General features: G+C 30.6%; 9 protein-coding genes, 1 long non-coding RNA gene and 4 pseudogenes across 20 annotated transcripts; 9 read left to right on the top strand and 5 right to left on the bottom strand.

The window, feature by feature from the left end:
* The first annotated feature begins 2,943 nt into the window (after nt 1–2,943).
* Nucleotides 2,944–6,591, top strand: LOC114422812 (AT-hook motif nuclear-localized protein 8-like). The gene is made up of 5 exons (XM_028389351.1): nt 2,944–3,555; nt 3,647–3,699; nt 3,804–3,935; nt 5,697–5,846; nt 6,046–6,591. The coding sequence occupies exons 1-5, from the start codon at nt 3,162–3,164 to the stop codon at nt 6,331–6,333; spliced, it is 1,017 nt and encodes a 338-aa protein (XP_028245152.1). The 5' UTR covers nt 2,944–3,161; the 3' UTR covers nt 6,334–6,591.
* Nucleotides 6,592–9,689: 3,098 nt separating this feature from the next.
* On the top strand, nt 9,690–10,146 carry LOC114405828 (annotated as a pseudogene).
* A 7,967-nt stretch (nt 10,147–18,113) lies between these two features.
* On the bottom strand, nt 18,114–19,352 carry LOC114422802 (AT-hook motif nuclear-localized protein 23-like). The gene has a single exon (XM_028389339.1). It carries the CDS (start codon nt 19,214–19,216, stop codon nt 18,464–18,466), a length of 753 nt encoding a protein of 250 aa, XP_028245140.1. The 5' UTR covers nt 19,217–19,352; the 3' UTR covers nt 18,114–18,463.
* An 18,195-nt stretch (nt 19,353–37,547) lies between these two features.
* LOC114422794 (transcriptional regulator SUPERMAN) lies at nt 37,548–38,938 on the top strand. Its single transcript, XM_028389327.1, has one exon. The coding sequence runs from the start codon at nt 37,600–37,602 to the stop codon at nt 38,350–38,352; it is 753 nt and encodes a 250-aa protein (XP_028245128.1). The 5' UTR covers nt 37,548–37,599; the 3' UTR covers nt 38,353–38,938.
* A 14,138-nt stretch (nt 38,939–53,076) lies between these two features.
* LOC114422785 lies at nt 53,077–59,105 on the top strand (annotated as a pseudogene).
* A 799-nt stretch (nt 59,106–59,904) lies between these two features.
* LOC114422772 lies at nt 59,905–63,447 on the bottom strand. Of its 2 annotated transcripts, none has more exons than XM_028389302.1 (9): nt 62,959–63,444; nt 62,540–62,691; nt 62,259–62,354; nt 62,098–62,160; nt 61,430–61,498; nt 61,078–61,180; nt 60,905–60,976; nt 60,369–60,457; nt 59,905–60,268 (listed from the first exon to the last, which is right to left on the bottom strand). In XM_028389302.1, the coding sequence occupies exons 1-9, from the start codon at nt 63,284–63,286 to the stop codon at nt 60,122–60,124; spliced, it is 1,119 nt and encodes a 372-aa protein (XP_028245103.1). In that variant the 5' UTR covers nt 63,287–63,444; the 3' UTR covers nt 59,905–60,121. The 2 variants fall into 2 exon arrangements, with proteins under 2 accessions (XP_028245103.1, XP_028245110.1); XM_028389309.1 differs by having other exon boundaries at nt 60,249–60,284; nt 62,959–63,447.
* Nucleotides 63,448–68,456: 5,009 nt separating this feature from the next.
* LOC114396667 lies at nt 68,457–69,507 on the bottom strand (annotated as a pseudogene).
* Nucleotides 69,508–72,335: 2,828 nt separating this feature from the next.
* On the bottom strand, nt 72,336–75,885 carry LOC114422765 (annotated as a pseudogene). The gene is made up of 9 exons (XR_003668730.1): nt 75,391–75,885; nt 74,972–75,123; nt 74,691–74,786; nt 74,530–74,592; nt 73,862–73,930; nt 73,509–73,612; nt 73,335–73,407; nt 72,798–72,885; nt 72,336–72,697 (listed from the first exon to the last, which is right to left on the bottom strand). The product of XR_003668730.1 is annotated as an uncharacterized LOC114422765 (transcript).
* Nucleotides 75,886–82,692: 6,807 nt separating this feature from the next.
* LOC114422751 lies at nt 82,693–86,010 on the top strand. Of its 5 annotated transcripts, none has more exons than XR_003668728.1 (7): nt 82,693–83,057; nt 83,211–83,292; nt 83,414–84,131; nt 84,234–84,470; nt 84,544–84,665; nt 84,858–84,947; nt 85,411–86,010. It is a non-coding gene; the product is annotated as an uncharacterized LOC114422751 (long non-coding RNA). The 5 variants fall into 5 exon arrangements; XR_003668729.1 differs by having other exon boundaries at nt 82,695–83,292; nt 83,414–83,600; nt 83,737–84,131; XR_003668723.1 differs by having other exon boundaries at nt 82,694–83,292; nt 85,359–86,010.
* A 4,147-nt stretch (nt 86,011–90,157) lies between these two features.
* Nucleotides 90,158–93,035, top strand: LOC114422741 (transcription factor bHLH18-like). Of its 2 annotated transcripts, none has more exons than XM_028389257.1 (4): nt 90,158–90,308; nt 90,405–91,001; nt 91,780–92,145; nt 92,231–93,035. In XM_028389257.1, exons 1-4 carry the CDS (start codon nt 90,252–90,254, stop codon nt 92,306–92,308), a joined length of 1,098 nt encoding a protein of 365 aa, XP_028245058.1. In that variant the 5' UTR covers nt 90,158–90,251; the 3' UTR covers nt 92,309–93,035. The 2 variants fall into 2 exon arrangements, with proteins under 2 accessions (XP_028245058.1, XP_028245048.1); XM_028389247.1 differs by having other exon boundaries at nt 90,160–90,308; nt 90,396–91,001.
* A 6,717-nt stretch (nt 93,036–99,752) lies between these two features.
* Nucleotides 99,753–101,471, top strand: LOC114422733 (transcription factor bHLH18-like). Its single transcript, XM_028389237.1, has 4 exons — nt 99,753–99,980; nt 100,086–100,550; nt 100,632–101,033; nt 101,205–101,471. The coding sequence occupies exons 1-4, from the start codon at nt 99,936–99,938 to the stop codon at nt 101,277–101,279; spliced, it is 987 nt and encodes a 328-aa protein (XP_028245038.1). The 5' UTR covers nt 99,753–99,935; the 3' UTR covers nt 101,280–101,471.
* An 8,821-nt stretch (nt 101,472–110,292) lies between these two features.
* On the top strand, nt 110,293–112,878 carry LOC114422717 (transcription factor bHLH18-like). Of its 3 annotated transcripts, none has more exons than XM_028389217.1 (5): nt 110,293–110,354; nt 110,722–110,805; nt 110,898–111,455; nt 111,753–112,106; nt 112,249–112,878. In XM_028389217.1, the coding sequence occupies exons 2-5, from the start codon at nt 110,770–110,772 to the stop codon at nt 112,321–112,323; spliced, it is 1,023 nt and encodes a 340-aa protein (XP_028245018.1). In that variant the 5' UTR covers nt 110,293–110,354; nt 110,722–110,769; the 3' UTR covers nt 112,324–112,878. The 3 variants fall into 3 exon arrangements, with proteins under 3 accessions (XP_028245018.1, XP_028245010.1, XP_028245026.1); XM_028389209.1 differs by having other exon boundaries at nt 110,895–111,455; XM_028389225.1 differs by lacking the exon at nt 110,722–110,805 and having other exon boundaries at nt 110,298–110,354.
* Nucleotides 112,879–124,177: 11,299 nt separating this feature from the next.
* LOC114422706 (leucine-rich repeat receptor-like serine/threonine-protein kinase BAM1) lies at nt 124,178–128,034 on the top strand. The gene is made up of 2 exons (XM_028389197.1): nt 124,178–126,831; nt 127,297–128,034. Exons 1-2 carry the CDS (start codon nt 124,245–124,247, stop codon nt 127,746–127,748), a joined length of 3,039 nt encoding a protein of 1,012 aa, XP_028244998.1. The 5' UTR covers nt 124,178–124,244; the 3' UTR covers nt 127,749–128,034.
* Nucleotides 128,035–134,337: 6,303 nt separating this feature from the next.
* Nucleotides 134,338–139,286, bottom strand: LOC114422694 (malate dehydrogenase, glyoxysomal-like). Of its 2 annotated transcripts, none has more exons than XM_028389185.1 (7): nt 138,995–139,286; nt 135,949–136,038; nt 135,780–135,863; nt 135,128–135,163; nt 134,886–134,975; nt 134,714–134,808; nt 134,338–134,617 (listed from the first exon to the last, which is right to left on the bottom strand). In XM_028389185.1, exons 1-7 carry the CDS (start codon nt 139,049–139,051, stop codon nt 134,515–134,517), a joined length of 555 nt encoding a protein of 184 aa, XP_028244986.1. In that variant the 5' UTR covers nt 139,052–139,286; the 3' UTR covers nt 134,338–134,514. The 2 variants fall into 2 exon arrangements, with proteins under 2 accessions (XP_028244986.1, XP_028244978.1); XM_028389177.1 differs by lacking the exon at nt 138,995–139,286 and adding an exon at nt 136,863–137,197.
* Between the last annotated feature and the right edge of the window lie 4,893 nt (nt 139,287–144,179).

The following is a 144,179-nucleotide window of genomic DNA, read 5'->3' as shown; positions in this document are numbered from 1 at the left end:
TCACATTAATTTAATTATAGAACATAAACTTTCAATCCTTTAATCACGTTCAACAATAATTTTTCGGTAAAAAAAAGATCAAGTGGGATTGGAAATAGCAAACATAAGGTTGCAAATAGCAATTTCCAAAATTTCATATTCTTCCTACAACAAACGTACCTGCACAGCTTTTCAAAATTAAAATTGAATATTTACTTTTAGGCACGCTTCCTTTCTTTCACCATTAAAAGTAAAAACTTTCTCCAAATTTAATATATACATGTCGTGCAACTTTCTCTCCCATAATCATAAGTTTTCAAATAATCTTTCTCCAAAAATTGGTATTCAACAATAATAAAAATATTGCCAATAAAACAATACATGCAGCGGAAAATAAAATTCCTAAATTTTATAATTAGGATTTATGCATAATTGAGAGAAATTAAATTATCCCTAAATTTCATAATTAGGGTTCATACATAATTGAAGGAAATTAAATTATCCCTAAATTTCATAATTAGGGTTCATGTATAATTGAGAGAAATTAAATCATTCTTGGAGAATCATAAATTTCATAACACATGCTCTGATACCAAATGTAAAAAAATTCTTAAGGGGTTTCCTAGACTATCAATGATAGGAAACAACAGGATCTTGAAACCTATGGTTCTCACAAACAATCAATAAACAACAATAGATAATGATGTGTACCTTTCTCCATAGGAAGACTTGTGCCTTTCTCCATAGGAACTTCTCTCCGGTGCACTTTGATTTCCTTGAAAGATGAGAGAAATAAGATTTCACTTCCTTAGGCCTTTCTTTTCTGTCTCTCTCCGTTCGTGATGGCTATGGGTGAGAGAAAACACTTTCTGGTCAGGAAGGGGACCTTTTTTCACGTTAGTGGGTATTAACCCCCTTTTATAACCACTACTCCCATCAAGTAGCAGTTAGCTCTAGAAACTTCTCCTATTAAGCCCAATTACAATTTAGCCCTTAATCGTTAATTATTTACTTATTAGTCCCTACATAAGTCACATGCCTCTCATATGAGACATTAATTCTTACAGTTATCACATAAGTCTATCACCTCTACAAAGAAGTCATCGATTTGGGGACAATTTGTTTTGAAAGTGATATATTGGTATCATGCAAAACAAGATATTCCGATACTCGATCCATAAAGATCAAGAGTTTCCTAAACCGACCAAGGTAGGAATGTCCCTCAAGGATTGGTAATGCGAGTGTGTAGAATGTGTCACCTTAACCAGGGTCACGTCATCCATGTGATGACAACTGTATAACTAATTTCCTCGCTCAAAATACAGTATAAAAGAGATTGACAGTTGGTATGAACACTAATTAACTCTCATTCTACCAATATATCTTAAGCTCTCACTAACTTGAGTGTCGGAGTTTATGTAGGCACCACAATGCTATTATACAGAAACTTTGTCACCACTGTGCACCGCCACTAAGATTGTAACACTCTAGATGAATCATACTGGAATGAGAGAGATTAAAAAACTGTGTAGATATGAGACTATATAATTGATGAAGACTTAAATGTTATTTACTACTATCTATACTAATAAGACGTATCTACTTTTCGATAATCCATCACATAAGAACTTTACATTTAAGCATGTTTGATTTGAAACAATTATGAGATATATGACTTTTTGAGAAGTTTACTGAAAAATGTAAGTGATGACAAAACACACTGAAAAGTCTCATGCTAATTTGTGGAGACAATCAATGAAGCTGAAAGAAATTGAGTAGTGTCATAATTGATTGTTGATGTCTCGCAAAAAATTGTATATGAAGGGTTTTGACTGGTGGAGAGTTTTGACCAACAAAAATATTTAATAAAGTGTTGTTGTATGAAGTATTGTAGTGTAAAATTTACTGAAAAGTCAATTATAGATATTATAAGGATCACTCTCACTTAATTGGATTTCTTCCACGTGAATTGAATAACATTGTTCCTAAATAATGATTATGATCATTTTTTTAATCTTTTCACTAGTCTCTTAATTAAGTTTGTTTATTTTTACTATCCGACTTTTAAATTTGTTATCACTAAAAACATGTCACAAACTGATACATTGATCGACTGCAATGTCTTATAATTAAACGTCTTTCGTCTGTGCCAATGAGGGTTCAACTACTTGCGTCGAAGCAAAATGAGGAGTGCACTTAATTCTGAATTCGGCAATGTAACAATACGAGCATGAGACCAGTGGACACCCAGCTAAGGTTATCGTAAAGTATTTTATAGGCAATATGAATAAAGTGTTATGTAATTTTCATCAAGCATCAATGATACAAATTGTTATATAATTTTTTCGTCAACGGATAATGGGACGGATAATGGAGGAAGAAGAAATCATGATTTAAATTATCCATTAATAAAAACTAACAAATTAATAATTAATATTAATTGATAAAAAATAATTTTTTATTCATTAACTTGTGAGACCCGTCCTAAAGATTTGTTATGCAATGCATTAGATATATTTATGCATAGATTATACGCTCATAGAGATTGCATAAATGTCAACGATTAATGTCAGGAGACGATTATCCTAGAAAAAAAGAAGTTAAACACTTGATCAATAGAGAAAGACAAAATGGAAAATTTGTGGTGAGTGGAACGGCCAAACTTATCCTTTATTGTAACAATATTTTTATACGGCATTTATAAAATAAATACTTAAATTAATAAAAAAATGGCTAATAGTTTAAAAAAATATTTACAATCTTTTAATATTTAAAAAATATAATCATAATTTTAATACATATGCTTATGATAAAAAAACTTTTAATACATGACAAGAACAAGTAAAATAAACATAGGGGATTTAGATGAGTTAAATATTTGGAGTAAATAATGTTTTTAATACTAGTTGAGTTGACAGAGAGCAGCAAGTGGGCAAGTATCGTATCGAAATCTTGTCAAAGGGTGATGACGAAACAAAAGTGAGAGAATAAAAACGAAATCTAAAAGTAAAACCCTAAATTAATACCCTGCCTCTGATGATGTGTTCCCTCCCTGCCCCTCGTGATTCTCTTATATATAACGCTCTTTCTTCTTCCTTCCTTCCTGCCACTCGCACCAATCACTAGGTGTTTGCATTCCCACACTCTCCTCATATTCCAACGCCTCCACTCCGCGATCCGCTATGGATTCTCGTGAACAGCCTCAGCCACAACCGCCAAACATGATGGTGGGACCCACCGTGTACCCTTCGATGTTGGCCCCCGCCACCGCTAGATTCCCTTACAGCAACAACAACAACAACAACAGCAATCCTCCTCCTCCTTCTTCGGAGCCTCTCAACAGCGACGCCAACACCAACCATAATAACAGCACGTTCGAGGCGTTGAAGCCTTGTGCGCTGGCCGCCTCGGAATCGTCGAAGAAGAAGCGGGGCCGGCCCAGAAAATACTCGCCCGATGGCAACATTGCGTTGGGCCTGGGCCCAACTCACGCCCCCGCTTCCTCCGCCGACCCCCCCGCCAAAAAACACCGCGGTCGCCCCCCTGGCTCCGGCAAGAAACAGATGGATGCTCTCGGTATCGCTCTTTCTTTCATCCCTTCCTTTGTTCGTTCCCTCGTGTTTTTCTTTGTTAATTTGTTCTGATCGTGTTTTTGTTTATTGCTAAGGCATTCCTGGAACTGGTTTTACTCCCCATGTTATCACCGCCGAAGTTGGCGAGGTATGCACTCATTGATCACAAATTGATAATGCACGATATTGCTGGTTATTTGTGTTGCAAATTCTTCTTACTTACCGGTGGTGTAATGTTTCTCTCGTTTGCAGGATATTGCTTCAAAGCTTGTGGCCTTTTGTGAGCAAGGACGTCGGACAGTTTGCACCCTTTCTGCTTCTGGTGCAATCCGCAATGTCACCATTCGAGCACCAGACATGCCTGCTGGTATTCTGGCCTATGAGGTACACCTTCCGCATCCTTTTACAATTACAATCCCTTTAAATAAAGTTTATCAACTGTCAAAAAGATTTTAAATTGTGGTCATGATTGTGATTTTGACGCCATTCTTGATTGATTGCACGCAACGATACCAGATTTTGGCCGTAATTGTGGTTGTGATGCCGCTGCAGTGAGCCCAAAAACCTTGACGTGTTGTGGCTGAAATTGCAGTCACGGACCATTTATTAAAATCATGACAACCGTATAAAACTTTTGTTATTCTATATTTGATTGGCAATGATCTGATGTATTATATGTTTGTTGGTGTGCTTATGTGCATTTTAACAGTGCTTTGTCATGCAGAATTTGTAAATACACTCGTCTATTATCTTTTGGCACATAATTAAAAATTTATGTTTACAAGAGTACGGCTAAGCTTTTTTATCGTGAAATCAATCAGAAACATTTATCTGAGATTCTGAATGCTATCTTTTTTTATTTCCTTCCTTTTTATTTTGTATCTTATATTTCTAATTTGATTTCATTTCTTGCATTTTTTTTATAGAAAAATTCATATGCTGTTTTTTGTGGGATTGCACTTTCGAATCTATCACTGGAACCATTTAGGTAGATCTGCTTCGAAAATTGTTATGGAAAGAAATATCAACTGAATTTTGGATACTCAATTAGGTTTAAAGCATAAATCAAAACAGAGTATGGCTAAGCTTTTAAACGTGAAATCTATTAGAAACATTTATCTGAGATTCTGAATGCCATCTTTTTTATTTCCTTCCTTTTTATTTGTATCTTATATCTCTAATTTAATTTCATTTCTTGCATTTTTTTAAGATCTTGCAGAATTTGAAGTGCCTGTCGCACACAATATTACTTTGTCACATAAGTTTGTCTCTTCTGGTGCACAACCTTATTATACCCTTTCTTCCCAGTATCAGTTTGGTCCAACAACTAAGGGTCTTTTATTGCTGATAAGTGTTAGGATGTTAAAACACTCACATAGCAATAGTACTAATGAATCCTTTAGCTATCATAATTTGATTTTCTTACTTGAAATTTATATATATACAATATTATATGTTCAGTTTTGTGCTTGCAGACTTACTTACGCACGTGTAGACTTGTAGTTACAGTGCTTCCTGACATATTATATCTTCAGATTATGAAATATACTCTTGGGCCTTCGCACTTCTTGCAAGTTTTTTGTGGTTGCGTGATAAGTGATAGCTTTTAGTTTGACTATGACCATCTAGAAGTGAAGATACAGCTTAGTGACTACTAGAACTGAAAATAATTGAATATACCAAACTTTTTTACTATCTTGTTATATTTTATTTTTAATACTGCTTAATACCATTTGCTGTATTGTTGATTTATCTCTTTATTGAATGCATTGAATGAAAACAACAAAAAAGTAGAATTGGGAATACAAATGAACAGGCTTACCCTTGGGTCTTGGTTAAACCTTTTCCAAATAGAATTGCTCAAATTTGTGATTTACATGTGTTAAGGCTGCTGTGTTTGAAACCTACATTTTCTTGTATTTGCTTTTATTGAAGGCTACTTTACTTCCTATCTTCCTTACACTCACCTAATTGGTAAGGTGCAGTGATTTAAAGACGGGGTTTAAATGTCACCAATAATATTTTTTATTTTCCTGAGAAGGAGCCAAGTTTAGCTGCATCTTTAGTTCTTATGCTTAAGTTTAATTTTACGTACAAGTTCGTGTTTAAGTTTAATTCACTTCACTTGATGTCTTTTCATTACAGGGTCAATTTGAGATCATATCACTTAAAGCTGCTACGCTACAATCTGACAATAACAGAATGGCTGCCTTGAGTGTGAGCATAGCAGGTCCTGATGGACGATTATTGGGTGGCGAAGTTGTTGGAGCCCTTACTGCAGCAACGGCGGTGCAGGTATTGCTCTCAAATGGTAGAAAGTTTATGTCAAATTGTAAACAATGGAACTACATTTGAATTTTTTTTCCTGCCTATATAGAGTAAATTGTGTTTGTGTATATAAGTAGTTCTTGGGTATTGGAGAGTTTTTTTTCAGCATGAAGGAATGATCTAACTCCGATGCATTATTTCTGTGACTTAAAAAAATCATCAACAGGTAATTCTGGGTAGCTTTATTGCTGATGGAAAAAAGTCTAGCTCAAGTAACCTGAAATCTGGACGTTCTTCGACGCCATCATCTCAGATGTTAGCCTTTGGTGCTTCTCCGACTCCAACTACTCCTACCTCTCTAGGGCCTTCAACTGATTCATCTGAGGATAATGAGAATAGTCATTTTAGTAAGGGGCCAGGTGGCTCAGGACTCTACAATAATAATGCTAGTCAGCCCATTCATACCATGCCCATGTACCAACATCAACTATGGGCTGGCCATACTCAGCAGTGATGATGCGTTTTTAAGTCCAACACTGCAGAAGCAGGGTATTGGCATGATGATTCTTCAAAGTAGTGGCCAGTGGTCAAATTCCAAAATATAACATGCATAATTTGGTTTTGGGACTCCGATTTTAGGAGAATCTATCTTAAGGTCTAAATCTATTGACCTTCATTTTCCTGTGGATTAGGATTTTCAAATTATAATTTATAATTTAAACAGTGTTAGCGATTATAGCTTTTGATTATTTGAGCTTGTTACCGATTTGGATCCGCATGCGTTTATATTAGATATATGAATTGCGTTCCCCTTAACCGAGCAGCAGCATATTCCTTGATGTGGGATATAAAATATTTGTTACAAGCCGTTTGTTTCAGGTTATCGAGGAAGATTCCCGGAAATGATCACTTGGGAATATCACATTCCCACGCATGTTACAAGTTTTGGATAAATATTCTCAGGAATATTTGATTCCAAGAAATATGGAATACACATGTTTTTGTTATTTGCTTTCTTCACATCTTCAAAATTTCCTAATGACAATCAAACATGTTTATGGGAATAATATTTTTATGCATTACATTTCTAGAAATATAATTTTTGAAAATATAATTTTATAACTTGACATAGGATTTTTTTTTGCCGTAACCCTATTTGTGAAACAAAACTAAGCTATGATAGCATTATTCTATTTCAGAGAGTAAGTTGCAGATAAGTTGCAGAGGAGATGCAACTCATAATCAAATGAACAATTTTATCAGGAAAACCATAAAACTGCAATAAAATTATTGTCCCAAGTAAAATCTGTTTTAAAATCTTACTAAGATTATATACATTATATTATGGTTTTTAAATTTTTGGATAGTTATTTATAAATAACTATAAAGCATACCACATTTTGTCATATTGTCCAACTAAAATATACATCATATAGAATTTATATAAAATAACTAAAAATATAAAATTAAATTCATAAAATTTAAGTCTAAAAATTTAATTATAAAGTATTAATGTTTTGGCATAATTAACTTCTTACTTGAAAAAGTAGATTATTTTAATTTATAGATAGATATATATTAGGTTCAACACTGCAGAAGCAGGGTATTGGCATGATGATTCTTCAAAGTAGTGGATACTGGCTAAAGTCAAATTCCAAAATCTAACATGCATCATTGGTTTTGGTCGGGACTGATTTTAGGAGAATTTATTTAAGGTCTAAATCTACTTAGCTTCATTTTTCTGTGGATTAGGATTTTCAAATCATAATTGAAACAGTGTTAGCGATAATAACTTTTGGTTATTTGAGCTTGTTACGGATTTGGTCATTTGGATCCGCATTCGTTCACAAGATATATGATGCGTTCCCCTTACCCGAGCAGCATATTCCTTGACATGCTTGTTTGTTAGTTACTTGGTTTCATTATAAATGTTTTAAAATCTAATCATATGTGCCTTGTATAAGTATAGCCAAATTTTGTTAAAAAAAGAAGATAAAAGGAATTTTTATTTTATTTTTAATTTTATCAAGGAGCCTTACGGCAAGACATTAATTTGCTTAAAAGATAAAACTAACCTCAATCGAAGCTCAACCTCTTCGTGGCATCATGTAATTCGGTCAGTCAAAATATTCTTTGCGGCATATATGTTGCTTCTACGTTTTACTGGCGTGAACAACATTACCTAACTCATATTAAGTACTAGATATAGATGTAATATCCTTTCACAAATTTATTTGAATATGAAAATATAATTTAAATATATAAACATATGTAAGGGATATAGTTTTTATCCATTTATAACTTATTATAAATGATTTTAAGATATTATACTCTTTATTTTCTTAAGATTAATAATATCAAGTGTCAACCTTTTTTTTTTTTTAACGAGATTGATTGAAACTTGAAAGCTAATATGGCCTAAAATGATGTAATAATACTGTTAAGAAATTGTCACTGGTTCACACTGCGTTTGCTATTAAGTATTGATGGAGTAATGTAACATAAATGCCCATAGACATTGCTAACCATTAATTTAATATTGATATCTTGAGAGCCTTCAGGTAAAGTAACCATCAATTAAAAGTTTGTTAGGAATATATTTTTAAAAACAATTATTTTAAAATAAATGATTCCAGCTATACATAAAACATAAAAGTATGCAAATGACATTTTTAATTGTTTTTCATTGTACCTTCTAAGAGAGATAATTTTATTTGAGTTGTAAATATTCATAGCATGGTGCAGTTAGCTCTCAACATTTTTTTCCCCTTTCGTATACAAGATTCATTATCAAACTTGTTGCTAAAGGGCATACTTTGATAAGTCATTGGTCTGCGCTTGGTGGATAAATATGAAAAACTAGAGCACTTAATGTGCCCAAAATCACGTTGATTGATTATGGAATGGATATGGATTAGAAATCTATACTTTAAAACGCGTTTACCTAATTTTTTAACAACTCTAACTAAAATCACTTTGAAATCTTCGTTTTCATCTATTAATTAATAACTACGGGGTGTGCATACAATGCACATGCCTATGCGTTGTTTTTCTACAAACAAATCCCAGAAGTGTAACTTCAAATCTAGTCTAGTATGCTAATAGTAATCTTATGTCTTTCCTATGGGATAGGAACAATATACATTACCATCGACTACCAAATTAAAACAATATTTAGTTCTTTTGACCCAAAAATAACAAATAATAACATTATGATGAATAATTAGCCAACCATGCATAAATACGGAATTTGTCAATTAATCATTGCAATAAATGTGCTTGATAGTCGTCATTTATGCTGTCTGCGGAGAACTAGATTTAATCGCAAACGAGTGAGTTCATAATGTCAAGGATTATTATTATTGTTGTCATAAAACTATGATGTATCCACAAGAGTTCTTTATGAATATGATTCAGCCTGGTAGTTTTATACATTTATTTCAAGCAATTGAAATTGCTTATATAAGAGTGTTATTAAATATAATTTCATAATTTATTGTCTTGTTAACTATTTAATTTTTAAACAAATACTTTTTTTTTTAACAAAGGTGCCTATATAATTCTCCACTGTCTACATGGTTATTCGGAGGCAAGAAACGACAAATAGTTGGATTTTTATTTTTTTTTTTACTTTTGATTTTTAAATGCAAAATCAAAATCAAAATCCAAGGGATCCTTTCTCCAACGGCTACACGCAAGTCATGACCGAAATATACATCCAAAGTAACCCTTTCTTTTTCAATATGGTCACCTAAATAATTCAAAAAAGAAAATTGATTTTCTGTTGTTGTTATGTTACATTAAAGTCCCTTACATTACACCAAAACTTTATTATATATATATATATACTTACATTAACTCGTGGGTGGTTCTAGAGGCATATCCATGGATTGTTTGGTGATGCCAGTTTCATTGATCCGGCGTCGTTCGACGGGTTGACGGGTGGGTTACATGGCACTTCCGAAGAGAGTGTTTCTGGTGGAGCCTTTCATATTTGTGGATCACATGTTGTGGCTCATGCACAACGATGCTTCTTCTTTGTTCCAGCTCAATTTGAAGGAGATTATATAAAAGTAATCGCAGCTACTCTGTTTTATAAATTCCCGATACGGAAACAACACTTACTATTATATATAACATGGTTTATTTACCAAATCTCGTTCTTATGCCTAGCTCACTTTTCATACCAATTTATCTCTCAGATCTCATCTTTAATTATGTGAATCGAATAAACGGAAAAGGGTACTTGGTCTATGTCCCACACACCACCATGTTTTATTTATCTTGAGGTTGTCAAAATCGAAGAGTTGATATTTCATTTCATTCAGGCAGGCTCTGAAATGTTTAATTTAATGTATTGCGATTCATTAGTTAATTTCAATTTTAATCTCAAATCTTTCTTGTCAGTGTTATTATTTACATGTCATGAATGTTGTCAAATTCATGTTCAGCACTTATGTGGCTCCTCTGAATTTAGGGACTACGTGAGTGCTCATCACTCATCCTCCACTTCTTTACGTTGAGAAAAACATCACGGTAGCTAAAATGGATCGAGAAGAACTACATCCTTCATTATCACTTTTTCTGCTAAATGAAGTTTCGACTTGAGAGTCTTTTCAACAGCATCATAGTAACTAAAATTTCTGTCGCGTCCAAAAGACACTTGAAAGGCATCCTAAATTGTAGGTCACCTGTCAATAATCAACTGCCCTCTACTTGCCTTGAAAAGAAACTGTTTATATATATATATATATATATATCTTTTTCCCTACAAAGGCTACAATTATTTTTTTTACAACAATTAGATACACATTAATGAATTATGCCGATAATCAAAATGAAATTTTAATTTTAATTGGACAACAGTACAAAAAATATATTTAAGGAGACATTTGTTTCATGTTTTAAAAATATTTTCAAAATTACCTATTTTCAAAAATATTTAAGGAGAAAGTAATTGACTTCAACAAAGGGTCCAACAAAATGTGGAGCTGAGGTTGGCCCAATACTGTACTAGCAGATTTGGGTGACGCACTGCAGCTGCTCTTTCATGTCCTCCCATCTAGATTTTTTTACTTGAAAATCCCCATAAGGTCATTATGTCTCAGCCATCCAAAATTTAATAACAAAGAAAAAAACATGAAAACAATATTTGATTAATAGCACCATATTGCAATTTTTTTTATCGGCTAAAAATTCTATTACCTTAATTCCAATATATTTTTCCTTTTTTAATGGAGCTTATAATTAAATTCCACCAGCTGAAGAAAATGGCAATTTGTAATATTCCCTTCGCCGAGTGTGCGAACGAAAGTCAAAAGCTAAGCAAGTTAAACAATGAACTGCCTCCAGAAACTGGATAATTTTGAGTGAACAAAAAGAGGAGGGAAAATGAAAAGAAAAAGAAAAAAAGTTCAGGCAAGCACAAAATCAGCTTTGACTTTTATATATATATATATATATATATATGAATCAGCTTTGACTGAAACTTGGTTATTTTCTACATCCTTTATTGTTCTAACAACTTCGGTTGAACAGAATTATATGGGACCTAAATTTGAACATTTCAGCCACAGTTATTTCGAACTTTCCCAACATTGGATAATAAATACTATTTTTTTATTGGCTACGTACAATTGAGTTGGGTTTCATCGTGTACAAGTGGATCAGCCTTATTGAAAAGACTAAGTACGTTTGGATAAATTTATCCAGAAATATTTTTAAGAAAAAAATAATTTTTTTTATAAATTAAAATGAGCTTATGAATAGGTTAAAATTATATTTTAGAGAAATTACATAATTTTTTTATACAAATTACCTTATGCAAAAAAATTATGTATATATTAATTTTAACTTATAAAAAAATCATTTTATTTTTCTTTCTCAGTCATTTTTTTCTTAAAGAAGTTTATCTAAATAAACCCTTGATTCTTGAAAGTCATAACTCCTATGTCACTTCCCCCAAATTTAATTTCCAGTCCAACACCATTAGTGCCTAAGAGAGTCTGTTTGACTAGCGAGGGGTCAGTTGAACTTCTTTACATGTCTATAATAATTCATCCACGGCTTTACATTATATAAGTTCAATACTCAAGTGCAGTTCATATTTAATCATTATTAATACTTTACCAAAATACGTTGATTTGAGCTTTAAAGTATGTTTTGCAAATATTTTGCCTTCATGGCTAGGGTTATTAAACAAATTTTGAACTCAACTGGTATCGAACTAATCTGTATTATAAAAAATGAACTGTTTTGAATAAAAAATTGAACTAAACTGTTTCATAGTTCAGCTTTTTTGAACTGGTTGAACAAATTTGAACGGTAATCTATGAAATTAAAAAATATAAAAATTCTCTTCAAATAAGATACTTATTGAGAACAATTCAAATAATTCACAGTAATTCGGAGTAGTGTGATTCAATCCATTTCTTTCAAACTGTTTTTACAATTCAGTTTAATTTTTAAACAATTTAATTTGTTCACCCCTAAATTTACAACTACTTTTGATTACTAGAAAGAAACAGTAAACCAAATAAAAGTTAAACTTGACATGTTCAATATTGGTACAATAAACTAGGGGTTGGTGATCCTTCTATCCTACTAAGTCATTCAGTCTAAAAAGACTTTTAATGTTTAAAAAATTTAAATTCAATGTATAATTGTATATATAAAAAATATTTTGTTAACAAGTATTTTCTTTCATCCTCTATCTTTCTTTTTTAAGCAAAACGGCTTAAAGGCCAACACAAAAATAAAAAGTAACCGATGTACATACAGTATTAAGTATACTTTATTATTAAATACTTTTAATTATTTAAAAAGAAGCATTAATTACTTTTGTATCTTCTACTCAATAAACAATTCTTTTTCTAAAGAAAACTATAGCATGTATATGATTAACATTTGCCTATAATAAATTAGAGTATTCATTTTTCAAAGTAAAATGATATTTTTATTATTTGAATACTCTTTTCTTTTTTTAATCCACACATGACTTTTTCGTTGAAAAGTAAATCCAGTGATTTACTTTTACTTCAATTTTTAATTATTTTCATTCACCTTTGATTTTCTATCACTACCTTAATCAAACATCACTAAAGTAGAAATATTATAAAAATAATTAGTATTATATGTCCTAACAATTTTCTTTCTGCACACATCACAAATAAAAAATTTAACACATCAATTAACCATACTTAAAGAACTAAATATCTTCCAACTTGGTCAAAATTTAAAGCATGAAATCTTAAGTACTCACAAACTATTATTTGTTAACAAATCGCAAAAAAAAAAAAAAAATCCTAACATCAACAATCATACGATTTTTTTCTTTAAATAATTTTCATTTATTTACTAATCTTCCTAAAACTATGGATTACTATATTATTATTTCGTATATACTTATGATTACTTCCAACCATATTTTTTGTGGATATTATAAACAAGTTAATCAACTTAATCTGCAGCACCTTTTGGAGTTACGACAACATCATTACCAGAATATTATAACATAAAATCATGAAGATTCATGTTCATATGTTGCTACATATACAGAAATAAACATAAATGTTCATCATGACTTAAATTTAATATTGTTCTCATGCCATTTCTTATTTGATGTTCGATTAATAAACTCAAGTTACTTCGTAATAACACTTTGACATCATGATTGTTTCGGCCTCATCCATCGTGACCGCTATAGGACAAAACCATATTTATATAAACAATCCTCGAAACGTGGTTATGTTTAATCACTATATAATATATAATTAAATACAAACAAAAAACTATTATTTGTTTAAGAAATATAAAATTCAACATCTGTATATAGTATTATTATATGGAAATAGATAAAAGAAGTTGACAGGTTAGAAACAAATGGGTGTAAGCATTAGGATAAAATATTACATTGCACATACGACTTAGTCAATCTGATTCCTTTATCTAAATCTTATTAATAATATACTTTTCTTACTTAATTATTAACCACACTTGCGCCAATTTGTTTATGTTAATTGACAGAAACTGGAATCTTTCTTCCCAGCTACCCTTCAGGTGTCGTATAACTCTTCTCTCTCTATGTATTCTCTGGTTCGTCGTTAACCTTATAATAATACAGTATTATAATACACTTTTTCATAAAACTGGAATATGTTCCCTCAAGATAAAGTCATTAATTTTTGTGGGATAATTATTTCCGGATACTTATGCGATTTAATAACTTTCTCAATTCATTCGTTTAAAAGAAAAACAAATTACAAATATGAAGTTCTGAACGGCCGCCATTGGATAACCAAAAAACACCAGAGGGAGTATTAAAATATAGATATTGCTAATAAGTGGTATGAGGATGTTGAATAAAAAATTAAAAAAATATTTATTATAAAAATTATAAGAAAATGTAAAAAAGTTATAGATAATATAATTTTACACGTATGAATAAAAATATTTTTCTTTTTAATTTGGATAAATAATTATTTTTGTTTCTAAATGTGTAATTCGTTGACAAATACATTTATGGAAGATGAAAATATAAAATTTAGTCCCCGAAAGTGTAAAAAGTGCAACAAATATATTCGACCATTAACTTTCGTCCGTCATCATTAATAAAATAACTTACATAACATAGATAGACGAATTTATCATTGAAATGATTCTCAACATGATCATGCTAACTAGATTGAATGAAAATGTCAGTAAAATATCATTTTTGGACGTAAATGTCAATAATTTTTTGTTAGACGAAAAATATCAATATTTTTTATTGAAAAAAAATGTCAACAAGTTGTTTTGGACCTAAATGTCAATACGTTCTATTAGACCAAAATACCAATAAGTTATTATTATTGGACGAAAATGTTAGTAATTTTTTATTAGACCTAAATATCAGTATGTTTCTGTTGGACTAATTTATTAGACCCGAAATTTCATTTCATTTAAGAGTAAAATATAATTTTAAGATAAATTTTTATCATTTTTTATCGTTACAAACATAACATTATCATAATCACTTAAAAAAAATATATTGACAAATATAATTTAAAACAAACGTAATAATAACGATAATATTAATTATCATCCATAATTTTTCTCACAATAGAAATTATCCAAAATAAACATTATACCAGTTTACCAAAATAAACATTGTAACAATGTATCAGTTATTATAAATTTTTTCAAATTATAATAATTAGTCACAATCTACTATAAATAAAAGATAAAAATATATTTCATATTTCACTTTTTTGAATCTTGATTATTTTATTAACGGTAATAGATGAAAGTTAACGTGTGGATATATTTGTTGTACTTTTTACACTTTTAGGGACTAAATTTTATATTTTCATCTTTTAGGGACACATTTTTTAACAGAATGGGAAGATAAAAAGACAAGAAAATATTATATGACAAATATGACTTATGTTGACAATTAGAAATATCCACGTTAACAATCATTTTAATGATAAATTCGTTTCTCAATGTCACATAGACAATTTTATTAAACGAAAGTTAACGGTCATTTGTCACATTTTTTACACTTTTAAAAATTAAATTTTATATTTTCATCTTTCAAGAACACATTTAGGAGCGAATTACACATACAAAAATTACTATTTATCCTTTTAATTTCTTAATCAATACTTAAAACACTTGTTATCGTTTGTCTTCATTATCTCTGTTATGAATTTCTGTGTCAATCAATATAAATGCGGTACTTTTTTCATCAATGCGACTTCAAACCAGTTGGTAAAAGAGGAGGCTGAATTTTGCTAGTCTACGACAGACTTTGAAAAATAAGGAAGTTTGACCTATAAGAAATCCGGATCAAGCTAGCTAAAAGAATGAGAAGCAAACTCTTCATTCACACTTGATTAAAGTCAAGAATATTAGGCAAAATGAAATGTCTGCATTGCAAATTGGGGATGTTTTTGGGTGGAGAGATGTTAAATACAAAATAATAAAATATTTATTACTTCTGATCTATTTTTAGAACCTAATTGGATTATTTTTTGTTAAATAAATATGTATAGTATATTTTTATTTTTTTAATTTTTTTAATTTACAAAACAAATAATAATCCTTAACATGAGTAAAAAATATAAAAATATTAATTATAAAAAATATATTAAATAAAATAATATAAAAAAAATATTAAATAAAAAACATAAAAAATACATTAATTCATTAAATAATTAAAATAAATATTATTTACGAAATCATAAATAGTTTCTGAGCTTAAAAAAAATACACTCTTACAACTTTAGAATCATGTTGAAAAAAAATTAAAAATTAAAGTTGTAAATTTTTTTTGACTTCAATGAAAAAAAATCAATTCAGAAGTTATAGATTAACTTATGATTTATTTCTTTTTTTTGAATATCAATTTAAATTTTACTCCTATTTAATAATTTTTTTTAAAAAAATACCCTCTTTTCGTCATTTGGCCAGCAATGAAGCATGCATATGCTTGAAACAAAGTGCTTGATGGAATCAAATGCAACTGTGGGAGTGGGAGGACAACGAAGCGCCGTTACAGAAAGCGTGGTACGGCTTCACTCTGTGAGCTCACAACCAGCACTTGCTCCATCGTTCAGTGGAGAATAATTAAAGTCATCATCATGTTGACATAACATCTTTGCATTATTTAAGTCGTGAGCGCCGGAAACCTAGCTACCTTTTCCAACCAAAGATAAATATAATTTTATTAGGTCGGAGTATTTCTAATTAACCCCTTCAAGCTACTCAAAAAACAAGGTCACATATTGTAAGATCAGAGCGATTCCGGCCGGGAAAAAGGGCTTAGAATGCAATCAATATCCCACAATTTATAATTATCTTGACAACTAGCATGCGTAAGCGTTTCTAACCATTTGAAATTATGATTATTAAGCGAACGAAGTAACCAAATATTTTGATAGGGGTAGCCGCTTCAACATGTGGAGGGCAATATGATGTTATAATTAATATCCCTCAGGCACTGTTTGATTGAAACGCTTCTCCATTGCCCTCCTAAAAGATTGCAGATTGGTGCTGTTTGGGCTGTGATTTCATCAATTATCACCATAAGATCCATGATCCAAGTTTAGGTTAGGGTAAATGCCAGCATGCAGAAACGACTCATTTTTCCTTAATCAGATTAAATGTTTTACCAAAAGATTAATACTACTAGTAGCCAGCAGAACTGGCTTCTCCAATTTATCACTTACTCTAATATGTTTCACTGTACGTTTAATCTGGCTATATATGAATTAATGATAAGAAAAATTGAAGGTTCAACTAATACATTATAGAAAAGAAAAGAAAATGAATCAAGGAGATAAAGTAAATCAATCTTCTTCCACATATTAAAAACAATTTAATATAATTTACCTTTTTCTAAAGCTTATTCATCTCTAGCTAACTTCTCTATATAATATCTATAAACTTAATAGAACTCCGCATTATTGCCTTAAACAAAATCTAACAAATTAAAGTTTATTCAATTGAAAGTTCTCATAAGTTACAAGTCAAATTCGATTAACTTAAATCGTATTAAAATTTGATAATATTGAAGGAAACCCAGTTTGACTTCCATATCTAAACAAAAAGAACTAGGAAAGCATGATGCATGCATATAATAACAATAGAGCTATAGCTACGATAAACATACACTATAATCAGAAGTTGAGTTTCTCAAGACTCGTTAAGACTGGTAGATGCAGAGGAAAACTTTTGAAGACTATAAATAAGTTCGCCTGAAGCAAATAATAGAGAAGCTAGTAGTCATGCGTAAAGATTCGTTGAAGCAAAACTGTTTAGTTCATGTAAATGTATGAATGTTGAGCAGAAGTAGCTAGAAATTCTTCTAGACTGGGAAGGAAGAAAACACTTTCCTCTTAATGGCAAGCTAGTTACCTCAATATCCACCGTTAATTAATCTATAAATTCTATGCCTAATATGGCCCACCCTTATTTTCTTTAAAATCCCTAGCAATACTTAGGCATATATATATATATATATATATATATATATATTAAATTAACATATTTAATTATCATTTGATATAATTTGTTACTCGTTAAACCGACAACTTATGTTGGGGAGATGGTATTTAAATTTTAAAATATATATAAGCCGACTAGCAAGTTGATGATCGTATGAAATATAGCGGGGGGAAATGGCTGGTTTTATATTAGCGATTTGAAAGTTATTGCTTCATGTTTAACATATTTGTTGTTCGAAACATGAGGGTAGTTAGTGCAAGTGAGCTGAATCACTCAAATATCGAATACGAAAAAGGAAACAACAAATTAAGATAATATAAGTCATTTCATATACATAGCTCCACAATAAAGAAGAATCTCAAAAAGAGAAAATCAAAACTACACTAATTAAATAGAACAAGTACAACAACACAAATTAAGGCAACACATCCTTCTTAACATGAACCAAAAAAAAAAAAAAGATTGAACAAGGGGAGAAGAAACAAGAAGAAGAAGAAGAAAATCATATATATATTTATGTAATTAAAGTCCATGAATTGGCTGACCTGATTTGAAGAAATTAAGCATTGAAAGAGCTAGCTACTTGCGATGAACATCTTCATTGTTGGTTGGCAACATCCAATGACATTAGATTAAGATTTGAGAGTGATGGTGGATCAAAATGGTGAACGTGTAGTTGAGTTTCCCGCCCAGGCATCCACAGGCAACTGAACATTCATTGGCAAATTGAAGAAAGGAAGTCCCGAAGAAGGATCATGATAGGGGTTACTATTATTATTGTTATTGGCAGCAGCACCAGAAATCTGAACCTGTTCTTCTTCTTCCTCCAACGGTAACCTTTCATAAGCCACGTTCGTGAACGACGCCGCGATCACAATTACCGGTCCCGCCGCCGTCAACTCTCCTACCACACTCCCACCCACCACCTGCCCCTGTCCTCCGGCGAGGTATATGCTGAGACTCGTCGCCCCCGGAGGAGCCGGCGGAGGAAGGAACGATCCCGTCAGGGAGAGTATCTCGAACCTGCCGTGAAGCGTGGCCACCGCGCCCGCCGACGCCGGCTGCCGCAGGCTCACATTCGTGACCGTTCCGCTGCCGCTGAGGATACAGATCCCGCGCTGGCGGCGGCGCGCGTAGCTGGCGACGCTTTCGAAGACGTCGCAGCCGCTGGCGACTTCGAGGATGTGGGCGCGGAGGGCGTTGGCGCTCTCCCGCGTAATGATGACCGGCGGCTTGGGCTTGTTCTTGGAGCCCGCAGGACGCCCCCGCGGGCGGCGCCCCACCACGTCGCCCTGCTGGGGCCCATCTTGGGGTTTGGCGTCTTCCTCGGATTCTTGTTGTTGGTTGAAGTCTGGTCTGTGGAGACTTTGGACGAAGCGTGAAGCCGTGCCTAAATCCAAACCAGCCATAGACACATCAAAAAGAAAAACACGAATATAGTAATTTATTTTTCTATATGGGTAGGAGGGAGAGGAAGCTTGTGTTCTGAGTGGTTTAATTGATAAAGATGGATTTAAAAGAGATTAAGGAGATAATTAATATGAAGACTGCAGAAGGAGACCTAAAACTAAAATGGCAAACAATTAATATTTAATACGACAAAGGAAGAATAGCTTGTAAGTGATCGTCACTTCTATTCCCGGAGCGTGCCTACTACGCGATCCCTAATTCGTTATTCATTACTCCTCTGTTTTATTGTAATAATCGTATAAGAAAAATATATCTTAAATTAATTGTTATTTTTTATTTTTTTAATATAATATTAACTATTTTGTATTTATATCTTTTATAATATAAATAATAGATAAACAATTTATAAATAAATTAATGATAATATAACATTAATTTTATAAAATTATTATTCTTTAAATTACTTTTTCTTTGTTTATATAAAATAACAAAATAATAATTATTTTGAGAGGGAGATATTATAGTGGAGAATATTAATGTTATCAACTTATATTCGTGTCATAAATTTGGATAGATAGATACCCGTTACCCAAGCTTGCTGCTGTGTGGCTTCTCAAGCTGGTATTTGGAGCTCCTTAATTTGTATACTAATGCTAAAATAACTATGCAGTTAAAAATAAATAACAAGGATTTTATGTGTTTTTGTTAACATGTCTTTAAAACACTGAATTTTTAACTGTCAGAATTTTTTAATTAATTAATTGTCATAAATTATATAATTCATTTATAATCAAATTATACACATGATAAACAAAAATATGTTATAAAGGTTAAACTAATACAAATTTTTTTATAAATAAATTAGTATTTTTAAAATTTTAGGGGATCCAAACATATTTTAATCTATTTTTTTCTCATGTACTAAAAGTACTTGACTTTCATGAGAGGAACATTTCAAATAATAAAATATGATGTATTATGTTAATAATTTTTTTTAATATACTATATATTATTAATATATCATATTATTAGCGTTCTTATATATAATCTTCACATTGATAATTATTTATTATATAAAAATGATATTAATAAAAATAATTAAATAACTAATTATTAATGTATCAATTTTTTTAATGCAGTACAAATTACCTTTTCATAAAAAATCTTATCAAACAGATTTTTTTTATACTTTAGTGTAAAATAAAATGATATTTTGCTTCACTGATTAACTTTTTTTCCCCAATATTTTTATTATTGAATGAATTTCTTTGTTACCTTACTAAATTATCACAAATAACTTATTCTTTAATAATAATGAATCCAAGATAAGATTTCACTTAGTAAAAATAAAGAAAACATAAAAAATAATTATATTAAACTCATTTCTATACCCCAAAAAAAACATTAAACTCATTTAAAATACTGACTAGACAATCTACTATCAACGCCTACGTATTTTTCTTTTTACATACACAGAGAGAAGGAATAGTGTTATAACCTTTTGATAATTACTTCAACATTTTATATTTTAAAATTTATAATACAAGAGTTATATAATACTGGAAAAGATTATAACAATATATTAAAGGGATAGAACTTTTCTGCTCGAGAAGTGCCACTACTTAAAAAAATCTTAAACTGAGTGTTTTTACCTAAATTGATGTATACTGAACTACTACAGTGGATAAACCTTCTTAATTCTTTTGTTGACAATTCACTACAGAAAGTCCTTTTAGCATACTCATAAATATATTTGCCTTTTTTTCCCATGAGACAAGATAGCGCATGATTATAATACAAAACGTCAAAGCTTGCAACAATATACGGATACGGATGATAGCTAAAAAAAGGTTGCTAATTAATTAGTCAAATAGACATATATCATATCACAAAATATGCCATAATCTTACTATTCACTCGTAATACAAATAGAATAAGCAAACTTAATTCATTAGGTAGGCTAGAAAATTAAATCCAAATACAATTTCGTCAGGAGTGCGGAACTAGTCATATTCGTATTCAGAATATGCATGAAACATCGTTTACTTGTCAATGCAAATTATTAAAACTAAGATTATAATTAATTTTATATACTAATATATATATATATATATATATATATATATATATATTTGATTTTTCATAATTTTAAATATTACTCTATCCGATCTATAACGAATGTCGTCTTTAATTTTTTAATACAGACTAAGAAAGACGATTATATTTTTAAAAAAAAACTAACCTTATTATTAATCTTCTTTGCTGAAAACAATATAACATAGAAACATTTTAAAAAATATTATTAGTGGTATAAATGGAAAAATAATTAATATTACATTAAAAAATAAAAAATAACACTAATTTCAAAACTTTTTTTAACACGATACTTATAAGACAAAAAAGTAATTATTTAATCAACAATTATGAGTAGACATTATTTTCTAAAGTGCACGTCAATTCATTTTAGACAAGCGAAATGCATGCGAGTCGTTTAAAAAAATATAAAGGCTTGTTTATGTTTAAAAACATTATTTATTTTTTATTGTAATTATAAAAACATTATATTATTTTATTTAATATTTTTATTAAAAATTATTATTTTATTTAAATATATTTAAAAATAAAAAAATAAAAATAATGTGATATTTTTATAATTGAAAATGAAATCTAAAATTATTAATATAAAATTATCTACTTAGTAGCATCAAGTGCTTTTGAAAAAAAAACACATTGTCCTATAATTGAATCCAATTAAGATCAAATCAAATTTGATTTTATTTTCCTTTATTTACTTCTTATATCAAATGTAAATTGCTGAGTGTTAAAAATTAATAAGCATCAGAAGACTCGAACTTAATTAGATAAGATAAATTATTTAAAAATAACCTTTTTTTAATAGCAAAGAAAATATACTGATCAATAATAAAGGGGTACAAAACCCCATATAAATGATTTAAAATAGTAAACTATTGCCGTAGAGAAAAGAAAAATATTAGATGAATAGAATGTGTGGATGGGGTTAGCCGATGTGATATAGAAGCGTAGACACGTTTGCTTGAGCTTGGGGATCTTGTCATTGGAAGGTTGACATTAACCATGGTTTATATTATGTAATTTAAGTACAATAGTAAATCAGTAATAATATAATCAAATAAACAACGTCTCAGGGCATGAAGTTTACGCCACCAGAAAAAAAAAAAAAGAAAAAAGAGGTTCTGAGTCCTTCCTGAGAATAAATTTTCCACCTTCTCCTCTGATTGTTGCCAAAAGTTGAATCTGATCGACTTACAGATAATTGCTGTTTTCATTTCTTGAAACGACCATTTACCAACAAAGAAATTAAGTATCAACCAATAACAACATACATCCATTGGAGTCGTTTAAACTGTTCTGACATTTTCCCTTGTTTTACGTGATTACACTACAAATATACAGGGGACAAAATTTACCCATTGTTTGTAAAGATCCTTCCTAGAAAAGAAATTGCAACTGAAAATAAAAACTTTACTTTTATAAAAGAAACAGCTTGTTTACTTACTTTAATGAGTGGATGGAGCACTGAAGATTCGATATAGTATTAATTAACTTAATGAAAGTGATGAAAACCTTTGGAAGGTAGAATCTGACATATATTTATTAAGGAATGTTTATAAAAGTTTTTATGTATTATGCAAACTATTAAAATTTGATAAAATAAATAATAGTTTTAATAATTCTGTTACTAATCATTTCAATAGGTTTTATAAACAAATATATAATATATACTATCATATAGTAAAAACTTAGTAAATATTATCTATTTTCTGTAGTTTTAGATGTCTACGATAAATGTATGTAGATTAATGTAAATAAATATTTTTATGTTTAGACAAAAATATTTTTATTTAATATTTTATTTTGGATGTCTTCACTACTAGTAAACAAGATATTAAATAAGGATATATTTAGAAAAATATTAATTAGACTTTAAAATTCTAAAATATTAACTGCTTAAAAATAAAATAAATGCTAAAACATCTAAAGAGTATTGAGATAATCAACTAATCATGTCTCATTTATTAATAAAAGAACTAATCAAGTGATCGAGTGGTTTGCTAATGCAGACTTGTTTTAACTTAATGTTAAATATTCGTAGATCTAGAGACAAAATTATCGCCCATACATATCTATTGAAAGAGGATTGTCAAGAGGATTGTCAGATTATTTCTACCAAAAAATACACTCGTGGCAGCGAAAAAAAAAGAGGCCAGGATTACTATAAGGTTTGTTGGTGTTGATGTTGGCCTGTGTAAACTTTATTAATTAGTTGAGTATCTCTTGTACACATCTATTCAATGTATTATTTTTTGATTATATAAAAAATGGCATAAACATATATTAAGCTAAACATAACCGCATGAAATATATATAAAGTTTAATGATCCCTGAAGTTGGAGAGAGTCTTCCTTCTTGTCATCCAATGAAGCTTTCTGAAAACTTTCTGAAAACCGTTAACAAAAAGGGAAAAAAATGGAACCTACTAGCGATTTGCATTACAAGCTTGAGAAATATATTGAAAGAATAAAAGAAATTAGTTAATGTACTCATTTTATTTTTATTTTTCCTTATTAAGTAAAAAAAAACACTTTAATTCATTTTTCTTTGTTCAAATACGTAAAACGATGTTTTTTTTGTCAATAGACAAAACTTAAATGCAATTTGGTACTGTTTGATCATTAAAAATTATACTTTAGTGATATGTTTTAAATTATGTTAAGGTATACTATTACTGAGGTGAAACTCAATTTTATATATATATATAATCTTTCCCTCTCACCGCCGCGGGGCTCATGATTAGTTCGAATACTACTATCTTTGGTGCCACATACACATCATACAAACTTACTAGGATTCCAATCTATTTTCGTTCTAGCTTAGATTGATGTTACCAGCTGAGTGGAGGCTTTTGCTTACTCGGTTGTTGAGAAAGTGTTTTCATTTTATTTATAACTTGTTATCAACTGTTGGTATCTAAAAGAGATTTTTAGATATTAGAGCATCTAACTAGTCGTTCAATTATATGGTGAATTTGCTTAATTTATTTTTTGTTATGCTATAATACCATACAAGATTTGAGGATTTAAATCATTTTTTTTACTCAAGTGGTATAATGACTATAATCTTTAAAAATTAAAAATGGTTTCTTTAATTAATAATTGTCTCATAATTTAATTTTAAGAGCAATTGTTTATATGTAATGTAAGTAATGATTCTTATATGAAAATTGTCATGTCAATCACTTTATTACTAGCAAAACTGCATGGAAAGTGGTTTTTAAATATAAGAATCACGTGAGCAACTCTCATTAAATATGTTCTTAGATTAGGTTGAAATTAAATTAGCTGGGATCATTGTCAACTCTTAATAATTCATTTCTATTATTGAAACACTAATCAAACACCTTAATTATTTAAGAAAATTAACATCAACTTATCAATCCAATCTTCAATAAATTTATATTGCTGATAGCCTGACTTCAGCAAGAAAGGTAGCATGGAAAGGTGAGTAAGACCTGGACTACTATGTTTTGTTTACATTTTGGTGGCTACAATTTTTTAGCAGAAGAGACTTTTCTCCTTCCACCAAACTACCGTTTGCAACATGGGAAATAGTTGTGTAGTTCTATATAAATAGGTTTAACGTATAAGTTGGTAGTGGTTGGGATCCCTGTGATGCATAAACGGTGTGGTTGGGCATGGGTTTGTCTCTGAAGATAAAGATAGAGATGAATAACGTAGAAAGAGGTGAATTTGAAGGATAGGAATTAGGAAAGACAAGGTCCCTGAATTTTAGGCTTTCCTTAATTTGATGCAATCACGCTCAATTGTGACCTACCAACGATGAGGATCAAAAAGAGGTCGAGGAATAGGATTTGGTCCTCTTAAGGCTCTAACTCTAGTCTCTATAAGACACTTTAGAAAGAAATTAAGGAAAAAAGAAGGAAATTAAACAACCACCTTTGTCATGATGATTGGACGGTTCTAATTCTAATCCATCCTCAGAAGGTCCACTACCACCAACTCCAACACTGTAAATCTCCTCACTCGATCACCTCTTCTTATTTTGTCATATCAGCCATATTGTCGAACCCATATGCAGATGAATCGTTCACTTTACGACCCAACGAGAAATTTAGATCAAACACCTTTTGAGGATAATGATGTTTGTACTCTGTTAGTTTTAATTTGCAATTATGGTTTGAAATTTGTCAAGATGAAAAGCATTAAAATCGGTAGAATAGAATCACAAACCAAATCATGCTTAAGGTTTTTATTTTATTTTCTGAACCATAACATTAAATGAGAAGATGACGAGTCAAGGAAAGGTTTAGTATATGGAAAAAACTCTATGTTGTAATATTTATGTAAAATGATTCATTTCCTCCGTACGTTAGCTTCACTCAAGTGGTAAAAGAAAAAACAAAAGTAAAAGTCATTATATATAATATGATCCTTTCAAATATATATTTAAAAGTACTATCGATAGTTTTATGCTTAGCATGTATTTTTGCTCATTAATTGTTACACTATGTATTAAATTTATTTTTATTAATGAAGATTATGACAGTGGTTACTCAACACGTACAATGAGGATCGTGGTTATCGTCCTCTTTAATTAACAAGATAAATAATTCATTAAACTAATCCTTTTTGGGCTTTTCAAAGCAAACGCTATCTCTAATGCGAATTCACAAACAAAATTATTGTCCTGCTTTAGAATAATTTAAATTAAACATCGCTATTATAATTGCAAAGGGTTAACATCAGTTTCTTCATCAGCATTCGGAAGCCAAAGATGTAATTAACTTAACCTTATAACACATTTAAATCCGAGTGGGTTCCGTATGCTTTCATTTTTTTTTATAATTAAAAAATTAACATAAGATAAATGATACTCCAATCCAAGATAAAGAAAACTTTAAAATTCATAAAGTGAGAATTTACATTTGTCTCATGCTCCTAATTAACAGAAATGAATACAAACTTAAATATGCAACTTATCAAATGCAAAATCCTCTCATTTTAATCGAATACTTAAAGTTCCACCATCTCTCACGTTAAAAGTATTTTTTTTATCCGGAAAAGTAACATGTTTTTTAATGTTAGTCTACACCTTGATTATACAATTTTTAAATAAAATATTGTAATCAAGCAACGACTTAGCCTGTAACTTTGTAAACATGAAATTATATTTTTTTTATGTGTATCGGAAAATATAACTTAAATTGTCATCTTATTACTCAAATAAAAAAAAAAAAAAGAAAACCGTCAGCTAATTAGCGTCCATGACTAGCCCAATAAGGTAATCTTTTAATAATTCTTCGCATTTCACCTTAATTAACTACCTTCGATATAAACCTAAAAAAAAAAGAAACTGCCTTCGATATAATTTAATAGTTAAGAAAGTATGCATCCAACATATAACAATATATTATTATATTCTTTTATCTAAAAGAATTAGTATGCCATGTAATTAATTTGAAGGAACTTATAACTTATAACTCTTTAAGAGAAAACCTTTTTTTATGTAAGAAAAGTTTCTAAATAAGAAGCAGTTGCTTTTTCATTATGTCTTTCCGGTCTTGATCTTAAAAGATTGCTGGGATGATAGAAATGTATGCCTACCTAGGATATGACTCTTTCAGATCAATCATTATAAAATGAGCATGTCCTGATCAAATTGCCTAACATAAGTATCCAATGTTGTATTATAATAGAGAGAAAAAAGAAAGCCGTGACCTGACTACTTGGATCTTTCTATTGCAAGAGTAACATATAAAAATCCATTTTGACTTCTGTAAAAAAAATTATTTATCAATATAATCAATAATTTAGTTCAGCAATTTAGTTGCGTGTAGATAAATAGTATTAAAAGAAATTATATAATTGTTTTTTAATTCTTTTTTCTGCTTTTAGCTTATGCAAAGACACTAAAGTATATATTTTTCGTTTTTCTTTAAATATTTACAAGTTATATCAGAATTTTAATTTTTTAATTAAAAACATTTTTATTTGAAAAAACACAAATAATAGATAGTCCTTAATAGTTATTATGTTAGTCATATAAATTTCGTTAAACTGATATCATTATATTTATGCCACCCATCGTGTCAAGGAATTACTTTATGTTGACTAAATTTAGATATATCAATTTTTTTTAAAAAAAAATTACAGGTCAAATATTAAACAATGAAACGGGTTTGGCAAAAAAGCAAAATTATGTGAAAAACCAATAAACATGAAGACAGTTGATGCACTGATTGTTATCATATATTGTTACTGTAAACGCACACATGGTTATATAATGTGTTTGGATTAGATTTATGATGTGAAATAATCAATTAAAATTTTGATAGTGAAGACTAAACAATAATAAATAATTGTTTTTATTTTTTTATGGTATCGCCATAATTTTGTCGGATAAAATTGATTATTGTATGTTATTCAAACATACAAATTGTATTTTATTTTGGTGTAACTAAAAAGTATATGAAACTTTTATTTAACATCTAATTAATCCATTTTTATTGGGCTGATTCATTTGGGGATTAAGTATAACCACTAGTCGCAACTCCCTTTTCAAACTGGAGATTGGATTTTAAACTTTCATTAAGAGATATAAGTAATTAACAAATCACTGTGTCTATGAAATATTCTAATTTTTTTGTTATTTGAGTTTTCCCATTATTCCGAAATATATGTTCTTAATTTGTGCAAGACATTATCCACCTTGGTGTTATAATTAAACCTTAAAATTTTCGTCATAGTTAATGATAAAAAAATACAAATAGTTACTATTTTTTTTAATTTTATGTTCAATTTTTTTTCTTCGTGTGAATTTCCTTTCCTAAAAGTGCTTCCACCACGAACATGGTTTTCGGAGATAAAAATTGGCATTTTGTTTTCCCTATGACCTTCCAAAACCATCAGGATTACTGCTTGGTAATTTAAACCCCTCCTTCTTTCAATCCTTGATTAAATTTCGTATTTCTTCCAACGTTGATTACAGTGGAAAACAAGCACGCACAAACATATGGGTGACCAAAGAATGATAGTGGAAAACATGTTGGCAATGTCTACATACATATTTTTTTTTTCTTCTAAACCAATCTCATGTATTTTTCATTGGAGATAAATATATTTGAATCGAATAGAATAATTATGTAACAAATTTTTTTAAAAAATATTTAACATAATTACATACTCAAAATTTGAATCTGAAAGTTCTGATTAAACTGAAATAACCTCGTGATAGTTGATTTATGTGTTTTATGTGTTTGATTGTTCCCTACCTACATATGCAGGCATTGCAGACCGCAAACTCAATATTTGTGGTTAATTTGGTTTATTGCATATGTAGGCATTGCAGACCGCATACTCAATATTAGTGGTTAATTTGGTTTATTCTTTGATATATAGTCTATATTCTATAGAATTAACTTGCATAAGAGGGTTTAATTATCTTCAAACTCTGAAGAGGCGACCTTTTGAAAATGTCAAAGAGATTCATAACTTCATAGTTGAAAGGCAAATAAAACAAGATTAATCCTAAAGCGAAAGGGTAATAATATCTGCAATATATGATTGTGAGGGCATGGAAAACCACCGCACATACATAGCTGTACGAACTTGAATAAAAAAATCCAAATAACCTATTAAATTGTCAAATACAGCCCAATCTAGGCCATCATTTCGAAGAAAAGCCTGCTTAATTGAAGCATCCATTAATTAGTGGCCAACTTGTTAACAGCATAAAACAAATTAACAATCTAATGTTCCTTGTTCTTTCCGAGAAAGGGCTTTAGTTAAAATTGATTTGTCTTAGTACCCATGAGTGGTCTGTTACAACTTACAAGCATAGGTTCCCCGTTGTTTACTAAAAAATTGTTAAGCCCAATTCAGAAAGGTTAAAGGAAAACCATGGCTAAATAATAGTGGACCACGGGGTGATGATGACACCACATTGTCGTTTTATAAAAAAAACTTCGTATCCCATTGTCCGGAGGCTCTTCGCTATGCGAAGGTATGGGGAAGGGATGTTGTACGCAGCCTTACCCTTGCATATGCAAAGAGGCTGTTTCCGGATTCGAACCCATGACACAACATTGTCGTTTTATATATTATCATAATTCATATAGGTAGCCTGGGTGGTCTTAATTTATCTTCTCAACTTGCTGGTTCTTTACTTTGTTTTTCTGTTGGCACGTGCAACAATATTTTTATATTTATGTGGAAATACTTAATTGATTAGGCCTAAGAAACCGACGTCATCATGCAGTTTAATTATGTTTTACTTTATGAGAGAAACATAAAGATATTAATTAGGTACTTGTGTGAAAACAGAAAAATGAAATGTCTTCCAACAAGTATCTTAAGAAATGAAAAGTTACTACTATTTAATAAAGTATGAATTAACATAATACATGCACTAATACTCATATATTCCATCATAAACTCTAATGTATAATAAATTTGTTAGTTTTGGTTTCTAGCTAGTTGTTGATAGTGTAAAAAAATTTACTCAGAATGCATGTCTATTAAATTCAAAAAGTATTTATTATATCAAACATATTAAACGCCATTTATTACGATTGAGGAAATTCATATATATGTGATTAATAAGTAGATTACGGGTATGAGACGATACAAGCTAAATACTTAGACTAGAAATTCTTTCTGAAAAGAAGTTTGGAAGATATTGTATGCAGTTAGTAGCTTGCCAATAATCACCCTGCTGAGGAACACAGTATCGAGTTGTAAGAGAAGAGAGGACCTAACTAAGAGACACAATAAATGAGGTGTTGGGCAAATTTCTTATAATTAGATTTGTGAGAAATAAAATAAACGTGAACAAACATAAAAAATAGAGTTTAGTCAATTATGCTTAGGTTTTTGAGTTATTACAGACATTTTATTGAAAGAAAAAATTATATAATAGTTATTTACAAAACACTCAACTCATAATTCAATTGTACCCAAAAAATATAATATTATTTTTTTTACTAATGTTTTGTCGTCTCTCTGTTTTTATCTTATTGGAATTGATTGTATAATAGTTATAGAAGAGTGATATTTATACAAGCATAAAGTTACATTTCACTCATTTTTATTTTTTTTATTCTATCTAATACTAGAATGCTAGAATGGTTTTCTATTTTTTTTTTCTTCATAAAAGAATGATAGCTTCTTTCATTTTATTGGGTTGTATGACAAGTCCAACATGAGGTACATTGCTTTTGGAGTTTGGAATATAAAATAAATTAAACGAGACAGTAACCGTTTCTTCCTTCTTGGTTCTGGTAATTTCAAATTCATGTAAAAAATGCTTATGAGCAATGAATTTAACTGATAGAACTTTGTGTTTCCACTGTCCAGTGACACACTTGAATCCTTATTAACTCGTTCTCCAACCAAATTTGGTCTCGAATTGGAAGAGTTTTTTTCAAGGGTATGCTCTTTCCGCTAATAAGCAGTTTTCTTAAAAAAAACAAAATTATTTCATGATGAGAAGAGTTTTGAAATGTTCATTCTTTGGTATTAATCCTAGAGTTTTTTTTTGGTAAAAAAATTACTAGAATCTAGAGGCCCAAAGAATAAAGCACGAAAGCGAGAAACAAAGTAGGACAACGGAAAAATCATTGGCCCAAAAGTTAAATTTACCTCAGTCGGGTATTGACACTTCTAATGAACGCGGACTTGCCCATATCACTTCAGAGGATCTTCTTCCCTGAATACTTCTACATTCAACCTTTTGAGTAAAAAACTAATTTTATCGGTGATTCATTTAACTTAAATTTAAACAATGGATTGAGAATCTGTCGGCTGCACCATTCAGACCATTTTCATTCTCCTCTTAAATTTTCTCATCTTCTCTTCAATCAGTGGTTCTTCTTTGTTGTCTTCATTAAGTAGTGTGTGGTCATAATTGATATTTGTCATCGTTCCAAACTCACTGTCTAAGTCATGAATTCTGCTTTTTTTGTATTTTTTCTCTGTATTGAATATACGGATTGAGAATCTATATAATTCATACAGATAATCCGTATAATTCATACGGATTGACGTATTTGTTTTAAATTTTATATAATTTTTATTTAATAAATTATTTACTTAATAAAATAGTTTATTTAAAATTTAATGTTATATTTTTTTGTTATTTAATTATTTTTAAATAAATATTGTTGTTAATTTTATATAACTATTTAATTTAATAAAATATTTTTGTCTATTTTAATTTAATAAATAAATAATTTATTTAATAAATTTGTTTATTTAAAAATGAATGTATAAATTTTTTTTATATAGTTAATTCATAAATATTTATTTTAATGCTTTTATATATTTAAAATAGTTGTTTTTAAAGTAGTTAAATTTTAAAAAATCAAAATTAATTTTTTTACATATATAATTTTTTATTAAACCTATGATTTTTATTTAAAATTTCTATATGTTAAAAAAATACATTATTAGATTAAAATTAATTGTTACAAAATTTATTATGTAAACTTATATGTGTATTAAATATACATTAAAAAATTTAGTATTATATATACGAAATTAATTATTTTATAACATAATTGGCCTATTAGTTCAATTTATTAAAACATCGTGTTAATAATGCGAAACTCACAAATTCGAAACTGCTTGAGCCATTAATTTTAAATTATTTTATAAAATATATTTTTAACAATCTGTATGGATCAATTCGTATGGATCCATACAAATATAAATTATGAATCCATATGGGGTCTATATGATTTCTCAATTCGTATAGATCTACATATGTTGGAATTATAAAAAAAATATGTTAGGTGTAGAAATAAAATAACTAATATCCCTCGCTTCAATCTATTTAGCTCACAAGTTTCAAAATCCATTTGGGGCCAATATATATTTTTCTTAGCCTAACAAGTTTTTTTTTAATTATTTACTACAACAATAATGAAGTTTAGACTTAATTTTTTTTTACTGCAAGTTCAAACTTAATTTAATTATCTAAATTTTTTACCACTAATCTCAAATATTTTATTTTTACTTCTTATATTTAATACAAAATAAAATAAATCACAAGTAAGAATTGTTTATATAAATAATTTTCTTTAATTTTAAACAACTTAAAATCACATGTATCGTGTTAAAATAATATTTTTTAAAAACAATCATTAAGCAACTCTCATTATAAATTGTTCTTAAAAGTTAAGTCACACGTGACTAAATTTATAATGTAAATGAAAGTGAACTTTATAAAAGAGAGGGATATTTTTTACTTTAGTTAAAATTATATATATTTATAAAAAAAACTTAAGATATTTAATTTGGATTAAATAAAAAATATAAATATTTAAAATTAAAAATGTTCATAATTATTTTTAAGAAATTATAAAAACAATAATGAAGAATTCCATTATTTAATACATAATACACCAAGATATTTAATCACTCTTAAGAGAACAAAATAAATTTGAAATGACAATGTTTGAAATGTACTATTCTTTTCTCGACAATTTTTTTATTGAGTAAATTCACGCGTCTTGTAAAGTATATGGATCTCGTTCTCTATTTGATAAGTCTTGTTTCTAAACTAGTGAGATGAGTTACATAAATTTTAATCAACAAAATAGAGTACGTTAAAAAAATGTTGAAGTATTTTAGTAAGAATCTGGGCTGGATATATAAGAATTTTGAATTACACTTAATGTTATTTATGCAACTTATTTGTCTTGTTTTACTACTTTCAATAGGACTTTGTATGAGACTTATCCCCTTCGTGATTGTAGTATTTGCTTCTCAGGATCATTTTTCACCAATGACTAATTTAGGATATAAATTTATCTTATTTTTTAAACATTTACAACAACCTCCTTATAAGAGAAATTTAAAAAATTAAGGAAGGTCAATATAATGTAAAGGGTTATCGGTATAATATTTTTTAAACAATTAAAAAATATTAGTATAAGAGTAAAAAAAGTAGAGAATTTGTGTAATTTCATGAAATTTTATAAATGATCAGTGCAATTTACTTTTTTTTTTAAAAAAGTATATGCTAATTTTATTATTTGTGCATTTAAAAATTCAATATAATATTAATTATTTTCTTTTCAATTATGTCCTTATTTCTACCTATTTTTAAAATATTTTCCATCTTCATCATAAATAATGAGTGAAAAATATTACATATTTGTAGTTTAAAAGGAACAGAGGTATATAGGAACAAGATAATAGTGTGGATTAAGATAAATTGGAGGGGAAAACAGTTTAAAGATGAAGTCGTATGCATGTTAACTGAGTGTTTCAGAACAGGAGTTATTTAGTTTTAAAGCATTCTTTACGAAAGATATATTAGTTAATTGATTTGACAAAGACATATGCAAGGTTTGTTGTCATGCAACTTTCCAAGAATTGTTCCCTTTCTTCTCCTTTTGTCTTCTTTCTGAGGGACCTTTATCATTGTCTTTATTTGATTAAGTAATATGACAGTATCAAATACTCATCGAAGTGCAAAACAAGCTAGCGAGAGCTGGGAATTAATGACACCAGTCACAATGAATATACTTTGACATGATAAGGTTAATAATCCGATAAAGACAGTGACATAGTTTAGCTTGATCAATTTTATTATCATTCCATTTCAAAATCCAAACTATTCGTTACTCACTAGACTTTGAGACAATGAAAGAAATTGAACCTTGGTTTGGAGTTAAATTCGTGCATTATAAAAGTAGGGTTATACTTCTTGAATAAGTAGGATATGCAATTATTTATTTAATCAATGAACGTAACATATTGAGTTACTGTAATTAAGAGCTGAATTTTATGTCTGGGCATTTGGTGGCACGGTGGGGCGACACAAACAATGACAGAAGAACGTAAGGAAGGTGTTTCTTGGTTTGTTCGTAGGCGAAGAAAGCTATGTTTTTTCATGAGCCATCTTTCATTGATTAATTAATTGTCCTATATACACATTGAAGTGAGGTAAATGAAGTTATCCAACTGGTTAAACAACTTAATTTTGAATCCTTAAACGCGCATAGCATAAAGGTTTTTCTCCTGACCTGGGGGCGGTTGCGTGTTGACAAGAAGAAACCTACAAACGAGAGCATTATAGAGCTGCCCAGTGTTTTTTTGGGATTCAAATCTGTTGCTTTCTATTTATTTATTTTATTCCTCCAATTAAATAATGGACAAAAAAACTCCCTGTCTTTTTAAATATCAATATTTTTTTAATTGGCAGTTTTTTTATTGTGTTAAATAAGAAACGGAACAAGAAAAGAGTGCAGGTAATTTTTTTTTCTTATCATTTATTCTCCAATCATAATAATAATATACAATATAAAATATTTCTTATGTATACTTGTTAATTATTTTAAAGGCCGTCAAGTATGATTACTGCGTTTTGTGACTCCCAACAGTCTTAGCGGCACATCATATAGGTTCTTGAGCAAAAGCAAAAGAGAATTAAAAATAATAATAAAATCTACTGAAAATTTTATGTCAAAATTATTTCAAACTTTTAATTAGTTGTGTTTCTAAACGTTGTGTTCATGAAAGAATTACTCTCGATCTTGAGCTAGCTTCTGAATGGAATTAAGCATTTTCAAAATGCATTATCATAATTGAACAAAAAAAAATTAAAAATCATTTTATATGACATTTTTTATAAAAAGATTTTCTTTATATGCCATTTTTAATTTGAACAAATTATTTGTTCACAAATTCAGGCAAATCGGGTGAAAAAAAATCAGCTATAAAGATCGTTACTTTGTTAGTGATGGTAAAGAGAGCAGCGTTTGGCATGATTCGCAGATTGTTGAAAATGTCTTTAACATTCAAACTTTAAACGTAGATATCAATTAAGGGATGGTGATGGTTGTTGATTTGAGTGGAGGGACCGACTGTGACATTGGAAGTGGCAAAAGAGAAGAATTTTCTTTTCATTGAAAATTGAATTTGCTAAAACAATTTTATACGGTTTCTTACTTTGTTTCCTTCGAAGGAAAACGGATTGAACAGGTAGTCGTGGAATACGGATCCTTCAGGTAAATACACGGTGATTGATATATAGCAAAGAGGGCAATAATACATCTCGGAGAGAGTAAACAAAGCGAGGACAGAAGCACAATATGATTCTGATATCATATTAAATTTTATAATGGGCATTCGAAAGGTTCCCTTAAAAATCAGTTTATAAGATGATGGTCTACCCAGTTATATAAACATTTATCATGTTCATGAATTACCCGATGTTGAACTATTCTTAACATGTGCATATGTGACAGTTCAATTCATATCTCTTTTGAATGCAGGATATATATTTTGTAAGATTTCGATGGAATGTCTTAGGTGGTCGGGATTTGATTCTGTGCTATCCAATAACAGCACAATTCTGGGTTTGCCTACATGCAACAAGGAAAAGTTACTCTCCTGACAAATTATTGTTTATTGATGGATTTCATTTTATAATCTCTCGTGATAAATTATGTAATACTCTGTGTTTGTAGTATTAATTTACTCTATTTGGCTAGCTAGTAAAAAAAATCAAGAATGCTTAATTCAAACTCGTGGGATTTATTAGAAGTTTTGGATCAATTAAGTTCTACGAAGTAATTGAAAGCAAAATTACCAAGTTTTAGTTATATAGAAAATGCGAGGTAAGAGTTTTATTAGTACATTGTGTTCTTGTGTAGCTATGGAAAAAGGGTATTTGCATCATTTTGATGTTGGACGCATTCTCGAAACCATATTGTTAACACCAATTTAATAGATCACGTATTATTTATTAAAAGCGTTTTATAAAAGGTGATTTTAAGCAACTATATGTATGAATTAATAATTATTTAAAGGGTTAATGTCTTACAATATAATAAATTAAGATTCAAAATCCCCATCGAATAAGTATTTATATTTAGTCTCCAACAATATCTTAAACAATATTACTTCCGAAGAAAGATATCCACTTAGAATATAAAAAAATCTCACATTGTTCAAGTTACAAATATATATTTTTAAAATAAATAAATAATGTAGTAATATTTTTTCATGTGGTTGGGATTTTTTTATTAAAATATTTTACAATTTTAATGTCTTATTAAAGTAAATTTTAAATTAATGTGAAATTATACTAATTTACTATGTAATCCTTTAAAAGATATTTACTGGTATAAAATTTATTTAATTTTTTTTAATTGACAACTCGTTTGAGCCCACTAAAATAACATTCTAAAAATATAATATGATTGGTTATATTAATTTTTAAAAGATGAAATAACGGTTTTCAAACTGAAAAAAAAATGTCGATTAATTTAATCCTTTTTATATATTAAAATAATTAAAAGGAAGTTTGAATTGATAAGTTTTTCATTTTTCAAATATAAAATGGTAATTTTTATATTTCACGACTAATATGACAAATTTATCTTTAACATTAAAATGGTCTCTTGCTAAAAGAAAGAGAGAGGGAGAGAATTGCTATATATTAATAATGTATATAAAAAAATTACAGTGTCATCTGATAAGAAATTGAGATATATGATAAATTTATTAACTTTTATGAAATTATTTAATAATTATATGTATCATATGACTTATTAATTGACATGATTAGTTGACCCTAAAGCCCCTTTACACTATTTATTAGTACAAAGAAATTAAACAAAAAAATACAGTCGGCTTTACTTCTATGCTGGTTTCCGTGGAGGTTTTAATTAATTTATATATTTGTAAAGTGCAATATCCTTTTCACTTTAGTATTTTGAGGATTTCAAGTTTTCTTAGCTAACAAAGAATAAAGAGTGATTATATTTTTTACAACACAAAATTTTAAACATTCAGTTAATTTTCTATTTTTAATCCTTTTTTTCTTATTACAATACATCGTCAATCAAATTAATTATCTATTTTTTTTTATCTTTTTTCTCTCTTTAAGTTGTAATCATGACAACTCATGGCTGTTCGATAAACATTTTTGGTTAGGAAATTCATAAACCGTGGGAGAGCAGAGGATTAATTGAAGATTAAAAACAAATGGAGTACATACTGCCTGAGATATTTCTGTGGCGTAGAAGCCAAAGGAAAGAAATTGTCCATAGTAAACAAGGTAAACCAGTTGTGTGGACTAATAATTAATTAATCTTACTACTATAATGTCAATCTCACTATGTTCCAACTGCTTACTTCAAACATTGGTGATACATTCGATTTGATGTTTTAAAGCTTGATTTTGTCCTGACCCCGGTGCTTAATTACCCCCATCCCCCTATTTAACCAATTTAATTATTTTTAGTTTGCTCCAATTTCATCCCCATCCATCCATCTCTCTATCTATCTTAAATGTCAGTGACAGTACCATGGCTGCAGAGATTGGCCTAGTCTCCATGACCCAGATCCAAAACCTATCACAAACCCAACACCCCAAAAACCCACAACCTCCTCAACCAAAAAACCCTAACACCACCACCACCTCCTCTTCTACTTGGATGTGGAACCCTAGGGAGCAACAACAGCAGCAGGTAGAAGATGATGATGACTCCTGGGAGGTCAGAGCTTTTGCAGAAGACACAAGGAACATCATGGGCACCACATGGCCTCCTAGGTCCTACACCTGCACCTTCTGCAGAAGGGAGTTTCGCTCCGCCCAAGCCCTCGGCGGCCACATGAACGTCCACCGCCGCGACCGGGCCCGCCTCCACCAAGCTCCACCTTCCTCCTGCTCCAACCCCATGTCCTCTTCTCTTCCCACTTCATCCTTCATCAATATCCCTCCTCAAGAGCTTGTTGGAAATGCTGGCTTGTGCCTCCTCTACCACTTGCCCACGAGCCCTAGTAGTGCACCACCCTTCCCTTCACCCACTTCTAATGGGGCTTCTCCCTCCACTCTTCTCTCTATCTCCTCCTATCCTACAAACAACTTTCTGATGCAAACTTCCTTTAATTTTCCCGGTGCACCCCCAACTGGGATCAATACTACTACTGTTTCCTCTTTGTGCTATAACTCTAGCAAAGTGGAACAATCCGCAACTTCTTCCTCTATTGATAATGGCCACCTCGAAGAGCTTGATCTAGAGCTCCGCCTCGGGCACAAACCAACACCAACCTCATAAAGCTTGCCCAAAAAATTCATCAGAAATATATTATATAGTGTGAACCCATATAATTAAATATATATAGTGTATTAGCTTGTGAGAAAAATTAAAAGTCCCGTGAGTATTGTTATTTTGCTTTCTTTTTAATTGCAGCGATGTGTGGAAGACAGGAAGAGATCGAGAGTGTTGTTATTAATTTGTAGATGTTTGTGATACCATTACCATGTCCAGCTTTGGTATAGCTGATAGGCTTGTGGGTTTTCCATTTTGTTATTTTTCTTCTTGGTTAATTGATTTTATCTCTGTGTGATTGTTTTGTGACTGAAGGTGCGCATGGAGGGAGGAGCAGGCTGGGGGTGGGGATAGAAAAGAAGGAGAGAGGTACCACATGTAAATTTTTCAAAGAAAAAAGAAAAATTGTAAGTTGGTATTATGGGGGAGATTAGGGTTTGGAGTAAGACACTGAAAAAGGTTGCAGTGAAGTGTCATTTTCTATTTTAGAGTTGTCTAAGTACATACATGTCTGTCTGGGCATACATTTCCGTGGGGATTATTTTCCACCCTTCACTTACTAATAAGTAAACGTAGTAATATATTATCTTCACTGTTCACACCTTTCTGTTTACAGAAAACTGCAAATATGCCATTTTCATTTGATTTATCATTCATATATTTAATTGCGCCTGCCAGTATATATTTATGAAATATATGGGAAAAGTCATTAGATTTTATTTCTTATAAAAACTCATATCATAGAAATAAACACGTTAATTAGTACATAATTTTTAGTAATTAAACCGTATAAGCTTGGTGTGAATAGGAAAATTAAACTTCCAAATTAATGCTTAGATTTGTAAGAGATGAAATGCAACAAATTAATTATTTATGATTATGGAATATGGAGGCTAAAGTTTAGCAAGAGGTACAAGAATATATGATTGCCTTGGACGATATATAATGTGAGAGTTATTATTATCTTTTTTTTTTTGCTGCAAGTTATTATTATCATGCATATATATATATATATATATATATATATATATATATATATATATATATATATATTTCTTCTATCTCATTCTTCACCCTATTTTTTATTTATCTCTTCATTTCTTATCACATTAATGTATTTTTCTTTTTTAATTTATGTTTATATTTCTATCTTCCATTCACCCGTACCCCTTAAAAAAGATATAACTTCTCTATTTTCAATTATATATAAGAGCATTGCTAATTTTACATTTTCTTGGGAAAATGTAACGCTCGTGTACACACTTTAAAAAATACAATTTTAAATATTTTAATTTATATCCATATTGTCAATGTAAAAAACATCATAACAACAACCAATTAAAAATCCTAAGTATAACTTTAAGATAATTATTATAAAAGTTAATAAATTTATTTTATATGAAAATTTATGATTAAATAACAAGATATAAAAATATTTATAATATCAATGCACTATTTACTTATTTAAAAATTAAAAAGAAAAATCTTAAACCATTTCGGACATGATAACTATTCTGTGAAATAATTCGTAGTACACATTTTGTATGAACAATTCTAAATTTTCTTATATTTTATTCTTATTAATCCTTTTACTTATTAAGTGAACAAAATCTTTTTTAATTTTACATATTTTTAAGACTTCAAGTGCGTTTACTTTTGTATTTAATACTTTCTTCCTAAATTATTAATGAAGGTTAGTAAGAGTATATTATAAAAAGATATAACATTATTTTGTATTTTACAATAGAGTTAAGTTATATCTAATATCTCCTTGAAAATCTTCTTATAAACCTTTCTATGTTTTTATAAAAATATTAAATAAAAAATAAATGCATTTAGTACTTTGAAAATTTTATAAACATTCAATAATCTTCTATCTATTAAATAAAAAAATTGTAGGAAGTTTTAGAATTATAGTTAGCTCGGCTTCATTGTAGGAAGTTTTGTAATTAAGACTCGATATTCTTCCACTCCAATTCCGTCTTTACTGTCGTTATATTACCTCTTCGTTTATACATAGTTACTCAACTATATTTGACTGCCTTTATTTTTAATTTATTTTGTCAGCATCTTGAAATGAAATGACTGTTTTGCATATTAGTGTACAGGATCCTACTTTAAATTTACGTAGGCACTTGTTAAAGTCAATTTTAACTTAGGGTGGTTTGGTTTTGTTTATATGAGGAGGAAACAAGAGGAATTTTCCGAAGAATATAGACTAAAAATTAGAATTAAGAAATTCTAGCAACATATTTTTTTTAAAAAATAATACTCTTTATTTTTAACTAAAATTTATTAATAATAATAAATTTTAGTGAATTCTATTTCTACCTTACCTTTAATATTGAGTTTTTCTCTTCTAATCCTCTTTTAATAGATTCTAATTAATAACATGGTATTTGTCAGTAAAAATGTGTTGTTAATTAGTACTTATTAAAATTATAAAAGTTATAAAATTACCAGCATAAAAAATTAAAATTTTCTAAAATGATACTCCAATTTTGATTGATTAAGTTAAGGTTTTGTGTACTCAAATTCCATATCCAAATTAATACCATAAAGTTTACAGTTTTTTTCTTAGCAAAATCATCAAGTTTACAGTTAAAATCTGAAGCAAACTAATAATTCGAACCAATCAATTTTTCTCTTCCGGTTTTGTTCAAATTAACTTTTTTTTTTTTACAGAGTTTTGTTGGCGTTGATGGAATCTATCGGATCAAGCCCATCCCATATCCGCCCCTAGAATAAAGTATTTGATGGTATTGGTAAAGATATACGTTCGCTGCGTAGGTTTTTTTTTTAATCTTTAGGAAAAAAGGAATTTCACTAATTCAAAGTTTAGTTGAAACAAATAAAATTTTATCAATAATTATTTTTATCAAAAATTAAAATTAGACATTATTCAATCAATTTAAATTTAGTTTTAGCACATTAAATACTTATGTTCAAATTACTTATTTAGATATTGGGCAATTACTTAACTTAAGAAAGAGTTTGATAAAAAAAATGAAATTTAAAATATCTTTAACCGTAGTTTTAATTATCTAGTTAAATTAAATTATTATTTTAATTAAAAAAATATTTAATTTAATTAATTGAAAAAAGTGTATGAGTTGATATGCATCTTTTTTATTTCTATATATAAAAAAAATCTTTAAGGCAAGTAATTTCATTTTTTTAAAAAAATTCTAATATTTCTGCCTAAAATAATCATTTTTAAATTTTTGTCGTGGTTGCCCGGCATTTCAATTGGCAAGTGGAAGAATATTTTAGCCGTACCAACCCCAACAAATATTGTGAGGCACAACTAATATGGGTAAATTTAGTTTTAGTATTTTAAAATAAAATTATTTAAATTTTCATAATATTAATTTTTAGAATAACTGACGAGTTTAATTGTTGTACAATATCTGTGACAAGTTTAAAACTAATCTTTAAAAATTAACTTTATGGAAGAGAGAAAAAAAATAGAAACATTAAATAAAATTGATTTTTCCTTTCATAACATTTGAATATCGGTCACCAAAGAAATACACCTTACTTATGACTATACTAAATCAATTATTATTTTTTGATATAAACATATAATCTTGTTTGAATCATATTGATTATTATTATTATAAAGAACAAAACTATCACTTTAGTATTAAACATAGTTACATATATACAAAAATTTAAGCTCAAAATGTCCGATTAAGTGAAAATAATTTTGTGTAAATTAATCTACAGTTGATACTAACTAAACCACTCATTAATAAAAGGTTAAATCAACATTACTAGAATCTTATTTTAAAAGTTTTATCCCTAGGTAACATTAAGAATCCAAAATGCTGTGATCCCAACGGCTCTTGGAGGCCAAAAATTGAAAGAACATGATCAAATTTAAAAAGTGGAAAGCTACAAAAGTGGAGGCTATGTATTTTCTGCACCCGTCTGTGGGAAAATTAAGACGACAGTTGCGTAACTCATTAGTTAATAGTGACTGTAATGTCTAAGTGGCCTCTTTAACTGCAGCTAGAAATGCTCTACTTTATAGATTTGCACCTATCTAGTAGCCTCTAAAATGCATAATATGATTTTCGTAAAAATTAAAAAATAATGACATTGACCAAAAATAATTTTTGTTTAGCATGAAATTGATTTAGAATATCTATTAGTTTAATATCAATTAAATCAATTACTTATTAGTAAGAATTATTGTAATTTATAAATATATATTTATTTTATCTTATTTTTTCATTTTTTTAAAGAAATGGAATATTTGTTGATGCTATAAAGAATTTTTACAACAGTTATAAATTATTATATATGATAAAAAAATTAATTTTAATTAATGAATATAAAAATCATATTATTTTTTTACTTAATAGATAATAAATAACAGGTAAAATTATATTTTTGGTCTTCCATTTTGTCTTTAATTTCATATTTTGTCTCCCGGTAAAAAATTTCACGAATTTTGTCTTCGTATTTAATCAAATCTCCCTCAGCCCACAATTAAACGTTACTGATACAAAACAATTGTTGACCACCATGTGTTACATTTTTATTGAATGATGCCTGTGACATGTGATGTTCTGATTGGATGTCAACTCCATAGAAGATAAAATGCATTGTTTTCATTAACCAATCAGACCATGACATATGACCCGTCATTATCCAATAAGAAAATGACACGTAACAGTCAATATTATTTTGTAACAATCAACGTCCAATTGTGCGTCGAAAGACCAACATTACATGATTTAATTAAATATTAGGATAAAATTTCTAAATAAGTTTACCGGGATAAAATCCAAAATTAGAGATAAAATGAGAAACCAAATTTATAATTTTACCTAAACAATACATCACTAATTTCATTTAAAAAAAATATTAAACTCGTTTTTTTTATTTCTTTCGCATCATTTTTTTAAAATTTTTTTTTCTGCTATTTTTTTATCCATTCACATCAATCAACCTCAAAATAGGATTTCAACTCCACAATATAAGTAGTGACCCATGATTTTGACCATGGACTAATTAACCGACTTGTGGTGAATTTACTAGAATGCCATATGACACAAAGTTGCTAAATTTAGCAAACATAATTAGCTTTCTAGCATCAAATATTACCATTGTCTAGAGGAAAAATATACTTAGGACATCCAAATGTTATTCAACATTTAATGTAAAAGAAAAATAATATAAGTATAATAGGATATTCAAATATAAATCATTGTCATAACTTGCGTCATTAATCCTCTGTGAAACTTTGCAACGAAGCATATGCATATAAATGATTCATGTCCGAAGAGTTTTAATGTTTTAAAAATAAACTTACCCTTAAATCAAATAAAATATATTGTATAGTTTATATTTTAATATTACATAGTATACTAAATAATATATATATATATATATATATATATATATATATATTATAATATAGTTATAAAATAAATGGTTTCAATAGGGTGTAAGTTAAATATGTCAAGCTTGATTGAATTAATTTTTTTTCAAGCATGTATATTAGTTAGTAGAGGATTATTTTAAATTAATTAAGGTTTTGAATTTGAACTCTTGAAAATATAAACGTGTCAAAAATTTAAAAGGAGAATTTTGTCTTGCTTTATTTAAACCAAATTAGTTGAATAGTCGGCACAGGGAAAACATACTATAAACTACTGCTACCCAAACCTTTGAGGATCTAGTTGTTTTAGTTTAGCGTTGAAAGATTAAAATAAATGTTCTAAAATGCACATTTTAACACTATAAAATGTAATGCTCAAAAAGCATTATAAAATGTATAAATCGAGTCCAAAGATAAAGGAACAATCATTCGGCGATCCTATAAAAAGTGGGGAGCAGTGTCTGACGTTACTCTGTTAAGCTTCATTTTCATTAAGCAAAATGGTGTGTGTTTAGTTCCATAGTTGTAGAATGTCATCACTGCAAAATGGAGAATCTAGCGCGGCTTGATCATGCAACTCAACTCAGTAAAGTAATGTAACATATTTGTTTTCTTTTCTTTTCCCGTTGTTGCTCAGTAGTAGTCGGCAAATGGGTGACCTTTTTCTTCGACTATGTGAGCCTGCCCTGCTTCTAAAGATCCATGTCCTTCCTCAAAAGCTCAAATCTTTTCTCACTCTTATATTTGCCCAAAGGCAAATAGCGCTATTTCCAAATAAATAGATACGCATTTTCAAAAACAAGCTAATAAGAGAGTTAAGGGTACGGTAACTTAAAATCCCTTCTCTTGCCACTAATTAATTTACTCATTACTTTGCACTGCTAGTCTGAAGTTTACAGATGAAATTGAATATTGCATGATGAATCCTGATAGCGTGTTAAAAATATATTGGACCTCCTTCCAAGATAAATTACCCTTCCTCTTAATTTCCTCTTGCCATTGTTGCCTCCCACTAAAAAGACGAGAACAGATGATTTAGAGGCATAATTTTAAGTGTGGGAGAATTATTTAAGTCTTATAATAATGACTATTTTCTTGACAAAATTCATGAGAAATCATATCTTACAAATATACCATTTTTAAAATTTATTGAAATTTAATTGCATGATTTGATTTGTCAAATAAATAAAATAAAGACTTGTATTCTTTTATATTCAAACAGTACAAATATATAAGTATGATGTGTTATCATTAAAACATATGTGATCATGAATTCAGTCTTTAACTCCTGTGTATGAAAAAATATTTATTAAAAAATAATAAATCTTTAAATAAATTTCAATACATCTAAAAATTAATTTTTATCTTTCAGTCAAAAAATATTCCAATTTAATATAAAAAAGTAGAAATACATGATTGGTTGAGATCATAAGCAATTGATAGTCTTCAATTAGCTAATAATTTCTGGACATAGATGCCCCATTGCATGACTACCAAACATTTTCCTAAAACAAACTTAATATAGGGACAATAAATGTGAGTCAGTGGGCTACAACTATACAGGGGACCCCGTGATACATGTGCATCTGTTCTTGCTAGTTATTAAGCAGCAGCATTGGCGTGCAATCTTTGTTGAGAAAGGCTAGAGCAGGAATCGTACATTTATATAGCTTTCCAGTTTTGTTGCATACTTAATATGTCTTCGTGCATGTGGTCCAAACCAACCCAAATATCTAAGCTTAAATGACTTTTATGTGAGTACGTAAAGTAATCATATAATCTTTGTTGGGTTGATGATGTCGTTTTATTACAGTTATAATGACTACACATGGCCCAGCAGGCCACTCCAACTTCAATTCTTCCTCAATCACCACTAACTCCTTGTCATAATATCAAATACTCATCAGTGTACATAATAAGACTATATCCATCATAAACGCCTGGCCAATATCTCACACTTCGTCATTTTGGACAACATTCTTATATCCACAGTAAAATTTACTGTAACCTCGACCATATCCTATATATTAATGCTAAACATACTATGTCCATAGTAACAACAGAGCTGATTCCTATATTCAGTTTTTTCTAAGAGCTCTCTTGCATATTACATCACTCTATTCTCATCTTCAAATTATATATTGATAGCTTATTTTACATTTCGAAAATGCTAATTGGTACGAAATTCTTTCGTAATAAAAAACATACGAAGAATGTTGATTGGTTAATTTTAAATACACTTGTCTTATATTCCGTTAAAAATACAATGTATAGATTTGAAAAACTGACACGTATTACTTCCTGCAAGGAATGCAAGTTCATAACAGATACCATTCCTCTTTACATTTTTATGCCAATGAGTAATGTCACGGCTTAACGGCAGTCACAATTTCACTGGTAGTGTATATATGTCTTTTGACTGGACTTGATGGTTAACCCCACACACGTATAATTAAATACCCGTCGTGGTGTTTTATCCACGTCATATCTTCAATTCTCACCCAGAATTTAATTTATTGTGTATCGTATGAGTATGTGGAGAGGGAAGCAGTTTGGATAATTTTCTGAACCATTATGTCAGATCACAAATCTAGGATATAAAAGATGAAAATAACGATAATTTTTTGGTGCTAAATTTTTTTGTCAAAAAGGAGTTATTAATTGTTGTTATTTTATCACATACTACTAAGGCCAAAGGCCCCTATTGGGAATTTTATCTATTTGGGAGAAAAACCATTACTCTATTAGTTTATTCCAGACTGAGAAATACTCCCATGCTCCAAGGTGCATTAAAGTTGCCTTGCAACTTGATCATTTGTAACCGATTTTGATTCGGGCATTTTTGGCCATTTGATCTGTTAGCATTTTTTTTAACCTCCTGTATCTATAACTTCTTATTTGAGTTGTTAGAATTTTGAATCGAGGTAATCTTTTTGATAAGTTGCAATTCTAGAGTCCAATACGAAAGAAGTGTCTTGAAAATATGGTGATCATTTATTGCAAGTTTTTGTATGATATAGAAAACTATATATTAATAGTAAGTGAACTCAATGAATATTTAAATATGTTTATTTTTAATTTAGTTTGATGATTATTTTTCATTAATATGTTTATTTTTATTTGCTTATAATTTGTTTGCCCTTATATTATAAAGGTTTAAATATAATTTTAATCCTTATAATTTAGTATTATTTTCATTGTAATTCTTTTTTTTTGTTTTTAGTCCTAACACATAATTTTTTTTTGTTTTTAATTCTTAAAACACTTTAAATAGTGTTTTGAATTGTAAAATACATTATATAAATTGTTATAATGACATAAAAATAAAACAACATAATTTTACAAAGACGAAAAATAAAAAATACTAATGTAAGCAAGAATTTAATTGGTATGTAGGTCAATCAATCACAAAATACTATATCTTTAAAAGTCAGACATATAATTTGAAGTGTGATTGACAATGTAAAAAAAAAAACTTTACATCAATTATGTATTATAATAATTAAACTCAAAGTAAAATGAGAATAAGTTTAAATATATTATTGATTTATATCTATATATAGAGAGAGATAGATATATAAAAGTTTCACACTAGTTTAAAACTCAATTTAATTATTTTTTATAAATGGCACGTCTGATTCATATTATATGGAGCAAATCACATTTCATATTCTTTCTCGTAAATGGTTTTGAAAAAACGAAAAACTATTAAGTAATTTCATAAATATTAGAAATCATTCCAAATAGTTCCTCAAATATTAAAAAAAAATGCTTCAAATTATAATTAGTGCCTAAATAGTATTGGACACATAATCTCAGGGACTAAAATTATAGATATTCAATCATTTAAGGATTATATATTTAAACAAATGTTTTACTTTTAAAGACTATTTAAGCCTTGTAAAAAAAGACTATTTAAGAAAGAAAGTAATAGTTTGAGGACATATATACATAAAAGTAATGCTAATATATAATAGATTTCTTTTGTCCTCAACTGGGTATTCCTTGACGTACATAGTAAGAAAGCTTCATACCAAGGCCATGGTCTATTTCTACTACGACTAGTAACTTCTTTTTTTCTACCACGACCAATTTACTCTTTAATGTATCAAACAGATTTCAAATTTGTTATTTTTTCTTATGTTACGTATCTTTACTAGGAAAAGAAAATCTTATTTAAGATGGAATCAATATTAAATAAGCAAACCTCAAGGATTGATAAGATAAAATTTCATATTTAATAGATGACCAAGAGTTTGAACCCCAACTCATTATTTGGGATGAAATATTGGAATTATTTTACTTCTTAGATGAGATTTTACCATATTCTTTACAAACTTATGTATATTTTACATATGCTTTGTGTATATGTCAAATATTAAACTTCTCTAAAAATGCATTTTTTTTATAGTCGTTATTTTAGTGTGACCTAAAGATGTATTTATCATATAATGTTATGTGACTTATTTTGTCACATAAGATAATTGACTTTAATTTTTTTATTTTTTGTAATTAAATCTTAAGAACTTTTTTACAAATTCAATTTTTAATTTTTTTTAATTTTAATTTAATATATTTAAAAAAACACTTTAATCCTTAATTAATTTTTAATCTTCTTAATTCTAAATCCAGCCTTCTCCGCGTGAAGGTAATGAATATTGAACAAACTTGAAAAATTGATAGAACTTGGGAAGGCTATATCTCTCAATGAATCACAAGCTCTATTAGAGGAGCTTTTTATTTTGAGTCGATTTTCGTGAATTGACAGAGCAAAACGGCCATCGGGAGTGTGCATCACCGAAAAGCTGCACAGGGATTTGTAATTTTACACTTGTTTTCATGTTACTTTTGTGTGGATATTTGAAATGGGGTAATACTTAGCTCTGTTTGGGGGAAACATATTACACTGAATACAGCAAGGGAGGGGTATATATGGAGTGAGATAGGGAGGTAGAGGAGAATGGGATTCGCTGGTTAACAAGTATTTTTGTTGCACTTTAGGAGTCAAAATATCACTTAACAGGATTCCTTTGGTAACTGAATTGCAGTTATGTAACTTATCTCAGCTACTTCTGGTACCGATATCTCTTTATATAATAAATTCTTTTTGGTCAATAAAAAAAAAAAAAAACAAAGCAAAAAACTGTTTGAATTGATGTTCTGAATTTCTACGAGCTAATATCAAATGTCGAGAAAAATACTACCTAATCATTTTGGCAATTCACCCACACACATGACACGTTCTCTTAATTGACGCATGCAATGTGAATGTGCAATCACATGATTGATAAAACACAGGGAAAGTAAGGTTTAGAATGAGAAAGATTATGAATTAATTAAAGATTAAAATGTTTTTTAAAATACATTAAATTAAAAAAAATCAAATTTGCAAACTTAATTATCTAATATGATAAAATAAATCATACAATATTATATAATTAGACCGTACATAATACATATTAAAGTCACATCAAGTTAACGGTATATATATATATATATATTACATTGAATATGTATATTTTTGTTCTTTCTTTTCTCTGTTCAAATCTCTGGGTAACAAATAGATTCGTGGTGTCCACAAATCATTTTTGTAAACAGTAATATTAATAGCGCCTGGTTGGTTTAGTTTGATGATATATAGTTGAGACATTATCTGATTAACGTTACCCTGTCGCGGTCCCCGCGAAAAGCATAGGAGCGCAGGACAGCCAGCTAAGAGAAGCACATATATATATTTATGGGCTCTGCATGAATTACTTCAACTTTCATTTGGTCCCCCTCTCCTTCTTCTACCTATAATTTATTACCATTCCATGACCATCATCGTCTCTCTTACAATACTATTTACGCTCTTTCTGAACACTTCTGAGTTCTGTCTCTCATGATATACTTGTTCAGATATCTCACGACCATGAATTCAGTGTCCTTTACTTCTTACATCTCCGTGTGCGCCTTTGCATTCATATGTAGTAGGTAGGCAAAGGAATATTTAACCAGATCCAGGTTACTTTTTAGGAAATTCAACCTACTAATTACTAAATGTGGATAGTTATAGTATAATGCTTCTTATAAAATAAATATAAGTTAGGATGCATTTCTTCTCTGAATATAGTACTATGCTATGCATGCATAATTATATTAATTATGTACGACCAGATAGCGCACCAATAATATGAATTCGGTTTATTAATTATTCACCCGCAACAGAACCATTCTTATATAGTTTTTTTTTTTTTTTTGCATATTATATTATAATTGTGAATAATTTGCCAAGTTCGTGAATGATTAATTTTCAATAATAAAGCTAGTTTAGCTGTTTTTGGTGAAAATTTTTCCTTTTTATTATGTTTTTTCTATCACAAGACTCACCAAAACTTCATTTGAGAGTCAAGTTTGACTTTCGTCTAGATTAACATAATGTTGGTTACCATTCTCTTTTAAAAAGCTTGAAAAACCTGAATTTTAAAATTTATTTAAAAAAAAACTTCGTACGCCCAGAGGCTCTTCGCTATGCGAAGGTATGGTTTCCGGATTCGAATCCATGATCAACAAGTCACCAAGGCATAACTTTATCGCTGCACCAGGACTCGCCCTCAAAAACTTCATACCCCCCATTGCCTAGAGGTTCTTCGCTATGCGAAGGTACGGGGGAGGGATATTGTACGCAACCTTATCCTTGCATATGCAAAGAGGCTGTTTCCGAATTTGAACCCATGACCAACAAGTCACCAAGACACAACTTTACCGCTACACCAGGACTCGCCCTCGAATTTTAAAATTTATTTATACAAAGTTTTTTTTTATCTCGTGTTCTAGTATAATAAATTTTTTAGTAAATTAGTGATATCATTTAAGTCCTCAAAGTACATAAATTATTATTTTATTCTCTGAAATTAATTTTTTCTAAAATAAGTAATTGAAAGTGTAATTTAACAACCATTTCAATAAAAATATAATCTGAGTAATAATTTTAACATATATTTAAGAATCAAAATGGCAATAAATTAATGATTCATTTATGCTGGATTAGATACTTAATGGTAATGGTAATTAAATTAGGTGATTAGGTGGTGGGAGAGTGGAGAGTGGGATGGGTTGGGTTGTTAAAACTTAATTAAAAGTGAAGCATGTGGGAAGTGGGATTGAGGTTTAGTCGTGGTCAGTGTGTGTGGGCTCGGATACCCAGTCATTCACAAATCAGTAATCATTGCCTTTTTCTTATCCTTATCTGCATGGAACCCTTTTCCCTTCCTTCTAAACAATTGACTGTTCTTAACAGTGACACTTCCCGCACAAAAATAGACGTATACATACATTTCAGAATATGACAATTCCCACTTGGTCTTTTTCAATTTTCATAATATTACTTCTTCTGCTTATTTATTTATAATATATACAATTCTTCTTCATCAATTTCAATTTTTTATGACTATCCATGTACGCCCAGTTTCTACTACTATAATCCACGTATATATCTCATCAAAAGGAAGTCTCTCAATAAAAATATTGTTAAAATTATTATATTCATAATTCACCAACAGTGAAAAGTTATTACAATTATTAAATTTTGTTAAAAAAATAATCATAGATTACGACTTTTAAAATAGATTTATAAAGAAGTTATTATTTTTTTAAAATAATCAATTGAAACATTTTCTGTATTAAATGTATATAATAATTAAGTAATAAAAAAAATTATATCCCGAGAAAATTTGATAGTTGTAACTTGCATGTATCTGAACATTGGTGCATACATAAGCTTAGAGGAATTTAGTTCATACACACAATATAAGGGCTGGAATCCATATCCTTTTTTGTGGCCCAATGTGAGCTCGGTAACTACTATTCTCACACGAGTAGTTTTTTTTTTTTCTTTTCAAAATTGCCCTTTCCTTGGAAAGTTTGGAAACATACTTCCCTTGTATTTGTTGCATATATTTTTTCACCCCTACACTAATCATGATTCCATTTAACAATGGAATTATAATTCCATTATGTATTTTTTTCTCCCAAACAACACAATGAAATCATGTGTTCTATTATCTACTTTTATACACCCTCTTTTAATTAATTTTAATTGCAAGTTATCTTTTCAAAGTAATAAAATTAATTTTCATATAATTTACTATTTTTAATAGTAATTGGCATCTTTTTTTTAATTAAAATTGAATTAATTAGATATAACTTACCATTTATAAACATAACCAAATTAATTATTATATGAATTACCTTTATTAATAGGAATCAAATAAATCTATGATATTAATTTGTATCGTAATTCATGACTAAATTGTAATTTTTATCTTCCTATAATTTTAAATCTATGATTTTCATTTTCATATTTCTAAATCAAAACATTTAATCTTTTTATTTTTCAGAACAAAAAAAAAATCTATCCTTTCATCAATTGACCATCCAAAGTTAATCGTTGACTTTGATGTAGTGTATGAGTAGTGACATGATATTTATGAAGGCCCTTAACACAACATTTATGTGACAAATGATTAAATAAAATAGAAAATAAAAAGTCTTGTCATATATGAGGAATTTTGGTTCTTATATTTTTAAATCAAGACATTTAGTTTTTTTGTTTTTCAAAATAATTTTTTTTAATAATTTCATCAATTATCCATCAAAAGTTAAATGTTAACTTTGATGTGACATATTAGTATTGACCTAAGATTTATGTAAATTATTGACATGATAACTATGTGACAAGGAATTAAATAAAAAAAATAAGTAAAATATCAATGAGAGTTGAAATCCATGACTTTCTATTTAAAGACAAAATAATAAATCATAAAACACTTCATTTGTTTAAGTAATTTTATAAATTTTATTTTACATTTATCATAAGTTAAGAGTTATATTTATTTTTGAATTATAAAAATGTATAAACTAAAACAAAATATTAATATTTAATTTTACATGTATTTATTTTTATTATAAAACTTTATTTTAATATAAATTAATAAAGTGTTATGCATGTAAAATTATTGTTATTTTATTATCATTTAAAAAATACATAAACTAATATAGATTATTTTATGTAATTTATAAAAATTAAAAAATTTAATTAATATTTAAATAATCTAAACTCATCTATATAATTAGAGTAAAAATAATTTGTATATTAAAATGAATTTACAAAATAGTTTATGTAAATAATTCATATATTAATTTATGAAATTTAAATATAATTTGGTAAAATTAAATAAAAATACGTAAAATATTCAAAATAAAAATATATAAAATGATATAAAATAAAATAAAAAAATTATATATTAAATTATGTTTTAATTTATAAATTTTTATAATTCAACCGAAACATAAACACTGTGGAAGTAACAGAAACAATAGGAACAGGGAACATGAAATCTGTAGAAAGAGGAAGGATTTGGAAATTCCATGGCGGCGAACTTGTTAGCAACTCTGGGGGATCTGGAGAGGGACTCCTTCGTGCCTCTTCTCTCGAAGCTGATTGGTGAATCGAAGCACCCGCCGGAGCTTATTCCGCAAGAGGACAGAGTGGTGAAGCACGTCTTGGACATTCTGTTACCGTTCAGCACCACCTCCAGCGGTGGCCCCTTGCTCGTCAACCACGTCACATACCACGCCGGCAGAGGGAACCTCATCATCGAGTACCCCGGCACCGTTCCCGGCAAAATCCTCTCCTTCGTCGGATGCCACATGGACGTCGTCACCGTCAATCCCAACGACTGGGATTTCGATCCCCTTTCGTTGACCGTTGACGGGGATAAGCTTCGGGGTCGTGGAACTACCGATTGTTTGGGACACGTGGCACTTGTCACCGAACTCGTGAGGAAACTCGGGGAAACCAAGTCCAATTTGAAGTCAACTATTGTTGCTGTTTTTATAGCCAATGAAGAAAATTCTGCGATAACTGGTGTTGGTGTGGATGCACTCGTCAAAGATGGCCTCCTCAATAAGCTCAAGGATGGTCCTCTGTAAGCCTTTCTTATTTCTCTTGCATATTTGAATTAAGAGTTAAAGAAATGTGTAAGTAGCTCTGAATTTGTCTCTTTTGAAAAACTTTGGTAGCAATCTCAGTTCCAATTGTAATGTTTCTGCGAGTTTTAAATTTGTGCAGTTTCTTCTCAGGTATTGGATTGACACGGCGGATAAACAACCAGGCGTAGGGACTGGTGGTATGATACCCTGGAAACTTCACGTCACCGGGAGGCTCTTTCATAGTGGATTAGCTCATAAAGTATGCTCTTACGTTCTTCACTACAATTAGGCTTTTCTTTTTTAGCAATGGTGTTTTCTCTAGGATAAAGACTTAACAGTTACATAATATTGAGAAAGTTCTCAGTCTTGCATGTGAGTGAACCAACATAATTGCTTCTCTGGAGTCTGCATTTGATTATGATTGTGTCCATGTTAGTGTTTTGGGAATGGATGAATCTCGTGAAAGATGTTCTTCTCAACTGCCTACCCTGAAATTGGTTTATGAACTGCATCATAGGAACAAAAATATTAGTTTGTTGGTAATTGGAGTCAGGACATCCAGGCTAGTTTATGATGTGATTGGTTTGGATTTAAAGGGTAGGGTGGTTAACATGATGGTTAACATGTGACATTGTTATAACAAAGGATTGATGAAGACTATTCTTTGGTTTTATCTGCTGAAATTTAGGGTATGCTTAATTGAGCTGAAAACAGGCAGATAGAAGGGAAAGTTGGGAGGTAAAATTAGCTATAATAATTTATACATGTATAACAAAGATGTGGGACTATTGCAAGTGGATTGCAACTCTATGATAGTCCACCCCAACAATATACTACCTATATTCTATTTCAGTAAAAATTTAAATATTTCTGTTGTACTATAATTTCATCCCTGGTTATACACCTTCACTTCCAAGCTTATCCTTGACAAAACTAAGGAGAAGAAAATAGCTTGATTGTGTGTATATCAAAGATTATAATTGCTGGGTATTCATACTTTCAGATATAAAAGAAATGCCAATTCTATATTTGTATTTTTCATGGACCATACCCCTGCTGCTTGAGTACTGGACCAAGTATCCAAATTCCAAACAGATAATTGTATTATAGCAGGTTTGGTATCTCATTTATGATGCAAGTATGCCTATTTTTTCACGTCAATCTAAAGAAAGATGTAGAAGCTACAAGGAGTAGTTTTGCAATTAATATGAATTTTCACATCCTAAACGAGTAACCTGACACGTACTTAATGATGTAAGAAAAAACAATGTATCCTTAAGTTTATATAGACGAGGAATAATAATGTGAGCAAGAGTTGAAATCAAGGCATGTTTGTTGTATGTATCCCAATTGTAAACTTATCTTCTGTTTGGTTACTTGTAGGCCATAAATGTGCTAGAGCTAGCCATGGATGCTCTAAAGGAAATTCAGTTGTGATTTTATCGAGACTTCCCACTTCATCCTCAGGAACAGGTTTATGGGTTTGCAACCCCTTCAACCATGAAACCAACCCAATGGAGTTGTAAGTTATGGGTAGCTGTTTTCATATTTCTTTTTTTTATTAACAAAAGCTACAAAATTTCGTAATTATTATTTCTTTGCTGCAGATCCAGGAGGTGGAATCAATCAAATTCCAGGGGAATGTACTATTTCAGGAGATGTCAGGTTTATTCTCCTCCTTAGTTAGAATTATTCAAGGCATTTTCTAGGAATGGCATGGCATTACAGATATCTTTTCTCTTGTTTGTTTGTTGCAGATTAACTCCATTCTACAAGTAAGCTACATCCTACAGTACAGTCAAAAGTAGTTGTTTGGAAGTTATGGGTTCAATTTTTGTTATTTATTTTACTAGTAGCTTATTGCAATTGCAAATTCGTTATTTATAGAATGAGAGTTGTTGAAATTGCTACAAATTTTTAGAATATTCTTAAATATAATATGTATGAAAATAGTAGAATATCCTAGAACTATAGTGTGTATGAATATGGTAAAACAATCTAGAACTATAATGTGTATGAATATGGTAGAACAATCTAGAACTATAAGTGTATGTATAAGATAAAAGAATATAGAATTATCATGATACTAATCTATCATGAAAACTCTAGAAAGACCTAAAGTAATGTAGAAACGTTCACCACCATTGAGAGGTTGGTGACTTGAGCCTATAAATAGGCAATTGGTATGTTGCAATTGATCATCCAAGAAATCAATGATATAGCCTTCTTTCTAAAACAATTCTCAAAAACTATCAACTATCATCTAATAAACTACCAACAGTGGTATCAGAGCTACGTTCGGTCATCATACATTGGGCGTAGTTATATTACCTACCTACCATTCCAAAATCCTCCCAACTACTTCAAAAATTTCCTTTGTACTATTAACTCACTCCAATAATATTTTTTCTAAGCTATGGATAACACTACTCAATCGTCAACTATTTCTGTCCCTATCTTCAATGGTAAAAATTTTGATTTCTGACGTGTTAAAATGGAAACATATTCTTCATCTCAAGATTTATGGGACATAGTAGAAGAAGGCTTCACTGTTCCCGCAGATACTTCAGTTCTTAATGCATCTCAAGAAAAAGAGTTGAAGAAAAATAAACAGAAAAATTCAAAGGCGTTGTTCACCTTGCAACAAGCGGTGACTGATCCAATTTTTCCAAGAATTATGGGAGCTAAGACTGCCAAAGAAGCGTGGAACACATTGTAGGAGGAGTTTCAAGGAAGTGTTAAGGTTCGTGCCGTTAAACTTCAATATCTAAGAAGAGATTTTGAACTATTGAAGATGAAGGAGTCTAAGACAGTTAAAGATTACTATTCTAAAGTTAAAGAAATAATTAATCAAATGAGAGCTTTTGGGAAAAATATTCTTGACAAGAAAATTGTTGAGAAAATTTTAATTACTATGCTCCAAAAATTTGACCCAATCGTGACAACGATTGAGGAAACCAAAGATCTGTCCACTCTATCAGACAGAACTTGTGGACTCTCTTGAAGCATATGAGCAAAGACTATATAGGCATAAAGAAGATACACTTGAAAATGTCTTCCAGTCAAAATTTAAATTTCAGCCCCAAAACAAAGAAAATGGAGGAAAGAAAAATTATGGAGAAACTTCCAGAATAAGAGAAGGTTCTAGGAATTTCCTTAAAAACAAAACAGATAAAAATCCTCCGTGTAATATATGCAAAAGACAAGGCCACGCAGAGAAAAATTGTTGGTTCCGTAATATGCCACAATGCAACCATTGCAAGAAGTTTCGTAATATGCCACAATATATACCTCTGGCTATGCTTTCTCACTAGGATCGAGAATTTTCTCCACGTGCCCTGCCACAATATATACCTCTGGCTATGCTTTCTCACTAGGATCGTGAATTTTTATTCCGTAATATGCCACAATATATACCTCTGGCTATGTTTTCTCACTAGGATCAAGAATCTTCTCTACGTGCCCTGCCACAATATATACCTCTGGCTATGCTTTCTGGAAGTTTCTCCATAATTTTTCTTTCTTCCATTTTCTTTGTTTTGGGGCTGAAATTTAAACTTTGACTGGAAGACATTTTCAAGTGTATCTTCTTTATGCCTATATAGTCTTTGCTCATATGCTTCAAGAGAGTCCACAAGTTCTGTCTAATAGAGTGGACAGATCTTTGGTTTCCTCAATCGTTGTCACGATTGGGTCAAATTTTTGGAGCATAGTAATTAGAATTTTCTCAACAATTTTCTTGTCAAGAATATTTTTCCCAAAAGCTCTCATTTGATTAATTATTTCTTTAACTTTAGAATAGTAATCTTTAACTGTCTCAGACTCCTTCATCTTCAATAGTTCAAAATCTCTTCTTAGATATTGAAGTTTAACGGCACGTACCTTAACACTTCCTTGAAACTTCTCCTACAATGTGTTCCACGCTTCTTTGGCAGTCTTAGCTCCCATAATTCTTGGAAAAATTGGATCAGTCACCGCTTGTTGCAAGGTGAACAACGCCTTTGAATTTTTCTGTTTATTTTTCTTCAACTCTTTTTCTTGAGATGCATTAAGAGCTGAAGTATCCGCGGGAACAGTGAAGCCTTCTTCTACTATGTCCCATAAATCTTGAGATGAAGAATATGTTTCCATTTTAACACGTCAGAAATCATAATTTTCACCATTGAAGATAGGGACAGAAATAGTTGACGATTGAGTAGTGTTATCCATAGCTTAGAAAAAATATTATTGGAGTGAGTTAATAGTACAAAGGAAATTTTTGAAGTAGTTGGGAGGATTTTGGAATGGTAGGTAGGTAATATAACTACGCCCAATGTATGATGACCGAATGTAGCTCTGATACCACTGTTGGTAGTTTATTAGATGATAGTTGATAGTTTTAGAGAATTGTTTTAGAAAGAAGGCTATATCATTGATTTCTTGGATGATCAATTGCAACATACCAATTGCCTATTTATAGGCTCAAGTCACCAACCTCTCAATGGTGGTGAATGCTTCTACATTACTTTAGGTCTTTCTAGAGTTTTCATGATAGTTCTAGATTTTTCTATCTTATACATACACTTATAGTTTTAGATTGTTCTACCATATTCATACACATTATAGTTCTAGATTGTTCTACCATATTCATACACATTATAGTTTTAGGATATTCTACTATTTTCATACATATTATATTTAAGAATATTCTAAAAATTTATAGTAATTTCATCATATGCAAAGCAACTGAAGAAGTTGTTGGGTATGTAAAGCCTTACTCAATTACTGTGAGTTTGCCTCTCATTCGGAAACTACAGGTGAAAATATATTCTCATTGTTTCATGAAAAGCGTTTGTACTACTCACATTCCTTACTTAAGCCCCCCTCTTTTTCTGTCACAGGAAGAAGGTTTTGATGTTCAAACTTCTGGCTACGGTATGACTTGACTAACAATAAATTTATGCATATTGAATTTGAAAGTAATTAAAGTACCTAAAACTTCTGGCTACTTACCATGCCGAGAATGAGTACTGCCTTTTTACGGATATGTCCCAGGGATATTGGGTCTTCGCGAGAATCATATCTCAATTGGAAGAGTGAGAATAGCAGAGGAACTAATAATACTGGTGTCTCGTGGGCTATGAAGATGTTTTTGTTGAGATGAGATATGAACATAATTTCTCTGTTAAATTGTATAGAGGATTAGTTCGGTGTTACTGACTTTTCTCCAGCGTGATAGGCGAAACTAGTTTATTCCACATAAATTTCTCCGGTAAAAAGTACCTTTTTATCCCATGAAAATCTAATGTTCTTTTCCCTAATTTCTTTTAACATCTTTTGACATACTTGGGAACGGAATATTCACTTTTAGTGGATGTTTATCGTCTATGAAGATATTAGTGATGACTTTCGATGATGAATATTTCATACTAATATCATGATTAGGAAAAAAAAAGATTTATTACTTCCTTCTATTATCAGGATTATGAAAAACTGATGGAACTAGATGATTGGATGAAAAAGTCAGTGAAGCAATTGTGTTTGGTTTAAATAAACTACATAATTAGTTTAGAGAAAAATCAAAGAATTGAAAAACTGATAAAAATAAATAAAATCAAGTTAAATACCTGAAAAAATAAATAAAATCAAGTTAAAAACCTGAAAAAAAAAAACTGGTTTACGGTAGGTTAATGAAATATGTTTCTTACAACTTTTTTATTTTTCTTTTTAAAATGAAAAAATAACTCAAGTATTTGTCATTTTATTTTTTATTCTACATGTAAACTTATTATTAATAAATATTGATGTGTATTATTGAAATTTGGACTCAAATATTATGATATATTTTATTTGAACTTTTGTTTATATTTTGAATGCCTAAAATTATATTTTATTTTAAATTTTTTAGTATTATAAAATTATGATATGGTATTTTTTTAATATAATTTTGTACTATTTAATTATTATTATATGAGTACTTATTTAACCATAATATGATCATGTCTGAATCATTAAATTTTGAGTTAGCACTTTGTTTAATAACTGGTCCAATTTTGAAAACATTGGTACTTGACGTAGTATGGTCCAGAGTTAAATATATAAACAAATCCTATAATTGGTACTTAATGTAGTCCAGAGATAAGTATATAAACAAATCCTAAAATAGGGTCGAGAACGTAGTTGGAACAGCAGATTATATGCTAGCAACCTTATTATTGCACAAAAAAACCCACTTTTGGATTATTCCATTTTATTAAGGGAAAAAAGAGTTACAACTCTTATTTCGAAATTTCTGTAATCAAAAGCTGCATATTCTGTATGTACGAGACCAAAACTAACATGAGTATACATATCTTTTTTTTATACAACAACTCTAATATACACTTTTTTTAAAACCAAAATCAGTCATGGACATGGAGGATATTTCAAAATCTAGTTGGAGTTTTTTTCTTCTGACTTGAGCTGTTGGATTCTTTGACGTAGTCTACGCCGGTGGTCATTTATCTTCCAAAGGCCATGTCCCAATATCACAGTGGAATATATGCCATGTGTGATAATGGGAGCAAGAATATTATCAGTCTGTCACGTAACCATTCCAAACAAAAAGACAAATTAGTTCAAACCCAAGACAAACAACCAAATAGCTTTGAAATACATAACATGTGAAGTTGAGGATTACTTGGATCCACTCGAAACCTAGGTATAGTGCCAGCAGTCCTTCCAGAAGTGGGGAATAGATTTTTTTCATTTGCCGTTTTTCATACCAGGCTGCAAACCAAAAATAGAATGGTTGAGATTAAGACATCATATGTAGAAAATGCACAAAGTTAGGCTTCTCTTTTCTGAATCATTTTTCCTAAACACCAACACAACCAACTAATTAATGACAAATAGATATTGAAATGAAATTTTAATGGTTTTTCCATATTTTCTTAATCAAATGGTAATTTATGTTGTTGAAAGACATTTTCTTGATCAAATATACCATCATTACTCACTCGTTAGTAAATTAACAAGTCAAAATTTGTCCCAAATCTTCTGTTTAGAGAAAGATGAAAACAACAGTAAACACCACAAATGTAAGCACTTGCAACTTTATTGTAAGAATAATATAAATCTATAGATGAAGAATTATAACTCGTCTAGAATGCTTGAAAATAAGAAAGATGTGAATTGATTCTAATATCCAAGTATGGGAGGAGAAAAGAATCGAACCTTCAAATAGCTTTTTCAAATCTTGGCGACCAGAGCGAGATTGTAAAACAGGTGCAACAACATAAGTAGGATCTGAAAGAGAGAGAAAAAGACAGAACCATTAGGAGAGGCCATCGTTAATCAGACTGAGAACAAAGTAGGGAAAATATAAAAGGGGAAATTAACAAAGTCACCTTTAGGAGAGGCAGCCATGTAATAGAGAGAACCAGTAAGGACAGCTGTAAGAACAGCCGCAAATGCTTGAGCAAATGGAACAAATGGAGGCAGCACACCGGTCTACATTTTACCATACAAATCACAAGTTAGTCACCAGAATGAAACTTCTAGCTTTGAATACTTGTAGCATAAAAAGGAAAAGGAATAATGGGTTGTCAATTGCATGAGGCTCCCACCATTGTGGGGCTTCTTGTTTCCGCAACTAGAACTCATTACGACCATGTTATAAGGCAGCAAACTTATCATTGCACCAAGACTCGCCCTTATAACATAAGAAAGGAAAACTACAATGATGGTACACATACATACCAATGATGCCATTCCTTGAACATCTGTTATAAGATTACTGCCTCGTAAAAATATATCAGCCAATGCCCCCTGGAGAATTGCAACAATAAATTACTACACTCAGATATAGTGTTCCATGCAGAAAACAATATTATAAAGCCAACAATTGTTTTTCTTTTATTTTCACAATGAAGATGTTCTCATTATAAAACTCTAGTTATTCACCCACTGAATAAGTTTGAACAGAAGTAAATATAGCTCAAGTGTGATTCTTTCATCAATCTCAAGATACAGATACCAGAAGGGGAAAAGCAAGGTTTTTCTCCATTCTGAATAATCATTAAGAAGAAAAACAAAACAATACAAGCAAAGAATTGCGATACTGGGTTCTTCAAAGAATTAGGGAAGTCATGTGGTGTAAAATTTGGTCAGTCAATCAATACATCTAACTTTTCAAATAAAAAATTCTGAAAACCCAGTGAACTATGGAATGAATCTAATAATAGAAGATTTTATAGAAGTCAAAACTATTTACAGGGTATTATTGTACTATATAGTACTATTATAGATGGGTCAAACCCAAAATACATATTTCATTATTCCCAATTTTAAGCTTATCCAAATATCATTTTTCAGACATCTCTTGGCATATACAATCAAAAACCAGAGGCAGAAGCTCCTAAACAAACCTGAACAGCAGCCCTGTAGAAGAGCTCCTCTCCAACTGAACTTGCTGCAACCATCAGTATAAACTATAAAGTAAAATCAATTAGATATCCTTCTTCATCATTGCACTAGATTCCAAACAACATACTCAGTATGTCAAATAAAGCAAGTTTTATCAAATTACCTGCCAAGGGGACATCCCATAGAAAAAGCTCCACAGTTCTTCATCCTCTACATCTCTGATGGCACGGGCATGGGGTGATAGCTTCACAACTTCATCCTATTAATTACCATGCCGGCTCATTAATTAGAAGCTTTACAAAAGAGGAGAGTTTATTTTGACTAAGGCTCAATTCAATTGAACAAAGAAAAATCACAAATTTTCCCCCTTTATACATTTTTTCCCCAACAATCATGGGGTTTCAAAAAAGTTGAAGCACAAATAAAATGAATAAATGAACTTACATCGAGTATAAACAAAAGTGCCATAATTGGAGGAGCTGCATATCCAAGCCCTTCCAAAATGGCATCTAACGATAGATGGAAACCACCCAGAGAGTCAATTCCCGTGATTGAACATATAAAACTCCCCGCAACAGCCATGGCACCATAAATCCCTGAAACAAAGCAATTCCATCGCAAAGTTCAACTCACAGTAAACAAAATCAAAATTCCCATTTTCCCAAGTGGAAAATTCATTGATTTGATTGAAGAGAGTAGTTTTTTTTCAGACACTTTTACTTCTTGTGCTACACAACAAAGCAATTCTCTATTCAGCTAAAGAAACAAAAAAGGGAAGCAGAAAAGTTTGAAATTTTAGATTCGAAAAGTTAGTGTGATGTAATGATAATAACATAAATCAGATAAAAGTAAAACTCACTCACCGATACCATAACTGAGTCTGACGACAGCACCAATCTTTTCCCAAACGGGAAAGTCAGCAGCATCGCTGAAAGTGCTTCGATTGAATGTGGTGACTTCCATGGCAGGTGTGGTGAACCCGCTACGAGCCTCCCCATCATCGATCGTATCACCGGTTCGCTCCGCCGAGGCCTTCACACACCGCACCGCAAGCCTAGGCGCGTCGAAGCACGCCTTCTTCTTCTTCCTCGGCTGAAATTCACATAGCTTGGAGCAGTGAGCAAGTGCTGCAGGAAGCGATGAAGTCGAACTCGAAGGTGAAGGGGTGAGTCTCAGAGACAACAGTTCCATGTTCAGAAGAAGTAGAAGTACACAAGAGAAACAAAAGAAGAAGAAGGAGAAGAAGTTTCAGAATTGGCGTTGTTCATTGATTGCCACCGAGGCAATTGGAATATGAAACATATGACAACATAATCATAATCTCTTATTATTTGTGTCTGTGTCTCTGGGTGTGGTGAGGAAGAGAGAGAGGAGTAGTCAACTAAGACATATTGATGAGAATATCCCAACAACCACTCACCACCTGCCATGTGGAGATAACGTTGGCAACTATACTATCCAGTTACGTGAAATTCTATGATTTTTATGGTCTTCGGTTTATGGTAAAGCCACGGGTTAATTTCCATTTTTCATTTGCGTGGTGCTAAGTTTAAACCTACTTTAAGTTAATACAATACCATTTACCAGTTTTGCAATCTAGCTTCTAACGTGAAGCTTTCTCCCAGCGCATCAAATTTACCTAATTTCACAGTTCACCCAATCCTTCGGGACAAGATATTAGTACATGATTCGCTCTTGTAATAAACACATTTTTTTAAGAGATCATAAAGCAATCACGATTGAATTGAATAAAATTATTATTTACCGTAAAATTTTTCACCAAGTATTTTTCGTAATCACAGCATTCAAACTTAATACTACTAATTAATCTAAAATAATCATGGTAATTTTTATTGAAATAGTTGCATTTCACTTGTATTAAATAATTAAAATGAGATATACTATTTTTTGAGGAAAATGAGATATACTATTAATACACGTAGCTAATAAATTTACATTTAATAGGGTGAAATCTAGAAGAAATAAATCTTTAAAAGCAAAGCAAAATAAATTCCTAATTATGTACCATTATTGGGTGTGTATTACTTCAAATCATAAGTTGTTTTCGTATAATAGGCGTCTCTCATTTTTAGTTACTACAAGCAGTAGTACATTTCTAATAGTGACGATGAGATAATTAATATTTAATGGCTCATATTTTTAAGAGATATTCATAATAAGTAGTTCACACCATTAATAGATAAATTTAATTCCGTGGTCACCTGATAACTTTTCTATAAATATATCCATCAATCCAGTCCATCTTGTCTTTTTCTTATTTGGGTTTACTACAACAAACCATGGAAGTTGGAACATGGATTTGTACATGGCAAGTTGCTTAAATACATAGGATGATAAAGATATTTCTAAAAAAAGTTTTCTTCCTTTTGATTCTTTATTTATATGTAGTTCTTATTTTCACAAATGACCTATATAAAAAAGAGACAATTTCTTTTGAAATACAAAGACCACGTCTAGCCCAATTCTATGAACGAGAGATTAAAAAAATTATCAATTTTTTCCAAACTAAAAATGAACATTATCTTATATCCTTAACTGCTACATGGTTCACCAATCATCATTCCCCACCTCCACGTGAAAGTTGAGATATCCTTAACACCCAATCCCCCTAACTCCTCGATTCCCACTTGACTCGTGAATCTTTCCTCCTCCCATCAAGCTCACCCAAAGAAGGGATCTCTCAATCTTCCTAAATTGTCTTGTATATTTCAGGTGACGTGTAATTTTTTTTGATAAATTATATTTTTAAATTCTCATAAACTAACCTGATATAATTAATTGTTTTTGAACAAATAAAAATCTAAAAATACAATTTACTAAAAAAATCTATTTGGACTCTTGATAACATGATAAATAAATCATCAAATTATTAACGTGGTTGTTATTTCATCAATGATAACAAAGACTAAAATAAAAAAATATTAAATTTTATTGGGACTTAAATAAAATAAAAAAAAAATAAAAGTCCAAAATCAAAATGACCTATTTTTTAAAACAAAAAATCAAATTCATTTAGGCTTATATTTTACATGCAGAGTTCACTATTAAAAAATAGGTCAAATGATTTATTTTATTTTATTTTAGTTTAATTTAGTTCTTTATCTTTTAAAAACTTTAATTTAGTCCTTTATTTTTTAAAAAAATTATTTTGGTCATTTTTTTTATTCAATCTATTTAAGAAAGAAATTTTTGTGTAAAAATGAAGTGTAGGGAAGGAAAGAAAACTGAATAAAAAATATTTTTAAATATTAACAAAGTCAATTTTAAATAAATTGGAGCAGAGAAGTGAATCCGACCCAATCTACGATTTCCTCAAATCCAATCCAACCCAATTGAATTTTTGTGGATTAGATTGAGTAATTGAATTAGATTGTTTTTAGTTTAATGAATTATATTAAAATTGGATTGAGTGACGAGTTTCGATTTTGAACCCGACCAAGATCTAATTCCAAACCGCATACAATTAAATTACTAATATGAAAACCCTAAACTAAACACACCTCATTCTCAAGGTAATACATTGTTTATCTTAATATTACATTGTTTTGAAGTTTATTTCAAGTTAATAACATTGTTTTATATGAATTATATTATGAGCTGTGTATTTATGTTTTTTCTTCTTTTGTTTATCATATGAATAATATAATGTTTTATTAATATTAATTTTTAAAGTATTATTGCTATTCAGTCAAAAAAATCCTTACTATTTTTGAGTTTGAAGAATTTTTTAATTTTTTTTCAAGATATGACATTTTTTAATGGCCAAACCCAGTCTAATCCAATAATAATTGGATTGAATTGATAAAATAATAAAGATAAATCCAATCCAATCTACTTAAGTTAAATTAGATTGAGTTGAAATATAAATAAAATTCAATTCAATCTAGATTACCTATAGTCCTAGATTGTAAGATTAAAACTAAATAAGAAAAATAAGATAACATAACATACTAAAAAAAAGATTAAATAAACTTTTTAAAAAAATAAAAAAATAAATTGAAAAAAAGAAGATGAAGGAAGTTTAACTTTTTAAAAAGAAAGACTCAAACTTAAAAAAAATAAGGAACAAATAGGTCATATAATCTAAATAAATAAATAAAAACTCATAAAATTGCCACGTGGGAGGAAAAAATCTGAGTGTCCAAGGCATTGAAGGGAATTAAACCGAGTGTAGGCAGTGGAAATAATGGACGGAATAGGCGAAAGCAGAGACGAGTCATAGGTTTTGTTCTGATTCTGACTCACTCATGCTCATCCATTATGGCTATGCTGCGTGATTATGCAATGTGCTCCACATCGTGTCTTTCTATTGTTCATGCGTTTGTGTCACTGACAATGGGAATGGGGAAGAAGAAAAGCTTTAGAAATTTGAAATATCTCTGTCATACTACTCAGCACTTGCAACCAACCTAGGCATGCACTTCCATTCTTCTTCTCTTTTCTTTTTATTATACTGCATTTCGCTCATCCCTCTCTTAATTATGCTACTTAATCATTGCTCTGCGTTTCACTATTTGTTCTTCTCCTTTGAATTTATGGTTTTCGTGGTATTGATGTCTCCCCCTTTGTTTTCCTTTGTATTAATTTCATTGCTGAAATAAATAAATAAAAAGAATTTTCGCAATGTCCAGTTGTTTTTGTGAGGGGAAGGGGATAAGATTCACTAATCGTATGATAATGACATTGCTTCACCTTTAATCATATACTTAAGAGAAACTTAGTTCTCAAACATAAGAGAATAAGTTCCTTCTTTATCATTGCATTTTTAGTGTTTTTAATAGGAGAACTTTTTCCATATCTTTTTCTTTCGGGGGTGTTGCTCATTAACCATTTAATTTAATTAAATTATCCTGAATTAATTACACTCCTACATAGAAAATTTCACTCATTTATTTGCAATTCAAGTTGAAAGCGAATTATATATGTTGTGCTATATTTGCGCTTTGCTTCAACATATCTGCATATCAAGGAAATAGATGTTCTTCCTTTAGTACAGCAACTAGAAACTGGTTAGTTTGAATATGAGAAGTCCAAGGGAGCTTGTTTGTTATAGTAAACAATGCATGTACTTGTTCAATAATTTCCAACTAGTAAAAAACAACAATATGGTTTTATTTTCTCAAAAATGGAATTTGGGGTTGGGAGAACGCCAAGAAAAACTTCTCTGCAACTCAAGTTAGAAGCATGCAACAATTGTTATTGAACTTTTTTAAACACATTTTATAATTGTTTAGATCCCTCCTCCCTGGTGTCGTTAATATTTTTCAAGCTCTATTGCAATCTGGGTTCAAGTAAATGTATGGAACTAGAAAATAAGGTATTGTATTTTTAAATACAACTCACTTATGTTACAACAACAAGAACAATTTTTTTTATCCCACTAGATAAGGTCGGTTATATGGATCTCATAACACCATTAAATTTGATTAAAATTATATTTTTAGAGATATTATTCATAATAAGATTTTTCTTATTATTTTCTTTTAATTGTCCTTTTTGGTCCCCTTTTATCTCTTTTCATAGGACTAAAAATTAATAACTTGCATATGTTGATTTCCAAAAAAATTGAAATAAAAAATTGTTTTGGGACCTAATTAAATTTTATCAAATAGTTTTGGGAGCACATTAATTGAAAAGTAAAGTAAATTAAAAATCATACAAAAAATATCATTTAATTGAAAAGTGTAGTAAGAAGGAGCACTAAGTCTGTCCAAATAAAACTTGTAAGGAGAAACTATAAGTGCAGTTACGAAAGTTGAAAATTCCTCTATAATTAAAGTTGGTTCACATTCAAGTAAACATACAAATTCAATACATGAAAAATAAAGAACACATTTCAGGACATGCATAGAAAGTTATGGAGCACTTTCCAAGGGCTTAGAATTGGTTCCTATGACCTTGAGACTTACTCACTTCACTTAGGAAATTGAATATTAGAGTTATAAGGAGCTTTGCTAATGTAACTCATTCATTGGTATTCACCACTCACTCTTGAAGGAAGTCACACCCCTCTCCTATAAATAGGAAGACTTGTGAAGAGTTTGAGCATCCCATCCAAAGAGAAGCAAAGTAAGAGAAGAGTGAAAAAAAGAGTTCTTGTATTCTTTCTGTGAGAGAAAAGGAGTTCTATTTTCCACCACACTTGGTGAGAGTTGAGAGGAATTATAAATTATCCTTAATGGGTGAGGTGGAGAGATATTCTCTTGTATTAAGAGATTATAATTTTAAATAATAAAGATATTTACTGGTTTGGCTGCACCATCAGTATAAACTATAAGTAAAATCAATTAGATATCCTTCTTCATCATTGCACTAGATTCCAAACAACATACTCAGTATGTCAAATAAAGCAAGTTTTATCAATTATACCTGCCAAGGGGACACCCATAGAAAAAGCCCACAGTTCTTCATCCTCTACATCTCTGATGGCACGGGCATGGGGTGATAGCTTCACAACTTCATCCTATTATTACCATGCCGGCTCATTAATTAGAAGCTTTACAAAAAGAGGAGAGTTTATTTGACTAAGGCTCAATTCAATTGAACAAAGAAAAATCAACAATTTTCCCCCTTTATACATTTTTCCCCAACAATCATGGGGTTTCAAAAAAGTTGAGCACAAATAAAATGAATAATGAACTTACATCGAGTATAAACAAAAGTGCCATAATTGGAGGAGCTGCATATCCAAGCCCTTCCAAAATGGCATCTAACGATAGATGGAAACCACCCAGAGGTCAATTCCCGTGATTGAACATATAAAACTCCCCGCAACAGCCATGGCACCATAAATCCCTGAAACAAAGCAATTCCATCGCAAAGTTCAACTCACAGTAAACAAAATCAAAATTCCCATTTTTCCCAAGTGGAAAATTCATTGATTTGATTGAAGAGAGTAGTTTTTTTTCAGACACTTTTACTTCTTGTGCTACACAACAAAGCAATTCTCTATTCAGCTAAAGAAACAAAAAAGGGAAGCAGAAAGATTTGAAATTTTAGATTCGAAAAGTTAGTGTGATGTAATGATAATAACATAAATCAGATAAAAGTAAACCTCACTCACCGATACCATAACTGAGTCTGACGACAGCACCAATCTTTTCCCAAACGGGAAAGTCAGCAGCATCGCTGAAAGTGCTTCGATTGAATGTGGTGACTTCCATGGCAGGTGTGGTGAACCCGCTACGAGCCTCCCCATCATCGATCGTATCACCGGTTCGCTCCGCCGAGGCCTTCAACACACCGCACCGCAAGCCTAGGCGCGTCGAAGCACGCCTTCTTCTTCTTCCTCGGCTGAAATTCACATAGCTTGGAGCAGTGAGCAAGTGCTGCAGGAGCGATGAAGTCGAACTCGAAGGTGAAGGGGTGAGTCTCAGAGACAACAGTTCCATGTTCGGAAGAAGTAAGAGATAACAAGAGAAACAAAGAAGAAGAAAGGAGAAGAAGTTTCAGAATTGGCGTTGTTCATTGATTGCCACCGAGGCAATTGGAATATGAAACATATGACAACATAATCATAATCTCTTATTATTTGTGTCTGTGTCTCTGGGTGTGGTGAGGAAGAGAGAGAGGAGTAACTCAACAGACATATTGATGAGAATATCCCAACAACCACTCACCACCTGCCATGTGGAAGATACGTTGGAACTATACTATCCAGTTACGTGAAATTCTATGATTTTTTATGGTCTTCGGTTATGGTAAAGCCACGGTTAATTTCCATTTTTCATTTTGCGTGGTGCTAAGTTTAAACCTACTTTAAGTTAATACAATACCATTTACCAGTTTTGCAATCATGCTTCTAACGTGAAGCTTTCTCCCAGCGCATCAAATTTACCTAATTTCACAGTTCACCCAATCCTTCGGACAAGATATTAGTACATGATTCGCTCTTGTAATAAACACTTTTTTTAAGAGATCATAAAGCAATCACGATTGAATTGAATAAAATTATTATTTACCGTAAAATTTTTCACCAAGTATTTTCGTATCACAGCATTCAAACTTAATACTTACAATTAATCTAAAATAATCATGGTAATTTTTATTGAAATAGTTGCATTTCACTTGTATTAAATAATTAAAATGAGATATATATTTTTTGAGGAAAATGAGATATACTATTAATACACGTAGCTAATAAATTTACATTTAATAGGGTGAAATCTAGAAGAATAAATCTTTAAAAGCAAAGCAAAATAAATTCCTAATTATGTACATTATTGGGTGTGTATTACTTCAAATCATAAGTTGTTTTCGTATAATAGGCGTCTCTCATTTTTAGTTACTACAAGCAGTAGTACATTTCTAATAGTGACGATGAGAATAATTAATATTTAATGGCTCATATTTTTAAGAGATATTCATAATAAGTAGTTCACACCATTAATAGATAAATTTAATTCCGTGGTCACCTGATAACTTTTCTATAAATATATCCATCAACTCCAGTCCATCTTGTCTTTTTCTTATTTGGGTTTACTACAACAAACCATGGAAGTTGGAACATGGATTTGTACATGGCAAGTTGCTTAAATACATAGGATGATAAAGATTTCCTAAAAAAGTTTTCTTCCTTTTGATTCTTTATTTATATGTAGTTCTTATTTTCACAAATGACCTATATAAAAAAGAGACAATTTCTTTTGAAATACAAAGACCACGTCTAGCCCAATTCTATGAACGAGAGATTAAAAAAATTATCAATTTTTCCAAACTAAAAATGAACATTATCTTATATCCTTAACTGCTACATGGTTCACCAATCATCATTCCCACCTCCACGTGAAAGTTGAGATATCCTTAACACCCAATCCCCCTAACCTCTCGATTCCCACTTGACTCGTGAATCTTTCCTCCTCCCATCAAGCTCACCCAAAGAAGGGATCTCTCAATCTTCCTAAATTGTCTTGTATATTTCAGGTGACGTGTAATTTTTTTTGATAAATTATATTTTTTAAATTCTCATAAACTAACCTGATATAATTAATTGTTTTGAACAAATAAAAATTCTAAAAATACAATTTACTAAAAAAAATTATTTGGACTCTTGATAACATGATAAATAATCATCAAATTATTAACGTGGTTGTTATTTCATCAATGATAACAAAGACTAAAATAAAAAAATATTAAATTTTATTGGGACTATAATAAAATAAAAAAAAATAAAAAGTCCAAAATCAAAATGACCTATTTTTTAAAACAAAAATCAAATTCATTTTAGGCTTATATTTTACATGCAGAGTTCACTATTAAAAAATAGGTCAAATGATTTATTTTATTTTATTTTAGTTTAATTTAGTTCTTTATCTTTTAAAACTTTAATTTAGTCCTTTATTTTTTAAAAAATTATTTTGGTCATTTTTTTTATTCAATTCTATTTAAGAAAGAAATTTTTGTGTAAAATGAAGTGTAGGGAAGGAAAGAAAACTGAATAAAAATATTTTAAATATTAACAAGTCAATTTTAAATAATATTGGAGCAGAGAAGTGAATCCGACCCAATCTACGATTTCCTCAAATCCAATCCAACCCAATTGAATTTTTGTGGATTAGATTGAGTAATTGAATTAGATTGTTTTTTAGTTTAATGAATTATATTAAAATTGGATTGAGTGACGAGTTTCGATTTTGAAACCCGACCAAGATCTAATTCCAAACCGCATACAATTAATTTACTAATATGAAAACCCTAAACTAAACACACCTCATTCTCAAGGTAATACATTGTTTATCTTAATATTACATTGTTTTGAAGTTTATTTCAAGTTAATAACATTGTTTTTATATGAATTATTATTATGAGCTGTGTATTTATGTTTTTTCTTTCTTTGTTTATCATATGAATAATAATGTTTTTTAATATTAATTTTAAAGTATTTATTGCTATTCAGTCAAAAAAATCCTTACTATTTTTGAGTTTGAAGAATTTTTTAATTTTTTTTTCAAGATATGGACATATTATTATTATATGAGTACTTATTTAACCATAATATGATCATGTCTGAATCATTAAATTTTGAGTTAGCACTTTGTTTATAACTGGTCCAATTTTGAAAACATTGGTACTTGACGTAGTATGGTCCAGAGTTAAATATATAAACAATCCTATAATTGGTACTTAATGTAGTCCAGAGATAAGTATATAAACAAATCCTAAAATAAGGGTCGAGAACGTAGTTGGAACAGCAGATTATATGCTAGCAACCTTATTATTGGCACAAAAAAACCCACTTTTGGATTATTCCATTTTATTAAGGGAAAAAAGAGTTACAACTCTTATTTCGAAATTTCTGTAATCAAAAGCTGCATATTCTGTATGTACGAGACCAAAACTAACATGAGTATACATATCTTTTTTTTATACAACAACTCTAATATACACTTTTTTTAAAACCAAAATCAGTCATGGACATGGAGGATATTTCAAAATCTAGTTGGAGTTTTTTTTCTTCTGACTGAGCTGTTGGATTCTTTGACGTAGTCTACGCCGGTGGTCATTTATCTTCCAAAGGCCATGTCCCAATATCACAGTGGAATATATGCCATGTGTGATAATGGGAGCAAGAATATTATCAGTCTGTCACGTAACCATTCCAAACAAAAAGACAAATTAGTTCAAACCCAAGACAAACAACCAAATAGCTTTGAAATACATAACATGTGAAGTTGAGGATTACTTGGATCCACTCGAAACCTAGGTATAGTGCAGCAGTCCTTCCAGAAGTGGGGAATAGATTTTTTTCATTTGCCGTTTTTCATACCAGGCTGCAAACCAAAAATAGAATGGTTGAGATTAAGACATCATATGTAGAAAATGCACAAAGTTAGGCTTCTCTTTTCTGAATCATTTTTCCTAAACACCAACACAACCAACTAATTAATGAACAAATAGATATTGAAATGAAATTTTAATGGTTTTTCCATATTTTCTTAATCAAATGGTAATTTATGTTGTTGAAAGACATTTCTTGATCAAATATACCATCATTACTCACTCGTTAGTAAATTAACAAGTCAAAATTTGTCCCAAATCTTCTGTTTAGAGAAAGATGAAAACAACAGTAAACACCACAAATGTAAGCACTTGCAAACTTTATTGTAAGAATAATATTAAATCTATAGATGAAGAATTATAACTCGTCTAGAATGCTTGAAAATAAGAAAGATGTGAATTGATTCTAATATCCAAGTATGGGAGGAGAAAAGAATCGAACCTTCAAATAGCTTTTTCAAATCTTGGCGACCAGAGCGAGATTGTAAAAACAGGTGCAACAACATAAGTAGGATCTGAAAGAGAGAGAAAAAGACAGAACCATTAGGAGAGGCCATCGTTAATCAGACTGAGAACAAAGTAGGGAAAATATAAAAGGGGAAATTAACAAAGTCACCTTTAGGAGAGGCAGCCATGTAATAGGAGAGAACCAGTAAGGACAGCTGTAAGAACAGCCGCAAATGCTTGAGCAAATGGAACAAATGGAGGCAGCACACCGGTCTACATTTTACCCATACAAATCACAAGTTAGTCACCAGAATGAAACTTCTAGCTTTGAATACTTGTAGCATAAAAAGGAAAGGAATAATGGGTTGTCAATTGCATGAGGCTCCCACCATTGTGGGGCTTCTTGTTTCCGCAACTAGAACTCATTACGACCATGTTATAAGGCAGCAAACTTATCATTGCACCAAGACTCGCCCTTATAACATAAGAAAGGAAAACTACAATGATGGTACACATACATACCAATGATGCCATTCCTTGAACATCTGTTATAAGATTACTGCCTCGTAAAAATATATCAGCCAATGCCCCCTGGAGAATTGCAACAATAAATTACTACACTCAGATATAGTGTTCCATGCAGAAAACAATATTATAAAGCCAACAATTGTTTTTCTTTTATTTTCACAATGAAGATGTTCTCATTATAAAACTCTAGTTATTCACCCACTGAATAAGTTTGAACAGAAGTAAATATAGCTCAAGTGTGATTCTTTCATCAATCTCAAGATACAGATACCAGAAGGGGAAAAGCAAGGTTTTTCTCCATTCTGAATAATCATTAAGAAGAAAAACAAAACAATACAAGCAAAGAATTGCGATACTGGGTTCTTCAAAGAATTAGGGAAGTCATGTGGTGTAAAATTTGGTCAGTCAATCAATACATCTAACTTTTCAAATAAAAAATTCTGAAAACCCAGTGAACTATGGAATGAATCTAATAATAGAAGATTTTATAGAAGTCAAAACTATTTACAGGGTATTATTGTACTATATAGTACTATTATAGATGGGTCAAACCCAAAATACATATTTCATTATTCCCAATTTTAAGCTTATCCAAATATCATTTTTCAGACATCTCTTGGCATATACAATCAAAAACCAGAGGCAGAAGCTCCTAAACAAACCTGAACAGCAGCCCTGTAGAAGAGCTCCTCTCCAACTGAACTTGCTGCAACCATCAGTATAAACTATAAAGTAAAATCAATTAGATATCCTTCTTCATCATTGCACTAGATTCCAAACAACATACTCAGTATGTCAAATAAAGCAAGTTTTATCAAATTACCTGCCAAGGGGACATCCCATAGAAAAAGCTCCACAGTTCTTCATCCTCTACATCTCTGATGGCACGGGCATGGGGTGATAGCTTCACAACTTCATCCTATTAATTACCATGCCGGCTCATTAATTAGAAGCTTTACAAAAGAGGAGAGTTTATTTTGACTAAGGCTCAATTCAATTGAACAAAGAAAAATCACAAATTTTCCCCCTTTATACATTTTTTCCCCAACAATCATGGGGTTTCAAAAAAGTTGAAGCACAAATAAAATGAATAAATGAACTTACATCGAGTATAAACAAAAGTGCCATAATTGGAGGAGCTGCATATCCAAGCCCTTCCAAAATGGCATCTAACGATAGATGGAAACCACCCAGAGAGTCAATTCCCGTGATTGAACATATAAAACTCCCCGCAACAGCCATGGCACCATAAATCCCTGAAACAAAGCAATTCCATCGCAAAGTTCAACTCACAGTAAACAAAATCAAAATTCCCATTTTCCCAAGTGGAAAATTCATTGATTTGATTGAAGAGAGTAGTTTTTTTTCAGACACTTTTACTTCTTGTGCTACACAACAAAGCAATTCTCTATTCAGCTAAAGAAACAAAAAAGGGAAGCAGAAAAGTTTGAAATTTTAGATTCGAAAAGTTAGTGTGATGTAATGATAATAACATAAATCAGATAAAAGTAAAACTCACTCACCGATACCATAACTGAGTCTGACGACAGCACCAATCTTTTCCCAAACGGGAAAGTCAGCAGCATCGCTGAAAGTGCTTCGATTGAATGTGGTGACTTCCATGGCAGGTGTGGTGAACCCGCTACGAGCCTCCCCATCATCGATCGTATCACCGGTTCGCTCCGCCGAGGCCTTCACACACCGCACCGCAAGCCTAGGCGCGTCGAAGCACGCCTTCTTCTTCTTCCTCGGCTGAAATTCACATAGCTTGGAGCAGTGAGCAAGTGCTGCAGGAAGCGATGAAGTCGAACTCGAAGGTGAAGGGGTGAGTCTCAGAGACAACAGTTCCATGTTCAGAAGAAGTAGAAGTACACAAGAGAAACAAAAGAAGAAGAAGGAGAAGAAGTTTCAGAATTGGCGTTGTTCATTGATTGCCACCGAGGCAATTGGAATATGAAACATATGACAACATAATCATAATCTCTTATTATTTGTGTCTGTGTCTCTGGGTGTGGTGAGGAAGAGAGAGAGGAGTAGTCAACTAAGACATATTGATGAGAATATCCCAACAACCACTCACCACCTGCCATGTGGAGATAACGTTGGCAACTATACTATCCAGTTACGTGAAATTCTATGATTTTTATGGTCTTCGGTTTATGGTAAAGCCACGGGTTAATTTCCATTTTTCATTTGCGTGGTGCTAAGTTTAAACCTACTTTAAGTTAATACAATACCATTTACCAGTTTTGCAATCTAGCTTCTAACGTGAAGCTTTCTCCCAGCGCATCAAATTTACCTAATTTCACAGTTCACCCAATCCTTCGGGACAAGATATTAGTACATGATTCGCTCTTGTAATAAACACATTTTTTTAAGAGATCATAAAGCAATCACGATTGAATTGAATAAAATTATTATTTACCGTAAAATTTTTCACCAAGTATTTTTCGTAATCACAGCATTCAAACTTAATACTACTAATTAATCTAAAATAATCATGGTAATTTTTATTGAAATAGTTGCATTTCACTTGTATTAAATAATTAAAATGAGATATACTATTTTTTGAGGAAAATGAGATATACTATTAATACACGTAGCTAATAAATTTACATTTAATAGGGTGAAATCTAGAAGAAATAAATCTTTAAAAGCAAAGCAAAATAAATTCCTAATTATGTACCATTATTGGGTGTGTATTACTTCAAATCATAAGTTGTTTTCGTATAATAGGCGTCTCTCATTTTTAGTTACTACAAGCAGTAGTACATTTCTAATAGTGACGATGAGATAATTAATATTTAATGGCTCATATTTTTAAGAGATATTCATAATAAGTAGTTCACACCATTAATAGATAAATTTAATTCCGTGGTCACCTGATAACTTTTCTATAAATATATCCATCAATCCAGTCCATCTTGTCTTTTTCTTATTTGGGTTTACTACAACAAACCATGGAAGTTGGAACATGGATTTGTACATGGCAAGTTGCTTAAATACATAGGATGATAAAGATATTTCTAAAAAAAGTTTTCTTCCTTTTGATTCTTTATTTATATGTAGTTCTTATTTTCACAAATGACCTATATAAAAAAGAGACAATTTCTTTTGAAATACAAAGACCACGTCTAGCCCAATTCTATGAACGAGAGATTAAAAAAATTATCAATTTTTTCCAAACTAAAAATGAACATTATCTTATATCCTTAACTGCTACATGGTTCACCAATCATCATTCCCCACCTCCACGTGAAAGTTGAGATATCCTTAACACCCAATCCCCCTAACTCCTCGATTCCCACTTGACTCGTGAATCTTTCCTCCTCCCATCAAGCTCACCCAAAGAAGGGATCTCTCAATCTTCCTAAATTGTCTTGTATATTTCAGGTGACGTGTAATTTTTTTTGATAAATTATATTTTTAAATTCTCATAAACTAACCTGATATAATTAATTGTTTTTGAACAAATAAAAATCTAAAAATACAATTTACTAAAAAAAATCTATTTGGACTCTTGATAACATGATAAATAAATCATCAAATTATTAACGTGGTTGTTATTTCATCAATGATAACAAAGACTAAAATAAAAAAATATTAAATTTTATTGGGACTTAAATAAAATAAAAAAAAAATAAAAGTCCAAAATCAAAATGACCTATTTTTTAAAACAAAAAATCAAATTCATTTAGGCTTATATTTTACATGCAGAGTTCACTATTAAAAAATAGGTCAAATGATTTATTTTATTTTATTTTAGTTTAATTTAGTTCTTTATCTTTTAAAAACTTTAATTTAGTCCTTTATTTTTTAAAAAAATTATTTTGGTCATTTTTTTTATTCAATCTATTTAAGAAAGAAATTTTTGTGTAAAAATGAAGTGTAGGGAAGGAAAGAAAACTGAATAAAAAATATTTTTAAATATTAACAAAGTCAATTTTAAATAAATTGGAGCAGAGAAGTGAATCCGACCCAATCTACGATTTCCTCAAATCCAATCCAACCCAATTGAATTTTTGTGGATTAGATTGAGTAATTGAATTAGATTGTTTTTAGTTTAATGAATTATATTAAAATTGGATTGAGTGACGAGTTTCGATTTTGAACCCGACCAAGATCTAATTCCAAACCGCATACAATTAAATTACTAATATGAAAACCCTAAACTAAACACACCTCATTCTCAAGGTAATACATTGTTTATCTTAATATTACATTGTTTTGAAGTTTATTTCAAGTTAATAACATTGTTTTATATGAATTATATTATGAGCTGTGTATTTATGTTTTTTCTTCTTTTGTTTATCATATGAATAATATAATGTTTTATTAATATTAATTTTTAAAGTATTATTGCTATTCAGTCAAAAAAATCCTTACTATTTTTGAGTTTGAAGAATTTTTTAATTTTTTTTCAAGATATGACATTTTTTAATGGCCAAACCCAGTCTAATCCAATAATAATTGGATTGAATTGATAAAATAATAAAGATAAATCCAATCCAATCTACTTAAGTTAAATTAGATTGAGTTGAAATATAAATAAAATTCAATTCAATCTAGATTACCTATAGTCCTAGATTGTAAGATTAAAACTAAATAAGAAAAATAAGATAACATAACATACTAAAAAAAAGATTAAATAAACTTTTTAAAAAAATAAAAAAAATAAATTGAAAAAAAGAAGATGAAGGAAGTTTAACTTTTTAAAAAGAAAGACTCAAACTTAAAAAAAATAAGGAACAAATAGGTCATATAATCTAAATAAATAAATAAAAACTCATAAAATTGCCACGTGGGAGGAAAAAATCTGAGTGTCCAAGGCATTGAAGGGAATTAAACCGAGTGTAGGCAGTGGAAATAATGGACGGAATAGGCGAAAGCAGAGACGAGTCATAGGTTTTGTTCTGATTCTGACTCACTCATGCTCATCCATTATGGCTATGCTGCGTGATTATGCAATGTGCTCCACATCGTGTCTTTCTATTGTTCATGCGTTTGTGTCACTGACAATGGGAATGGGGAAGAAGAAAAGCTTTAGAAATTTGAAATATCTCTGTCATACTACTCAGCACTTGCAACCAACCTAGGCATGCACTTCCATTCTTCTTCTCTTTTCTTTTTATTATACTGCATTTCGCTCATCCCTCTCTTAATTATGCTACTTAATCATTGCTCTGCGTTTCACTATTTGTTCTTCTCCTTTGAATTTATGGTTTTCGTGGTATTGATGTCTCCCCCTTTGTTTTCCTTTGTATTAATTTCATTGCTGAAATAAATAAATAAAAAGAATTTTCGCAATGTCCAGTTGTTTTTGTGAGGGGAAGGGGATAAGATTCACTAATCGTATGATAATGACATTGCTTCACCTTTAATCATATACTTAAGAGAAACTTAGTTCTCAAACATAAGAGAATAAGTTCCTTCTTTATCATTGCATTTTTAGTGTTTTTAATAGGAGAACTTTTTCCATATCTTTTTCTTTCGGGGGTGTTGCTCATTAACCATTTAATTTAATTAAATTATCCTGAATTAATTACACTCCTACATAGAAAATTTCACTCATTTATTTGCAATTCAAGTTGAAAGCGAATTATATATGTTGTGCTATATTTGCGCTTTGCTTCAACATATCTGCATATCAAGGAAATAGATGTTCTTCCTTTAGTACAGCAACTAGAAACTGGTTAGTTTGAATATGAGAAGTCCAAGGGAGCTTGTTTGTTATAGTAAACAATGCATGTACTTGTTCAATAATTTCCAACTAGTAAAAAACAACAATATGGTTTTATTTTCTCAAAAATGGAATTTGGGGTTGGGAGAACGCCAAGAAAAACTTCTCTGCAACTCAAGTTAGAAGCATGCAACAATTGTTATTGAACTTTTTTAAACACATTTTATAATTGTTTAGATCCCTCCTCCCTGGTGTCGTTAATATTTTTCAAGCTCTATTGCAATCTGGGTTCAAGTAAATGTATGGAACTAGAAAATAAGGTATTGTATTTTTAAATACAACTCACTTATGTTACAACAACAAGAACAATTTTTTTTATCCCACTAGATAAGGTCGGTTATATGGATCTCATAACACCATTAAATTTGATTAAAATTATATTTTTAGAGATATTATTCATAATAAGATTTTTCTTATTATTTTCTTTTAATTGTCCTTTTTGGTCCCCTTTTATCTCTTTTCATAGGACTAAAAATTAATAACTTGCATATGTTGATTTCCAAAAAAATTGAAATAAAAAATTGTTTTGGGACCTAATTAAATTTTATCAAATAGTTTTGGGAGCACATTAATTGAAAAGTAAAGTAAATTAAAAATCATACAAAAAATATCATTTAATTGAAAAGTGTAGTAAGAAGGAGCACTAAGTCTGTCCAAATAAAACTTGTAAGGAGAAACTATAAGTGCAGTTACGAAAGTTGAAAATTCCTCTATAATTAAAGTTGGTTCACATTCAAGTAAACATACAAATTCAAATACATGAAAAATTAAAGAACACATTTCAGGACATGCATAGAAAGTTATGGAGCACTTTCCAAGGGCTTAGAATTGGTTCCTATGACCTTGAGACTTACTCACTTCACTTAGGAAATTGAATATTAGAGTTATAAGGAGCTTTGCTAATGTAACTCATTCATTGGTATTCACCACTCACTCTTGAAGGAAGTCACACCCCTCTCCTATAAATAGGAAGACTTGTGAAGAGTTTGAGCATCCCATCCAAAGAGAAGCAAAGTAAGAGTAAGAGTGAAAAAAAGAGTTCTTGTATTCTTTCTGTGAGAGAAAAGGAGTTCTATTTTCCACCACACTTGGTGAGAGTTGAGAGGAATTATAAATTATCCTTAATGGGTGAGGTGGAGAGATATTCTCTTGTATTAAGAGATTATAATTTTAAATAATAAAGATATTTACTGGTTTGGTTCCGTGTTTTTTACCTTTTAATTGAAAAAAAATTTCACGTTAAAAATTTTTGTTGTCATTTTTTTACTCTCTTTTCTTATTTTTCCGTTTCCATCAAATACCTATTTTAAATATAGAGAGCAAAATAGTGTTGATGCTTCCCAACTGATGTCTATAGAGTTTGAAAATACTAGTTGAAGAACCTATCGAGATTGAGAATACTGAGTTTAAAACTTGGAAAAATGATAATATTGACTTGGTGAAGTGAGAATACTCCCATGAAACTTGCAAAAGTGACTTTATAGGATTCAAAAGCAGCCTACAGTGACCTTAGTAGTGAAAATATAATGAAAGATTAAAAATTGTCAAAAAGCTTTTGAAGGACTAAAAATTAAAATATAAAAGAATTAAGAACTAAAAACTTAATTAATCTTTTTTATTAGGTTCTTAAATATTATTTTTTCAATTGAATTCATGAATTTATATTTATTTTTTAATTAGATGCCTGTCGTTAATTTTCCACAATAGAGTTAGAATGAATGACCCAATCAAAAAATAATTAGAAATTATTAAATAATTCATGCACCTACAGATTAATTTAACCTCACTTTTTTCTTTCTTAAAATGAGATGAAAATGCAACAAACTTAACCATGTGGCTAAGAAATAGATAAAAAAAAGAATCATAATAGAAAATTCGGTAAAAATGACGTAGCCTAAGAAATGACATAACTATCCCTGTAACAATGAATATAGAATTTCATTGCTGGCTCTAACAAGGATTTTAACTTTTTTTGGTAATTTTTATAATTTATTTTATTTTATTTACTCAATTACGATTTTCCTTCTTTACAGCCTTTTAATTGTGAGATGAAAGAAATTATTTACTCAATTACGAATATAGAACAACGTTGATTGCATGTAGTCTTTGCGTCACACGTTGCTCAACAGACGTGCCTTTTTGTTGAGTGCCTACAATATCGAGGGTAGGGAATAGAAGCTTAACTAAAAAAACACGTAAGGATAAGAGAGCGTGTCGGTGCCCTTCTAATGACGGCATTCTGATCACATGACTGGGGGCAAAACGCAAGTACCGAGGTAAGTAATTTTTTTTATTTTTCTCTTCCAGTCACACATCTTTAAGAAATTCAGAAAAATAATGTTTTTGGATAAAATAATTTTAAATTTTAAACTTAAATTTCAAAATCATAAATGAAATCATAGACGAAGAAGCACATCACGACCTTAAACTCTATCCTAACATGAAAATTCTGTATCAACATACCAGTGATTTAAAATTTTCATAAACGATGTCATAACAAACCAGGTTATATGACTCCACGATTTCTCTCATGATGACACAGACAAGCACATAAGAGAGATAACTCTGAGAGAGAAAATGAGATTGTGAGTGCAAGTAAGCACAAGGGGTTGGGAATTTGAAAGCAAAAGTGTGAATGTAAGATTACAAGCAAAAAAATTTCAATTTCTCACGTATTAGAAGAATATTTAAATTTCACATTTTTAGTTGTTTAAAATTATGTTTTAAAATTTCAAAAATTTAAATTCTTGATAAAAAATCCAAACAATAAATTTTAGATTAAAAAAATTTAACTCAGTTAAAACTTAATGCAATTACATTTCAAAGATTTGAACTCGAAACATCTGGTTAAGTTGGAACAACTCCACACTAATTGATTCAGAGGCTTGGTGGTATAAACTTGTCTTAGATGGTTTTAACATGTGTAATAAAGATTTGTAGAAACTCCAACAAAGAGAATAAATCATATATATTCAGATAAAGGATAGGCCAATCATTAGACTTAGATGGAGACTAAGAAAAAATATAAATGAAACAATTAAGAAGGTCAATACTTTATTCATAAACTGGTGTCGGAGATCCCACATTGTCTAGTGATAAGATTAATATATTGTATATAAATGGGGATAACTCTTACCTTACAAATCAATTTTGTAAGCTTGAGTTAGTTAGACCCATAATCTACTTTTTAAGATGGTATTAAAGCCGATCCTAACAATATGTTGTCTTCTATTTTTAAAATTCAGATTCAGTTGTTCTGTTACAATTTTCTTGAGACACATCCTTCCACACACAAAGAAATCTCAATGCAAGCCTGCTTTACTATTTTTTTGTGTTTTAAAATGCTATCTATTGGGGCATTCTTTGGATTTTTAAATTTTGACTGATCTCTTTCTGCCTCTTTATCTGTAGAATTCAGGACTCATATTGCATGTTCCCGTACAGTTCACTGTAATATTATCGATGGTTCTTTATTTTTCTTCTGCATCTCTCTACTTTTATTCCCCCCTCACCCTTCAAAAAGAAAAAAAAAAAATCAGTTCTGTCTAATAACACCTTGTTCCTGGATATTTTATTTCTCTCTTGGTTTCCATGTGATAACAGGTTATACGTTGTGATACCTGTGGGGCTGCAGGGTTTGACAGAGATCTCTTTGTCACAAGTGCCATGAAGGCGCAGAGCACACGTATATATTTTAATCTATCTCATATTCTTATCTTCTTTTTTTCCAATTACCTGCACATCTATATAGTCTTTCTTTCTTGCTTTCTGAGGTAGTAAACTTTGTGTTGTCGTTCATCAACCAGTTACTGTATGCATCCTGATGAGCAGTCAGAACTAGAAGCAAACTGGAAGTTCGTGAAGATTGGACATGTCAAGAGTGCATGCCGAGGGAAGGTACTAACAAATTAGTTGAAGATGAAGTTGAAGTGGCTGCAAGAAAAAGGAAGGGGCATCTATTTGAAAGTTCAACAAACTTTGAATCTAGTAAAGGTTCAAATTAAAATCTAGATCTTCATGTACTGGGAAAAGTGGGGAAAATAGTGCTGAGCTATCATCTAGAAGACTACTAGTCCCTGCCAAAAAGTTTACATTAAAATCCGTAAACAGAATGTTTTATTTTGGGCAGGAAAGATCTAATGGTGAAACTTCATTTCCTGGACATAGATTACTGGTAAGCAATGACAACACTCACAAAGACCCAAACTTTCCAAATGGAACGAAGAAAAATGAGAGCCAGCAAGGTGAACAGCATAGAAAAGCTGGTAAATCCACCAGCATGTTTGAATTATGGACGGATCCTGATTTTGATGGAATGGCCTACTTCCAAATGGAAAGAAGAAAAATGAGAGCCAGCAAGGTGAACAACTCACAAAAGCTGCTACATCCATGAGCATGTATGAATTACGGACTGATCCTGCTTTTGATGAAGGGACCTACTTGAGAAACTTGGTCCAGGTTGAGGCAGCATATCTTTCACATCGTGTTGTGGTCCCAAAGGCTGATCAGTGATCACAAATGGCTGTATGACCCATTTTCTTTGTCTTCAGTTTAACTATTCAGCTTGTTTTGCTTCAAGGGTGTACAAATTTTAATTTTCTTGTGTATTTGTGATTATTCTTGCAGAGGCAAGTTTCAGATACACAACATTGAGGGTATTGCAAGGACTTGGGATGCGATTCAAGCTCACTTATCGAATCGTGCATCAGCCGAAGTTCTTGAAGTGGCGAATACGAATAGGCTTTCTGAGATTATTATACTGGAGGAACTACCTCGATTGAGGACTTGGCCATCTCAATTTATGAGAAGTCAAGTCACTGAAGATAATATTGCTCAGTACTTTTTTGCACATGACTCTGATAGGTTTGTTGGGCCTTTCTTTTGTAACTAACAAGCTTGGTTTATACTGTCTACTCATATGTATGTATTTTTGCAGCTATATATATTATGAACAATTGGTGAATTACATGATGAATAATGACTTGGCTCTGAAAGGACATTTGGATGGGGTTGAGCTTTTAATTTTTCCATCTAACATTCTGCCTGAGAATTTCCAGTGTAAAGTCTTTTACTCTTATATATCTTGGTTCTAACTACATTAATATTTTTTGTTTACGTTTGTCTCCCTATTGCTATTAGTCTATTACTATAGCTATTCCCTAGCACTTATTTAGATTTTAACTATATTAGCAGTTATTTATTAATTCGTTTTTCTAATTTTTTCCATTGCTACTTGTTTGTGCTTTGCAGGATGGAATGGCATGTTTTTCCTTTGGGGTGTATTCAGAGGACAAAAGGCGAATAACTCAGCAAGCACACCCAGTGTCAAATTCTCTCAAGGTATTGACCTGAGTGAAATTTCTTTACTTGCTGTCTTTGACCAACAAAGATATCTCTATTTTCCATCACTTAAATATTGATTGACACGCTTGAAAATACTAGACGATCATAATTTGCTACTTTTTTTTATATTATATTTATGTGTTGATTGTTTACGACATTTGTCTACTATAACCTCCCCACCAAGTTATACTCGTCTGCATTTTTTCTGGAAAACCAAATGTCTACTATAGTCAGCAAAAACAAAAAAAAAAAAATCTTCAGAAAACATAAGTGATACTGTTGCGTCATAAAATTGCATATTCAGTCAATTGTCATAGTCAAGTGGGGAAAAAATGTCCTACTTTAAGAGTGGCATAATAAACTGATACTAATTTGGATATACATATATATGTGCGTGGGTGCATTTAGGAGAGCGGATAACCAATGCAGATGTAAGCAGAGCTAATGCACATACTTACAGTCTTGCAGCTAAAAAAAGGAGATGACATGGCAATAGTTGATGAAATTCCTGAATTTGAATCTTCAGGAGACACAGTTTTGGCGGTTGGAGAGAATTCCGATAGTAAAGGAGGAGTGGCAAATGCAGAGCATGCAGTTGTAGATATTAATAAGTTTCACTTTGGCCTAAAAGTGAAACCCAAGAAAATGGTTCTGTTGGGATTGAGGAGTCTCTTGTACCACCTTCAACTCCAGATTCAGACCGGTTGCAAGCTGTGGCTGCTTTGTTTTTGCTCGCTGAGGGTCACATGGAGTTTTGAGTGCTGCATTTGAAGAACACGTCTTATTTATAGTTATCCTTTTTTATGTCGCGTGTCACTGAGTCACTGTCATATTCATAATTCATCCATCGTGGGGATAATCTGTACCAGAACGATTGGCAACTTAAGGATACTTCCATTCTTCTCTCTAGAGATAAGTCTTCAATGCCTCATTTGAAGAACGCTTTTTTATCGTTACCCTCAACCCCTTCATAAACTTTAGAATCTAGAATGGGTTATTGCTTGTTTCTTGCTTTCCAGTATTTTTGTTGTTGCAAATTTATGGCACTTGACTTTATTTACTTTGGAAGTTATTGTCCTTTTCTTGGTTCTTTTTATTTTTTGGTTCATAGTTGTTAGTACATCTGGAGTTAAGAGAATAAGAGGACAAAACTTTTCACAAATTATATAAAAGCGAACAAATTAAATTACATTTCATTATAAATTGAAAATTTACGATTGAGAACTGAACCTTCGTATTTTGGTAAAATAATAAAATAAATGTGTTTTTGTAAGTTGTTTCGGCTAAAAACAATTATAACAATTATAATGGGAGTTGCTTAACAACAAAATGTTATTTTTGTGTGTCATATGTGATTTTGAGTTGTTTAAAATTAAAAAGTTATTTATATAAGTAATTATTGTTTATTAGATGTTTAACTTTGCATTAAATATAGAAGAGAGAAATATAATAATTGGGAGTTAAGTAATTTGTTAATATAAATATTCATTGAAGAGAAAATTTATTGAGGTGCTTAAGATTGAGATGAAAAAAATTGAGTTGCTTGTATCAATGATCTAAGTTTATAGCTACTTTAATCAAAATAAATTTAGCTTGGTAAATAAATTATTTCACTAATTTATAACATTTTTAAGTACTATATATATAATAGTGTTTGAACTTGTAACTCATTATATTTTTTTTTCATTCTAATCCTTAGTATTTAAATAAAATTCCTCACTTATCACGTCTTTTAATATTACACTATCTATTTTAATTATTACATAACTTTATATTTTTTTTTACTTTTTAATAAAATAGTTGATCTTTAAAAAATACTAGTTAAAAATTAATATAAAAATAAAATCTATAATTACTTAAAAGTTGTATTTAAGCCTAAAAATATAAAGTAGTATAAATGTGGTATTCTATTTCATTTTATATTAATTAATTAATTCAACATCTAATTTACTAAATGATTCAACATTTTAAAGTTGATTGTTTTTCTTTTTAATAAAAAATTCGCCTCGCTTCGTCCATGTGCGCGAAAGATAATGGCAGCATGGCATCCAAAAAAATTGAAAAATATGCTGAAGGAGAATATTGGGAATAAAGCCACGTTATCATATATAGCCCTATATTGTCACGGTTCACATAGTGTGATAGCAATGGTAGCATAGCTAGTACAAATTGAGATAAAGCCTTCTATTTTGTGGGCAACGACGATCAGCCCTCAAATCAAACATCATTAATAGCTTGCTAAGTATAATTTGTCATTTAATGTTTTGTGTGCTTGCTAGGTATTATTAGGTATAACCTTATTCCTTTTGTTGTGGTGTGTTACACATGTTTTTAGGTGCCAACCAAGTCCGCGTATATTTGGAGATATTAGTACTACTATGGTAATTAAGAACGAGAGAAAAAAAATATCTTATTTTAATATATAGTATATAGTAGGAAAGACGGACGAGTGAGTTAATTAGGACTTGTATGTTTGTTGACAGTCATCTTCCCTTGAGTTAATGGAGATTTGGAAGAGGGGGGATTCATGTTTTGTTACTTATTTTAATAGTAGTATTTAATATTTTTATACCACAGGAAATATTAAAAATATGCTGAGAATTTGCTTCACTTCTTTCTCTTATTTTTATTCATCTAAAACATTAAGAAGTGTGAATTGAAATGAATAAAAATGAAAAATAATAGGAGAAGATAAAAGAAATAAAAATTATTTAATTTTAATATACTATTAATGTACGTAATTTTTTATACTATTAAAATAGTTAATATAAAAGTTAATCATTTTATATTATAATTTTTTGTATTTTTATTGAATATTAATAGAAAAAAATTCCAATCATCAATGTATTCTAATTAAACTTAAAATAAATAAAAAAGAGATAAAAATAAAAAATCTAGAAAGATATGTTTACTTTTTAAAAACAGGCAGATCTTTTGGCTGCTAAATCAAATTATATTTTAGAGTGTTTGATATTTGGATACTTACAAATTAGTACCAATATTTTATCAATACTTTTTTTTTATTATTATTACATCATGTTATTAATTATATTAATTATTTACCTCTCTTATCTTTATATCTCTGTATATAAACACCGAAAGAATATTCTAAAATCATTTTTCTACAAAGTAAACCTTTTTATTTTAGTTCTTAAAATTGTGAGATGTTATAATAATCCTATCTGAACGAATGATATTGAGATATCAATAACACAAATAACTTCCTATCTGAACGAACGAATCGTAGGGATGTATTATTATAGTTTCTAAGTTTGATCTCATTATCATTATAGTCCCTAATAAAAACTAATGACAGAAACTAACGTGATTAAGATATTTTCATTTCTTCTTATTCAAAAAAAGATATTTTTATTAAAAAAATGTGTTTGATATTTTTAAATTTTAATTACTAATATAGAAATGCTTAACAAATTCGGATCTGTCAAAAATAATCAGAGAATAAAATAAGAGTTTACTCTTTTTTCTGTATTTTTGACGTTTATGTTGTGCTTTTTTCCCCTAAACTGGACTTTGCACTTGCAAACTGCAGTACAATAATGCTCAATCGTTCTGACTTTTGCCTGTCGTATCTGTTTATTATGATCGTACTTTTTTCGAGATTCTGCGTGAACCGGTGAGATTATTTTTCGAACACCATGGATTGGTGATTGGATTTGAATAAAATATTAATAAAAGTTCATGAACATGGACAACAATAATCCCATTAATATTTGTTTATCTTTATTCATATTATTTTATATTTTTTTCCTTATCAGGCTAGTATTTCTCTCTATATAAGTACAAATTTCTCCCTATCATTACTTCAAGTGTTAAGTATCTTACAATAGTTAATAACAACTAATCCAATTGATAAAAAAATAAATTAATATTTTAAGAAATATGAATTCAATATTTATGATTGATGTGAAAATTTTATTGATAGATAATTTATAAATATGTTTATAAATATTCTTTAAGCCTCGAGACTTGTCCTAATTTTGATGAATCTCTTGGATTCAACTCATCTAAATTTTCATGTAAAAAAAGACTTAATACATTAAGTTTTTCATTATGATCTTTTTATGTTTTCAAAATATATTATTTTGATTTTTTTTTAATTTTTCGTTAGAAACATTATTGTTCTATTTTGAAAAAATTCAATGACCAAAATGAAACTTTTAAAAATTAATGTACCAAAATGAAACAAATGTAAAATATAATGGACAAAAAATGATACTAAATCTTTTAAAATAATTAACTTTACATAGTGAGGTAAAAAAATCTCCATTATCTTTATTTTATTTTTTTAAAAATAAACTAAAAGAATATCATCTCCTCCAACCTTTTTTAGATTTGAAAAAGTTAAAAATACAGCATCACATAAATCCAACAACATTAAGACATAATCTCTCGCTAGAATTACCAAAAATTCTTATACTACTCATCGAAAAATCAAAACCTTTCATACAACTATGTTATTGGAAACAAAAATAAGGAAGATCGAAGCAAAATTTGCCTTCGACAAAATACAAAAATATGATCTTAATTCGTCAATTTACCCAGATCTAAATGAGAAAGTCACAATGTGGCTCTTTGTGAGGTTTGCGAGAAAGACCTCCACTGTTACGCACGATTTGGCTGTATAAGTAAAGGATTTTCCATTTGATATTTACAATCGAGAAGGACGAAAATAAGCAACACAGAAAAGGAATGAACGGTAAGTTTCATTAGAAGATAATTTTGATCGACTCGACCAGTCAAACCTCATCCATAATCAGATGTTATCGGTCTTCATCTTTGCCTTTGTTAACGCATGGCTGGTGGTGGTGGCAATGAGATGATTATCATGTTGGGTAAGGCGACAATTTTGATAGTGAAAGGAGGTTGCAATAGAAAGAGAAGCAAGGACGGGATAACAATTTTTAGCCACTACTATGTTAATTATTTTAAAATTTAAAACATTGACGGACACTAATGTATCTAATGAAAAATTGAAAAAAAAATGATACATTTTTTTAAAAAACATTAAAATAATACATTTAAAAAACATGTAATAAAATAGAATGATTATAAAAGATGATGGAAATGACGTTAATAAAAAGACGACTTTCCACAAAATTACAAACCCTTGTTTCTCCACGTGCATTATTTTTGAATATTTAATTTATCCACCTCTTTTTATGGGTTGTGGCCACAGGGTACGCAAGTAGGTGCATTACATTGCAGCGAATTGAATGATTGACTATACCTCTATAAAGAGGGCATGAAGGTGATACTCATAATAATACAACATCCACAAATATGGAGAATAATAACACATCGATGGACGCATCAGAAGCCAGCTGGTTATCTGATTTGGTACGTAACAAATTCGCTTTTCATTAGTTTTCTGCTAATGGCTTTTATCAGTTTATTTTTATAATTAGTTATTTTATTTGATTTCAGCTGTTGCAGGAAACGGAGGATGGTTGCAACTTGTTCCGACAATGTCACCTTGAGACGTTGCTCGACGATGATGAAGAGTTGCTTTCGCATGAGATAGCAAGTGCCTTTGAGAACTTGCAGCAACCTTTGTCTTCGGAGAGTAACACTTCGTATTCGGAGACTCCGATGAACTCATTCACGGAAGAAACAAGTTTTGAGAAGCCCATCAAGCAGCCCAAAACGAATGCCTCTAGTTGGAACTCATCGTTCACTAAGCATTTTTCGTTATCTTCATCCCCTTCTTCTCCAACCTCCAAGATCCTGTCTTTCGAGAACTCAAACTCGTCCCCTCCCAATCCCAACAACACCGATCAGTTTCATGGTATTGTTGTTTCTGCTGCCTTAAGCCCAAAGCAGATCAAGACCAAAGGTGCTTCAGTTTCACTCCCACATACCCGGAAACGTTTATCAGAAAACCAGAACTTTGAAGCTGAAAGCCCCAAAGGCCATAGAAGCTACAAGTCCCCATCTCACGTTCGGGATCACATCATCGCCGAGAGAAAACGAAGAGAGAAGCTCAGCCAGAGCTTAATCGCTCTAGCAGCTCTTATTCCTGGCTTAAAGAAGGTACTATTCACTGTAAACTAGTAGTGATTAATGTTTAAAATTGATTTTAAGCTAAAAGAAGTTCTTTATTACTGGGTAAAAATCATGGTATATAGGGCAATGCACGAGACAAATACTTTTGTTACGTGACTGATATTAAAAATAATTAATAGATACCACAAATTAAGAAAATTATGTGATAATTTTTTGTTAAAGATATAAAATATTTTAAAAAAACATATATTTTTACTCCTCTTTCTTTAATAATTAAAAAAATAATAACTAATCAACGTAATTATTTTTTAAAAAAATATTGAATTTTTTCTATTATAATATTTCTCTTTAATTCGGTAAATACATTGAATTTAATATAAATTGTATGTATTAATATTATTAGTCAAAAATAAAAAAAATTGTCTTATATATAACTTGTGTTGTTTTTTTTTGTTCCATATCATATTTTTAATGAATCATACAGACTGGTGGTGTTTTTATTTAAAAAATAAGTCAGTAATAATAATTTAATATACAATTTTTTAAAGTAATTTCGTATGACTGGGTGTGCGCTTGGTTTGTCCCGCATGATTCCAAAGATTCAATCATGTGTTCTAAGACTCAAAGTGGAGAAGGAAATGTCTTAGTAATTTAGTATATTGGAAATGTATTAGTATATTTGAAAAAAACGTGGGTTATGTTTATTTTTCTAAACACACCCTTAGTGTTAAAACCAAACATGTACTAGGTTTAGAAATTAATCATTGGGAATTGGTACAAAACACTTTATCAAGTTAATTAACAGATGGACAAGGCATCAGTGCTGGGAGATGCTATAAAGTACGTGAAAGAGCTCCAAGAGCGTATGAGAATGCTTGAAGAAGAGGACAAGAATAGAGATGTGGAGTCTGTGGTGATGGTGAAGAAACAACGGCTGAGCTGCTGCGACGATGGTTCAGCTTCACATGAAGATGAAGAAAACAGTGAAAGACTCCCCCGCGTGGAAGCGAGAGTGTTAGAGAAGGACGTGCTCCTTCGGATCCACTGCCAAAAGCAAAAGGGGCTTTTGCTCAACATACTTGTCGAGATTCAAAACCTTCATCTCTTCGTTGTCAATAGCAGTGTCCTACCTTTCGGGGATTCCGTACTTGACATAACCATTGTTGCTCAGGTAACTGGACAAAACAAAACTAGTTTTTAATTTTTACAGATTTGTGATCTTAGAAGCTTACAAAAATAAGTGGTTACCTTTGCAGATGGGAACCGGCTACAATTTGACCATAAATGATCTTGTAAAAAACCTACGCGTGGCTACTTTGAAATCCATGTCATAACACCAACGTGATCTTGTCTGTTTCTGGTCCAGCAGGATGGTCTGGTGGTGGGTGGTAATATTAATAATGATATTTTCATGTTTTGTGGTGTGCAGATACCCAAAAATGATTGAAAATGAGTTATTGTTTGAAGTTAAAAAATTTGGTCCTCCAGTTTATTTTTAATTTTGGATTTGGTCTCCCACTAAATTAATTCACAAATATTATTTTCTTATTTTATAAAATCATGCAATGTTCGTCCTCTAGTCCACATTTGAACCTTAACGGGTTACAAGGTGACGTTGATTATTGTCACGTGTCACTTTTTTATTGAATGATGACTGTCACGTGTCATGTTCTGATGGGTCAATGAAAATAACAATGCATTTCATCTTTTATGAAATTGACATCCAATCAGAACATGATACGTGACAATCATCATTCAATAAGAAAGTGACACATGGTAGTCAACGTCACTTTGTAACAATACGTCCAATTGTGGGTTGAGGGACCAACATTGCATGATTTTAAAAAGTAGGAGGAAAAAAAATTGTGAATTAATTTAATGGGGGACAAAATTCGAAATTGAAGACAAACTGGGAAATCAAAAATGTAATTTTGCCTTGATCCAAATGCTCTCTTGTCAATTTGAATGCACAAAATTTATATGTAATTGAACTTTCATTTCAAAATTTACTTCTCTTGATATTTAATGCAAATATTTATTATATGAATTGTTTAAATGAAACTTCAATTTTAATTTAAATGTTATTAATTGAATGATATCTCTGGTCCCCACCTATTAATTTTGACATAGAGGAATAAGAGCATCATGATTCATTCATTTGAATGTTATTTATGTCTCTTGAATAACAGCATCACAGCAATAATAGCATCACAATGGAGGGAGTATCATTTTAGTTTTTTAATGTAATATTAATTTTTTTTCACTTATATCTCTTATAATATTAATGATAAATAAAAAAAATTATAAATGAATTAATGATGATATAAGATCAATTTTATAAAATTACTACTCCCCCGGTCATATATATTGATCACTTTCAACCGAATCATCAAGATCAAGGAAGGAAAGTTAAGTCTTAAATATGTCTCAAAATAAAATAAATTTTTAATTATATCATAACATAATTACACATTTAACTAATTCCACTAATAACTAATTAAATGTTTAGCCTAAATTATCATCTCACATTCTCTCTCTTACACGCCATTATTAATATTCACCCATTACTCTACTATTTCCATCAATGGATATGGACCAATATCACCCTTTAATCTCAATAGTTCTCTTCCACCGCCTGAGTAAACAACACATATCAGTGATCACTCCACTATCTCCATCAATAAATATGGACCAATAGCAACTTTGAATCTCTCTTATAATGAAATCTTATCCAATGTCCATCAAGAATTAACAAGTCAAGGATCAATATTCTCTGCTATCAATCTCTTAATAATGATTATGGAAATTAAACTAATTATTTAAAAATTTTCCTTCATTTTTTGTTGTGGGTTTTGTATCTTTAAATACCAAAGGTGAAGTTTGAAATTGATTTTCAGCTCAAGCCATCAAAGAGGTATCCTACTCTTCATAAACAACATGAACAATGAGAATGTGAACTTGGATTTCAACTTGAACGTAGTCCTAGAAATAGAGAACGAAAATGAAGGTCCATTATTGAATAGTGATGCCAATAATGTACAATCAAAATCCTTAAATTCTATTGATTTGAATATTATACCCATAAGTGGTGATGGAGCAAATTCTCAACAACCTATCAGTGGTGCGGGAAATCAATCTCAGCTGCCGAACTTAAATGATTTTCCAAGTGTTGAAATGGACTTTGATATGAGTGTTGATAAGGAAGAAGATGGTATGGCTGACGACACTGAAGATGCAGCTTACACGGGGTAATGAGTGATGGACAAGAGGAGGAAGCAAATGCAGAAACGAAATTTCCTATAAATGCAGATGCTACATTAAATAAGCAATGAAGATTCTTATCAAATGAAGAGCATAGGTTCGTTTGTCGTCTCTTGTTAAATTCAGTTTATAATGGAAAGCTGAAGGAAGGTACAACAAAGAACATTGCCGCATTGTACTGTGTTTCAAGAAGGGTCATTCAACGTATATGATGTTAACTTAGGGAAACCGGAGAAACATTGCCCAAGAAGACCAAAAATTGTGGAAGGAAAAGGATTGGATTGGATATTGAAAGAATTCGTGAGATTCCTCTTTCAAAGCGGACTACTTTAAGGTTTCTATTGCATGCATTGGAGATTAACAAAACATCACTCATTAGATTCCATAAGGATGGAATTATATGACGACATTCAAATGTGATCAAGTCCTTTTTGAGAGATGAAAACATGAAGTCTCGCTTGTGATTTTTCTTATCCATGCTTGATAATCAAACCATTCCACATAATCCAATGTTTAAATCTATGCACAACATTGTATTCATTGATGAAAAGTGGTTTTAAATGACCAAGAACTCTGTGAATTATTACTTGGCTGCTGGGGAGGAGGAGCCCCATCGCCACATCGAACATGTAGAAGTAAGAATTTCATTTGCAAGGTTATGTTCTTATGTGTCGTGGCTAGACCAAGATTCAACTCTAACGACAATGAGACTTTTGATGGCAAGATTGGTATTTTTCCATTTTTTACAAAGGAACCGACAAAGAGAAGGTGTGCGAATGGAGATGCAGGGACTATGGGAACAAAACCAATATCTTCAATAAATAAACAAGTAAGCAAGCATTTTCTTATTGATCATGTGTTGGCTGCAATCAAAGCAAAATGGCCAATAGGGGATAGAGGAGAAACTATTTTCATACAACAAGACAATGCTCCGTGTGTCACATTAATGAAGATGACAATGACTTCCATCATGCTGCTAGTGAAGACAGTTTTGACATTCGATTGGTTTCTCAACCCCCAAAGTTGCCGGATTTTAACGTCTTAGATATTGGCTTCTTTAATGCCATTCAGTCATTACAACACAAAGAGGCTCCTAAAACTATAGATGACCTCATCATGGCAGTAGAAAAATTTTCTTGACTTCACAACATCAAAATCAAATAAGATATTTGTAACTTTGCAAGCTTGTATGATTGAGATTATGAAAGGTAAGGGTTCAAATGGGTATAAAATCCCCTATTGTAAGAATGACATGCAACAAAGACAAGGAGGATACGCAACTAAATTGTGATCTATCTTTGGTCCAAGCAATGGTGGATTACTTAAGACATGTAGGTTGACTTTTTTTTTACTAGACTTGTTTGGAAGAATTCTTGTTGTTTTTGAAACGTTGTAACTTGGTTATCCTCGTAGACTAGCCACTTAGTCCTTTTAACTATGTTTGTTTAGTCATGCTTTATTCAAAAAGATATTCTTAAGCCACTAACATTGAAACATGGATGGATGAACCTAATAAAGAACCAACAAAATCTCTCCACAATGGCATTAGTAATAATCAAGAAAATATATTTTTAGCTCGCTCAACAAGTATTTTTTTTTCTTTCTCCTCCTCGGTATCATCCTCACACTCATCCTCTGGGAACTTGTTAAGATCAAACAAGAACACTTTGTTACTAACCCACGACGATGCACTCGAAGATGACGCCGCACTCGAACCTTCAATCATTTTTGCCGCACTTGAAGACGACACCGCACTTGAACCTTCTACCATTTTCGTTGCACTTGAAGACGACGCCGCATTTGAACTTTCAATCATTTCGGTAATAGCATATTCCAGTTCACCTCCTCATCTTGTAACTCATTCAAGTAGAAGGGGAGGACATGTTCAGACTCTAGCGAGTCTTCCATAAACATTCCAAGCAAATCTTCATAACATTGAGACTCTTATTCAGTGTCTGAGTACAACCAATGCCAGCAAATCCTCATGGCTTACAATGGGTTCCTTGCCTTTCTCCATTGAGAGAGAAAAACATTCCAGTTTCAATTGAGAAAGAAAACAAAAGGCATAGGTAATATGAGAGAGAAGGTAATGCCAGAGACAAAAAGAGAATGGAGTATTTGAAGAAGCACTCATATTTTCATTAATTGCATGAAGTGAGAAGACTGAGTGGACAATGCATGTGAAATAAGTTTCCCTAGTAATGAAGTGTTGAGAATAGTATAAAAGACATAATTGGAAAATCATTATTAATAGGTTAGTTGGTGACTTATAAATAGAATCAAGTATTCCCTCTAAAATATGATCAATATATAGGACTTGGAGGAGTATTTTCTTTCAAAAGCTAACATGATACTTATTTTGAAATTATTTTTTTCAAATACACATTTATTTTTTGGGACTCGAAGAGTACCCTTTTTCTTTTCCCAATTTTTTAAAAAAATTTGAAGTAATGCATAATATTTTTTTCAACTTTACTCTTATCCAGAAATTATTTTATATTTAAATAAAAATAAATAAAATTTAAATATATTTTTACTTCCTTAAACTTAAAGTTCATTTTTTAATCTTTGAACTTAAAATTGATTTTTTAGTTGTTGTAATTTGAAAAAAAAACTATTATAGTCCATCTACCAAAACATTGTCATAAATAAATACTTTGAAAAAAAAACACGATAATAAAGATGCAAAATAAGGTAAACTTTCACACAACCAAGTCTGTTAGCAGGGGCTAAAGATGTTGGGGTAAAGGGACTAAAACAATTTTTTTTCTTCAAATTACAACACTAAAAGAATATCAATTCTAAATTTGAAGGACAAAAATATACTTATCCAAATTTAACAAATTAAAAAAAATAAATTTCTCATATCTTATTTTTACAAGAAGATGTGATATAGAATCCAAGGAACTTATCATGATTAATTATACCTAATAATTTTGAAAATCACAACAAGTGCGTGATGCATGTATTCATGTAGGTAATATCATATCATGAATAGTTGATGTAGCTGGAAGTCATGTGCATGTATCTTTCTTCGACTTTGTCTGCATTATTGTAACTCTTTCACTAAGTTTTTATATTTTCGTGTGAATTAAGAGAAAGTTTTATAGGAAGAGAGTTTAATTTTATTTAAGGTTAGACAAAAATAGTGTATTCGTGTTCTCTCTGCAGCACATTTTTTATATTTCAAAACGCACAAAATTATGCTATTTTAAAAGAAGTATTATAATCTTATTTAAATCAAATAAGATTATTATATAAAGTAAATTAAATCTTTTCTCTAAACATTTGAAATAATTACATACTTAACATTTTAACTCAAAATCAATAATTTAATTAAAATAATCTCATATCAATGTATACATATATGTGTCCAGTAGTTTATTAGTTTAGAATAATCTCACATCAATTTATGGATGTGCCCATAGTTTATTACAATTATTTTAAAAGCTTGGATGATGATAAATCTTGCACTTTAATGCCTCAAATTCACATATCTATTAGTTTAGTATCACAAGCAAGAGAATGGTATCATACGAGTGTGAATGGTATACAGCTTCTTCATATTGTGTTGATCGACACTAATAACGCTGCAAAGAGCGTTATAGTGTTTGGTAGACGACAAAATCTGCATCATTTTGACTTCTTGGTGTCAACGATGATAATAGAGACACGCCACTTCAAAATTTTCACCTAGAAGTTTTCTAAATTTCATGATTATTAAAAATGAGTCCCAAATACTAAACAAAATAATTGCGCAATCTAATCTATAAAATCATGACGGTGTTTAGTTATGTTTGGATAAAATTTGAAAAATTGTTTTTGAAAATTCTAATATATGTTTCTAAATTTAAAGACGTTATAAAATGAAGAAAGAATTTGTGCATTTTTTGATTCAAGTTTGCAAACATAAGTTTGAATAAAAAAATATGTTATAAACTCATCAGTTTTAATAAAAAAATATTTTATTAATATGTGATTTATATTTGGATATTTTTTCTGAAAATACGTTGATAAAATAAAATTTATTTGATGTTGCTTATGCAAATCTGCTAATAGAAAATGCAACTTTTAAAAGCAAATTTGATGTTACTTTGAGTTTTTTTGTTGAATGGATGAGTTAGAACTCAGTTTATTTGCAAACTTAGAATATGTTTGGTTTGCATTTGAAAATACAGCGACACGAGTTTTAATATAAATTCAACGGATAAAAAATAAAATAACATAAAAAATAAGAATCTTAATTTATTGGCAAAATTATTTTTGCCTAAAACGTAATTTTATAACAGAAAATCAAACATGCAGTTGATTTTATCAAAATTTATGAGAGAGTGAAAGATTTACCAAAGTTTAATTAATTAATTTTATAATCTTAATTATTTGAATAATTTGATAAATCTCATACTACATATTTATCCAAAAGATCTCCCACTATGCTATGTCTTTTTTAGGCAAAAAATTACAGAGCAATAATAATATAAAGAAACTATTAGAGAGGAAAAACTTAATCTAATACTACAATACATAACTTTTTTTACTTCATATAACAATTTTATGGCTCAAATCTCCTGGCTTACAAGGTAGTAGTAAGTATTAAGTAGCAACTATTTAACATATGCATGTATTATTAAGTGGCTTGGAGAAATATCAGTCCAAAATTACTATTCCAAATTAAACAAACCAACTTCAATATATAAAACTTGTGTGTAGGCTTTTACAAAATATTGAAGTTTGATTTACTTTTTTTTAAACAAACTTTATATATAAATTGCCACATATATATATATATATATATATATATATATATATATATATATATATATACACTTGATCATAAGTATTAAATGATTGTCATAGTTCTGAATTTATAAAGTGATTATGTTTAATATATATAATTTGAAGGACAAATCTCTTTTGTATGGTATTTTTATGTATTTGGTTGCTTCTACTAATTAAAATAGTCTAGTTCCACCGTACCAATATTTCCAACGGGGCAAATCTTAAGAACTTAAAAGGCTTTACAATTATTTCACAATTTTTAAATAAATTATCCTGTCAGCGTTTGTTTGTGTAACCATTTGCTTTTACAGACAAACATAGAAAAAAAACATCTAAGTCCTTTATTTTGCGTTCAATTTACACTGGACCATTAAATTTGTCTCAAAATTCATGTGACAACAAATTGAATGAACAACTAAACATATACTTGAAAACTGCATTAGAACTACTTAAACTTAAAAATTCCATAACTAATTTATATTAATCGATTAATTTATCAAATAAAATTAGTATTTTAGTCCTGACGTTATTCATAATAAATATTTATTTTATATAACTAAAATCTATAATGAATATTTATTATATATAACTAAATATATTAAATACATAAATTATATTATAATTACACTAACTAAAGAAACCTAATGAAATTTATATTTATATTTTATTATCATGAATAAAATGAAAGATCAAATTTCACCCACTGAGAATTTTATTCAGGAGGTACGACGCAACTTCTCACAGACACACAGGAATCCCGATGTCGTTGGGAAACGTTATTGATAACATTTCACTTGAGAGGATATTCGATAGAATATTTATAATGATGTTAATTTGAAGCCATATGCCTAGCGTTTATTTTCTTTCGGAACATTGATCCCAATCTTTCTTGCAAGTAACTGAAATAGATATTGCAGCAAAATGACTACAAGGGAAGAATCATGGACAAGTTGGTTGTGTGATTTGGTAAGACACAGACAGCATATATACATGTTTTAAACTACGCTTTTGTTTACAAAGGTTTTAAATAAACTCTCTGCTTAGTTACCCTTCCTATGTTTCGATGGCAAGGAACCTGAGGATTACAACAATTTCGTCAATCAATCTGACTCAAACGGGGTTGGTGGAATTTTCCCATCTAGCAAAGACTCTTCTTCAGCTTCTCAAACGGAACACTCTAGCACCGTGAGCAATTCCTCGGAAGATGATAAAGTCTTTGGTGAGAGACCAGCCAAAACACTCAAGATTGGCACTTCAAACTCTTCTAACACGGAGTTTCTCTCACAGAAGAAGGATTCTTCTCCCTCCTACATTATTTTCTCTGACAATGTGAATCAATTGCAAGCACCAACGTTGAAGCCAAAAGGCAAGGTTGCGTGTCACGGGAGAAAGGGGTCCTTGGAAAACCAGAACTTTGGCTCTGTGTCCAGATCTCCCCACCACGCTAAAGATCACATAATTGCTGAGAGAATGAGGAGAGAAAAGATTAGCCAGCAGTTCGTAGCTCTTTCAGCCCTTATTCCAGACCTCAAGAAGGTTCAGTTTTTTCTCTTTTTATTGTCATGGCTGAATGATTAGTTAAGCAGATTCATGGTTCTAAATATTTAAAGGGTGCAGATGGACAAAGCCTCGGTGCTTGGGGATGCTATAAAGCACGTGAAACAGCTCCAGGAGCAAGTGAAGCTACTGGAAGAGAAGAACAAAAGGAAGCGGGTAGTGGAATCCGTGGTATATGTTAAGAAATCTAAGCTCTCCGCAGCAGAAGATGTCTTTAACACTTTTTCAAATTCTGGGGACGGAAATTCCTATGACATCTCAGAAACAAAAACAAATGAATCATTTCCCGAAGTTGAGGCAAGAGTGTTAGAGAAGCACGTGCTGATTCGAATCCACTGCGGGAAACAAAAGGGTCTGTTCATCAACATACTCAAAGATATAGAGAATCTTCACCTATCGGTGATCAATAGCAGTATTTTGCTTTTCGGAACCTCCAAATTGGACATAACTATCGTAGCAGAGGTACAGTGTTATATTGCTGTCATTGTTTATTTACTATTACTGTAGTATTTATTTTACCACTGCTATATAGCTACTTAAAAAAAAAAATGTTTGTAAGGGAATTAGTTTTCCAGTTTGCTTTGTTGCATTATGTTCACTACTGTGGCTCTGATTTGGTTTCAAATTATGCAGATGGATGAAGAGTTCAGCCTGAGCGTGAAGGAGCTGGCTAGAAAACTACGAATTGGACTCATGCAATTTATGTAGCTTACAGTTACAGGTGTATGAGGTTTTATTAGTCCTCACTTTAATGCATTAATTATGGTGTCAATAAATGTCCATCTTCTCAGCAGTAAGTTAGGGTTGTTGGGGTAATTCCCACACGGAAAATTAAAAATAATTTGTTGAGGTGATAATCCGCACCAATTAAAAGAGCTGAAGTTCATTGGAGTAGTACTATATTTATTTTCACATGGGTAGTGATCTTAACTGTTGTGTTAGGTCCAAACTTAATTATATTTATCCATAAGTAAAAGTTAAAAAGTATTTAATTAAGCATTTTTAATTATATAAAAAGCAAATATGAAATCATTTTATTTTTATATAATAATATATTTTTATTTATTGATAATTTTATTTTTACCTTTTTAATATGTGTTTCTTGAACATATTTTTAAAAATAGTTAAATTATTTACAGAGTTAAATAACAATAAAATATTATTATTAAATTAAATTAATTTTTGAATTCGTATTGATATATGCTAGTTTGGGTTTTGTTGAGCATTGCTTGAAGAGGAGTTTTCTTTTCCTTTTTTTTTCTAGATTTCTTTTATTTTTTTTAATCACTACGATTTTTTCTTTACAATGTTTACACGACACAATATATAAATTCATTTTGACAAAGGACTGCATGGTTTAGTTTATGGTAGAGACAATTTTATTTATACAACTTCTTAAAAAAAGAGAAATAAGAGGGATAGATAAGTGTAAAATGAGGTGAATGATGTGATAAAAAAAAATAGAGATTTTTTGTGCCTTCAAAATCTCAACCATCTAGCCAATCTTAGTGGACAAGAGGGTAAAAAAAGAGAAAATATTACATAAAATGTTGTATAATTATGTTGTATGATAATAATTAATTTCTTTTTAATTAGTTTTTAATATAGGAGTTGCATTAAAATCATAGCCTGTTTTCCATCAACACTCATCATTAATCAAAATAGGCAAGTCAATGGTTAAGAATTAAAAAAAATAATTATTAACAAATATTATTAATATACTCACATTATAATTTATCATGTATCTTATGGTACATTTTAATATTAAAAATAAATTTCTTATTTATTTATTCCTTAAGTATTCTCGAAGTAGATATCAGCATGCAAGACCGTCAGAATATAAATTTTCTACATTCATTTTGTGGTTTAATTTGTATAATCTGGGATGAAGTTCTACGTACGAGTCCGACGCTCCTACACAACCATGTCCTCCCTAGCGTAGATAATCCAACTCCTCCTCCGCAGGTCAGCCTAATTAACTCAGCTGATAGTAGATTTTTTGTTTTTTTAAAAATGGATTTTATTTGAGAATTTAGAACATTTCCAATATTGATAGACAGAACCAAGCAAAACAAAAATGGTAAAGGGAAGAACAAAAAGACAGGACAAAGCAGTCTATCACGATGTACGACTAACAATTCAGATTTCAGATTATACCCAAAAAATTGGCAGGTATTTTGTTTTATTTGTTACCCTCCATTCAGAAGCGCATTTGAGATATAATTAATGACAAATATGAAGCATTAACAAAGAAATTCAAGTTATAATCCCTTTCCTCAAAGTCCTATCTACAAAATTGTCCTTCGAATTCAACAACACCGATTAGACAGTATATAAAAATAATCACAAGCAATTAAATTTGCTTCTTAGTCTTGGTTAAGGACAAAAATGAAGAGAACAAACATCTTTCTGTATGTACGAGTGGATCATAAAGCCTATGTTCTGTTTGAAGCAGTGCAGATAAAAAACACATTAAGGGTATCACTGACAGCAGGTACGGTAATTTGACGACTACTGCCGTTGTGATATGTGGTAAAATATGGAAGATTTGTTTTGTGAAGGCTCGTGAGGTGGTTCTTGATAATTGTCAGGATAATTGTTATCTTAAAATGTATAATGTGAGAGGTTTAATTTAATCTCTAAATCATACTATGTGAGACTCTTAACACTAATAATAGAAGGTTTCATATGGACTAAAAGTAATCTCATATTAAAATATATAAGTGAGATGATTTTTCTTTACTGTTTGTAAATTGTTGGTCCTGCATGCATCCCTAGAATAGTGGCTTTTACATTTATCCGATGCTTTTGTATTCTTTTTTGTTCCCACTGGTAGTTTTGTTTTTTTTTTAATCTTTCTATTTATTATTGGAAAATAATTCTGATTAATCAAGAGTTGAATTGAGAGATAAATAAAATTTGACTAAAAATTATTTTCATCATGAATCAAATTTAAATATTATTTAAATGATTTATTCTTAATTTCAATAAATACTAATATTAATGAATCTTTTTGTTTTGCTGAGGAAAAATAATAATAGATAAGCTTAAGAAATAAGAAGGATAAATTTTATTACATTTTGCATATAAAAGATAATTTAGTATAGATAAGAATATAAATTATAAAAAATAACAAAATATTTCTTATATAAGTGATAAGTGATGAGAATAATAATAATTAGTAATATTAATAATGATAGTTAAGCCCGATAAAGATGGTAATAACGATACTAACAATAACATTTGTAATAATGTGATGGTAGTAATAAATTAGTAATGATTATAATAATAATAATGACAAAAACCATAATAACCAAGGATAGAATTTGAACTTCATTTTCCAGGGCCTAAAAAGCACGGTTTAATGAAGAGAATTTAAAATTTCACATACATAATATATAAAAATTTAATATATAACTAATAATTTAATATAAAAAATACATATACAAACGTACTGAGTAAGAAAAATGAGAAAACAAATAGAATAGATTTTTTTTTTATGTTTTTACGACTGTATAGTGTGTAGAGTTATTTTACTGTAATTTAAACAATCTTAGAAAATTGGAGTTGACAATGGTCATGTACCCCTTCTCTCTGCTCCTGATAATAGTTAGTGATGGAAAGTGGAAACTGATGGTAATGATGCAGTGATGCTAATAATGATAATAATGGTGGTAGAAGTGATCATAATATATAATGTGGTAGAAGAGGGGGTGATCGTACGTAGTTATATCCTTAAGCAGACAAGCACAGATTGAATATTGCTATAGTAGGTGCATTCTAATTGTCAGTATACGATCCATCCCCATTTTCAAATATATTTTTCTTCTTGTTTTCCATATTTAAGAATCACCTGAAATCTTGACGAAGATATTTCTAAACTTCTCAACATATAACTATGAATTTCATATGATCTGGAAGGATTCTTTAACTGCACATATTTATTAATTTTCAACGCGCACGTATTTCATTATCATAGCTAGAAATTGTTAAATCTAGTCCTAGTTGCGTTCGTGTGGCTTCATTACTTTCTATCTTCAGATATATATATTCTCTAATTGAAACAAAATCTGATCAAAGATTTGTAGTTTAGTACAGACAAACGGAGACTAAATATGAAATTTTCATTGCACGATGTTTGAAACTATCATCAGTTTACCAAAAAGAAAAATGATACATATAGACTAAAGATTAAGATTCCTTTAGATGCGAGATACAAGTTTCCACACAGAAGCTTAATTAGATTTATAATTCAATATCTAACGTTGCCAGTCTGTGAAAACAGTTGGGTTGAAGCAATACATTTATATGAAAAGTGTTATTAGTAATCTTTTATAGATATGGATTGTAAAATAAAGTACTAGTATAAATTTTTTTGTATGTTTAATTATAAATTTAAGGCCTATGCTAACGAGTATCATAAGCATATTAGTTAAAATTTTGATAAATAGTTTGTTATTAAAGATTACGATTAAATTGTTTTGGAGAAGTTTTTTATGATTGATCTTTTATGAAAAAAATTCACTTTTAGTTCATTAGTTAGGATAAGGATTAATTATAACATTTCTCCTAAATTTCTAAATAAAATATTCGTACTATATTGTGCAAAGCTATCAATAATGAGGCAAGTTCGCTTGCATCTTCTGTAATTCCAAAATGTCGCGATGATCATTGGAAGATGGTCAAATTCTTAAGTTAGAACTAAAATATAAACAACCTCAATTTAATCTTTATATCAAAATTTAAATATGTAGTTACATTAAATATTTTAAAAAATTATTATATAACTCTATTCGTTTAAAATAAAATTACCTCATAAATTAATCATTGTACTAAGAATCAATGCAAAAAGTATTTTTTATATCAATTTATCAACTCATTTAGCTTGTGGATGTCCGTTGCAACTTTTGATATTCTTGGCAAAATAAAAATTTAAACCAGTTGTACTAAGAACATGATATAAATAATACTTTTTTGATAAATTCTTGGTAAAATTTCTAATAAGAATTTTTAGATCAATTGCACTAAAATATGATTCAGAAAGTCCTTTTAGATCAAATTTTAGTGTAATCAATCCCAAAAATCTAATATAAGTTTTATGATATTAGTAATGTGGATGCTCATATTTTTTGTTCTCACTTCAATTTCATCAAACTCTCTTTCTTTGTGTTTGACGAATCAAAGAGGCTTCAAGAAAAATATTTTTAAGTTTACATTGAAGACGTATGCTTAATGTTATCGATCTTCCTCTTGTATAAATATGACTCTAGTCTTTATTTTCTCTTTATACATCTTTTCATTTTTATTTTTCTATAAAGTTCTTTTTTCTCAATATGTGTATCTTTCAAACCTTAGTCTCATAGGCTGTTATTATACATGAGTTAATATTCTCTCGATAATAACTTATGACTTGATATTCAAATTAAACCGTGATGATATCCTTTTTTATTTTAAACCTTAATCTTGTTATCTCTATCATAATAAATGACATATGTGTGTTTTATTCAAAGGTTTCAAATATTATCGTTAACTCGCTTAAGATATCATTGTTTTCTACAATAATAAAGACATCATGAATCTTATTTATCATTAACTTAGTGCAATTGATGCACGAAGTATTGTAAAAAAATTTCAAAAGTTAGAAAGAATATGATATTTTTTAATGCTTTTTATTTTATTTTGTTTTAGTCCTTTTAATTTTTTCTTAATTTAGATATTTTTTATTTTAGCCCTTATATTTTTTTATTTCACTTTAATTATTGCCCCTAATCGTTGACAAAAAAGTGATAAAATCGAGTTGGATTTTTGTTAATCATGAGAATAAAAAATTATAATTCTTAAAGCAAGAGTGCAAGACCTCTATAAATAATATAGGTAGGTTAATGAAGCCATAATTATTTTCATGGTTAATCAATTACTATACACGTATTTACTTTGATCAGTGGCAGACGCCAAACCTTGAAATGGAACAAATTAGCAGTGTCATCAAGGTTGACATTAAAGCAATTACGGACCTCACTTATCACGTGAATTTGTTCATTCAATGTCATCAAGGTTGACATTAAAGCAATTACGGACCTCACTTATCACGTGAATTTGTTCATTCAATTTCAGTTTGTCTTTATTCACCCGTAAATTAATAAAAAGCAACATATTACTAGTAATAATCAATCATCCAAACGGATATCGCGTACAGTGTGTCGGTTTCTTCACTGATACCTTACAGATTATTTAATTCTAGGTAGTAAGACAATTGATACTCGTATTGGCCTTTTGACTGTAAACCGTGTTACTGATATCTCTTTATTAGTTAAAATTGTTGAAAATTATAAAATTATGAATGAAATTTTTTAAATAAAAAATTAATTTATATAATATATAATTTTTAATAAATTTTAACTAATACAGTAACAAAGAGTGTATTCAATAAAATATATTAGAAGGTGTGTTACATTTCTCAACCTTTGGATAAAAATATTCAGAAATATTACTCCCACAAATATGTTTATAATTTTTGTAATTTAAAATATGGATATAACAAGATAAGATGAGTAATATAATAAAGAAAAATAAAAATATGAAGAGAAATAAGAAGATGAATAATTTAACAAAGAGCAGTACACAATGATGTCATAAAAATGTATTGTTAATATATTATTCAAAAAAATTAAGTCCTAAATTTGTTTACAAAAGGGAGAGGTTTAAAAATGATATTCTACTTGTAAATTTAGCTTCAGCCTCAAATTTTAGGACCAATAAAACCCCCTCAAATTTTAGGTAATAATTAAAAAATGGCGTAATGTGGTGGAGCATCAAATTAGATGCTAACTTTTTAAATATTATTGAATTTTATTTTTTATTTATTTAATTTAATAATTGCAAAAAAATATTTTTTTACTTCGCTACTTTTTTATTTATTTATATCACTATCACCTGAATCCCAAAACTCCTTAAGATATGTTAAAATAAATTAATAGAAGGTACTATTAATAACAAAAAATCAAGGTTTTTCGGTTAATTAATTTATCGCAAACCTTTCGTGTAACACGATGCATATTACCTAATATATGCTAGAAATTATATAAACTATCGATGATGTATATTTGCTCACGACAAGAGACTAAAAAGTTGGTCTAATAATGCAGGTTCAACTTGGTCACAAACTCTCAATATTTATTTGGATTAATGATTTTTCACAAATTTTATACAATTTCATGACAACTATATTTATTTATTTACGTTTTGTCTATTCTCGATTTTCTTTCTACTGCAAACAACGCAAAATCTGATTTAAAAAATTCCGTGCAAGCATATTTCTTCGGTCTTGCTTACTTATATATATATATATATATATATATATATATATATATATATATATATATATATATATATATATATATATATATATATACTTTTTTTATTACTAGTTGTAGTTGTTGTTTTTGTTTTTTGCTTTTGTCAAACAGTTGCAATTGGTGATCTAAACCAAATGTCACAGTGTTGTCATTAATTCAACCTTTTTTTTTTTGTAGAAAAGAAACTGGATTTAACTTTACTATTAAATTTATAGTCCACTACCAATATCTAGTACTTTTCGTTGAAACGAAGCCAACTAGGAAAAGTTAGAAATTTAGACAAGGGAAGTGAAATGAAGATAGAATAAAAAATGAAAGGAAAGGAGATAAGAAGAGAAAAAATGGAAAATGAGTAATTGTTTAGTGATTAAGTGAAAAGGAAAAGAGAGAGAAAAGGTAAGGAAAGAAAGAAGTATATTTATAAAATATCATAAATATTTTTATGTAAAAAGTGATATGTTAAAGTTAATAAAAACATAAAAAATATATCATCAAAATTTAAGATAAATTTAAATATTTATTTAATCTATGAAATAAAACAAAAGTAAGGTATATGTGAAAAGAATATTTCCTTAATTTTTTTTATAGTGAATCACCCCACTATATAATAAAAAGAAAAAAATTAACAGGAAAAACATTCAATAAAAATCAAGATAAATTTAAAAATGTTAAGATATTTTAAAATTATATTTTTTCTTTGAAATTAAAGTTTTATTTTTTTATAAAATAATAACTAAAGGATTGCTAATAATATACTTTTTAACACACTTGTCCCAATAAAAATTTATCATTGATTAAAATTTGTTGAATATTATAAAATCATTGAGAGAACTATTAAATAAGATATGAAATTCATATTTTTTTTTTATAAATTTTAACTAATAAGTGATAATGTGTTTCAATAGAGTAGTGTGTTGTTAGTATTTATCATTTTTTATTTTTGTTTTTGTTGTAATTATAAATAATAATATTATAATAAAAGAGTGTTAAAAATACATCATTTAAGGCATTGCTTCAAACTTACTCAAAAGGTGTGTCTGAGAGGGAGTTTCCACAATATTAAGACAAAGGTAAATAATCAATAAATTATTGAGTTGAGTGATACTGAATTGAATTTCTTTAAATAAGGTCTTAGGTGTGAGTTTTATGAATAAAAAAAAATTAAGAAGAAATAGTCTCACTAAAAATGATCCATATTTATTGAGATATGATTAATTATCAATATTTTTATATTAAAAAAATAAGACAAAGGTAAAGGGGGAGAACATACACCTTTTAAGTTTAGCCGCTAAATTGCTGAGTAATAACAGTAGTGTAAAAGAAAATACGCATTTGAGATTCGTCAATAGGCTTACGCGATCCTGCAGCAATTCTTGTTTGAAAGTGATATACACTAAAAAACAACGTGTAAGCATATACAATCGAAACTTCTGAAAGAGGACGAGTTAATAAAAATATACAAGTTACTATTTTTTGTTGGATGAAATATAAATAAATGCGTTAATCAATAATCATAGTAGCTAGAAAACAGAAGTATTGGTCGATGTTTAAAAAATAATAGGCATAATTGACGAAAGGCATGGTGATATTATATTTGATTTGAGAGTGGGAGCTGCATTTTCCAGTTTGATGGGAGTGGGAACGAGCTAAGGATAATAGGATATGCGACAATTATCACTGTCAGCATCAACCACAACGGGTCAATGGCCATCTGCACCTTCAACTTGTTTTGTGTTTATATTATTTATGTTTATGATTAGCGTCTTTGTCGGAGTTTTACAGTAATTAAATACAATAGTAGTAAATGAAGCGCTGTCGCCTATTAGCAACTCTTTCAAAGGAAAACTTGCACAAATTATTTGGTTGGGTGAAAATAAAATTTAAATTACAATGTTTTTCTTATTTAATTAAAGAGAAAGTGAAAGGGGAAAAATTGAAGAAAAGAATAATAATAATAATAAACATCATTGCATGAACTTCTACGACAAAGTATCAGGAATCTTCATAACAAGATTTGAGCTGAAAGCGTATTCATATATATGATTATTTGAGAAAGATACCTCATACCACCGATCCAACAAATTTTTGAGCCTTGATTAGCAGAAAATGATGGACGTGCTAAAATGTTCCAAAAAGAGGCATATATATGATCTAAAGAATACCCAAGAACCCCTAGTTTGACCAGACGTTTGTGAGTGAAGACAGGGATTAGCCGCATTCAAAAGTCACCAACTGACTCGGAAAGAAAGAAAATGAAACATTTTCACACGTGCTCCTATTGACCCGGGTATGAAGCGTGTATGGTGATTGGTGACCCTATATATATAAAACGTTGCCAACATTGTTCCTCTCATCTCCAAAGTTTACAAAATTAATCTCTCTCTTCAATCTTCATCCTCTCGATCCGTCTTCTAATTTTCCAGTCAAGGTAGCCTATTTTCTTCTCAATCTCCTTTCCATCCAGGTGTTTGTGTTCTCTTCATTAATTACCATGTCCCATTATTTATATATGATCTCCTCACCCCAAAGTTAACAAATAGAGGCTTTCAAATAAGTAGTAATTTCACTCTAGTTTATATTTTTTCTTTTTAGTTCTTGTTTTCAGTATGAACTTCACCAGTTGTTTTGGGCATTTTATCGATTAAAGTTTAATTTACTAGTCCTCTCATGCATATGCACATTGTGTTTAGTTCCCCATTTAACTATTTGGAAATCTCGTTTCTCAATCCCTCAATTCATTAGGTGCTCCCCATCTGAAATAATTAATTAATGTCTTGCTTGACTCTCTCTTTCAGTGCCCTACACTACATCACATCAAATTAGTAGTAATTTCAAGAAAGATCATGGAAATTGCGTACAACTACTACTTGCCTGAACTTGTAAGCATGCATACTGATCACAGCTAATCATTAGCTTTTAAGCAAATTATTTAGGCTCAGAAATTAATAATCTTAATCTGACTTTTTAGCAGGGAATTGAGGATCCAACCTTCTTTGATCAATACCAGATGGATTCATTTGCTTGTCCACTTGATGACTTTGACTTTGAGTCTTTCTCCGGTTCCCCAGAGAGCAACTCCTCATATCATTTCAACTCCGAAAGCACACCAAATTGTTTCCCAGCTGAAAGTCATGATCAGTCTTTTACCCCTGCAAGACCAACCAAGAGGCTCAAGAACACTTGTGCCAGTGACTTCATTTCCCACAAGGTTTCTGCTTTTTCATCCTCCCAACTTATTTCCTTTGGGCACTTCAATGCCCCGTCACCATCACATGCTTCCCAGCAATTTCAAAACCTGGACTTCGATGAGAAAGCGTCTAGTGAGAACATGGATTTTGCAGCTTTCGTTTCTCAGGGTTCGTATGAGGACAAAAGTTTCCTAAGTTCTGATAATAGAACGAACCAGGTTGGCATAACCACTAGGAACCCAATCCAAGCTCAAGAGCACATAATAGCTGAAAGAAAACGAAGGGAAAATCTCAGCAAGAGGTTCATCGCTCTTTCCGCCATCCTCCCTGGCCTCAAGAAGGTACTGATCTCACGTTGACAATTGCTTCTTTTTCATTTTTATCTAGAAAATGTTTAGGTGCGTTAAGTGTGAAGACTCACCAAGGCACGACATATCCTTAGTTCAACTTTTTTTTTTTTTTTTGTTGCATATCAATTGCTATGTTAATCTCACTTTCCATGCATGATGCACCTCCATTCAAACTACAGTTACAATTTATATATATGATCAAGCACACGCTTAAAGACTTAACCTAAGTTAAACCAACTATATATGACTAAATGTTGAACTAACTTATATATATGATTGCATGCACAGATGGACAAGGCTTCTGTGTTGGGAGATGCTGTCAAGTATGTGAAACAACTACAAGAACGTGTGCAAACTCTGGAGGAGCAAGCAGCGAAGAGAACACTTGGATCGGGAGTGCTGGTGAAAAGATCTATTATCTTCGCTGATGATGAAACTTCTGACAGCCACTGTGAGCATTCACTCCCCGAAGTCGAAGTCAGGGTTTCTGGGAAAGACGTACTCATCAGAACTCAATGCGACAAACACAGTGGACATGCTGCAATGATACTCAGCGAATTAGAAAAGCTTTACTTCATTGTCCAGAGTAGCAGCTTTTTGCCCTTCGGCAATAGCAAAACTGATGTCACTATTATTGCTCAGGTAAATAATTGAATGTGTGGTAGTTATTAATAATACTCATGCAAGTATGTAGCTATTAGTTAGTTAAATTGAATTTGATGGCCGAATTTCTTTTCTCTGCTACTTAATTTCTCACCAACGTAGTATATGTGTTTTCTTGCAGATGAACAAGGAAAACTGCATGACAGCAAAGGATCTCCTAGGAAGGTTGCGACAGGCTTTGGTCGGGCATAACTAGTTCAAGGAATTTATGTCTATGATGTGCATGATTACAAGAATAAGTTTAGTCAATAATGATTTTTATCGCAGTGCTTTATTTTTCCTTTTTCGTCCATGATGTGGATTCTGGAGTTACATATCAAGGGCCTGCGAGTATCTGTTTACATAGGACTTACATGGAGTTGTTCATTCTGCTGTGAGGTGTGGGGAGTTTCAACAGAAACAACACATGATGCCAAAGTGTTTTTTTTCTGTTGCTTTTTGCGTAGTTGATTGGTCGGCTATGTTGCCCTACACCAGAATAGCATTTTCAAATCTCAGTAGTTTTTTTCCCTCTCATTAAGAAGGATTTTTGAGAGGCTTTGACTTATAGATCACCTCTTTCTTCTCTGTTTCCCTGTTGTGAAAAAGGGTTCCGGTTTGATAGAGGCTAAATGCCGAGCACTTATTTAAATTTGTTTCTCTTGTCGTTTTGTGTTCTCTTACTTCTCTATAAAATTCTTCTGGTTGTAATAGCGACAAGTTGATTTTTTTTTTCTTTTTTAAAATATATATTGTATGGTTTGGTTGCAGATCTTTTTATTTGGGTCAAGGTATATATCTTGCTTAGAATATTCATTCATGTATATATTGTGTGAAAAATGATGGGTGTGTACCCAAATGCACAGTTAGAAAGATGAAAAAAAAAAAAGAGAGAGAGAAGCATGTACGTTGGTCTAGCGGTAATAGGTTTAAATAGTTTGTATAAAGTATTAGATTTTAAATTTTATTATTGTTATTTAACATAAAAAAGATAATAATAATAATAATGATAATAATAATAATAATAAATAATGTTAATTATGTGTACGGAGTGGAGAAATATTTACATATTATTAATAGAGTAAATTATATTAACACTCCATGAAGCTTTTTCATATTGCACACAATATTTTTTTTCTTATTTCTACACTAGTTGTTTGAAAAATATTCAATGGTACTCTTATCTATTACACTATTTTTCTTAATTGTTTGAAAACATTACATAATATACTTCAGGTTGTTCTTACTAATATTTTTTTTGTAAGCTCTTACTAATATTATTTGAGTAATGATTTTTTTAACACTTCAACTTATTTAATAGTTAAGTTTGGTGCTTGCTGTCGTAGGCAAATTGGCGAATCATGGGTCCATGTGAGATAAATCTGACAATTGCAATTTAATACTGGAAACCACTTGGCCCCATCACAGATCATGCGATCTCATTGCTAATCTGGTAATCATTTAAATATTCACATACCTTTCTTCCTTCTAGAGCAATGTTTAACTATTTTATATTATTATTAGTTCGATCATAATACTTCACATTATTATATTATTATAGTTAATTCATAAATCAATTTACAAATTTCTTGGCCTTGTGGAGCCATGACCAATTAAAAAATAGACAATGCAAATTTTATGTCCACCTGATTACTGATTGATTTTGTTACAGGATGTTGATATATATGAAGCATTAAAGCTGCATAGTTTGGCGGTTTGCTGTTCTGGTATACCTAACAGCCAACTGTAGTAGCTGGGCTGGGCTTGCCAAAAAGAGGGGTGAAAGAACCCCATTTTAAAAATAAAAAACAATTTGGTATTTAAATTTGACCAAGGCTCTTTTAGTTATTTAAATTTGGTGAAAGAAGTATATATTTTTACTTTTAGAAAGGTTGTTCCAGAAGTAAAAAGTATACTTCCCGACCGGAAGTGTAAAAAAAAATTGTGTATTCTAGAAAGGCCTTTTTGGAATAAAGTTAAGTTTTGTATCTCATTTTCATTTTCTACTTTGTCTGTGTTTTTCTTTTCTTTTTTTTGCATAAGGGTCATATCGTGATGATGTTGGGTAGTTGTGCCAGCAATGTTTGGGTTCACAGTGGCATGGTGTTTGGGTTGACAGTGATATTGGGTGGAGGTGGGACTTGCTTGGTAGAGATAGGGGTATTTGTGTCCGTTCACATCTTTTGGGAGGTGCAGGAAACAAAAAGAGAGGTACAGAAAGCATTTGCCTAACACAAACTGGCTCAGTCCACTAGCATAAGAGGTGTCCGTTGGTATATTGAATTGGACTAATTGTGTGTGTGTGAGAGAAAATTCCAATTCAACTTTTTTATCAACCAATCAGTTTGCTTTCTAAATGAACATAATTTAAACTTTAGTAGAAAAATGAACAAGTACATATGAAATAAAATAGGATTTAACTGTTGCCTCAAAATAAATAAAAACTGAAAAAAATTTCAATTTGCTTTTTAATAAAAACACAAATTATATAATAAGTGTTAAAAAATGAAATATAAGAACAAATTTTAAGTTAATCCGAAGTTAATAATTTCATAATTATATTAATACAAATTGTAATTAAGTAATTTAGAGAATAAAAGTATAAAAGATAAAGTAAGATTACAATTTTATATTTATATATTTATATAACTACGGGTGGTATACAGATTTCTAAATAAAATTGTTTTTATTTATATGAATTTGATTTGTTTCAAATTGAATTAGTTTAAATATTTAAATTTAAAATCAAATTCAAGCCAATAAAGAATTAAAGTTTTTCCTATTTCAAATATTCTATGTGAGTTTTTTTTAAAAAAAATTATTGAACTAAATCAATTTATGAAAATCCTTATTTGAGTAAAAAAAAAAAACCTTAATATTTCCACATCCACTTTTTATACCGACCTTAGATTTTTATTTACTCATTCACATATTTTTTTTCCATCACATTACTTGTTACATTTTGTATTTCCTCTCTTTTTGCATGGGTATTTGTATTCCTTAAAAGTGTAAAATCGTCTCGCTCCTTAAGCAAACTCCAAGTATGATCAAAGGCATTTTTTTTTGTTATAAGCATATATAAATATTAGCTTAGCTTTTGAGTACCTTTAAAGATATCCCATCTCTGTTATGGACTAATTGTAAAACTCATCAACATTACCAAATTAATTCCAGTTTATCTTACCTAGTATATCCAAGCAAGAACATGGATGAACTTTGGAGAAAACTAACATCAAATTCCTTTATATCTTTCACATTCAAATAATGACATTAGAATATGTAATTTTACAAGAATAAATTCTATTAATAAAAATGTGTTGCAAAATTTTAAATACATATTTACGTGACTTTGTTTAATTGAAAATTTAACATTCCATAATCGTCGTGGCATGGGGTAGGGTAACTTCAAGTTCCTTCGTCTTCATGTGATAATTAGTTGACACTAATTCAGATGCTGAAAGATGAAAAATTTTGCAATCATGGGTGGTATATTTATGCTTATAAGTGAGAAGCAAAGTTTCAAATTCGATAAAAATGATAAAGTTGAATATTAAATAAGTACATTTCAAATTCGATAAAAATGATAAAATTGAATATTGAATAAGTAAAAAAAATTCATAAATCTAAACTTTAAGATTTTAAATTAAAATATAATATTAAATTTACTTTTAAGTGATTTGTTTAGTAATTCATGAGTACAGAAATGTTCAATTTACTGTAATTCATTACTCCTAATATAGATGCCCAAAGGCAAAATTGAAAATGGCAAAAGTTGAGACAAAAATATATAACAGGGAAGATAAAATTGAAAATGACTTGAGGTAATATAGTTTTTTTATGAAAGAACAAATCAGGCCTTGTGTCACCTTTTGCCTACCATTCTCAATCATGATCATGCACACTACTCTGCACATAAGACTTGGGCAGAAGGAATCCTAAAAAGCTTTTTAATCCCACAGATTCAGACAGGCATACAGACAGTGCCTCTCCATAAGCCTCTGGTTGCAAATTAACTAGAAAACCATTATTAACCTTGTTAGCTAATATATACTTACACTAAAACATTAGATAGACTCGTTAGTGGATTTGCCAAGTGCAAACACATAATTAGCGTATGAATAAGTTTGGTTCCAATAGATTGAGGGAATTTGCCATTAACCCATTCCCATATGTTGACGGACCACACCACTGTGATTCTCTTTGCTTTTTGTCAGATTAGACTCTGCCTCTTTAAAGACATATTAGGCATGGCAATCACACAATTATTTCTGAGGGTATGCATTATGCAAGATAGTGGGACTGTAAAACGTTAAGGAATTACTTCGCTTGCCACATGACATGATAAGCATTTAGTGCATAATTTAGCTTAAAGCTGTGAATTAAGAACGGGAAAAGGATAGACTGGACACAAATCAGGCAAGGCAATCACCGATAAGCTTGTGATTTAATTTTGTTTTTTTTCAGTATTTTATGGGATTGTTTTTTTTTTTATGAATAGGTGATTACATAATCGCTTTAATATTATAGCCTTTATTACATAACCATTTCAATATTATGCGTGGCGAGAATGCCGTAACTTATTGAAGATTAAAATAGTTTTTTTTATGAATTACATATATATATATATATATATATATATATATATATATATATATATATATATATATATTTCAGGTGGTACCAATTTCATGTTCTCTCTGCCAAAAAAATTCATGTTCTAAATTATACCAAAAATAATATATATATATATATATATATATATATATATATATATATATTTCAGGTGGTACCAATTTCATGTTCTCTCTACCAAAAAAATTCATGTTCTAAATTATACCAAAAATAATATATATATATATATATATATATATATATATATATATATATATATATATATATATATATATATATATATATATATATAAAGAACAATGGAACTGAATGGAATAAAATATATTTAATTTTTTAGTCAACTTAATAATATTGTGTTAGGATGTTTCCCTGTAAAACTTTGGGGTAGGAAGTAGGAACTAAGCAATATTGTTAGGGTCAAGTCGACCCATCTTTATGGTTTTGATATAAAAAAAAATAGATGAATATTTTGATAGTTAACAATTTTTTAATTGTACAAAAATAGTATAAGATGAACAATTTTTTAAGCAACCATTTCGAAAGGCGCTTATTAAGAGGATCAACTTAAGACGATATGACATTACTGGTGTGTTTGGTACAGTAGAAAAAGAGATTGAGGAAAGAAAAGAGTAGAAAGAGAGAAATTAAAGAGAGCGTGTTTAGTTATGGTAGTAGAGTAAAAAACCAAAAAACAATGGTGAGACTGAAAAAAAAAAGTTCCTCAATGAAAAGCGATTAGTCTGTCCTACATATTATTTTGAGTCACAGTTATTTCTTTCGTCTGAAAACAGAGACCGAAGCTTGAGGAGGATTTTATTAAAGAATATTTGAGCATGAAAAAACTTGGGGGGAAAAAAAACCTCAGGCAGTGAAGCACCTTTATTATTTCCTTTAGCTCTTAGGATTTAATCTACTAACAACTTCAAATTAATCTAGACAAACCTAATTTTAACTGATAAACACACAAGCCTAATTTATTTAAATTATACTACATTTGACCTTTTATATAAGAAATAAATAAAAATATTTTATTGATCCTAACAATAAGAAACATAGGTTCATCTTTAAATACATTCGTACTGTTAATGCATTATACTTAAACTATTACTTTAAAATTATTTTTAAGATCATTTTCAATTAACTAACCGTATATGTAAAAAAAATTACACTAACAATGCATTCAATTGAAACAAATATATCTCTTTTAATTCACTAATTATCTTTTTTCAGATTTCATTACTTTTTTTCACCTTGAGAGCCATTTGTATAGTTTCCGGACTCCTTAGTACGTAGAATAGAGAAATTATGAATATTTTTTTTCTCCATGAAGTTTTTTTTTTTTAAAGTAAATCCAATAACATCAAATCTTATTCCTTAATATATGTTTATTAAATTTTATTGATAAAACTTTTTTTTATGCTCAAAGGGCCGAAACGGGCATTTTATTGATAAAACTGACTTACGGGCACATATTAATTTTAGTTTGTAATAATATCATTTGTATACAATATGCCACTTTTTTTAATGGATAAAATGGAGCCAAAGCCGCATCTCAAAAACCTATGTAACATGACACCCTGAAGAGTGAAGAATCAGCTAACATGATCAAAGCCAAAAATTCGGGCAAAAATCCAGACACTTTACTAAATACACTACTAGATAGTCCACATTTATAGCCAACGTGTAAGAACCCTGCTAAAATTATGCAAAAATATAATAGTATTATTATTATACGGCAAATAGACTGTATAATTTAATGTAATTTATTTAATGTTACAAACTGAGTCAACTTTAAATCTGTATGCTAATTGGAGTTTAAAATTTGTGAACAAAAAGCAAGTGCATTTTGTTGCGTGATAGAAATTGCTCATCATGTAGGAAAACGAATAACCAGAATTTGTGTGGTCCAAAACGACAAAAAGATGCATTTATAAGCTTGACTAGTTCTCTTCGTCGTCAACTGACATTCTTCTCATTTCTTAATGATAGTTGCTACTTGATAATATCTAATTCGAATAATTTGTCGTTAACCCAACTATAATAGCTGGTACTTTAGTTGAATGTTTAATCTCATTTTAAGATTTAAAGTGTGTTTAGATTGATAGTGAAGATGCAAAAATCACGGCATATATCTCATTATAATTTAATTTCTATCGCATCATAGAGTAGTGTTTGTTGAAAGATTGACAAGTACAATAATGAATCTCCGATACTAAAGTTAAAACAAAAATTTAAGTATCGAATTTATGGATTTTTTGTTTGTACCGTAGACAAATACTTTATTAATAAAAGAAGTTAAAAGGAAATTGACTTGAAAAAGTTATATGAAAAATAGTAATTTAAATTGGTAGAAAATTAAATCAAATAAAAAGAGAAATTAAACAATAATTTAAATTAATTAATTAAAGCCATAAAATATGGGAAAATCCAATATTATTTTAGAAGAAAATTCAATTGAGAATGTTGAGAACTTAACCTACCAAAATTATTCTTTGATGTAATGTTAATGATTTTTTTATTTATAATTATTCTAATTTAAATATGCATCTACTAGTATACTCTAACTTTACTCCCCAGCATAAAAAAGTCTAATTTATCTATTTTCTCTCTCAAATCCCTTTACAAAGCTAAAATAGTAAATTGCATTAAAAATATAGATGTATAACAGGTTAAAGAAAAATTAGCGTTTCCCAATGTTACCCCTAAAACTTATCATGCAAATGGATGATCAAGTCATAAGAAATGTAATATTCATAAATAGATAAGAAGATAAATTACATCAAAAGTAGTTGACAACCAAATTTTCAACAAAAAGGTTTTAACCTCTTATTGTCATGGAGATTTTATAATTGCAAGAGTAAAATATTTAGTAAAGGGGAGAAAATAAAAAAGGAAATAAAGGAAATGAATGACTCTCAATACTTATTTTTCCTTCTTCTAGCATTTGCCTTCTATAATGAAGTGTATTCTCTCTTAAAATTTTTCCTTTGTTTTTTCCTTATTCTCTCGTTTTCTTTTATAGATGCATATTAGTGGGCTTCTTGCATTAAGTCTAAGTCTGTCTTTATTTTCCTTAATTAGTCTTATTTATTTAATTAGTCATATTTTTTTTAATTAGTTTGTTTTTCTTAATTAATCCGCTTTCCTTAATTATTCCTCTCTTCTTGAATTATCCTACTTTTTTTTTACTCACTAAGTATAATAAATTCATCACTTTTAATATTTGTTGCACAAAAAATAAAATAATGTTAATTTAACAATTATTTGCTCAAAAAAAATTAGAAGAGAAAAATTACAAATTCTTATATATTTTAACCCTCAAAATATACTTATAATTAGTTGTTATTGATTTTAAAGTAAACCTATTTTTTCAAGATATCCATGGTAGGTATTTTCAAATTACACACTTCACATGTAAACTTTGAGGTTGCAAGGGTGAAAAACAGGTAAAAAGAATAACAGCTAGCAAAGACATTTAAAATAATTCTAGCAATATAAGTCCAATCTAAAGCGGATACGTCCAGCAATATTCATCCCTCACCAACTCCAACTTCACTCTCAATAAACTGGAAAATTATAACTAAACATGCTGAATCGTGAAGGCATCCCTACAATTCCTTCCTAGCCAACCAGCCCAACAATTTTCTTAGCTTTTAGAAATATTATCATGTGCAATGTGATACACTGCAGTAAGCATCAACAAGAATAGTAACCTGACCTTTCATGCCATATATGATCGAAGTGGTCAAGAATGGCAAGTAGAAGTGAGGTTGATGCTCTTTAATGATTAATCTAATGGGATAAAAAGGACAAAGACAAACAGAACTCTTAATAGAAAAGAAAAAAACTAAGTGGGTCAACAATGCATATTTTGGATTCAAAACCACCACTGTCCAATCGACAACATTGTTCTACAAAACCGGAATGATTGTGATTCATCCGGAGGGTATTTGCTCATTCATGTTCCTTATTGTCGATATGGGCATGCCTAACTAGCTAAGTACAATTTCCTTAATTTCTATTTTGGCACTTACAATCGTAATTAAAACTGAAATCAGGTTTATATATATATATATATATAAATTAGCATGCATTATATATTTAAGGGGTACGGGTAACGTGTGTACAATATACTCCTTACAAAAGGTTTATATCTCTGCTCGGCTTCTTATCCCAAAATTAGCAAGCATTAAATGAAGGGTAACGTGTGTTTTGTTCTTATTAAAAAAAAAACATAGTACAATTTTTTAAGTGGAAACATGGAAATATTTTTCACTCTTTTTAATGATTTTTTTATAACATAAAATTAAAATATTAATTCTAAAGTAGCCAATAATTATAAATTTTTCACTAACTATGTATTGTAATGAAAAAAAATATTTTTATATTTTACTTTTGGAAAATTTTAAATTTATTTGTTAGCAAATGATCTGTTCATGATATATTTTTATTAATTTTAAATATTATAATTTAAAACATATATATTTAAATTTAATTTTCTGATACAACATTGGAGGATTATATATATAACTGCTCAGATAGACCCCTCCAATAGTCCAATTGTAATAAGAGTTTGAGAACATAAGAAAAAAAATCTTGTAATTACTAATCTATATTGTGGCTTTCCTCATACAATTGATCCATGGAGAGAAGGAGTAATTCACAATAATAATAGTAATTATTAGTATTATAATAAATGTTAATGTTGGTGACTGCTTGGTCATTTTCTCTTCCAGAAAAACAGATAAGCTGTGACCTGTTAGTAAGGCCATGGTGGGAGGGACCACTGCATGGCATCTTTCTCAGTGCTACTAGTGCTTCACTTATTACATGATTTTGAAGTTGTCAGTGAGCGGGTAGAAGATGGAGGCCATGGTCCACACTTTGTTGCCGCATTGCAAGAAAATGGTAAAAATGATATTGAATCTGCAACCCCCCAATGTAAGGGCCTCTTGTAATAATGGAAGCAGCACAGGGGCGAAGTCACACATTGATAATAGGGTTTATCGAAAACACCACATCACACCATACCACTTCACTTACCACGCCCCCTCTCTTTTCGTGTCAACAATCTTTGACCACCTTTATCCAACCTAACAAAATCATTACTGTTTATTAATTTTATACTCTTGTTTTACTAGTAATTTTCTATATTGATTTCGTTCATTTGTTATGCAGGTGTGAAAATGAACACGATCAATAAAAGAAAGGAAGAAAAATCTAGCCTTTAGTGATGATATCGGACTTCTTTTTTGTTTTTTCAAAGGAGGGCTTGCAATTCGACAATAACTAAGCAAAATTAACAAAAATTAAAGAAACAATAATCCATTTTCTGTCATAATTTCGTGCTTTGATAAATTTAATACTGCAAGATTATTGTAGAACCCGTGATTATGAAGTATAAGAACATAAACTTCATGTGATAAATTTTCACTGCTAATAGAATGTCTATATGTTTATTACAAAAAACAATCTTGAACGACGATTCATTGACACATTTAATAATTGTTTTTAACCGTTATTGAAGTGAATGTAATGAGAAATATTATATTTTTTACGATAATTTCTTAATCATCTTAGAAGATCTCATCTTTTAAGATAATTTAACTTAAAAATTGTCTTAGAAAATAAGGATTCTTTTAAGATAATTTTTATGTTAAAACCGTTGTAGAAGACCCACCATCCTAAAAGAACACTAACTAGAAAAAGAATGGTGGAGAGGGTGAAATAGCTACGGGTTCCTTGGCTTAGTGTACAGTTTGGCGGGACCTTACTCCTTGGGAAGGCTAGACAGTAGAAGGATACTCCGAGATCACTTCAAAGAGAATACAACACCCATGATTATCAAAAGGTTAGACAAGTTGATGCGCAATTTCCTTGTTTTCAGTCATAATTTTGGACTAATTAAACTCCACACAGAACGACAAGCATGCTTATTTTCTAGGCTTTTGCTTTGCTGAATACTAGAAGATAAATCTCATAACTTTAGCCAATTGCCAAACGCTGGATTTTACTCTCTTCCTCACAAGATGGTAACAAGTTAGATAATCTAAGATTTGTGACCTTATTCGTCTTATGTTTGGGTTAATATTCATGTTGTACCGAGTATCATGTGCTCTAAAACATGCAGTTTTGGCTTGGCAATGAATTAGAAGTATTCCATCAAAGTAATTCATACCATACCCCATTTTTAAAGCTCAAAATGAGCAAGATAAAAACTTTAAACGTATCTTAGGGCATTCATTATTATCAAAAGCCTTTATATTCATTAGAACTCTTTGCATGTATAGACCATTTTCTCTTTTTTAAATAAAAAACATATTAACATATGTATCTCAGGGAATTTATTAAACAATTAAAAATGAAAATATTTATATAAAAATATTATCGACATATTATTATTATTATTATTATTATTATTATTATTATTATATATCGTGAGTTTTAATTAAAAAAAATTCATTGATACTCTTAAAAGTAGAAACGCTTGTTAGTAAAAATGATATTTTTGAATTTAAAAGGTTATACATTTTTATATTATTGTTAAAATTTAAAACTTAATAATGAAAATTAAAAATATTTATTTTTATCCTCAAATGACTAGACACTACAACAAAATAAATAATAAATAAGACAAGGAAAACTAACAAAAGAACTAACCGTTGTCCTTGACCTTCCTTGGAAAATAAGGCAATAGCATAGGACCTACTTCAAAAAAGACATTCGACTACAAAAACATGCAAAATGGACAAAGATGAACAGAAAAACTAAGAAGACGTTGCATTTATTTTTTCAATTTCACGTATTTTCATTGAAAATTATATTTTAACATTATTCATTTATTTGTTAACAGGCCTATTTTAAAATTCGAAACCTCGGTATTTTATTAAACTCATTAAAATATCTACACCATTTTTTATTAAAAATATAATAATAATAATTTTAATATAGTTTCTTAATAATAAAATCTCTAATAACTGCGAAAAAAGTATTTTTCTAAAAATACCATAATTAAATACGTACAACAACGAAGTATTAAACATATAAAACTAAAGAACCACGACACATTTATGTCTTTCCTATCACAATCATAAGTAATGCTTGATTTGTGAGCGCACTCTCCATAACCAACAACACACACATAACATTCTTTTATTAAAATCATTTTAAATTATGTCACATAATAACTACTGTAACAACACACATTAGCATGAAACTGGTATTAGTAGCACATACAATAAATAAATATTGATTATTATCTGATGTAATTATGTAAGTATTATGAGTGGTTGATTAAAAAAACAAAATAGAGTTGGTAAGGGGGTGGATCCACATCCACCGCTTCTGCACCAAACTCAGCATAGCAGTGGGTCAATGATTGATTGGTAATTGTAATTCTATTCAAAAAGTGAAAAGAGTTGAATGAGAATTCGTATATTCAGAAAATCCCCCCTCCTTTAAGATAAGAGAATAGGCCTCACTCTTTCTTTCTCTTCCATTCCCAAAATGCGTGTCCTCTTTCTTTTTCTGTTTTTCCAGTTTCTCCATTTTCATTTCCCCAAAACCCTTTCAGCCCCAATCTCAGAGTACCGTGCCCTTCTCTCTCTCCGTTCAGCCATTACCGACGCCACCCCACCTCTTCTCACTTCGTGGAACTCCTCCACCCCTTACTGTTCCTGGCTCGGCGTCACCTGCGACAACCGCCGCCACGTCACCTCCCTAGACCTCACCGGCCTCGACCTCTCCGGCCCCCTCTCCGCCGACGTCGCCCACCTCCCATTCCTCTCCAACCTCTCCCTCGCCTCGAATAAGTTCTCCGGCCCCATTCCTCCCTCACTCTCCGCTCTCTCCGGCCTCCGCTTCCTCAACCTCTCCAACAATGTCTTCAACGAAACCTTCCCCTCGGAGCTCTCGCGCCTCCAGAACCTCGAGGTCCTCGACCTCTACAACAACAACATGACCGGCGTGCTTCCCCTCGCCGTCGCGCAGATGCAGAATCTTCGTCATTTGCATCTCGGCGGCAACTTCTTCTCCGGCCAGATCCCGCCGGAGTATGGACGCTGGCAGCGCCTCCAGTACCTCGCCGTCTCCGGCAACGAGCTCGAGGGGACTATCCCTCCGGAGATCGGAAACTTGTCCAGCCTCCGGGAGCTCTACATCGGCTACTACAACACCTACACCGGCGGCATTCCGCCGGAGATCGGAAATTTGTCGGAGCTGGTGAGGCTCGACGCCGCCTACTGTGGGTTGTCCGGCGAGATTCCGGCGGCGCTGGGAAAGCTTCAGAAGCTGGACACGCTGTTCCTTCAGGTGAATGCATTGTCAGGGTCTTTGACTCCCGAGCTGGGGAACCTGAAGAGCCTGAAATCCATGGATTTGTCTAACAACATGCTCTCCGGTGAGATTCCGGCGAGATTCGGCGAGCTGAAGAATATTACTCTTCTGAATCTGTTCAGGAACAAGCTTCACGGAGCTATACCAGAGTTTATAGGGGAGCTTCCAGCGTTGGAAGTTGTGCAACTGTGGGAGAATAACTTCACAGGTAGCATTCCAGAGGGTTTGGGCAAAAACGGGAGACTCAACCTTGTTGATCTTTCTTCTAACAAGTTAACTGGGACTTTGCCTACTTATCTCTGTTCTGGGAATACTCTTCAGACTCTGATAACTCTTGGGAATTTTCTTTTTGGTCCAATTCCTGAGTCGCTTGGTAGTTGTGAATCCCTTACACGGATTAGAATGGGAGAGAACTTTTTGAATGGTTCCATTCCAAGAGGGCTTTTTGGACTTCCCAAACTAACACAGGTTGAGCTTCAGGATAATTATCTCTCTGGAGAGTTTCCTGAGGTGGGTTCTGTTGCTGTTAATCTTGGTCAGATTACTCTCTCTAACAACCAGCTTTCTGGGGTTCTACCTCCCTCCATTGGTAACTTCTCCAGCGTGCAGAAGCTCCTTCTTGATGGCAACATGTTCACGGGTCGGATACCTCCCCAGATTGGGAGGTTGCAACAGCTTTCTAAGATTGATTTTAGTGGCAACAAGTTCTCGGGTCCTATTGCGCCTGAGATCAGTCAGTGTAAGCTGTTAACTTTCCTTGACCTTAGCCGCAATGAGCTATCTGGAGACATCCCAAATGAGATAACTGGCATGAGGATATTGAATTACTTGAATCTTTCTAGGAATCATTTAGTGGGTGGCATTCCCTCTTCGATATCATCTATGCAAAGCTTGACTTCTGTTGATTTTTCATACAACAACCTGTCTGGTTTGGTGCCTGGTACCGGTCAATTCAGCTACTTCAATTACACGTCTTTCTTGGGAAACCCTGACCTCTGTGGCCCCTATTTGGGTGCTTGCAAGGATGGGGTTGCCAATGGCGCACACCAACCTCATGTTAAAGGTCTCTCCTCTTCTTTTAAGCTGCTACTTGTTGTTGGGTTGCTACTATGTTCCATTGCTTTTGCTGTGGCTGCAATATTCAAGGCCCGGTCACTGAAGAAGGCCAGTGGGGCTCGTGCATGGAAGTTGACTGCGTTCCAACGTTTGGACTTCACTGTCGATGATGTTTTGCATTGCTTGAAGGAGGATAATATTATAGGGAAAGGAGGTGCTGGCATTGTCTACAAAGGGGCTATGCCTAATGGGGATCATGTTGCTGTGAAAAGGCTTCCGGCTATGAGTAGAGGCTCTTCACATGATCATGGCTTCAATGCTGAGATTCAAACATTGGGGCGAATCCGACACAGGCACATTGTTAGGTTGTTGGGCTTCTGTTCAAATCATGAGACAAACCTTTTGGTCTATGAGTACATGCCCAATGGAAGTTTAGGCGAGGTTCTTCATGGAAAGAAAGGGGGTCATTTGCATTGGGATACAAGGTATAAAATTGCGGTGGAGGCTGCCAAGGGGCTTTGCTATCTGCACCATGATTGTTCGCCACTCATTGTCCATCGTGATGTGAAGTCAAACAACATCCTTCTTGATTCTAATCATGAAGCCCATGTTGCTGATTTTGGGCTTGCTAAGTTCCTGCAAGATTCTGGGACATCTGAATGCATGTCTGCTATTGCTGGTTCATATGGATACATAGCTCCAGGTACCGTCCAATTTCGACATAATTAATGCATTATTTACATGGTTGTGGCAAATTTTCTTTTACCCGCCTGTTCATAATTGTACGTTTAATCATTGTTCAGAATTTGACTCTTTGACTTATCATCATGTTTTAGGTGTAGACTGTTGATATTGAGGTGATGTCCCTAAATTAATTAACATTGCTATGTGGTTTTTCTTGACTTTGGTTTTCTATCATACCCAAATGATCTCTTGATTTCGACCCCTTATTTAGTCTATTTCTAAGCCAAGTACTGAAAGTAAATGGTAGGTAGCTCTGCAACGTTAGAGTCATTCACGACCGGAAACTGATGATTATGGGCAAAATATCGGATAAAAAGACCTATTATGTTACTTTACACGTATTGCCTTTGTTTAACTTATAGTTTCAAATTCAAGTTTCTTGCTTTATTTTAGTTTATGATACATGTTCGATGTTTGATTGCAGAGTATGCCTACACATTGAAAGTTGATGAGAAAAGCGATGTGTACAGTTTTGGTGTGGTTCTCTTAGAACTTATAACAGGCAGGAAACCAGTTGGAGAATTTGGTGATGGCGTGGACATAGTGCAATGGGTGAGGAAAATGACGGATTCTAACAAGGAAGGAGTTCTTAAAGTTCTTGATCCTAGACTTCCCTCAGTTCCCCTTCACGAAGTGATGCATGTTTTCTATGTAGCCATGCTGTGCGTTGAAGAACAGGCTGTAGAGAGACCAACTATGCGTGAAGTTGTTCAAATACTGACAGAGCTTCCAAAGCCACCTGACTCTAAAGAGGGGAACTTAACAATAACGGAATCATCTTTGTCATCATCAAACGCTTTAGAATCTCCATCCTCAGCCTCTAAGGAAGATCAAAATCCTCCTCAATCCCCACCACCCGATCTTCTTAGCATTTAAAGTGCTCTGTTGGGTGTTTCATCTTAGTTCCCTTGGGTTGTGATCGCTTATCCATTTACTTTCTTTTTCTGTCTCTCTTCTGGGATTGTTTTTTTTTTTTTTTTTCCCCTAACTGAAGGTGTTAATGTTTGGATTTTTTAATGGTTTTGTACAGTAGGATTGATGGGGGTATTTTCTTATAAAGTCACTGTCTTCATCATGTAGTACTGCTTTTTAATTTTTATTTGCGGCCGTTGTTGGGGAGGATTCAAGGGATACAATTAAATTACTCGTTTGTTTCCTGAAATTTCATGATTAAAAGTATATGTAACTTGAAAGTGATTTTTTTAAGAACTAAAAAGAACACTTTTAAATAGGATTGATGGGGGTATTTTCTTATAAAGTCACTGTCTTCATCATGTAGTACTGCTTTTTAATTTTTATTTGCGGGGCGTTGTTGGAGAGGATTCAAGGGATACAATTAAATTACTCGTTTGTTTCCTGAAATTTCATGATTAAAAGTATATGTAACTTGAAAGTGATTTTTTTAAGAACTAAAAAGAACACTTTTAAATTACAGAGATTAACAACAAAAAAAAATTAAGATGTAAATTATAAAAATTAAAAAGATAAAAATTATGAAACTATAAAGAGTAATTTATTTATTTTTTTAAAAGGGATATAGCAGGGAGAGTGAAAGGGACACACATTGACGCAAACAGGTTGGGTATTAAACAGTGGGTATATTGTATGATTTAGAATATTATTGATGAATCCTGAGTGAGTGGATTGGCACAGTATGAACTGTGAGTCTATGAGTCAGGTTTGGATAAAGCTTATTTCAAGAAGTTAACTTGTTTCGAGAAAATCGGATTGAATCAGGATTCAGGCGTGTTTTAGTTTTAGTTCGTTGCTCATGCCGTGACGCTTTTACAGAAATTAAAAATTATTTTCCTGTAGCTTTTCATTTATGCTAAAAGAGATTTTGTAAAAAGCGATAGAGGTGTTTTTTCATTTACGGGCTTGAGATTTTGTAAAAGCGATAGAGGTTTTATTTTCCTTTTTAAATAACAAAAGAGAGGGAGTGGGGATAAAAAAAAAAAAAAAGAGCAATCTTGTAATCTATTTATATATTCAAATCTTAGAGCTAACCCAACAAAACTCTGGTTGTGGACCACAGTGCTTGGAACGTATGGTAGCTGGCGTTGATATAATCCCAAGAGAATTATGGCCATTGAATTTTAATTTAACCTTGCAGAAAGGGCCAGAGGAAAGGGTATCCACGTGATGCACGAAACAAAATATTAGTTTGTGTCCAAACCTTAGCTTTGGATGCCTTGCTGGTTATACCATATAATAATACGCTTGTTTCACAGTTTCTCTGTAAAGACAATAAGGTGAGGAAAGATTAGAGTTAGAACATAGAAAGAAAGTAAGGAGCATAGCATGGTTTTATGATGTGGGGTTGGTTGGTGCATATGTAATGTAAAACAAACAAAAAGACGACTGCGGAATTGAAGTTTCTGGGTAGGGTACACAATACTTGCTCTCTACCATGTTCAAAAAGTTCAGTACATGTCTGATTGGGGGTGGGTTGTATAGCCTTGGATCAAGTAGTGTAATATTAGGATTTATTCTCAGGAAGAGAGAGCGAGAGGCAAGGGTCCCCTCACGTATAAAATGTTTTTTTATTTCCAAATCCAAAACCACGATGATGGGATGAATGTTGTTCATAGGCTGGGACAATTGTTTTTGCAGCAATATGTAGGAAAAAGTGGGCAGCGTTGTACCAAGTATCCGGGTTCTTTGATTAGGTCTGACTTTGAAATTTGAACATTAATAATGAGTGGTTTTTGTACGAATGATCAACTCAAGAATGAAAATATGGTGGAAGACCTCATTGCCACATTAGTCAAAGTTAAATCCAGTGCAAAAAACTAATGGAATAACTATTTTGATCTAATAGAAACACAATAAAAAATTAATGTAAGACTTTTTAAACTTAATAAATCAAACTTAAATAAAATGAGAGATCAAAATTATATTTTAAATAGAATATCGTTTTAATTTTTCATTTTTTTCCATCAACCCAAATATAACAGTGGAGATGCTGATTAACTGTAGTAATTGTTTGGGAAAAACCTAATACTATAAAATAATTTGAATCCGTAACTCATTATTGCTCTGTGATTGGGCAATTGAAGATTGGAACATGGAATTCAACCAAAGAAGCTCTCCACAGTGGAGACACCATAAGCATCGGACAAAATTTATACATTAATTTTTGTGTGTGTGGTACAACTACAAGGTGCAAGATAAGTCCAATACGTTAGAACACAAGAAAAAGCCCCTCAATGCGGCTTTGAAGTTCAAATTATTTGGGTACCAAATTCAACAATGAAGGAAAAAAGATGAAAATTGAAAGACGGGAGAGGCTAATCAGTCCCAAAACGACAAACAACTTTACTGAAAAATCTATCTATCAAAACTCAAAACCAAACAGCGTGGGGACTTTGCACAGGTTTATTGTTCATATAAATATATAACGGCTTAATAATAACTAATGCAAAATAATTATTTTTAAAAAATCACTAATATATAATGAGATGTGATTGAATAACTGTAATTTTTTTTTATTTTTCATTATACAATGGCGAGTGTTTGTAATAATTTTTTCAATAAATCTTTTAGTATGAAGTTATGAAATAAGACTCATTAAATAGGAACCGAAACTTATCAAATATTGTGAATTTTAATAAATGTAGCTAATAATAGAGAATGTATTTAAAAAATTGCATTGATAGCATTTCTCTTCCGACCATTACCAATTTCTATTTCCCCCGTTTTATGTGTTGTATTCTTTCTGATTGTATCTTCTGCTACAGTACTGCTCTATATATTATTCTGTCCCGTATAACTTTTGGGATTTAGATTGAAAGACAGGGAGAGCACTATGCGTAGAATATCAGAAAACATGGCGAATTGGCAATTTTGTGTCGTCTTCTGCATTTTTTTCCTTTTCAATTTTTTGTTTTGACTGAGTAATTGCCCAAGCTCTCTCTCCTAAGATTCTTATTTAGCAGCTTGCATTTGGAGTTTTTAACAATTATACTCTTTAATGGATCAAGTCCTAGTTCATGAAAGGGATAAAATATTTGATAAACATTAACTTACAACCAATAGCAGGTCAAAGAAAAAATTGCTGGTGCATCATTCAAAACTTGTATATTTAGTTATATATTTTTAATGAGTAAATATAGCGAAGTGAGCTTTACATAAGTTGATCATACATATAGACAGTTTATATTCAAAATCAACAGAAAACTGTATATAAAAAAAAAAACACAGAAAATTTACATAGGCAGCATCAAATACAAAAGAAGATTAAGGACAAATACTCAAGAAGTAAAAATAAACACTAACTGCTCATCGTGTGTTTAGAATTCATTTTTGTTTGTTTTTTAATTAAAAAAAGTTCCTCTTTATGCTGGCAAGGAAACTATGCAAGTAATTGCGATGAAAGCACCTGATATAACACGACATGTATTATGACAAGTCGAAATAGTAGCTGGAGTGATTGATTATTTGTGTTGTGTGGTTGCCCACAAGATCTGCCTTTTATTGTTGTTCCATCTCATTACTCTTCTTTGACTTCATTTATTATTGCAGACACCACAGTAGTTATTATAAATAATGTTATGAGATCTGTTCATTTCCTTCTTCCGAAGCATTAGTAAATGTCCCAGAACTCGGATAATATATAAATGTCTGTTACGTGCTACTCCTATAAGATAATATACATATTTTATGCATTAATGGTTCTAATATAGATCTCGACAGGTGACTACGCGACGCGATGTTTCACTTTTCATGGATTGCTAATATTTTGAAATATTGGCTTATATATATATATCAATTTTATCTTTTTATTATTTTATAGATTATTGAAGAGATTTAAATATAAGCAAGTTATCAATTAATGCAATTATAGGTAAATATTCATATCTTTGATTTTACTTGATAAATAAAGGGAAAAAAATTACGTTGCTTTATAAAAAAAGATCTATTTTATTAAAGAGAAAAAAGAAAATAAATTAAAATATATATATATATATATATATATTAATTTACACACTTATTTATTAGTATATTAAATATATAAAAAATAATTATCAGTTATATATTTTTATTTTCAATTAAATGATCTAAGAAATATTATTTCTTATTTTTTCTATTTTTTAAAGCAATTTTCTATTTGTTTTTAAAAAATAGTTTTCATTACTTTCCACGTCTAAACAAAATATTTAAAAAAATAAGAAAATAAATACAAATAAGCAATTAAAAGAAAATTGCTGACTTTAATGTCTGCATGGCCAGGAGGCCTGGCCTCCTGCATATATGATACTCCAATTTAAGCAAGTTGTTGGGCTACTCCAAAGTCCACTTTGAGTTTTCCAGTACCAGTGCCCTACAGTTTTCTGGCAGCTCATGAAGAACTCAAAGACAAAAAGTTGAGTACCAAATTAAAATAGATTTTGACCGTTAGATATAATATACATTTATTAATGGTTGTGATGTTTGAAAATAAAACTGAAATTATATGTTCATTTGTCATTTTTTTATATACAAATTGCGTATTAGCATTTCAATAAAATAAAAGGAAAAAACGTGTTTAGTGTATTTGTAATAATGAGACCGTGTTCGAAGGAGGTAAATGTGTTAAGAAAGATGAAACCTAAAGTTTATGCACTATTATGAGGGTAAAAAATAGGTAAAAAAGAAAGAGAAAAAGAGAGAAGAGACCAGAAGTGTCTTATTTTTTGTGGGTTCGTTTAGTTAAAGAGGGATGATGGCGTCCACATAATCTTTGTGAAAATAAAAAGATTTTTTCACTGTTCATATAGCTTTTCCGTGTTCCCCTTGGGTCCTCATGCAACTCATGTGCAATTGGTCTTCGACTTCGGTGTCATCGTCGTTCTAGAAGAGAAAGATGATGGCTTGATGGTGAAGGCATGATTATCATAAGGGTTCATAAGTTCAAAAAAATATTGACGACGCAGTATGTATTTGGATTTTTGTTTGAAACCCTCTAAACGAAAGTTTGTAGATTCCAAAGCAATAAAAGTAGAAGTAACTTCCTTTTTACCTACGTGAAAATGTAAGTTACGTTCAACGTAACACCACACTCATAGTCGCTAGTTTACAGCAGACAAAGGACCAGTTGTCGTGACTAATCGTATGGTTCATCCAAAAGCAGCGTGTGATGCAAAGGAGGGAAAGTTAACATAGGTGGAGGAATCCACATTGATAATTTGATGGAACCATAATCGATTTTGATAAACAAAAAAATTCTTAAGCAATTCAGTTTTGGTGAAGGACAAAGTCGATTATGGACAAGGTTTAGTACAGGTAAAAAGAGTAGTTTTATATTTCTCTTAAAAAAAAAAACATAATTTCAGAAAGTTAACTTCTACTCTATTTCTCTTTTGATTTCTTTTCCATCAAACCATCTTTATTTTCATCATATTTCTCACTTATTTATTTTTTATTTTCTATTTTCTCACCCACCTGTTTTCTTTTTCTTTATTTTATTCCTTTCTATCAAACACTGCCTTGGAGATGACAAAAGATAACTGAATGTTGGTAACTTTATTGATCCAAAGAGACTGGCGTGTGGTGATTTGGTTAACTTTTATTAATTTTCTCAATCACATTTGAAAATGAAGTTCATTATCTAAGATACCCTTCATGCTAATGAAAAACTTCAATTTATGAAAACTTGTTTCAATAGAAAATATATTTTTTTCACTTTTGAAAGTCATACAGCTAATATCACAAGAATAAAAAAGTCATCAGATTACTTATATTTTAAAGTATCATATATAAATATTTTGTAGTATCATATCCTACCGAGAAAGCAAAGCCTATGTATTATGGCCCAATATTATTGTTTTCTAAGTCCGTATAATGAAAATGTGAGGGCAGTGAAGCCTATGTCCGCTTTGCTAAGTTGTGGACTTGTGGGCAGAGATTTTAAACTTTTATCAAATAGTCGCTTACTTGGACTCGTCTGGACTTTATGTTATGAAGGGAAGTTTCTTTTAATATACCGAGCGTATTACACTCCAGTCAATTCGTGACATGTTATAAATCAATAACTCAAAATACTCGAACAAAAGAATTCAGTTAAAATAAAGAATTTATATGTATGTAAAAATAAAATACACTGTCATACATAATAATTTGTAATTTAATAAAAAAACCTACTAACGTTGTCATTGCATAAACTATTCACTCTAAAAGTTCAATTTTTTGGTACATTAATATATCAAAATGAGGAATTTAATTGTTCTAAAGCATACGCATTTTAGAAGATAAAATCTAAGATTACATTTTCTCACTTAAAATTTAAATATTAAAGTTTTTGATTTCATAATTTATTTATATGTATATTATTTCAATCTTGAAATTTTATATTTCAATATCAAAATGAGGCATTGTTAGGCCATAATCCAATTTAGGCAATTATAATTGTATATTAATATTGGGAAGTTATGTGGTAGTTATTTTTAGATTAATATTTAATTTTGTATTACACATTTATAAGTTATAATGTGACAATTATAATATGTAAATTGTGGGTATTCCAATTATTACATTTACATGTTTCTAGACAGAATCATAGAATACTATCCTTTATTACATAGTTCTAAACTGATATTCACACATATCACATAAGTAATTCTAAATCTATGATCTCGCAATGGACACAACACAATCTCACCATTTATTTTCGGGACGAACTGTCATCAACTACTGATTTTCTGATGAAAGAAATACCCTTCTCAATGCTTGCTGCTAACTCTTTCTTGGCCTTTTCCAAACTCTCCCTGTTGAAATAAAAGCACTAGATAAACTCTAATGTTTCAGTTTCACCAATGTGAATAGGAAATTCTTAAGTAGAAATGCAAGTGATCACTGCATACCTCTCACTATCATTCAGGGGACCAAGAGGAAGAATTTCCTCAACCCCACCTCGGCCAAGCCGTACTTTTGATGCAAAGAACGGGAGTTCAGCCACCTAAAATATAACAGGAGGAAAAGATAGTAAGTCTCCAACCCTAAGATGCTCTTTTTAGAAAACAGGCTTTTGTATACCTGTGAAGCAACATATGCACATTCAATGATGCCAGCATCTCCTCTCAGGGCATGAAGGCATGCATCTGCAAATTTAACAGCAGCATATGCCTGCAGTTTATTACAAGTTGGACATTACATTTACTTGAACCGAAATAGTTAATTTACGAACTGCAGATGCTATAAAACAAAGATGAAATTTCAAAAACAGGGGAACAATCACGTGAATTCATACGCACAAAAGTAAAAATAAGAATACTAACCATTGTTAGTGTTGCAGAACCAGCTCCAGCTTTGGCCTAGAAAATTACAAATTGTACATATCAAAATTCTTATTTATAGATAATTCATAGCAATGGAGGAATCATGTGTAGCACAAAGTTACTGCCAAAAGGCACTAACTGATACAATCCACCAAGATAGATTAGTAATTACTTTCAAACATAAATTACTCAAGTGTAAGCTTCCCTGCATATAGCAAAGCTTTCCACATACAATTTCGCAGGCAAGCCACCAGGTCTGGCAAAAGCCACTAGATCAATATATTGACTAAGGGCTTGGTGGAATTGCAAACTACCGAGTAAAATAAATAAATGTAAAGAGGATTGGAACAAAGTGATCTGCTCTGATGTGAAATTTGAATCATCTTAGGATTAAGCAAACCCATATTCAATTAGCCTCTACACCTCTCCCACAAGGGTGGGAGTGCAGAGTTGCCCAAAGGACCAGTTTATGCTATCTCTCACTCTCATTCCGATATTATTTAAGTCAACAGATGCAATATGTTGATCATCAAGACCCTCAGTTGATGGATAAAGGAAACATGGGTAATGATTGAAGTTTGGAATGTTAGTAATCGAGATAAAAGTAAACATTTTTTTTTTAAAAAAAAAAAGCAAATATTTAAATGTTCACCTCAACAACTTCAGTTCCACCATTTTGTATGCGATCAGTCAGGTACTCAATTTCTTTTGGGGTGAAAGAGCAAGGAGGTTTAATCTGAAAATTGAGTGATTTTGTCAGGTAATAAATACAAAATCAAATTTGGTAACCATTAACAATCAGAAGTATTTATGGTGAAGACCTGAGAAAGAAGAGGTAAAATTGTGATTCCAGCATGTCCTCCAACAACTGGGACATCCACATCCCTTGGATCAACACCTAGAACTTCTGCCTGCAGTTTTTGCCCAACAAAAATGAATGAAGAGCAACTCCATAAATAAGACTAAACAACAATATGAGAGTGCTACAAGGTATCCAGACTTCAACAAACAATGCTATAGAATCCACATAATCTAGATTATTAAATGGGTGTGATAGAAACTGGAATCAGGTGTGATGATAGTAACAACCAGAATTCCATTTTCTGAAACTGATATCACTATCAAAAAGAAGGATTACAGATTGTATCTCACTCTCTGTAATACTGAGAAACAGAAAGAAAATGTTAAACATTCTTCAAGGGACCTGCAAATCTTCCACATTTCCCTATTCCATTTTTGGCTGGCCTCACACTTCCTGTCCTTTCCTATTGTATTCTCATTTCCCAAAACTGAATTCCCTTCTTATGCTACAATTCATTGCCAGCTCAGAATTTGGTTAGCTGAAAATAATTAGCATGAATATTCCCCCTTTCCCCCATTTTGATTTTCTTACCTACATGTAGTATACACCTTAGTATTAGGGGTTTATCAGAATGATAGTGCCAGTGCAATTATTTCAAAGATTGCATTAATTTCCTTTAAACCAACAAGACTAATTACAGAGGTCCAAAGGAAACTATTGCTTTATGCATATACTATCAACAATACAAAAGATTACGACAAGAAAGAAAATCATCTTTACTCAAAGATTCAGCTCCTTAGTCATACCATCACAGGTTTTTATATTTAAGTAACGCACATAAGCATAGCTGGTCTAATCTTGAAACAACAGAAATGTTGCACTGCATCAAGCAACTATAAAGAGCTGACTAATTTCAAGAACAGTAGCACATACCACAAACGTATTGGCTCTAACAACATTAAGCATAGTGACTCCCAAAAGTCTCTTGGGATCATAAGTACCAGCACTTTTGAAAACTTCGGCTGCAATTGGGACCGTGGAGTTAACTGGATTGCTTATGAAGTTGGCAATGGCTTTAGGACAGCACTTTGCAATTGCTTCACACAACGTTTTAACAATTCCAGCATTTATATTGAATAGATCGTCTCTTGTCATTCCAGGTTTGCGGGGAACACCAGCAGGGATGATCACCAAGTCCATGCCTATAAGTGCATCCTCAAGCTGCGGCTGCCCCAAAAACCCCCTAACCTAAATACCAAAACTTCTAGTCATGGCTATGCAAACAGAAATGAAGATCAATTTAATTTTATCATCTAGATTAAATGTATGTCATTATGCTCCCTTATTTTCCAAGATTACGGGCCTGATACAGGGATGAAGCAAGAAGTCTTTATCTTATGCAGGTAAGTTAGAGTTGATCAGAGCAGTTATTCAAGGAATTGTGAATTTCTGGGTGGGGATTTTTCCTTTACCGTAATCTGTTCTGGACCGGATCAATGCTTCATGTCGTAATTTTCTGTGGGGCAAATCGGATATTGACAAAAATAAACCCTTGGTTACTTAGTCAGTAGTTTGTTCTCCGAAAAAAAGAAGGGGGTTTAGGCCTTTTTAATCTCAAGCACTAGAACCTTGCACTTCTTTCCCGTATCCTGTGGGACTTTCATTGTAAGAAAGATTCTCTATGGGTTCGGTGGGTTCACCATTACTATTTTAGAGGGAGCGGTGTGTGAAATTACAATACTTCTTTATCAGATTCAGTTTTGATAAAGAAAATCATTCAAATAAGAGACTTTATTATCTCCAAAGAGTTAAGTACGGAAGAGGCCAAAAAGAGGATTCAATCTTGGAGCACCAATTGAACAATTGCTTGTTGACAAAGTCTATGAATACATTAGAGGTGTCAAGCCTATTGTTAGTTGGTGTTCTGTTATATGAAACCCAGCAATCCCCCCTAAGATGTCTTTCATTCTATGACTTGCTAAAAGGAACCAGCTGCTTACTCTTGACAAAGTTGCTTTTTTGAACAAAGGTTCCCTTTGCCCTTTATGTTCAAATGAGGCTGAATCAAATGCTCATTTGTTCTTTTATTGCAGGAAATCTCTCCAAATTTGGGCTCACATTCGTGATTTGACTCCTTTTCGTAGGCGTTTCACTTTTTCTTTACAGTGCATTAGTGACTCTTTAATTAGGGGCAGATCTACATCAGGTGTTCAAGGAAAAACTACGTTGTCTGGCTATAGCAATTACAGTCTACTGCATCTGGCTGTCTAGAAACAAACTGATTTTTTAAGATTATCAATTTTCTGTAATAGAGGTTATTAACAAGATTAAGTTTCTTATGTATAGACAAGCGCACATGTTGCATTTATTTTAACATCTTGATATAGGCCTTATTGTATTAGGGAGACTTTTGATTTTCTGTAGCTACGGGATATGCCTCATTTATTGTTGTATCATTTTGAATTTAATATAATTTACATTTTTCTCAAAAGACGTTCCAAGCTTGGTCAGAAAATTTGAATCTGGGTAGACATTACCTTTCCTTAACGTATGCTATAATTTTGTTTTGAATTGATTTATATTCGAATGTTTTTATCCTAAAAATAGGTTTAATAAAAATTTCAGTATAATTTTTTTAGCACAATATAGAAATTAATTTTTTATATCACTTCTAGTTAAACCAAGATTTACCTAACAATAAAATATGATAAAAAAAAGTTAGAAACAAAGATAATTTTACCTAACAATAACCAAATTTGTATATTTTAACTAAAATCATAAGAGACAAAATCAATTTCAAGACTTCCTACCATAAAACCAAACACAAATTAAAAATTATGCTAGCTAGTGTTTGAACATTATTATCTAATGTGAATCCAAATACTCGAAAATCAAGGATGCCTTTGACGCGATTTTTGTCACACAAAACCGGCCAAGAACTGCATAAAAAATCCGTCAGCATCCACACACACACATGATGGTTTACGATATGGCTACCACTAAAACATCAATCCGCCAAAATAATTACAATATGTGAAAGAGAAAAGGAGAGTTTTGTGTCTTACGAAAAATGTGAACAAAGCGTAAGTCGAAAAAGGCCTTTCACCGGCCGAAAAACGCATTTGCTTTGCCGCACGGACAAAAAAATACTTCTTTACCCCATATGGGCCCTCTCCTCTTATATACCAATCTCTTCCTCACCCACTCACTGAATTTATTGTACCTTCAGCCTTGAGAGAAAAGAGAAATGAAGAGAAGAAAACACTACCATATGGACTCTACACAATTCCTCTCCCTCAAGAGGCAATCACCAACACCCCCTTGTTGACTCAAGCTAACATTCCCAGTTCTGGTACGTGAATAAGGCCAACTTGGAAGGACAAGGATTGCATTGATGTAACTTTGCTCTTCCTAACTTTTTTTTTTTTAAAATTTCCTCCAAAAAAAAAAAAGATTTATCGTCTAGATAGAAAAAAAGGCAGACAGGATGGAGCCAGGCAGTGGTAGATTTTAGTTTTATGGTTCCTTTCATAGAAAATAAATAAATAAATATGGTCGAAATTTCTTTTTCGTACTTTTGTTTCCTCTGAAGAGGAGGGGGCCGGGAAAGAACATATATAGAACAGGCCAACGTTTTTCACTTGGTTCATGTATCATCATTATCTAAAAGGGTATTTGATTTTCTGATAATTTGTAATTTATGCGTGTATGTGGGCTTAGCAATTATTGATATTGTGGCAGTGATATGTTGATAATCATCCTTCTTCTTCTTCGGCTAACTTTTCATTTGATTAATTGATTGCAAATTATTCATGTTCTTGTTTATACACTTTTTTGGGTTTCGTCGATTATTAATTATTTGCCTGAAAATAGCCAGTGATTATAATTTAGAGCGTGATACCTAATTTCTTATCAAACATCTGCTGGAAGAATTTGGTGAAATGAAACAATTATATGATAAATAACATGTAGATTATATGTTCACGAAACCTTCATTAACCGGTACTTTTATGGTTCAGATGGTATTTAAGTTTTAAATTAGAATAGTTCTAAATCTTCAATAATCATTCTCTACTAATTTACTTACTTCTTTATATGTTAAATATTAAATATATTTTATATTTTCAAGACATTAAGGCGAATTTGTAAGAGAATTAATAGAATGATATAACATTGCTCTTTAAATGATACTTTGTTTTTTAATGGCTCGTGGCTGCTTCTATTCAGAATACATAAAAAGATATCCCAGATAAAGTTTTCTTCCTGTTTTCTGTCCCCTCTTCATTTTCTCTTTTGCGAAAGAGTTTGCTAGTTCAGCTGTTACATCAGATCAGGCGATATCCTTGAATCGATCATTCGTCCCTAATGTAGGTAAATTTTATTAAAATGTGAATTGTACACGCAGTTCTATTGGAACTAGGAATGTAAATTGAGCACTTGAAACTTAAACTTCTCTTGGAAAAACATGTAATGTTATTACTTGACTCATTTAGATCGAAGAAACTAAATTTAAAGTTTAGACTCGACTTGTTGTAAAAATATGAAGCTTAACCTTATTTTGTTTAATAAATTTAATTTATAGTTTGATTGCTTTTTATTTATGGAATACTCTTGAAGTGTTTCTAACTGTATTAATTACGTATTCTTATATATGTTAAAAGATATGATATAAAGCAAGGACATAAAGAGATTATATATATATATATATATATATATATATATATTAAAAACAAAAACTTAATTGAAGTTGAATTTGTAAACAACTCCGCCAATTTACGATGTTATAAAAATACTTGTAACATACTTTTTATTATTAATTGAAATTTATCAAAAATCACAAATTTTTAATAGATCTTATCTCTTATATAATAAGTATTGCTGATGATTTTACAATTTTTAATACATTTTGGTCAATAATATAAAATGTATTAAAAAAAGTATATTAACGTACTTGAAATCAATCAATCCCTCATCCAAAAGTATATTAACGTACTTGAAATCAATCAATCCCTCATCCACTGCTTCAAACACACACTGAAATTTTTTTACCAATATTTTGAATCGTATAGTATATAAATGCTTCAATAAAAGGTCATAACTTTAAGTCTTAATTTTCTGTAAAGAAAAAACATCGATCTTAATTTTTTAATCTTAATTTTTTTTGTTACCTCAAGCCTAAAACGTTAACTCCATTGTTATGTTTTTTTCATCAAACCAACGCTATGTTTTATGTTCTCGTTATAAATTAAAAAAAAAAAACTGATGTTTTATGTTTAGCTAATTCGTAATGGTTTATGAGATATTCCAAACATATTCAATGTTCACTTTTGAAATGCTCAGCATTATAGAACACTCCATATTCTTGAATATCTTACGTATATCTTGAATAATGAGTGTTTATCATCATATCAAATATGAAAACTTTTGAAAATTGAAGTGAAATACTAGTGGTATGCCAAACGCGGTTTTCTTTATGTTTTTATTTTCAAATATGAAAATAATTTTCCTATGCTATTATCACCACACAGTCAAAAATTGCGGCAGTCCCCTATTTGAATACCAAATTTTGGTTTTTCGAGATAATATAGTACTGTATAGTATTACTCCATAAACATGTAAAACCAATGGAAAGCTGTTTTGGTTAGAATTACGATATTTTTTGGTAACGTTTTTAGAAATACGATATAATTTTGTTTTATAAACCTTATTTAATTAAAATGCGAGTTAAACATGGAAACTGAATGATCACGTTTTGTTGCTTATCTACATGGAATTAAGTTATTCACGTGCTTTCTTTTCATATCTCCTTTCTTTTTTTCCTCCTATATACGTTAATGGAACTTGACTTTGGGTTATATGATCGTTCAAAATTATAAGAAAACGATTTTTAGTATATTTTACTCCTCCGTTCCAAAATATATCATGTTTTAGCAAAAAAAAATTTCAAAATATATACTATTTTACAAAATTAATATTACATTAAATATTTTTTTGCAAAGATATTCTAAGTAAATACTTGACGGGAGTAATACATAAAAAGAATAAATGAATTATTAATTAAAAAATTATTTAATGTTTTTTTAAAATCCAACAAATTAATTACATTCCTTATGTAAAATCATATATTTTGTAACTAAAGGAATACAGCTGAAATAAACAATAATGCAGCGTGGCTCGCTTGAATATTGTTGCAAACGAGTATTTAAGATTTTTGTATTTATGCGATTGAACACAAGTCATTACTACAGGTCAATTAGTCAATATGTTCAGCATTTGTTTCAAAGTCGAAACATGACATAGGGACTTGGTTTTATGCATGGCACCAGCTACATAACACAACTCTGGAAAAGTTTAAGTGCTAGAAAACATTTCCATTTGGAAAGGTTAATTAAGGAACCCAATCCAATGACTAACTGACAACAATATTCCCAATCTTCGAAAACTAAGTCAAAAAAGCTATACTATAAACAGAAGATTGGTATGTCTTCTCTTGTCGCTTATATAATGATTTTATATATAGACGTGGAAACAGGGAATCTGATAGCCTATATGTCTCATGACCAACCACCATCACCAAATTAATGGCTGAATTAGCTCAACTAATTTGGCCTTTTTGCTACGATTAAAAGGTATTTTATACTAAATGTAATATTAAATATGCCATATGCTTGCAATTGCTAGCTAGTGTCGCCCATAGCCAGTAACTAAGAAGTCTATGACATTATGATAAAGGGCAATGAAACTACCGCTTCATGACGCGTAAATAGAGCTCTTCTTTTTCTTTTTTTTTCCTACTTCAATGACCAAATGATGCTTTATCACGACTCAGAACTAATACTTCTGCAAACTTGCAAAGGTCAACCTCACCTTATCAAGATTAATAGGGAAGGACACTGACAGAGTGACAATATTCAACAGTACAACTGCGGAGTCAACATAAGCATTTATTATATGGTTCATTATTATTTTGTAATGTAGATGCTGCATTTGCTGCCAAAGGGTCCATCACGAGAGAGTCTGGTTTAAGTTCTTAGGCATAATGCGTAGGAGTAATTTCTTGGCTGTATCTTTCAACGAGTAAACTGTGCCACATTTTGTCTTGTACGTACTTTGGATGAGACTCTAGCTAGTGCTTGCGTCATTACTATTTAATTGATGCTTTAAACCTTTCTAACCAGTATTGATTATGGAGTCAAGTGGAATGGGAAGAAGTGAGTTTCATTAACTACTACTAGTAGTTGTATTTGTTTATCTACAATGACCCTCGGGAACATTGTATTTTGTATTTGTAAAGGAGGAAGTGGGAGACAACTCCTGTCTTGTACCAAACAGCTGATTCTTCACGGCGACGCAGAGCCAAGAGCTATAGATTCTTCCAAAGCATTAACTTCTGGTTTTTTAAATTCTATTTTCAAATCTGCAATAGATCTTACAATGTTTTGAAACTTAATTAGAATGCATAATGTTATATTGTCATTTTCCCATCTTGGCAACGGGGCTTTCCAAATTCTCATACACAAGACTTTGGTTCAAATTATCAAGCAGTCCTTTTCTTAATCAATTAGACGCATGTGGGATAGGGTAACGGTTGTCGTGTTTAAAAAGGCTAGATTATTTTCGAAACATGTTTTCAGTTTCTAGCTGTTTTAACATGACTAGGAACTTTTTATAAAAAATAAAAAAACACATGACTAGGAACTTACTTGAGAGAGGTTTTTATTTATGAACTATTCGATACATTCGTACTCTGCTTTTTTCAACGACTAAATAGTTTAATAGCGGTAAGTTTGATTATTTTTATGATAATTATTTTTAAAAATTACTTAATTGCTTCTTATGATTTTTAATTATTTGACAGTGACCTGCTTAAATTTTATATTTTATATCTTTTAATTTTATGTGTTTGATCCTAATTTATTCTCATGTGAGGGCAAACAAATATATTCACTTATTTTAATAAAATCATAAATATTAATTTTCAAATTTTATATTTTACATCTTTTATATTTATTTGTTTGAATTCATTGCTTCATTTTTATGTTAGATTTTTTTTAAAATACTCTATCCCCACTTACTCCGTGTTTTACATTTGTCAATAATTGTCACCATACATAAAAACTAAACTCTTATTTTATTTTAAACGTATAATAACATGAATTCTTGAATAATAAAGTAATAGTATTTATTATATATTTTTTAAATTGAATACCAGGAGACAGACAAAGTTTGTTTTTATAATGAAAAATATTT

Source organism: Glycine soja, chromosome 1 (genome assembly GCF_004193775.1).
Source record: "Glycine soja cultivar W05 chromosome 1, ASM419377v2, whole genome shotgun sequence".
Classification (NCBI taxonomy): Eukaryota; Viridiplantae; Streptophyta; class Magnoliopsida; order Fabales; family Fabaceae; genus Glycine; species Glycine soja.
This window is presented reverse-complemented; position numbering and strand designations above follow the sequence as displayed.

What these genes read in the sequence shown, in the direction of transcription:
- LOC114422694 (XM_028389177.1), bottom strand. Translation starts at nt 137,129, where the DNA reads ATGGACTTGGTGATCATCCCTGCTGGTGTTCCCCGCAAACCTGGAATG. An exon ending in GTGGAACTGAAGTTGTTGAG is followed by an intron (nt 135,164 to 135,779) that starts GTGAACATTTAA and finishes GTAATTTTCTAG; the next exon opens with GCCAAAGCTGGAGCTGGTTC. An exon ending in CCCCTGAATGATAGTGAGAG is followed by an intron (nt 134,618 to 134,713) that starts GTATGCAGTGAT and finishes TTATTTCAACAG; the next exon opens with GGAGAGTTTGGAAAAGGCCA.
- LOC114422717 (XM_028389209.1), top strand. Translation starts at nt 110,770, where the DNA reads ATGGAAATTGCGTACAACTACTACTTGCCTGAACTT. An exon ending in TCCTCCCTGGCCTCAAGAAG is followed by an intron (nt 111,456 to 111,752) that starts GTACTGATCTCA and finishes TTGCATGCACAG; the next exon opens with ATGGACAAGGCTTCTGTGTT. An exon ending in ATGTCACTATTATTGCTCAG is followed by an intron (nt 112,107 to 112,248) that starts GTAAATAATTGA and finishes GTTTTCTTGCAG; the next exon opens with ATGAACAAGGAAAACTGCAT.
- LOC114422772 (XM_028389302.1), bottom strand. Translation starts at nt 63,286, where the DNA reads ATGGAACTGTTGTCTCTGAGACTCACCCCTTCACCTTCGAGTTCGACT. An exon ending in CAGACTCAGTTATGGTATCG is followed by an intron (nt 62,692 to 62,958) that starts GTGAGTGAGTTT and finishes GCTTTGTTTCAG; the next exon opens with GGATTTATGGTGCCATGGCT. An exon ending in TTTGAAAAAGCTATTTGAAG is followed by an intron (nt 60,458 to 60,904) that starts GTTCGATTCTTT and finishes TTTGGTTTGCAG; the next exon opens with CCTGGTATGAAAAACGGCAA.
- LOC114422706 (XM_028389197.1), top strand. Translation starts at nt 124,245, where the DNA reads ATGCGTGTCCTCTTTCTTTTTCTGTTTTTCCAGTTTCTCCATTTTCAT. An exon ending in ATATGGATACATAGCTCCAG is followed by an intron (nt 126,832 to 127,296) that starts GTACCGTCCAAT and finishes GTTTGATTGCAG; the next exon opens with AGTATGCCTACACATTGAAA.
- LOC114422794 (XM_028389327.1), top strand. Translation starts at nt 37,600, where the DNA reads ATGGCTGCAGAGATTGGCCTAGTCTCCATGACCCAGATCCAAAACCTA.
- LOC114422733 (XM_028389237.1), top strand. Translation starts at nt 99,936, where the DNA reads ATGACTACAAGGGAAGAATCATGGACAAGTTGGTTGTGTGATTTG. An exon ending in CAAGTTGGTTGTGTGATTTG is followed by an intron (nt 99,981 to 100,085) that starts GTAAGACACAGA and finishes TTCGATGGCAAG; the next exon opens with GAACCTGAGGATTACAACAA. An exon ending in TTATTCCAGACCTCAAGAAG is followed by an intron (nt 100,551 to 100,631) that starts GTTCAGTTTTTT and finishes TAAAGGGTGCAG; the next exon opens with ATGGACAAAGCCTCGGTGCT.
- LOC114422812 (XM_028389351.1), top strand. Translation starts at nt 3,162, where the DNA reads ATGGATTCTCGTGAACAGCCTCAGCCACAACCGCCAAACATGATGGTG. An exon ending in GAAACAGATGGATGCTCTCG is followed by an intron (nt 3,556 to 3,646) that starts GTATCGCTCTTT and finishes TTTATTGCTAAG; the next exon opens with GCATTCCTGGAACTGGTTTT. An exon ending in CTGGTATTCTGGCCTATGAG is followed by an intron (nt 3,936 to 5,696) that starts GTACACCTTCCG and finishes TTTTCATTACAG; the next exon opens with GGTCAATTTGAGATCATATC.
- LOC114422741 (XM_028389247.1), top strand. Translation starts at nt 90,252, where the DNA reads ATGGAGAATAATAACACATCGATGGACGCATCAGAAGCCAGCTGGTTA. An exon ending in CCAGCTGGTTATCTGATTTG is followed by an intron (nt 90,309 to 90,395) that starts GTACGTAACAAA and finishes ATTTGATTTCAG; the next exon opens with CTGTTGCAGGAAACGGAGGA. An exon ending in ACATAACCATTGTTGCTCAG is followed by an intron (nt 92,146 to 92,230) that starts GTAACTGGACAA and finishes TTACCTTTGCAG; the next exon opens with ATGGGAACCGGCTACAATTT.
- LOC114422802 (XM_028389339.1), bottom strand. Translation starts at nt 19,216, where the DNA reads ATGGCTGGTTTGGATTTAGGCACGGCTTCACGCTTCGTCCAAAGTCTC.